Source organism: Megalobrama amblycephala, linkage group LG14 (genome assembly GCF_018812025.1).
Source record: "Megalobrama amblycephala isolate DHTTF-2021 linkage group LG14, ASM1881202v1, whole genome shotgun sequence".
Lineage (NCBI taxonomy): Eukaryota > Metazoa > Chordata > Actinopteri > Cypriniformes > Xenocyprididae > Megalobrama > Megalobrama amblycephala.
In genome coordinates, this window is record NC_063057.1 from 11,290,612 (window position 1) to 11,412,809 (window position 122,198).

Genomic DNA, 122,198 nt, shown 5'->3' on the forward strand with positions numbered 1-122,198 from the left:
AAAATAGTCAAAACAGTTGGCGCAGAGCAGCGCTTCTCTGTTTATGTCCGAACCGTAGACTGTAAAAATGGACGTAGTGTCCGTGACGTCACCCATAAAGTTCTGAAATGCAGTTTTTAAGCGAAAATGAGGCCGCTGCCATCTTAGCTGCGCGTCACCGCATGTCACTTCCGGATAACTGAAAATGGGTAAAGAGGCGGGAGGTGGTTTGAGCTGATGTGACTGGTTGCTGAAACCACGCCCGCCTAGCTCGACGTGACCATGCTAGCAGGCAAAAGATGCTATCTCTCTATCTTAGATACGATCTAAAATATTAATGAAGATAAGTTTTAACATTAGAAAGTTCTAAAGGTTTACTGTCAATCTACGGTGTTTTTTTAAGATATAGATGCTCCAACACCAGCAGTGTTGGGTGTGCAAATAACAACATGGAAAATCAAATGGGACTTCATACCTTTATAATGAAATAGAGATCGCGAGATGAATCCAATCTGTGGCACTTGGGTAAAATATGTGTCCATTGCAAAACCAAAAAACAGTACTTTTTGTCCATGAAAGATTTATATTTTGTCCATTGTTTGCATCACATAACTTCTGAATGATCTGCTCTCTGTCATCATTCTTCAAGAAATAATGCAATCTGAGCAGCGTTTATGTTGTAAAACTGTATACGATCGTATCTAACAAACAAATGAGCCCGTGTCCAAAGTATATTTTTTCAAAATGTGCAGTGGTTTTAGTTATAATATCCAAGCAGTGCTGTTGGATTTTTATATCCTCCTGCCATTGTCATTGTAGTAAATCTTACAACCAAAAATTTCAGCCAATGCCACGATCCAACAACATGTGTTCTGTTTCTTCCGCATGCATGCAGATCTACACAGACACACATCAGTCTCGACTATTATGCAGCAAGCCATATTTTATAATTGTATAAAATAATCGAGAAAAAAGCACAAATACGGCTGAGATGCCAAATTCAGCGGCTGGAATTAACTGAGGTAAAGTGACGGCTCACAGACAGCAGCGGCATCTACCTGTCACTCAAGTGACCACGCCCTTAATTATGCAGAACTTTAAGGCTTAATATAATTTAAACGGATGAGTTCCCCTCAGAGTTGACACGAAGGGCAAAATTAGCAGTATAGACCAAAACCACAATTTGAACCAACTTGTAAACATGTTTTTTTTCTGCTGTAAAATTGGCCAATTTAACATGGGACTCAATGAGATTCTGCTCTCTTTTGGAGCCTGTCCCTAGCGGCCAGTCGATGAATCGCAGTTTAAGTTACTTCCGTATTGGCTTCACGAGAGACTGGGGGAGGTTGCCGCTTGGTCCGAACGGTGGCTCAGTATGGGCCGGCTCCTGCGTCAGCATCACATGCATGCGTTGTGCTGCTCACGTGAACAGCGTTGGCCAATACTGAGCCGGCGTTCAGACGTAAACACGGAAGCGCTGACTGCGTTCACTACATCAACTGCATAATAGACTGACAGGGTAGAGAAGAAATTGTTGAATAAAGTCATTATTGTTTTGTTTTTGCACACAAAAAGTATTCTCATCTCTTCATAACATTAAGGTTGAACCACTGTAGTCACGTTGACTATTTTAACAATGTTTTTACTATTTTTCTGGACCTTGAATGTGGTAATTGCATTGCTTTCTATGGGGGATAAAAGAACCTCTCAAATTTCATCAAAAATATCTTAATTTGTGTTCCGAAGATGAAAGAAGGTCTTTCACGGGTTTGGAAAAACACAAGGGGTGAGTACTTAATGACAGAAATTTTATTTTTGGTCGAACTAACCCTTTAAGTAGCTTTTATAAATGTGCTTTAGAAAAACATTACTGGTGTGCATCTTGGAAAAAAAACAAAACAATGGCACTGACATATTTTAAGATATTAAAACAGCTCAAACATGCATTTTAGTCTGGGACTTGTCTGTGAAACTGGGGTAAACTGAGTTTCTCCCATTTATATAAGTGGCCTTGGAAACACTGAGCTAAAGCAGCAGGAAGCATTAGCGTATCATTAAATGTAGAACTTGCCCTCAGCTGAAATTGATAATCTATCATCATGGTGCACTGCTAATGGTTCTGTTGCATTTCTACTATAGGAAATAAACACATTATTAAAAACATAAGAAAATCCATGTGCTTAACATAAAATATGATGCCTGCTACCTGAAAATGTTCAAGTAGTGCTCACTGCAGAGCCAAGCTAATGGGTGGAGCTAATTATGTTTAGGGATAGGGTAAGGTTAGGGTGAGGGTGTAGCTGGACCACCATTACGGATAGAGAGGGGGAAGCTGGACGTCAAGCTCCATCCATTGGCTCTGCAGTGAGCAGCCTCTCAAAACAAAGAAAATTGAAATCTGTTTCTGAATTGTACATTTGCCTTCAGTATCAACAAAGTGAACAGGACATCTTATTTGCCGTATCCTATGCAGGAACAATCATTGTCCTCAAGAACACACTGACTTCCCCTCTGCAATGCTGCTGATGGCCAGTCGATAGCGGCACGTCAGCGCAGTGCTTGACTGAAGTGCCAGCTGTCCGTCACTCAACAATTCCCACAGTGGGTCACTAAGTGAGCTCTTATTGACATTGCCATGTCCAGCTGTAACCTCCCTCAGCCTATAGCCTCAGTCCATCCCCTATCACTGACACTATCACTTTACACAGCCGGATTGGCAGATCCCACAGGATTGACAGCAACTCTGACCACTGGGAAGCAGAAAGACAATGTCAGTCAGCTCTTTGCCAGTGCACTTTTTTTATAAACAAACAGTGCCCACTGAGCTTTAAATAAAAGTTTCAAGAGAAAATTGTCAGGAACGTTGTGCAACCCAAACACGAATGACTCAGAATGACAATATAACTAGTCTTTCATCCACAAAACCAAAATACTTCAGAGAATACAAACGCACACAACACATTAAACAATGATGATAACTGACAGTGAGCTGAATAACATAGGCAGTATAAATGCACAGAGAAATAAACTAGATACAATGAATTAATTAACTACAAAAACACAATGGCTGCGTCTGAAATCGCAAACTTTCTTGAGTACTTACTTATTTTGAAAAAAAAGTATGTACTATATAGTATGAATGTAATTTGGATGTACTATATTCGCCATCTTGTCATTAACATGTGATCTACCAGCATCAGTTGCGTCGCTTCACTGCCATTCACAAATCCTCCATCCACAAATTCCCCCCGTGGCCTCGTGGGATAGTAAAATGTCTGTTGTATCCACACTTAAGAATCTCGCCCAAAGTAATAAGTCATCCTGGCACTTTTTGCCTACTCTTTTATGAGTACTGTGAATTCAGACAGAGCCTACTTCTTTTTTCACACACTGTTTTTCAGCTATATATTAGGGAAGTATGCGATTTCAAATGCAGCCAATGAAACTCAATGTGACCCTGGAAAAAAATGATAAATTAAATTAAAATATAAATGAACAAATAACAAAAATATCATGTAGTATGCACTTTTAGGAGAAAATCATGAATTAAATTAAAATCTAAATTGTGTAGCACTGTATCCTGCCAACTGTAATAAAAATAGTATCTAAAATATTTATTATGCAGTGATAAACGTTTCAAACAGTAGTATGCAATATGGTCACATGACCTTATTATATTGCATTTTTAATTCAGTTAATCCAGCTCTCTCAAATTATATGGTTATTTTGCATTTTCAATCAAATTTTGTGTAAAAACATCTTGGCAGTCTGATTAACGAATAAATCAAACCTAAAAATCAGAGCTGTGATTACTTCATAAAACGGGAAATGATAGATCAAATCATGCGCATTGCATTGTGGGATACTGTATCCCAGCACAAAATGTGTAAAATGCATATTTAAAATTTGCATACCCCTCACAGTGCACATACTGCAGAAATAGTATGCGTGTTATTCCCAACATAGCCCAAGACTTGTAAGTCGTGGCAACTACATGCAGTGTTACATCCCCTTTACCTTGTCGCACACATGCTCCTCTTGAGTATACGGCAAACAAGTATGATGTTCTTCCAGCTTCTCCCATCCTGTCTTCTGTAATCTAATTTTAGTTCGCAATTGTTTTCTCCCCAGTGGCGGTTGACAAGGGGTAATGAAATTAAGCTCTATTACCTTCAGGGGCCATTCCACACATAGAGGGAAAAAAAGAGAAACACAGTAACAAAAAAAATGTAATCCCTTCCCAAAGCCAGGAGAGAAAGTGACCACATGCTGCACTAAAACATGCTGACTCATTTCAGTGAAGAACATGACATGCTTTTATAGACCGAATCAGTTTGACATATTAGATTCAGTGAAATATAACCACTTTTGAGGATAACAGAATTTTATTTCCAATAAATACTTGAGGGGAACTCCTGTCCAGAAAGATGAAACAGAGAAAAACAAAGCTGCAAAGGTTGTGGCTGATGGCAAAACTTGACTTTTTTTGTTATTGTGAAACTGAACATAAGCAACATAGTGTCTTGATGTCATTCTGTACAGCTATTGGCAAAATGCTATTGAAGAAGAAAAGAAAATCTAGAAAACTGTACCTTGGTTTAGCAGATAGATTCAGATTCTGAATTATGTCGCACCCCAATCCTGTCAACTAAAAGATGTTGAGGAAATAGAGCGAAAAAATTCTCCAAAACACACTTTCAGATATGACTTCAAGGAGGAATGCAAAATTGAGGGCGCGACAGAAACAATTCAGGCTAATAACCACCAAATCAGCCTTTTCACTTTTACTTGATTCTCTAAATTAATAAACATCACCACTATCCACTTTGACTCACGTCTCACTATTCGCATTCTAGGGGAAAAAATGGCAACTGTCAAACCAGTGCAAATAAAGCTGATGCGCATTATTCCTCAAGCAATATCGCTGCTATCATATCATTTGTTCCTTAGCAGTCAAATTTGCATGTGCTCTCTGTAACACATCCTGTTTCCAGACAAATGCGTTCCTCTAACAATGATGCAACTCTCCGAAGCACCCTCTCCAAAAGGTCAGAGATGAAAAGAGGCTTGTGTTTTATGCTCTGATTCGTTTGCCTGTAAACAATGTTGCTGTATGACTTGAGACACGTTTGACATCATCTAAATAGGATGCCGACAAGGGCTCTCGGGGTTTGGATTGGCTAAGACGGCCATAGGATTTAGCCAAGAAAGTCATGCTGGGACCTTGAACAAGATGCTATAGATGGTTGGCATGCAAATCAGTTCCTCCTGAGCAGGTGCGACCATTAGTTTCCTGTCACAAGGGAGCACATGGCCATTTTCTACTTGACCTCCTGTTCATAAAGTGGACCTTCATTTACCATCATTCAGTTAGCATATGTTTGTAAGACCCCAGGTTTGTACATATTGGACTACAAGGCTTCGAGAGCTGCATAATCCCAATTCGATTGTGTCACAATTTGTTTCCCAATTTGATTACTGTGTCATCCACCATGAACAGTCCAACATCAATCACATTTCCCATTAGCTTTCGATGGTATGCCCATTATGTGGTTAGATCATGCGGTTAGTCTATATTTACTTCTGTTAGAGGGATTATAAATTTTAAGTCAAGGAAGCCATGTGATTTATCACAGGACGTTTACCGACAGCAGAGGGGTCTGATCTGGATGTCGGAATGGATGTGCAATTATGCATGAGGTCTATGGATAATTCAGGGAATTGTGTACACATTTGAACAAGAATCTCTGCTGCTAACAGAACTCAAATTGGGAAAAAGGAGGAGAGAGAAAAAAGAAATAAACTTAATTTTCAAGGTGATCCCAGGTAGAATATTTGGGTTGAAAATGAGTTTAGATCATAAATTAAAGGTGCCGTAGAACGTGTTTTCAAAAGATGTAATATAAGTCTAAGGTGTTCCCTGAATGTGTCTGTGAAGTTTCAGCTCAAAATACCCCATAGATTTTTTTTTTTTATTCATTTTTTTAACTGCCTATTTTGGGGCATCATTAAATATGCACCGATTCAGGCTGCGGCCCCTTTAAATTCTCGTGCTCCCCGCCCCCGAGCTCGCGACTGCCTTAAAAAGCATAAACAAATTTAACACAGCTAATATAACCCTCAAAATGGATCTTTACAAAGTGTTGGTCATGCAGCATGTCTAATTGCATAAGTACAGTGTTTATTTGGATGTTTACATTTGATTCTGAATGAGTTTGAGGCTATGCTCCGTGGCTAAAGCTAACATTACACACTGTTGGAGAGATTTATAAAGAATGAAGTTGTGTTTATGAATTATACAGACTGCAAGTGTTTAAAAAATGAAAATAACGACAGTCTTGTCTCCATGAATACAGTAAGAAACGATGGTAACTTTAACCACATTTAACAGTACATTAGCAACATGCTAACGAAACATATAGAAAGACAATTTACAAATATCACTAAAAATATCATGTAATCATGGATCATGTCAGTTATTATTGCTCCATCTGCCATTTTTCGCTATTGTTCTTGCTTGCTTACCTAGTCTGATGATTCAGCTGTGCACATCCAGACGTTCTGCCCTTGTGTAATGCTTGAACATGAGCTGGCATATCCAAATATTGGGGGCGTACATATTAATGATCCCGACTGTTATGTAACAGTCAGTGTTATGTTGAGATTCGCCTGTTCTTCAGAGGTCTTTTAAACAAATGAGATTTATATAAGGAGGAGGAAACAATGGTGTTTGAGACTCACTGTATGTCATTTCCATGTACTGAACTCAACTATGCTAAGATAAATTCAATTTTTAATTCTAGGGCACCTTTAAGGCTTAAAGGGTTAGTTCACCCATAAATGAAATTTCTGTCATTACTCACCCTCATGTCGTCCCAAACCCATAAGACCATTAGTTCGTCTTCAGAACACAAATTAAGATATTTTTGATGAAATCCGAGGGTTTCTGAACCACACACAGGCAGCAACGTAATTGCACCTTTGGAGGTCCAGAAATGTATTAAAGACATTGTCGAAATTGTCGAATAAAATTGTTTTGTTTTTGCGGACAAAAAGTATTCCCATCGCTTCATAACCTTAAGGTTGAACCACTGTAGTCACATGGACTATTTTAACAATGTCTTTAGTAATATATCAAAAAGATATCAAAAATATCTTAATCTGTGTTCTGAAGATGAATGAAGGTCTTACGGGTTTGGAACTACATGAGGGTGAGTACTTAATGATAGAAATTTTATTTTTGGGTGAACTAACCTTTTAAGTTAACATTAAATCATATTTGACTACATTTACTTTCTTTATACAAGCTTTTGTGAGCAATTCATCAATACACAGTATTACAAAGGAATAAAAAGGTTTTAATAACTGTTTATCAAAAACTCTGAAACAGTATGATTCCTGGATTCATTGAGATACGAAACTTACCATAATTTGCCAATAGATCTCAACATTAATTGTTTAATATTACATTATTCAAATATTTCACTCAAAAATACATCACATTATGGAAACTGGAAATTATTTCGCAACATTATGTAAATGTTGCGCAGATCATTTCATGTTGACTATAATGGTATTTTGTTGAGTTAGTATGGCTTAAGGGGGGAACCAAAAAATTGCATCATTTACTCACCCTCATGTCTTTCCAAACCAGACACACACACAAAAAAAGAGGTCTGTATTTTGGTCTATACAATGAAATCAATGGGTTCCAATGATTGGATCCCAACATTCTAAATATCTTCCACTGAGATCCACAACAGAAAAAAGTCATACAGGTCTGGAAGGTTAGTAAATGAGTCCTTTAAATATATCCTTATAGTATTCACCACTGAAACAGTGGGTAACAGTTTCAAACTCTGACTATACATTTAATTTTGAGGAAGCATAATCTCATCAGGTCCAGCCCTAAGGGAGCAGTCCATCATTTTAGGTATTCATGGCATATTCCAGAGTGGAAAAACTGCAGAAAGATCCGACATTTCAGGTTTTGAATTCAGAGAAATCAAACTCTGGTACAGTCCATTCTCCTTATGCATTTCCCTCACTTTGATTAAAAAGTATCTAATTGGCGAAGATCCTGTGTAAAGCATAATTATACACTCTTCCCCTCAGAGATTTTGAAAGCATTTGCTTGCAGTACAGCGTTTACAGTCTGCTCTCTCATTCAGCGCTCGAAAGTAAGGGGAACAAAGATCTGACAGAACCTGACACATCTGGAAGCCCAGCAGGTTAAGAAACACAGAGATACAAAAACGACAAGAATATCAAACAAAAGGAGAGGGCCAACTACAGAGACTTCCCCTGGCCTGTTTCCAGAAGAGCTGCCTGTCTAGTTTTCTGTGCTCTTCTACTCTCGTTGCCGTCCGTTCTAGTTAACATACATTTTGATCGATGCTGACAGTCTGGTTTAGCATCAGTCTGCAGATTGCATAACAAGCTTTAAGAAACCCTTCCACAATCTCCACGCATCCTTCCCTTCTTTCACATCTGCTACGTACATAAATATTTTCTGAAAAAGCACAATGGAAAGGTACATTCAGTATATAAAAAAGAGACCTACTGTTGCAAAAGCAATTAAAAAAATAAAAATAATATACATTAATAAATTAAAACTACATATCACAGCACCTCACACTCTTAAATATTTCAGCAACATTTATGATCTAAATCTACCAGAATATCATAGTGACACTATGATGGTCACTGGCTACTGACTATTTCTGATCAGTCTGGATCACATGTAGCATTTTTTTGTTCTTTAATATTTTTTTCCAAAATATAAATATATAAATCTGTGTGAATGTGATAATGAATATTACAGCAATGCAGCAGTGATCAAATATTTAAATGTTATTCATGCAACAGTGATTGTGCAAAACTACGGAAGAGGATTAGGGCCAAGCAATAATAAAAAAATAAAACCATCTCGAGATTAAAGTTGTTAAATTCCGAGAAAAAAGTCTAAATAAAATGTTGAGAATAAACTCGTTAAATTTCGAGAAAAAAGTCGAGATAAAATGTTGAGAATAAACTCGTTAAATTTCGAGAAAAAAATCGAGATAAAATGTTGAGAATAAACTCGTTAAATTCCGAGAAAAAAGTCGAAATAAAATGTTGAGAATAAACTCGTTAAATTACGAGAAAAAAATAATTAAATTTCGAGAAAAAAGTCAAGATAAAATGTTGAGAATAAACTCGTTAAATTACGAGAAAAAAACTCGTTAAATTTCGAGAAAAAAGTCGAGATAAAATGTTGAGAATAAACTCGTTAAATTACGAGAAAAAACTCATTAAATTTCGAGAAAAAAGTCGAGATAAAATGTTGAGAATAAACTCGTTAAATTACGAGAAAAAAACTTGTTAAATTTTGAGAAAAAAGTCTAGATAAAATGTTGAGAATAAACTCGTTAAATTTCGAGAAAAAAGTCGAGATAAAATGTTGAGAATAAACTCGTTAAATTTCGAGAAAAAAGTCGAGATAAAATGTTGAGAATAAACTCGTTAAATTCCGAGAAAAAAGTCGAAATAAAATGTTGAGAATAAACTCGTTAAATTACGAGAAAAAAATAATTAAATTTCGAGAAAAAAGTCAAGATAAAATGTTGAGAATAAACTCGTTAAATTACGAGAAAAAAACTCGTTAAATTTCGAGAAAAAAGTCGAGATAAAATGTTGAGAATAAACTCGTTAAATTACGAGAAAAAACTCATTAAATTTCGAGAAAAAAGTCGAGATAAAATGTTGAGAATAAACTCGTTAAATTACGAGAAAAAAACTTGTTAAATTTTGAGAAAAAAGTCTAGATAAAATGTTGAGAATAAAGTCATTAAATTACGAGAAAAAAGTCATTAAATTACGAGAACAAATTCGTTAAATTATGAGAAAAATGTCGTTAAATTTAGAGAAAAAAGTCGAGATAAAATGTTGAGAATAAACTCGTTAAATTATGAGAAAAAAAACATTTTTCTACACATTTTATCTCGACTTTTTTCTCGTAATTTAACGAGTTTATTCTCAACATTTTATCGACTTTTTTCTCGAAATTTAACGACATTTTTCTCATAATTTAATGAGTTTATTCTCAACATTTAACAACTTTAATCTCGAGATGGTTTTAATTTTTTATTATTGCTTGGCCCTAATCCTCTTCCGTACAAAACAAAATAAAAACATTAAAATAAATTAAATTAAAATAAAATAAATAAATAAATAAAAATGTCTCACTGGGAAATCTTGTATAGTGTAAAGCAAAAGTCAAAGCATATTTGTACACTTATTGCAGGGGTGAAATTTTGCAACGCTTATGGCAAAACAAAAAATGCACAAACTTCATTTTTTGTAACCAGTGGCTCCCTAAAACATTTACTTTGCTCTCTGGGGCATAAAATGTTTCTCTCAACATGAGAAATCAAAGCTGTCATTCAGATAGCAAACAGCATTTATAATGTGAATCCAACCAAGAAAGGCTCCTGCATTTATGTAAACTGGTTTTTCTCTTGCATTTCTCTGGAGAGATGAAATCATTGATGACCGCAAAGCTAAAACGTTGCATGCTGCCTGATATGGATATAACTTGTGTATAATCTATAGAAATTTGACATGATACCTGAGCACCTACTGTTTCAGAACACATGCTGTTGCCTTCACGACTGATGCTACGCAGTTTCTACAATATAAGAGCCTGTATTGTGATGTAACAAATATTGTGTGGGCTCCAATATAAGAAACTAAAATAAAGCTGTTCCCAAATAATCTTTTCCTGACAGTGTTTGTAGCCTGACTCAGTGTTTAAATAACACTCTTGTGAGCTTTTTTAAACCACACTGTGTTTGATAGTACATGACTTGGCTACTGTATCTTCTCTTTAAACTCATTTTCAATAAGAAAGGGATCAATTTTTATAACTTAACCTTGCTTATATCAGCCAATCTGTTCCAATGTTGTGAAGGCTCTGCTCTATTTTATTGTGGCAATCTTGCAGTAAACCATATCTAAGGGTCATAACTGAGCTCTCTCAAAGGACTGCAAAGTAAAACTGTTTCAAGACAGCTTATAAGAGAGAGAAATACAACCGAATGTGAAAGTTGAGATGGCACAGGTCTGTGAAACACTTCATGAAGCATTTTATGAGATACGAACGGCACTACTATGGCCTTTTAAGTCTAAAAAAAGTCATATTGTGTGATATAAAGTCACACTGAAATATAAACCGTAATTGTGAGAAAGTATGAGAAACAAAGTTACAACTGCAAGAAACAGTCGCATTGTGAGAAATAAAGTTCCAAATAAAAGAAATAGTCACATTTTGAAATATAAAGTTACAGGTAACAGAAACAAAATAAAATCACATTGTGAGATAAACTGAGTGTCTATTTACACTAAGTGCAAATATCCTCCCTTGTCCTAGTGGAAATAAACTGCGAACAAGTGTTTAATAATATTAAAAGTGTTTATTGGGTAGGGTTAGGGGAAGGTGTAGGGATGGTTTTTATTCTCCCAATAAGGCAGCATCCATTTAATAATTTTAATAAAATCATTTACACTCAATGATATTATTGCATCCTGTAAATGTACACAAATACTGAGGTGCAAATAGTATCTGCCAATATGAAGTATAGATAGCATCTACTTACTATTTACTCTTATTGCAAAGAACTGATACTTCTACATGGTGTAAAGAGAATCTATCGCTATTTTCACCTAGTGTTAATAGCATATCGCTAAGAAAATGCTGCTATTTTCACTTAGTGTAAATAGCATCTATTGTTATTAGCACTTAATGCAAATAGCCGCTGCCATAAAATAATCGCTGTTACAAGAAACAAACTTGCAGTTGTAAAAAATAAGTCACATTGTGTGAAATAAAGTTGAAAATGACATAGTTACGAGGAACAAGTTGCAATTGTAAGAAATAGTCACAACGTAATAGTTGAAAATACGACATATAGTCGCAGTTATGAGGAACAAAGTTGCAATTGTAAGAAATAGTCACAACGTAATAGTTGAAAATACGACATATAGTCGCAGTTATGAGGAACAAAGTTGCAATTGTAAGAAATAGTCACAACGTAATAGTTGAAAATACGACATAGTCGCAGTTATGAGGAACAAGTTGCAATTGTAAGAAATAGTCACAACGTAATAGTTGAAAATACGACATAGTCGCAGTTATGAGGAACAAGTTGCAATTGTAAGAAATAGTCACAACGTAATAGTTGAAAATACGACATATAGTCGCAGTTATGAGGAGCAAAGTTGCAATTGTAAGAAATAGTCACAACGTAATAGTTGAAAATACGACATATAGTCGCAGTTATGAGGAACAAAGTTGCAATTGTAAGAAATAGTCACAACGTAATAGTTGAAAATACGACATATAGTCGCAGTTATGAGGAACAAGTTGCAATTGTAAGAAATAGTCACAACGTAATAGTTGAAAATACGACATATAGTCGCAGTTATGAGGAGCAAAGTTGCAATTGTAAGAAATAGTCACAACGTAATAGTTGAAAATACGACATATAGTCGCAGTTATGAGGAACAAAGTTGCAATTGTAAGAAATAGTCACAACGTAATAGTTGAAAATACGACATATAGTCGCAGTTATGAGGAACAAGTTGCAATTGTAAGAAATAGTCACAACGTAATAGTTGAAAATACGACATATAGTCGCAGTTATGAGGAACAAAGTTGCAATTGTAAGAAATAGTCACAACGTAATAGTTGAAAATACGACATATAGTCGCAGTTATGAGGAACAAAGTTGCAATTGTAAGAAATAGTCACAACGTAATAGTTGAAAATACGACAGTCGCAGTTATGAGGAACAAAGTTGCAATTGTAAGAAATAGTCACAACGTAATAGTTGAAAATACGACATATAGTCGCAGTTATGAGGAACAAAGTTGCAATTGTAAGAAATAGTCACAACGTAATAGTTGAAAATACGACAGTCGCAGTTATGAGGAACAAGTTGCAATTGTAAGAAATAGTCACAACGTAATAGTTGAAAATACGACATAGTCGCAGTTATGAGGAACAAGTTGCAATTGTAAGAAATAGTCACAACGTAATAGTTGAAAATACGACATATAGTCGCAGTTATGAGGAACAAAGCTGCAATTGTAAGAAATAGTCACAACGTAATAGTTGAAAATACGACATATAGTCGCAGTTATGAGGAACAAGTTGCAATTGTAAGAAATAGTCACAATGTAATAGTTGAAAATACGACATATAGTCGCAGTTATGAGGAACAAAGCTGCAATTGTAAGAAATAGTCACAATGTAATAGTTGAAAATACGACATATAGTCGCAGTTATGAGGAACAAAGTTGCAATTGTAAGAAATAGTCACAATGTCATAAATAGTTGAAAATATGATATATAGTTGCAGTTATGAAGAACAAAGTCACAATTGTTAGAAATAGTCACATTGTAAGAGATACAGTAGTTAATAAAAGCGACAAATAGTCACAGTTATGAGAAACAAAGTTGCAATTGTAAGAGAGTCGCATTGTAAGAAATAAAGTTGAAAATATGACAAATGGGCTCACATTTTGAGATAAAGTTGCAGCTAAGAAACCATTGCAATTGCAAAAAATAAAATCACATTCTGAGAAGTCACAGTTGCAAGAAGCAAACATTGCAATTAACCTTTTTTTTCCACCCAGAGGAAACACTCATGAAATCTGGCACTTTCAGTTTAAGTAATAAACAAGCATCTGCTGAATTTCCTGCCACAAAGATGTGGGAATGATGAATTGCTCTTTCATAAATATCTGACATTTTACTTTTGATATTACTTTGATGAAAAAAAAAGAAAAAAAAAAAAAAGCTTTTAACACCCCATCTCTATTAGAAAGTAATAAAAGCTCTCTTACAGCATGCTCATCTAAGTGTTGCGTCTGCCCTGAGGTGAACTTGTGACCCTTTCACAGTTGGCTGGCATAAACCGCCGTGCCCAGCGTTTTGGGCCTGCCACCTCTCCTGTACTGTGAGAATTCAACTGTGAGATTAAAAAAAGAGCAAACGAACACAAATGCTGTGACCTACCCTCTAGCTAACACAGAGTCAACCCTGTCGCACTCTCATACACCCACAGTGGAGCAAGTGCAGTGTATTGTTGCATGTATTATGGACTTTGTGGACTATATTTGCAGTTATATTTATTTTTATTAATTCATTTTTGAGTTCTGCTACAACAAACTACCAGTCAAAAGGAACGCAAGGAAAACTGTCACAAGAAAACATGGCCAACCGGAACACCTTCACTAGTGTTTAAAAAGCATCCCATGATTCAAGCTGGTTGAAAAAAGAAGCTGTGAATATATAAGAATATAACGTAATAATATAAAATAGAATACAGGGCTTACAGAAACCCTCAAGCTCTCATTAAAATCCGTAATTTTGCCGTCCGTGTTCACGCCATGCCCTTATCAGCTCTGAGTCATGTGTTTGACTTGCCTTATTTCTCGCCGCCCACAGATCTGCGGAGGATGACTGCAGGATTTATGGGAATGGCGGTGGCCATCATCCTCTTCGGCTGGATAATTGGGATGCTGGGGTGCTGTTGGGACCGTGGCCTCATGCAGTATGTGGCAGGCCTACTCTTCCTCATGGGCGGTAAGTCAGCTAAAAAAAACCAAACAGACAATATAGGCAGTTTACAGTATGTACACAGAATGCGATGCTGAGACAGTATTTAAAAATATTTAGAAATGGCAGCTAGTTTAAGTTATATAGCACATTCTACTGTATATAATTATATTACTAATGTGGGAATGTAAACATTTCCTCTTAAAAGAAAATTATTAAATGATGCAATGCATCAAGAAATCAGACATTTGGTCAAGATTTGGTACAAATTATAGCAATATAATATAATATAATATAATATAATATAATATAATATAATATAATATGGGAGTAGATTTGGAATCTAGGATTAGTGAATTCTTACAGCTAAAAAAAAGGACAAATTTTTGGGTAACAAACGAAAGTGTAATACATTTGGTATTTTTATTATTAAAAATAATGTATTCATTGACTTAAAAATGCATTTTTACACTGCTTGTTTCCCAACCCTGTTACTGCAGGCACACATTTTGGATGTTTTACTTATCTGACCCATTCGTTCTATGTCTTGGAGTCTCTACTAATGAGCTGATGATTTGAATCAGGTGTGTTTGATTAGGAAGAGTTTGGAAAAAAAAAAGTGTAGTGTTGATGTGCCTCCAGGAACATGGCTGGGAAACATTGCTCTAATTTAACTGAGTGGGAAAACCTCTCTCAAATGTTTTTTCCATCCAAGTTATTGTGACTAAAAAGGTTAATGGACATAATCTGTTAATGGACATAAAATTCATTAAATAAAATAACAACATAATAAAGAGTAATATACAAAGAAGCAAATGATTTTAAAGGGTTAGTTCACCCAAAAATGAAAATTCTGTCATTAATTACTCACCCTCATGTTGTTCCACACCTATAAGACCTTCGTTCATCTTCAGAACACAAATTAAGATATTTTTGATAAAATCTGATGGCTCAGTGAGGCTCTTTTGTCAGCAAGACAATTAACACTTTCAGATGCCCAGAAAGCTACTAAATACATATTTAGTACAGTTCATGTGACTACAGTGGTTCAACCTTAATATTATAAAGCAACGAGAATACTTTTTGTGCGCCAAAATAACTACTTATCAACAATATCTAGTGATGGGCGATTTCAAAACACTGCTTCATGAAGCTTCGAAGCTTTACTTTTGTTTCGAATCAGTGGTTTCATCAAACTGCCAAAGTCACGTGATTTCAGTAAACGAGGCTTCGTTACGTCATAAGTGTTTCGAAATTTCAATGGTTCACCACTGGGGGGCGTGACTTTGGCAGTTTGATATGCTATCCAAACCACTGATTCAAAACAAAAGATTCGTAAAGCTTCGAAGCTTCATGAAGCAGTGTTTTGAAATCGCCCATCACTAGATATTGTTGAAAAATTATTTTGTTTTTTTTGGTGCACAAAAAGTATTCTCATCGCTTCATAACATTAAGGTTGAACCACTGTACTCACATGAACTGTTTTAAATACGTCTTTAGTACCTTTCTGGGCATCTGAAAGTGTTAATTATCTTGCTGGTAATAGAGGCATCACTGAGCCATAAAGTTCTTACAGGTGTGGAACGACATGAGGGTGAGTAATAAATGACAATTTTCATTTTTGGGTGAACTAACCCTTTAAATGTTTGATGAAACCCTTCAATGAAGTCATATATATGCAAACATGCTCCCAGTAAAATATTATGTTTATCTCAAATGCTCTTATGACACTAAAGCAAGTGTACTAACATCTAATCTCAGCAGTATAATGAGCTCAATAATGACATCATTGTCTTTTTAGAGCTCTTTTACAGTGAAATTTGAATTTGTCGAGTTATTTTCTTGTTTATTACTGTGAAGCTGCTTTGAAACAATCTGTACTGTATAAAGTGCTATATTAATAAAGGTGACTTAACATGATATACTGCATAGTGCAGCAGTCAATAATTCCTACGTAAGTCACCCCAAGACTGCATTAATTAATGACTGACGGCCAGGAAGCCAGCATTAAAGCAATTATGTAATAGCCTCAATTATCTCCTGATCTCTTATCTCACTTTACGGCAACGAATATGGAGGCTCTCTTTTGAACGCACCCACAAGCTCATCACCTCACAACACAGATGCTCACACCAATCAACACAGCCTGTGGCCTCGTTACTGTGCATTTTGATATTCTGTTAACGCCCGTCGAGCACAGGAAGCGGCTGACTTGTTTTGCGTCACTCTCCGCTCCCATAAGTGTGGCGGCGGCACCATAGAGAGCGAAGCGGAGACGCAATTAAGATGTGCACTGGATTAATGTGATGCCCTGTGCCTGAATAATGAGATGGCAATTAAAAAGCCAATTAAGATGCTAAATTATAAAGGCAGAAGGAGCACTGAGGGTCAGATTATGACAGGATGAATCCTCTCTGAATGTTCGCTAGGTCACATGGTGCAGAAAAATGAGTTTGTTAGAGCTCTTTATCGACTAGCGTGTTACGACAGCGTTATCTATACTTGTGTATACTTGTACTTGCTCGACTTTTGTGGATAGAGCTTGTAATATATGTAACAAACAAGGCTTGTGAAAAAAGAGCTATGCTAATTTGCATTAAAATGTCACTGCAATGTTATGTAATAACATATAGCCTAATGCAACACTAACTTTGTTCCAAAACCTTCTGAGTAAATATTGAGTATTACTGCCAATCAATGCAACATTTTAAGGTGCATTTCCAAAGAAATGATGACTGCAAATAGTAGGAAGCATAAAGATTATAACATAAAGCTAAAATGTTAAAATAGCATCATAACCAGTGTTGGGGATAATGCATTACAAGTAACTTGAGTTACCTAATCAGATTACTTTTCCAAGTAACTAGTAAAGTAATGCATTACTTTTTCAATTTACAACAAAATATATAAAGATTATAACATAAAGCTAAAATGTTAAAATAACACCATAACCAGTGTTGGGGATAATGCATTACAAGTAACTTGAGTTACCTAATCAGATTACTTTTCCAAGTAACTATTAAAGTAACGCATTACTTTTTCAATTTACAACAAAATATATAAAGATTATAACATAAAGCTAAAATGTTAAAATAACATCATAACCAGTGTTGGGGGTAATGCATTACAAGTAACTTGAGTTACGTAATCAGATTACTTTTCCAAGTAACTATTAAAGTAACGCATTACTTTTTCAATTTACAACAAAATATATAAAGATTATAACATAAAGCTAAAATGTTAAAATAACACCATAACCAGTGTTGGGGATAATGCATTACAAGTAACTTGAGTTACCTAATCAGATTACTTTTCCAAGTAACTAGTAAAGTAACGCATTACTTTTTCAATTTACAACAAAATATATAAAGATTATAACATGAAGCTAAAATGTTAAAATAACATCATAACCAGTGTTGGGGGTAATGCATTACAAGTAACTTGAGTTACGTAATCAGATTACTTTTCCAAGTAACTAGTAAAGTAACGCATTACTTTTTCAATTTACAACAAAATATCTAAGTTACTTTTTCAAATAAGTAACGCAAGTTACTTTTTCACATTTATTTTCACATTTATTAAGGGCCTTACATTTGCCAAAAAATATAACTTTTTTGCTGTTTTAAAAACAAACAAGCAAGCCCAGCCCAGGTGAGAAACGGTAACGCAAAAGTAATGTAACACTTTTCATAAAATGTAACTAACGCAATTATTTACTTTTTTCGGGAGTAACGCAATTTTGTAATGGATTACTTTTAAAAGTAACTTTCCCCAACACTGATAAGAACATATAAAAAAAATACTCCAATTGGAATCAATGACTTGCTAATTCACTTACAAATACAGTATATAAGATTTTTTGAAAGAAGTCTCTTATGCTTACCAAGGCTACATTTATTTGATCAAAAATACAGTAAAAATAGTTAAATATTATGAGTTTAAAATAACCTTTTTATTTGATATATTTAAAAATATAAAAGTTATTCCTGTGATGGCAAAGCTTAATTTTCAGCATCATTACTCCAGTCTTCAGCATCACATGATCCTTCAGAAATCACTCTAATATGCTGATTTGCTGCTCAAGAGACATTTCTAATTATTATTAATGTTGAAAACATATTTTAAGTGCTGCTTAAAATATTTGTTGAAACCGTGATTCTTTGATTAATAGAAAGATTAAAATAACTGCATTTATTTTAAATAGAAATCTTTTGTAACATTATAAAACAAAACATTTTCTAACAATAAATAAATAAAAACTTTTGAAAGGTAGTGTAGGGCCTATTTTAAAAACTTGGGATGTTTTTGTTCTCCAGTCTTCTAAATTTTATTCATATTTATTTGTTTGTGTATGCGGTCATAGCAATTCTAAAATTATGACAATAATCATATAAGTAGCGAATGGAAGTCAATACAGACCCAAAATAAAGTAGGATGCATAGTTATTCACTCATTTTAGCATTGCTGAAGTCTAACTGCTGAATAGTCCGTAGACGGTGAATAAACTAAAACCATAAAAATTGAGTATCTGTGTAGTTTGTTTTATGTAAACCTCTACAGAAAGATTTGCAGATTTCCACAAAACTGGAACTCAAAATTCTCTTAAAATCAAAACAGGAAATGTATTAAATTCAAGCTGGATGCTGCCTTAGAAGGCAACTCTTTAGGTTTTTGTAACAAAGCTGCTGAAATAATCTGATGATAGTCTTTCTCTTTTTTTCAGGCACATTTTGCATCATTTCCTTGTGTACCTGTGTAGCAGGCATCAACTTCGAGCTGTCCCGTTACCCTCGTTACATATACGGCCTCCCAGACGACATCAGTCACGGTTACGGCTGGTCAATGTTCTGCGCCTGGGGCGGTTTGGGCCTGTCCCTCATCGCCGGCTTCTTCTGCACGCTGGCGCCCTCTGTACAGCCGATCCCTCGCTCCACGTGCCCCAAATCCCGCCAAGAAAACGGCACCGTGTGTTAAGAGACGGCCTCGGAAAAATCCCCGAGCTGGACAATGGGGGGACAAATCGCATCAAAAAAGACCATAACTGAAGATTTAAAATCATAAATCCATTTAGAATCATTTCTAATCTCACCAACCAGGCCACAAATGCCATTTTTTTAACCACGTGTGTGAATTTACAACTGAGTGTCCTGATCGTTTAAAAGAAATTAAAAATACCATGACTAATTGTAAAGATAATATATCGGTGGGCCTTTCCGTCGTCAAGATCCTGCACAGAAAAAGTTTGTTCTGTCAATGTTGTGACTTTAGTGAGCACAAGAAAACGGTGACAAATGAAGTGAAGAAAAAAAAAAAAAAAAACAGACAATATTGCTCATTCTGATGCGGAACGGATGGATATTGACATGTAGACTGATGCCTAAAAACTGCCAAACCTGGAGACTATGGTATTTGTATCTGGACGGCACCATGTTCAAGTATGGAGGTCCAGTGCCAATGTTTCAAGCCCAGGAGCTCGGACAAATCAGGAGCGCCAGGACTCTTTCGCATGAGAGGACAATGAATTTGATGCGATTTGCGATTAAATCCGCCGATTTGTCTCGGGCCCTGGAGACTATCACAATGCCTCTTGGGAAGTGGCTATAAAGGATCTGCTCGTGAATAAACGAGCATCTCTGGAAGATTTCAGGAATTGGAGATGCCTGCTCGTGACGTTATATTGCTCTTGCTGTACAGCAAATTGTAAAGAGAAAAATAATACCTATAATATTCCAGAAGAGAAAAAATAATCTGAACGGGAGGGACATTGGAACATTTTCCATGATTCATTTCTTATTCATGTCCAAATGGTATCAGTGGACATTTCTAACCTGCTTTCAATTTTATTATGTGCTTCTTTCTCGGTTTTTTTTTAGTAATTACAGTCATCATCAGTGTGAATGAGTGTGTAGGAAGCGTGTGTAGATGTACTATCAATATGTGTGGGTGAGTGTTTTGTAGTCTCCATACAACCCCCCCGAAAAAAACCCACACACACGCAGAAAAAAACAAAAAAACATGAAAAAAAATAATAACAACGACGCATAAAATCAAAAACCTGCCTTGGGGGAAATCAGGTAGGCTCTTTTGTTGAACCAAGAATTACTGGAAAGGAAAGATGCCGAACACTTAGTCCCTGTAGACACGACTGATGTAGTACACGCGGAGACAGAAAGACAACTCAACATCACACTGTTACTGCCTTAAGCTTGTCTGCAAGGAGGCATTTATGCCATTTGATGGGAACTCATGCTGACTTCTCTTCTGAAAGCATCTATGCGCTGACAAAAGAAATCCTCATTCGAATCCAACTTCCTGCTCTGTTTAACCGTGCGTCTCTTTACTCAAAGGGAACTCCCAAAACAGGATGTGGTATGTAAGTGCCTCCTGATTACGAGACAGCAGCAGTGCACAAAAGAGGTACATCTGTGGAATCGTGACCTCGAAATGGAGGACGGACGGCAAGCACAAGCTTAATACAATCTCTAAGCCAATATGCGATCGGTTCCCTCAAGTTGTTTGCGTTATTTCTCTTCTCATGCATTCGTTCTTGCAATCAGAAACATTTAATACCCATTTCACACGAAACTAACCACTTGAGTAGCCATAAACGGCGTGTTATGATGGGACACATGCATCGAGGGTCATTGGCAAATCGGCACACTCATTCAACCATGCCAAAAACCTACGCTAGGACATTTAGCTTTGCCGCGAGACCATGTTTACAGATTTCTAGAAGGGAGATTTGCCAAAACACCTGCCAGGTCTTGTTCAAAGCTCCTTACATTAGCATGATGGCCATTGGCTCAACCAGCAGTTAACCTGGTGAACGTTTAAGTCTGTCATGTTACTGCGGTAGTAAGAATGGATGCCTGTATATTTAAAGACCCCATCAAATATATGTTAGTTGGCTTTGAAGACATCTATATTAAAGGGATAATTTTGTCATTACTTACTCACTCTCAATCTGTATGAGCTGTTATATGTTGAACACAAAAGAAGATATTTTAAAGAATGTGGGTAGCCAGACAGTTGATGGCACCCATAGACTTCCATAGTAGGAAAAAAAATACCAACATTCTTTAAAATATCTTCTTATGTGTTCAACAGAAGAATGAAACTCATAGGTTTGGAACAACATGAAGGTGAGTAAATGATGACAGAATTTTCATTTTTTTGGTGAACTATTTTTCCTTTAAATGGAAGCTTGTTTCCGCCACAGAATATAGGAATAAAGGTAACTTTTTTTTTTTCTCACATTAAGAGTTTATATCACACAGTTCTCCAAAAAAAATCTGAATGTCTGCTCACAATAGCCTACTGACAGTCAGATTTCTAAATATGACTTCTAATGATTGACAAAACCAAGATTTAACTGATTTAAATGGAAAGATAAGATTCCTATAGTTTAAAAACCCTATTATTATCAGGGAATTGATAGTCAAAAAAATCATAAAACTGTACACGCAATTAGACTCTGCTCAAAAAAATATTTCAGTGCCTATGAATCGTTTTTTTGTGAGTGCAATCTTTATAAAAGTAATTTTAATCCTTAAATTACAAAAGAAATGAAAATTGGTCAAAACTTATGGAAAAACTATTTCAAATCTTCTCTCTTCTGGCATAACAGACCAAAATATTGCCGACTTTCATTTCACTCACATGGATATAAAGCAGGGCTGTCCAATCCCACAGAGTTTAGCTCTTAACTGCTCCAAAAACCTGCCTGGAAGTTGCTAGTAATCCTGAAGACCTTGATTGGCTGCTTCAGGTGTGTTTAAAGGTGCTGTGTGTAAATTTTAGCGGCATCTAGCGGTGAGGTTGCGAATTGCAACATAGAGAAGCTACGGTTGGCCAACGTAGGAAAAAGAAGTCATCGGCTGCGTTCCACTCCAGTTTTAGACACGCACTCGCGAACTTCCCTAAACACTTCCCCTCGGGGGGATCCCTGCCGCCATTTTGAAGTGCGTTCCACTTCGTGAAGTGGGCGAGGGAAGTTTATATGGACAAACCCTCGCTCCCTCTATTGTGACTGAGGGAACGAGTCTACTTCACATGTACACTTCAGGCAGCTCCATAACCCACAATGCAACACGATTATGACGTCACTGCATATCGCGTTTATTTTACCCCACCACAAACAACTCTGATATATGAATTATTTTAAAACTCACATATATACATATAGAATGCTGTATTAAACAATTTTGTAAGGGGAAAAAATAAATAATAAATCAGCTCCATTGCGGATTCCAAGTGATCAAGGGTGTTCCAATTCAGCCCATTGCAAGGGTTCCGCCAGTAGTGGGCACTCATGCAACGTAAGCAATGACGTACATCCGAGTCAACGAGACTGAGGGAAGTTGGCATTTAAAAAACGAACTGGAACGCAGCCATAGTCTGAGACAGCAGAGTGTAGCCACACAAACATTTAGAGCATTTTGTCCATTTAGGGCTACTGTAGAAAAATGGCTGCACAAAATGGCGACTTGACATGTAAGGGGACCCGCGGTGTATGTAGATAGAAATGGCTCATTCTAAGGTAATAAAAACATAACGGTTCATTATTTAAGGTCTTTATACACCACTGAAAACATAGTTATGTATATTATATTGCATTTCTGTCAATAGATCCTCCTAAAATTTACACATTGTACCTTTAATTAGGATTGGAGCTAAACATGAATGTCGCTTCCCTCTAAATCATGAACATCACCTGCTTCGAAATAGCAATAGCAAGAAACAAAGCATTATGGTTTGCTTTGATGCTTCTACTTTAGTTCCTTTAAGAACCATCAATTGGTTGCAAAAGAAACATCAAGTCTCATCCATTTTGAAAGTGTTTTCATTGCATCATTCGTGATACAGGTTGCCAAGTGAAGTTTTGCAGAGCTGTGGCAAACTAAAGGCTGTAAAAGCCATTTCAGAATTGAACATCCCAACAACTTCCAAACTGCACTTGTCATATCATTTCATGTGGTCTTTCGACACAAACACGGCAATGAACAACAACAGTTGACGAAAGCATTGACGAAATATGAGTTCAGCAGTCTTCATTGAGAGCGTTCAGAGGAGGTTTCGGACATATTTATGGGTGCTCTGGGTGATTTGTGTAGCAGTATGCAAGTAAAAAGACATTGTTGCATGCTGACAATGCAATTGGCCATGAAATTACATAAACACCCAGCCATGCTCAAAGAACTCCAGAAGACTTCTTCACACTTTCCAGAAGCAGAGCCCAAAGACAAAATTGACGAAACTCAGCCCACAAACTCCACAGTGCTTGATTAAAATGTGCATGCAACAGAAAACGTGCATAAATACACAATAACAATCTGTTTTCAAAGGCATCTCGCAACAAGCCCATCTGGTCTTATATAAGATAGTGTTCCTTGACACACTTAGGAGGAAAATATTTATTTCAGTCCACGGATTACGCTCCTAGGCAAAGACATAAATGGGGTCGGCCGCTGGTTGTATGCATTTCTCTCAAATAAACCAAAACGCCATCCTTGCACGGTCCTACTTGTAATAATATTTAAAAACATTTTTCCTTTCTTCAACAAGGCAGAAAATCACAGAGTATCAAGACATGAAAGAGCACCGAAGGGCACTTTCAGCTCTTTCAACACTTTCAATTACACCTTAATTGGCAGAAAGCAGGTAGGGAACTGCATTGCATAAGCTTCGTATGGATCATTGTTGATGCTTATAGTGAAATATTTCAGTTGGTCTTAAAAAAAAAACTATGGCACTGAATAAAAACTAACACTTAGTGGGCATTTTAAGGAATCTCCTCAATGAAAGATCATAAAGCGTTGGCCATGTAGGTGATGAACGGGCTCAGGATCACAGATTCCCTTATTCATGAACACACTCCACACACTATTCACACAAATGTGTTTACATCACAGCCAACAGTTGTCAGAAAGTTTATTATTTTTATTTTGTTGAGTGGGTGGGTTGGGAAACATGAGTGGGAATATTTTTGTCTTCAAAATGTAAAAATATAAATGAAAAAAAGTAGCAGAATCTGTGAAACTGCAACTTTTTAATGGGACACTGAAGACTAAAGGTTTACCGGGTCTTTTTCATCAGTAATGTGTCTGTTGAGTACCTGAAAAAAAAAAATACAACTGTAAAAAAAAAATGTTTAAGAAAAAAAGAGAAAATAAATCCTGGAAAATGTTAAAACTGTGGAATGTAATATCATTACAAAAATAAAATCTCATTGTTGTGTTTATTTGTATTGTATATTTGTGTTGTACTTATCTTTAGGAGTGTATATTTCCAGGCATTCAAAAAGTCATATTACAAAAATAAAAAATAAATAAAAAAGGGTAACACTTTACAATAATGTTCCAGTGCTTCCCACACATAGACTTTACTTGGGCGGGCCGCCCACGTATTATAACGGCCGCCCAAGTATATTTGGAGACACATTTTTGCTTTTATATCCTCTTATACTTTTATATCCGCGCAAGATAATGAAACCATCCGCGATAGATTAACTAGTCGTTTCGTACCTGCTCGTTATGTGTGCGTCAGAACTGTTTACTCCCGCTAACATTCCCACAGGCGCTGCATGTTGCAAAGTCACAAGGGGGCGCTGTTGCGCGTTCTACAGGCTCGCGCAACAGCGCTTCAGGTTGCTTCAAAGTGATTCTCAATCAATGAAAAGCACAGATTTATGGCAAGCGATTTCTAATGAACTCAAGTTGATGAATTATTACAATGTCTACTTCATGGCCTTTATATAAAATGTTTTATACGGTTGTAAGAATCTGAAGGATCAGCCTGCAATTGTACAGACATTTCAAAGTAAGAGTCCCGGTGTATTTCGGGCTTGTTTATAATTAAAAGTCACACGCTAAGTTTTTTCTTTTTCCTTTGGGCATTATTGGTCTTTTGGTTACACAATAAATTGTATTTAATTTGATTTCCATTTAATTCATAGTAAATTATTGTAGTCTCCCCCACAGGAAGACAAGACTAAGAACATTATTTGACACATAATTATTCTTTTTATAAATTTTACTAGTAAAATCTGTGTCCCATTCACTGAGAGAGACACTATATGACAGCAAGGAGAACATAGGAAAAGGTGAACCATTTAAATGCTGTAATTTTGCATAATTTACAATGCACAATAATGCAAAATATTAGTATGTAATTAAATGTAATATGCTATGTAATTACAATTAATTTCAATAAATAAAAATACTGTTAAAAATCACACATTATTTGTTTGTCACATGTAGTAGACCATTTTTGTGCCATGGGTCATTTTTCGCCCGGCTACCACCGCAAGTAGCCTATATTTCAAACCTGTGGGAAGCACTGTGTTCAATTGGTTAACATTAGTTAATGCAGTAGGCATCATGAACTAACAATAAACATTCAAAAACGGTTATTGGTAACTTTTCACTGTTCATTTTTGTTCATAATACATTAATTTCTACCGTTTTAAATGCGAAAACATGTATATGAACATTAACCTAGATTAGTAGAGTTGCCAAAAGTACCCCCTCAGTACCAAGTCGGTAGTGAAATTTTAAAAATGTGACGCTTTGAGTGCTGTTAAGCGGATTCGTAAACACCTCTGATTGGCCATTGTGTTCTCGCTTTCGAATTCGAAAGTGTTTTAAAAGCGGTAGCGTTTGAAAGCAGGCGCATTCAACGGACTGGTCTGCGATAGACGCATGCTTTCGATTGCTCCCGTGTGTATCTGTGTAAACGCTCGATGAAGAGCGTCATTGATGACTATTTACAATGTTCAACAATGCTCAACTCAATGCTCAACAGCGCTCAAAGCGTCACATTTTTAAAATTTCAGTACAGACTAGGTATGGAAGTAGGTACTTTTGACGACTATAGTCAAAGTATTGCTTATTTTTAGTTAATGCATTAACTGATGTTAACAAATGTTCAATTTTGTAAAATGTTACCAATAAAAAAAAAAAGAAAAAAAAAAAAGAAGAGTAAAATGCTTAACTAGAGAAAAAAAAATATTGACAGTACAGCAGTCTAGCGAGACAAAGATCAGTGAAGTTCACTTGCTGACATTTAAGGCAAGTAAAACCACCATGGCAACAAATATGATGAGGTTATTATCTGATCAGCTGTGCAAACCGTCGAAATGAATCCAGAGAAAGTCGAGAGAGAAAAGAACAAGGATGAAAAATAGAGGGCACGCTCATCAAATGTGATAAGAGAGCTGAGATGGAGGCAATAACTGACTAGCCCTTGTACTAGAATTGTTGGCTAAGAACGTACAAAACAAAAACACCTTACGGGCTCATTTAAAGAGATGAAAAGCCTGTGTTTGAGGATTGATGAATACTTCATGAATGCATTTAGAGCGAGTGCGCTGCTATGAATAAGCACCTCTGATTAGGATGGGTCCGTGCGTTCTCCATCAGGCCTCTTGAGACAATGAGTATCGACCCTGCTGTTGATGATGGGCGACAGAAACACAAGCGTTTTAACTAGAGATCATTTAGATCACAGCTCAGAGATGCCCAGAACAATGCTTCTCAACTGGTGGATAGAGACTCAAAATGGGTCACAGGCTTAATCCGAAGGGGAAAAACAATGCAAAATGCTAATTATACAATGCAACTAATGAAGCTCTAAAAGTGAAGTGAAAACACTTCTGATACGTTTTATTGTTGATGTCGAAGTCCAGTCAAACTCTATTGCAGTCAGGTCTACAACAACATGGAAAGGTTGTGAACAATCCACATGATCCAATTACATTAATTAGAGATTCACTTGCAACAGATAAACATGCTGCCCACAAAGACGTGAATTATTGGTTGCCGACAACTATCAACATTCAAAAAGACATTTAGGACTCAAACACTGAGTTTGGGTCCATTAAAAATTTCAGTGTTGCTGTTTGTACACTAAAACGCAACAGTTTCGAATGTTGAAAGGGACCCAATGTAAAATATGGGTTTTGAATAGGAAAAGGAATCAAACATGGCTTCTGCAGGTTTTATGAAGGTAAATTTAAGACCTTTTTAAGACCAACTAAATAAAATTTAAGGAATAATTTGAAGGAAAGACAATACGTCACTATGTTCTCTAAATGTAGCCTAAATGTCTAGGGAGAAACACAATGAGTTGTATTAGCAACACTTCTTTATTCATTTTACAAAAAAAGTAGCTTGAATCAATCCGCTCCCATCCACTAGAACATGGAAATATCTTTTACTGTACCTTCTGATCACACAGCAAAAAAAAAGTGCTGTTATTCCTCAGTATTTTTGTTTTGTTTTCCATTGCAAATGCCTGAAGATTCTTAAATCAAGATGCATTTACTGGAGATAAAAAATGACCTAAAAAAATAAAGTTTTGTTTTCTGTGAAATTGATCAAAATGAAGTGAATGTTCTTGTTTTAAGCATAACTTTTTGTTCAGTTTTTCAAGATTCATTTTACATTTGCATCTCAAGTAAATGCATCTTGATTTAAAGATGTTTAAATATTTGTAATAGAAAAGCAGGACAAAAGTACTGCAAAAGATATATATATATATATATATATATATATATATATATATATATATATATATATATATATATTGCAATGCATGCAACATTTAATGTCATAACTTTATAAATTTAAGTCTTTCTGCTCTGATTTAAGACCTTTTTAAGGCCATAACTTAACAGGTCAAAAATATGATTAGGTTGTGATTCAGATTAGCATTATTTCCAGTATTATTTATATGCAATTATATTTATTAATATTTTTATTTAGCTTGAGTTTTTATTTTTTATTACGGGCCAAGCACCAAAAGTGCATAGGTAATCATAGTGGTTCTTACAATTAAAATCTAAGGAAAAGTTATGAAATTTGACACATAGACAGAGGACAGTATGAACTGTTATCACAGTAAATTTGAAGTCTCTAACTCAATCCCTTCAACGCCATCAACTGTCCAAAGTTGTACTCATGTTTATGCTAATAACTCTAGAACCAAAATTATTTATTTCCTCTGATTCCTTGGCTCAAGCCGATTCGATTGCACTCTATGACGTCATTTTCCATCATGAAAATTTTCCCGCCATTTTTAATATTCCATTGACCGTTGCTCTGATCTTCACGAAAATTGAACCAGATCATCTTCAGACCATGCTGACAAAAAGTTATGGAATTGAAGTTAATTCATCAAACCATTCTCTAATAACACACAAAAGACTTAGACAAAGAGCAAACCAAACTGGACATTAATGCTTAGGCTATATCTCCACAATGCTTTAGCATATTCTGACCTTGGTGTATACGTAATGACAATATAGAACTTCTGAATGGTTTGGCCAAAAACGCTAAAACTGCTATTGGTACAGCATGCAGTCATCAAACGATACCCAATTTTCTTATATCGGCCATTTTGGGCATCAGCCATTTAAAATTTTGTCATAAAATGCAGTATTTTACAAATGTAATGCTATATTTTACGAAACTTGGTACGTCTTCGGCACCATACATACAGATACTCAAAGTTGAGACAGTGCCACCTTGTGGTCAAAAATAATAATAACATTTCTAAAAAATGCTAATAGCTTTTTATTAGTTTTGCCTATTGTAATGAAACTGGTCTTATTAGATTCCTTGGGTCATGCCAAGAACATAGATACCAATTTTGCCATAGTCGGACGAACTTCCTGTCCACCATTTTGATTTTCTTTAAAAACCTGCTTTTTTGAATTACTCTCCGTTGGTCTGATTTTCAGCAAAATAGGTTTAGATCATCTTCAGACCATGCCAGAAAAAGTTGTGGATTTTATGTCGATATACGAAACCGTTTTTGTTTACTACATCAACAAATTTGATGGCATGATGCCAAAATGACACTGAGGCTGTATTCTATTGTATTGAGCAAAGTTGACATCAAACTCTGCATGTGTCATTGTCACCTTACTCTGACCACACCACACCACATCAATGTTCACAGCGCCACCTATTGGCCAAAACTGATAAACCATTAAATCATATTGCTAGTGATTGTATATCGGGTGTGTCTCATACGTCCTGAAAAGTGAAGCTGCGGGCTCTTTGATCACCCCCTGGTGGCTGGATGCAGTACAGGTCATAAACCCCACCCTCTCAATGTAGTCGAATGAGACTTCAGTGAAAACTTAAAAATAAATTCTGCTTCAAATAAAACTTTCTGAAAGATGGTTTTGGTCATTTAAGGTAGTTGTTATCACGGTGATACATATTCAATAATTTAGATTTTAGCTAGCAATCTGATGCTATAAAAACGGGGCGTGTCATCATGATTCGCAGTTGATTGACAGCTTGTCTGAGGACTGTCTGAGCTTCGAGGGGAGATTGAAGATGTATAACTAACTATTAATTTTCGATTTCTTTGTTCCAACTCACCAACAAAATGAGTTGTTCAGCAGTAAACTGTACTAACCGACCTACAGGATCTGACGGATCACTGAACTTTTTTCTGTATCATTAAATGTGGGCGTTATAAGCTAATTAATAAATGTTATTAGTTAAGATAACACACCTAATGTTAACCATGTCGGGAAAAAGCAGGGGATCGTTATCTGGCAGTTACTTATTATTTTTATGGGTATTAAATAATAATTAGCAGGACAAAACTAATGATAGCCTACTCTAATTACAGCAGTCGATCTCCTGTAACGTTAGTTGAACTTGATTTAAAATGGCAAGACCGTTTCTGACGATTTAGAGTTGTTTCTAGTGGCATATTATATGCCACTAGAAGTTTATGAGTTTATCTACTGAATTTGCTGTTTCAAAAATATTATTGCTCTAGAAACAGAATAGCCTATTATTTTATAGGTAGAATTTTAAATTGTGTATAATTTTTATAGTCTATTTAAAATACATGAATAATGATGCAGTCGTCTGGGCGGAAGTTTGATACCGCGACTCCGCCTCCGGGCTCCACTGACGATTCCTTCTGCGCATGCCCAGGCTCCAAACTTTTTTTTTTTGACGTATTGCGTAACGTGTCAGCGCCCATTCGTCGGCCCATTTTGGCTTCAGTTCATTACAATGGAAGGAAGCGGCGTCGCGTCGTCCATCTTTTTTTACAGTCTATGTTGTATATATAATTATTCAGCCATTTTGCCTGAAATAATCTTGATATGTCTTTAATTGCTCATTGATGCTCCAGGCCATGCTGGAACGACTTATTGTGCCTTCCTTGTGCTTGGCCCCTTAATTGCTGCTTGCAGCTATATTTTATTAATTGTAGTTTAAAAAATTCTGTTATGTGCTTGTCATTTTTAATCGTTACAGTTTTTTTTTAATTTCTATGAATTTTTGTTTGTTAATAAAACAAAAAGTAATAAAAATTCTTAAGCATATTTCATTCAAATAAAATTTATATTTATATTTATTACTGGCCAAAAGCATGATGTTGATTTTTAACAATACATTGTCATGAAGTTCAACTAGTCAGTAACTACATTAATTTAAGTCTCAGAGCCAGCTGAACTAAGTCAATCGAACTAAGAAACTGAATAATTTGTTCACAATACACTGGTCACACTCTCTCTTTAGTGCTCTAGATTTAGGATTGTGCTGTTGAATAAGTTGCACAGGAGTATTTTAGTACAGAATTTCATCTGCATGTTTCCGGTATGATTTAAAAAAATGAAGCGAAACCAGTTGAGAACCACTTGACTAGACTAGAGCGATTTCAGGTCCTGCCTCATTGAACTAATTACACCATTAAATAGCACTGTTATACATATGCAAATCATCTTAAGGTGATAGAACGGAAATGAGCCACTCAATCATTCAGTCTCTATATATACTGACTCAACTATGCTACGTATAAATACATTACGTATTTGGGTCATTATAACTGAGGCCCTGGAGAAAGCACATGCCCAGTTGCTGCAGTTCCAGTATTGCATATTTGTTGGCAGCTTACACTGCCAATTAGATCAGCACTGCAGTAATTTAGGCATGAGAGCATGACAGAGTGGCTCTGCTGAGCGTTTGAAAGCAGAGCGCTCGGTAAGCTCGCTGCAAACGCCTAATGCACTCTTGACATTATCTAGGAGCCGCTGCCTCTTTACTGAGATAAAGTTAATTGGGCCGCACCGAACGTATTTGAACACTTGCGCACTGGAGGTTGGTATTGACACCCACTAAAGGGAACAAAAAAAATTAAGCAAAGTGGCACAAACCCTCTTCCAGACCTGATCTCTCAAAGGAGCAAGCGCAGACAAGTGCTGACGCAAATGAGGAGGATGTGTCCGAGCACTTGCAGGGTAGCGTGAGAATGTGTGACAGAGCCCATCGCCGCCTTTCATCAAGTCTGAGAGCGCTGGGTGGAAAGAAAGCTGAAGGTTGACAGACAAAAATGAGAAAGATCACTTCGACTCAAGCATGGCATTTCATGTTTTATTTAAGATTTAGTTTTTATTTTCCTCCAGACCTGTAGAGAGGTACAATTTCCTTCAGCTCTTCATTTTTCTTACATTTTAGCACTGTGTAAAACCCAAAGTTAAACTGTACTGGTTTCGTCATTGTCGTCGAGATTAATTTATCCATTCCTCTTGAATACTGTTGAATACCGAACGGTCGGCAGTAACCTACACAGCTGATACAGGATTAAGACCATTAAAAGAAAACTGAGAAGGTAATTGGGGGGGGGGGGGGGGGGTAGGAGTGACAAACAGTGTTAAAGGTCCCGGACGAGACCCCTGTGTATTGCCAGAACCTAAGTTGCCCAGTAGAGCCACTATCCCAGCTTTCCCTTTTATCTACTTTTGTGTGGGGGGGGGGGGGGGAACGTGCAAAGTAACTGCTACAGATACAAACGGCATAATCACATCAACATAATCACCCTCATGAATTTCGAAAAGCCCTTTAACCCTGATTATTTTCTCCACACACCCACCAAATGCAAGTTTTCCCACTGTCGTTCAGAGGAAAGTTTCACTCTACGCATTCACACTTAAAAACGTCATTTCACTCCGACTCTAGATCTATTTCCTAAAACTCTGCACACCTCGCATACCTTCAAGTTTCTTCAGGGAGCATAGTTGGAGCGTAAACACTGATTAGGCCACGTACATCGAGGCAGCTATGAGAAACACCACACGGTGGCGTCCCGTGTGCTACACGAGCCCTGCGCTTGAAAGGGGTCGGTGTTACCCAGCTCTCGATTCCTCTTAATTCCGCAACGTGCCGCCCTCTGATACAGAGGTTAACCGCGGTGTTGCGATCTAAAGCGGAAGACCCCCTGACCAACTAGGCAATTTGGCGGATGGGTCAAAGGCAAAGGCCTGCATCCATCTACAGCTAAATGCCGCGTTGAGAGTGGGCACCACGTTTATGACCCCTAAAATGCATCTCCCTTTTAACAAGGGCGCAGAAAGGTAGAACAAAGTTAAAGGCCAAAGATCCTCGGTAAAAGTGCTTTTTGCTTCACCATCATTATGCCTTTGATCCGTCAGAATAATGGAAGTCAAGTACCCTTTGATCAAAAAAAAAAAAAAAAAAAAATATTGAAGCCCTGTTTTGATTTTGGATATCTACTTGATTGCTTAGCGGCATGGCTTTAAGGACTCTCACAGGAAGTAGCTCTGTTGTGCAGATGGATGAACAGGTGCTGTTCTTTTTGGTTTAGCTTTGAAGGCAGATTCTTATTTTCTAAATCAAGACACTTTTCGTTTGATTCTTTCCATTTGGTTCCAATGGAATTTCTGGAAAACACATCATTGATGATGCCTTTTCGTTTTTGAGTACTGGTATGTAGAGTTCCAGAAATGATGTACTGACGTTAATGTTACGTATTACTAAGGAGTTTGTAATACCCTACTTGTTATGCTTTGCTGCAACAACTGGCTTGTTTATGTGACCATTTGAATTGGGAAAGCTGGAACAGAGCACTAGGGCAACAAGGAAAAAGAAAGACTGAACCAAGGGAAACACAAATCCAGGAAAAGGGACAAAAATGAGAGCAAGATGGAAGAGAGAAAACAATACATAATCTTGTTATTTTGTTAATAGCTTTGTACTGATTCATCTGCCGTGTTTGCCGGCTGTTCTTCGGATAAGGGGAATAGGATTTCACAGTTCCTAATGGCGGTCCATGCCGGCACTCTGTAGCAGATCTGTGGAGGCCTGGGCTGAGGCTCTGAAGGCGGTCTGGAAGCCTGGGGGAGGTGAGTGGAACTGGGTGGCGGGGTTGACCGTGGCTGTGGTTGGATAAGGGGTCCAGCCGGCTCTGTGGGGGTACTGGGCTCCGAAGGGGCCGCTGTGTGGGGGCTGGGGGGGCACTGTGGAGCCGGAAGGGACATCCATCTCTGTGAGCGTCTGCAAGGATTTGAGCCAGTGGGGAGGATTGTCATCCTGCAGAGAGTCCAGACTGTTGCCTGAGGATGCTGGGATACCTGAAAGGTACAAAGTGATAAGAAAACTTAGGGTCAACATATTTAAAATTTTAAAATTAATGTGCCAGGTTGTTAAAAGTTCAGTTTTGTATTAAAGGATTAGTTCACTTGAAAATTGTAAAATGAAAATAACCCCGTGATTTACTCACCCTCAAGCCATCCAAGGTGTATATAACTTTCTTCTTTTTGATAAACACAATCTGAGATATATATTAATAAATCACCCTGATGCTCCCAAGTTTAATAATGGCAGTGCACGGAAACCACCTGTTTGATGCTCAAAAAAGTGCATCCATCCATCATAAACAATGCGTAAATATCCATATTTAACACGTTATGAAGTAAAATATCGAGCTTCTGCCAGAACGCCTTCCGTATTCAACTTATGAAGAAAGTGTAACGCCTCTCGCATGCTTACACTATGTCCTACGCCTTCCATATTCAACTTACGAAACAATATCAGTTACGCTTTTTCCGTAAGTGGAAAGGTGGTCTGGCGGAAGCTAGTTATTTTACTTTAAAATGTGTTAAATATGGATATTTCTCTTACACAAATGCATCGCTTTGCTTCAGAAGACCTTTATTAACCCCCCAGAGCCGTGTGAACTACACGTTTATGATGGATGGATGCACTTTTTTTTTTTGAGTTTCAAACAGGTGGTTTCCGTGCACTGCCAATATAAATCTTTGGAGTATCAGGGTGATTTTTAATGTAACTCCGATTGTATTCGTCTGAAAGAAGAAAGTCATATACACCTAGGATTGCTTGAGGGTGAGTAAATCATGGAGTAATTATTTTAAACTGAACTAACCCTTTAACGTTGGCTCTATATGGTTTTGCAAAACATTACATTTGAACTAGCTTAAAATGGTATTAGTGTAATCATCAAGTAAAAAGTAACAACTTAATTACGTGTGCGTTGAATGCTGAATACAAAATCTAATTTTCTTTTTTAATCATTTTATTCCTAAATATCAAAATAAGTTTTATGGAGTTACACTGCATGACATTTTACAATCTGAACTAACCTTGCCTTATTATTAAAAAGGTCAAATTATCTGATATTTTAGGAAATTAATAAGCTTGATAAACAGTCAGGAGGGTCTGCAAGAGTCCTCTCTATAACATAATTGTCTTCATGACTTACAAAACTAACAATATTTTAACAAAACTGCATCCCTGCATATTTTCTTAAGATTTTTCTTTAATCCTTTTAATGACGCTATGATATAAGGACACCCTTTTTTTTTTTTATTTATGCCATGGGGGCAATGAATCACATTTTAATGTATTATTGAATAAAGAGACTTAGACAAACAGTTAAAGTTATGAAAACATAAATCGTGCATATCCCTGACAGATATAAATCACTTTAAACATAACCGCATAACGTGCTAAACAGGACTGAGCAACAGTTTGCTTGCTGTCAACAAATCCATTGCTCTACAGTTGAGTAAGAATCCATTTATCATGTAGGCGACATTATTGAGGACATTTTTAAATCATTCGCCATAATGGGATTAATTACATAAGGAAACAGGGTGTTTTTGGGTGCTTTTGCACCACTTAAAACATGCCAGCCTGCTGCGATCTATTAATTCTAAACCCCCTGTGGATGACGGATGCTGCAGGCAGCCGCTGAGAGCACCCAGACAACATCCGTGACATCCATACAGATTGCAACTTCGACCTTAGGGAGCAACAGATACGACGTTGCTATTTCCCTTCAACCCCGGGGAGAAAAATGGCAAAACTTTCCTATTGATTACAAATTTATCTGCACAATTTTGTGTCTATCAAGGACTAAATGAAAATGTTGCTTGAACAATAAGATAAAGAAGAACACTATAAATGTACATTGTGTATTTTAATCACTTTGTATATTGATTGTTGGTGTTTGTGCAGTATTTTTGTGTGATGTCTGATTTAGTCCACATGGATGCTTCAGACCGCCTGAAAGTGCAGGAGATCGAACTGATCTGAAACGTGTGCCCTCTTCTGTGGCCCTTAAAATGGCTTTACATCTCTGACATTTTTAGTGAAAAGGTTACAGAATAAATGTTTAAAAGGCCTAAATGCATTATTCATTTTAGCTCCCAAAGGCACAATTTGAACGAGCCTAGTTTTTCCTGAGGAGGTCAGGTAAATTGATTTCACAAATGTGCTTTGTGATTTTAATCCTGTCAGAATTATTCTCACACAACATCAGTAAAAAAAAAAAAAGTTACAAAAAATTGTATTATCATAATTAAATTATTAATATTAAATAGTGAAAAGTAATGAAATATATTCAAATGTTAACATTTAATTTTAGTATTTTTGTGTACATAATCAATTTTTTATATTTATTATAGACTTTAACTAGGCAAGAGAATAACAGGTGAAAAGGGAAGAAAATAATTATTAACTATCAAAATTTGGGGGCATTTTACAAGGCAAATATTTGCTGTGAATGCAATGCAGGCTGCACCTGTGATTATGGCGGGGTCCATCCAGCTGGCTGTGCCGTCCCAGCTAAGGCTGTGTGAGATGCCGCCCGTGTGGTTCACACTAGAGGAGGAGGAGGATGATGAAGACGAGGATGAGGAGGAGCTGGGCAGTCCACCAAAGTTGATGTTGATGTTGGGTAAAAGCGCTCTGAGCCCGTCCTGCCACTCCTTCACATTTAGACTTTCTACTGAGGCGCTGTTTTCTGTTTGGGAGGGCGATGGTGGGGTATCCAAACACCCATGTGCACAAAGGCACCAGAAAAGAAGAGATGGGAGAGATGAACAGGAGATGGAGAAAGAAAAAGCAGTTATCAGTTTCAATATTTTACATGTACAACACAAAAACAAGTGCTGCTAGTTGTGTTAATTTGGTGATTAATTTTAAATCAAATTGTGAAAAAAACTCAAAAACAGCTGAAAGGAGCGCAACAGTAAAGTAGGACTATGTTTATACTGACAAAATTAAAAACAAGGCTCATGCCGTGAAAATGACTCCATGTGACGAAATTAAATCAAGTGATTAATTTGATTAATTATTTGGCATATAACGACTGGCGATCGATTGACAGCCCTAACAAAAACACAATTTAAATTAATTCTCTTGCATTTCATTTAGAATATAGCATTAAAAAAAACAGCATTTATCAAAGCTGGACTGCATATTAATAGCTGCTACTGTAATAATGATTTATACTTGATTCAGCAAAAACAACAGGTGATCTTTGGCTCCCTTCTGAGTCGACTTGCCCTTTCTAATGGAGGAACAATCATTATAAAGCTCTTTACAGTCCCGTTATTATTCAATTAGTTTCTCATTTATTTTTTCTCTGTGCCACACTGGAGGAGAGACGTGCGGCTTCAGTAATGCAGAGCTTCTTTCAGCTGGACCCAGGCCAAAATAAACCTTTTCTTCTCTAATCAGGCCAGTATTCTCCTAAGGTTTGCTTCTGCCCACAGGGATGGAGAAACCAAGCAGCAAAGATGATGAAGGGGGGAATGGAGAGAAAGAGAGAGAGGGACAAACAAGGAAGAATTGCAAAGACAGGGGAATGGAATGAACAAGATAACAACCCTGGCAGGGAAAAAACAAGCCTTTAGCCTCTGAGCTTGACTTAAGACTCAGCAAACTTCTCTGGGCACCTTCCTTTTAAATCAGCTTCCCTCAAAGCCTTCCTTCCTTCCCTGTGCAACATATAAAGAGGCGAAAACTTGGCCATAAAAATATCAACATGAGGACTGGCTTATATACAATTCATTGTCATTAATTTGAGTAAGTTATTTTAATATGTGAGGGGGAAAAAAATTATTGTGGAGTGATACAATATGTGAAACTAGGCCCAGCAAAGAAGAAAATCGACTGTTTGGGACAAATGTCATTTATAGGTTGGGAAGGTTGGGAATCAGAATTGAGCATTCCAGAAAGTTTCATAATAAGACGTACAGTCAAACCAAAATTTATGCAGACACCTTGAACATTTCATTCATTAATACAGTTTATTCACTGTAGTTTAAAAAAAATGGTAATAAAATATGACAAGATCTCAGAGTTAAACTGTGTCAGAAAAAAATAATCTTAATTATGTCAGATAACACTTGGTCAGTTCAAAGTGTCTGAATTTTTGGTCCCAAATTTTTATCAATTTTACTGGTAGTCCACTGTATGAAGAAATTTTAGGTATAATGTGTCACAGTTTACTTTATTTTGCTATCCTCACTTACATAAATGAATAGTGTCCTGCACCCACAAGTAATATATCAAAAAATATCAAAAATGTCTGAATTTTTGGTTTGACTGTATATTTATTATAATCAGTTTTTAAACTCATTAGAAAAAAGCAAAGGGTCGGGAATTTATTTAAAACGGTTCAATAATTTTGTTAAAAACACTGATTCAAAAATTTGATTGCGTCACTCAAATTTCCAAATCTCTGCAATTAAGTACAAAATAGCAATAAAATGTTTTAGTAGAAATAAATTAAGGTAAATATTACAAATATGTGCTTTACTTTATTGTATATTCATAAAATTAATTCAAATAAAAATAAAGTAAAATTAAATTTAAATATTCAAAAATTAAATCAAAATTTAATTCGTTTAGTTAAAATCACTTTCAATTATTTTTTAACGGCATTATATTTCTTGAATTAAACATTTTGAATAAACATGGTAATTGGAAGTAATTTGTTTGAGAAGAAAAATAATATACCTTTTAGGAAAATTTCAGAGCAAATACATAAAGTATACTGAATATTGCCATCATGAATTTTTTTAAGCTCTATAGTCCAGCCTTAACCCACACAGCAAGTGTACCAGCAAGATGGAGTCTACTGGGACAGGCTGCTGTTAAAAGGTCTTCAGACAATAGAGGTGAAACTGGCCACGACACCAACAGCACCGATACCGTCAAACAGGCCATGCTTCTAATTTCATTATTTTGCAATATGGCAATTTAAGGAGCAGACGGAGCCCCCCTCTGAGTGTGGGCAGGGGTCAAACTTTGGATGCATGCGTTTATTACTCCAATAGTCAGTTAAAACAAGACTTAATGGGTCTCAACCAAGGGTTCAAGGTTTGGCTGGTTAGCATGGGCCAGTTAGCCCCTGCTGGTAGATGTAGTATCTACATCATTTTAATGCAAAAAGGAAGTTTCTCCATTGGCCTTTCAAGTGTATGTATCACAGCTAAAAATCACAAATATTTCATTATAATATAGTAGGTGTTTTCTCCGTGACCAATTCTTTTTCCTCAGGTACCAAATTAAGGGTGATCAAGCCTCAAACACAGAGGAAGTCACACGCTCACTTGGGAAACGCTGAATTGGTTCTGTAGTCGATACCGCCAAACCTAGTCAAGTCAAGTGTGAGAACGAGCCAATATGAGAATCTAGACACTCAATATCAACACTTGAAGCGGACTGGGCATTAATGAAACACCTCTGAAGGAGATAAGATGAATGAGGTGTTGAATAAGGTGAAGGAGGTGTTCTTTTTAAAGCTCTCCACAGTTCTTACTTCTGATTGGAAAATGCTCGTCTAGCCAAGTGTGTCAGGCATTAACACAATCACCCATGTTCCCATTTGCATACTCAGATAAACAAGTGTCATCATGTTTTATTTATGTGGATGGGACAAAAGCTAAACTCAGAATCATAGCAGCAAAGAGAAGGAACATAATTTCTCTTGAGGGGCTGTAAAGGTTGTAGAGAAGGTGTTTTTGCATCATTCGACTTTAAGTGAATGTTTGCTTTGCAATTGATCAGCTAAGCTAGGGTATGTTATGTTAATTAAAAAAAAAAATGCACAAATCACTGCGGCAACTTATATATCAGTTAATTTGGCTGGAAATTCAATAAAAAAAAAATTAGAGATGCACAATATCGGCCACCATATCGGAATAGGCCAATATATTTTCATTTTTAATTTGGCTATTGTTTATGTAATCAGGTTCTCAAATGATATAAATTTAGAATTATCAGCCTATATATTGTTTACCTGCTTTCAAATATAAGAATGATCAGTTATTGCTGTCAGCCAAAATTTTCATATCAGTGCATCCCTATTAAAAAAGTTTTATATACACTACTTAAAAGTTTCAAAGTTATTCTTAATACATTTGTTCCACAAGGATGCATTAATCAAAAGTGACATTTATAAATATTACAGAAGACTTCTATTTCAAATAAAAGATTTTCTTTTAAACGTTCTCAAAGAATTCTTAAAAAAAAAAAAAAAAAAAAAAATAGTATCAAGGTTTCCACAAAAATATTAAAATCAGCACAACTGATTTCAACATTGATAATACTAAGAAATGTTTCTTGAACAGAAAATATGCATATTTGAATGATATCTCAATTATATTCAAATAGGAAAAATTTAAATTGTAATAAAATTTCACAATATAGCATATTTACTGTATTTTTGATCAAATAAATGCAATCCTAAATGCACCCAATTCTGGCACCATCACAAAAACTTTCATCATTATGAAAAAAGATATTCAATTTCGGTAATTCTCTGTACATTATAATGCCGTTAACGCAAATTAAATATATAAATCAGCAAAAAAAAATTTTTTGACCTAATAGTCAACCAATCAGCTTATTTTTATGATGGTTCTCATTTATCATTTGCTTACTTCAGTAATGCTCAATTACATATAAATCTACATTTTCCATGTAGCAGAAACCGCTCTCTCACTCAAACACACTTCTAAGAAGTTATGAGACTGCATGTGTTGGCACTCCAGCCTATTTTGGGATCTCGACTTTTCTTCGTAAATAATGCAACATTCTCCTCCCAGGTCCTGGGCAGCCGCATCCTCCGGAGGACACCATTTCAAACAGGGAAGACCATTTCTTTCACTGAGACTCATATATTGAAGAAACAAACATAAAATACAGTGCACAGCACAACAGAGTCAGAAATGAAGCCAGTAGTGATGCTAGTTATTCATTGTTTTTATGAGTAATGAAACCCTGAGGTCACTTCCAATTTCCCATCCTTTCTTTCTGCACCAACTGAAATAGAAGTTAATCTAATCTTAAAAAGTAGAGGCATGCTGAGAAACAAACAGCATGTTAACAAATGCTACACTTCCACAGCAGTGTCAGCAGATTAGATCGTTTCACATAAAAAGCCCTACAGCTAGACCGCAAGGAAACACTTTCTATTTAAATGAACTGAAATCCTGAAAGATCAATTCAGGATGGAGTTGGGGAGTAACTAACCAACGCTACTGACTTAAATACATATTTCAGTCTCAGCTGCTTTACAGTAATAAGCTACTTCTGTCAAACAAACAGCCATGCAGTACAAAAAATGCTATAAGACCTGATTTCAGTAATTCGCTTGCAGTGTTTTGTTTGTAGTTAAATGCAGATGTTCGACATGTTTTGAAATGAGAGAAATTAGTTGTTCTAGTTTTACTAGCTACATCTGTTCACTTTAATGCTGACAACCCAACTGAGACGCATACTGCTTTTTATATATCACCTTAAATGCATCTTCAGTCCTAACATTTACTTGTCCATGTTGTTATAGTATCTGAACTGAATATGACGTGTTTTATGATATTTGATTTTTTTACAGCTTTGCTCCTAGCTGACAGGTTCAGGTAAGGGCTTGAATGAAATGTCAAACTGTAACCTCTTCCCCCTGTCTGAGTACTTTCTCTTCAGACAGATAATACTGGTATTTGATATTTTCTGTAGAGTTACGGGCTGTTCTCACATCAGAAAAACAAATTTATCTTTGTAAACAATCTTTGTTTTAGTTTAGGCACAGAGTAGGAGAATGAATCATCTTGCTTTTTCCAAGTCAAAGTGAATTAATCTGGTTAGACTGGCTACTTTAAATAAAAGCACTTATTAAAGTCACAAGTCCAGCTCATGAAACATACCTAAAATGATAAAGGTAAGAAAGCATCATGCATTACGCACACCGCAGCCCTGTCATGAAGGTGTCCTCAGGGGATGATGATTACATGCTTTGTATCAGCACTAAATGTGACACCGATCTCACTGCTATACTTCAAATCATGAGGTTTCATTCCATAAGAGAGTCCTTGGTAATCACCAGAACCTTCTATGATGGAGCTCTGATGATGTAAATTGCTGAATGTTATGAAAATTGTACCACACTGCCCACCAGAGGCTGAGTTTGCAATGACAAATACCCATAATGCAAACATAAAGCAGTTTGCATGCAAGCAATATGGTATATTTTAGAAGTTAATTTAAAAAAATAAAAAAATAAATAAATACATACATACATACACACACACACACACACACAGTGTTTGTAACGTGTAACGAAATGAGACTGTCAATTAACTAGTAAAGTAACTTTTTAAAAAACTTTTTAAAGTATTACTTTCAGATTTACAACAAAATATTAGTTACTTTTTCAAAAAAGTAATGCAAGTTACTTTGTTTTCCCATTTAGAGACCGACACCTCTCCTGTACCCATGTTGAGAGAAATCGGGAGTAAGGATGCACTTTCTTTAGCCTGAGGCTTATTCCTTTCACTTTTGGTGTGAAAAGGTCTTTACATTTGACAAAAATAGAAAAATAGAACAATTAGTTACTTTTTCAGGGAGTAACGTAATATTATAACATTACTTTTAAAAGTATCTTCCCCAACACTGTGTATATATTGTTTTTTACTAATATTTATATTAGTCATTTATATTATACTTTAATTTGTATTATTGTTATTATATGGTTTTCATTTAAATTGCTTTTAAATAATAATACACACACATACATATATATACACATACATGTATATATGTACACATTCACATACATTCATACATACATACATACATACACATACATATACATATACATATACATATATATATATATATATATATATATATATATATACATATATTACACAAAACACTACGAATTTGTAACTGATGTCACGCACACACAGATCCCAGCACCGGTTTACACTTACCTGTCATATGGATACCTCCAAGCCCTGTACTGTGATGTTGTTGCGCCAAGTTCAAGTCCAAAAAGCTGCTATGCTGTGCAGCAGAAGGGGGCCCGGTGTGATTTAAGTGCGGGAGGTTATTGCGCATGGGCATGCCCATCCAACTGTGGCGAGAGGTCTGCGTCTGGCCGGGAAAGCTGAAGGAGTTGAAGACAGTGCGGTGTGGGATCTGGGAGAAGCCTCGTGAGGGCAGGCTGGAGTTTGGGGCAAAGTGTGAGGACGTAGGAGGCTGAAGTGGGCTTTTCATGGAGGGGGCGTTGTGGAGCGGGCCGAGTAAAGGCCCATGGGGGAAGACTGACGCTGACTTTGTGGCGGTCATGGGCAAGGAGGCGTTATCCTGCACTGAGAGCTCTTTCTCTATAAGGTCAGCCAGTGCCTTACGGGTGACGTCAAAGGGGTCAAAGCCTAGGTCGTCATCCTGCTGCTTGGTCGAAGAGCCGAAACCGAAGGCCGCTTGCCAGTCCGTAGAGGACGACACTGGTATGGTATCTGTCAGAATGAAGACAAATAAGAGTACATTTCATATTTTGCTCGTACATGTGAATGATTAAGTCTATACGGGTCTGGGTACCTGACGTGAAGAGGCTCTGTGGTTCTGGGGCAGTGGGCCAATCAGAGTTGCTGTGAAGGGAATTGGAAAAGCTGGGCAGGCCACTGGGGATGGGATTGGGGTGCCGGAAGTTGCTGTTGTCTGAAAAGAGTGATTGTGACTCGGCTGCTGCTCCTTCGAAAGGTGACCGTACTGTCAGCCCTGCTACACAAATAGGCACCACTAGAGACTGCTTGGTCAGGCCAGGAGGGGGCGATGGAGAGTCGTTGCCAGGAATCTGAAGAGTTTAGGTAAAGGGGAAAAAAACTCATGTTTTCACCTCATGTTAAAACATTAATAAGTGCCCTAATAAAAGAAAAGTGATTCAGATAACATTATTTAGGTGTACAGCTTGCCATTCTAAAAGGTAAAGAACAGACAGGCAATCAGGAACTTACTTGTGATGTTTCTCCGTTACTTATACTGAAGCAATCTGAAGGTTTGTTACTCGGGCTGCAGAAAAATAATAAAAACATGAGAATCAATTACATTCATATACTACAAGCACTATACCAATGAGATTAATTAGAAAGACAGAAACCTTTCGTTAAAAATAAAATGCCTTAAAGGGTTAGATCGCCCAGAAAATGAAAATTCAGTCATCATGAACTCACCCTCATGTTATTCCAAACCCGCAAGACTTTTGTTCATCTTCGGAATGCAAATGAAGATATTTTTAATGAAATCTAAGAGATTTCTGTCCCTCCATTGATAGTCTACGCAACTACCACTTTGACACTTCAAAAAGTTCATAAATTGTAAAACTAGTCCATATTATTTGAGAGGTTTAGTCCAAATTTTCTGAAGACACAATTGCTTTATATGATGAACAGAATGAATTTTAGGCTTTTATTCACATATAAACATTGATCAGCGAACATAACCAGAAGCTCAATCATACTTGCTTGTCGCACAAGGACAAACCTCTTGCGGAAGCTCAAACGTGCTGCGTAACATACGAGAATGAACCTCATTGGTTCTCACACATCAAGCAAACATGCTTGAGCTTCCATATACCATATCTGATGTGTGAGTTGATGAATGTTTATATGTGAATAAAAGCCTAAATTCAATCTGTTCATCATAAAGTGATCGTTTCTCTTCAGAACATTTGGAATAAACCACTTAATTCATAAGGATTAGTTTTACGATCTCTTTATGAACTTTCTGAAGCGTCAATGTGTCAGTTGTGTAGACTGTCAATAGAGAGACAGAAATATCTCAGATTTCATTAAAAATATCTTCATTTGTATTCTGAAGATGCTGGAAATTCTTTCATTCTTAATTGTCATAAATGTCAAAGAAAAAAAAGATGCAATTTTACAAACAAATTAAATGATTAATTTTTTCTTTTCATTTTGAAAATGTTTTCAGTGTACTGTTTTTAAGACTCTCTTTATAGAGCATTCAGCATTTGTACTACCATCCAACAATGTCTTGAACACTGTAACCTTGCTGCCTTTTAGTCTTTGAGAATAAGATGATGAAGTGTTTCAGAGAATTTGGCAAAGAAAAAGGCTGACAGAATAAGGCACAGGGCAGAAGTTCACAGGCTGGCTACCTGACAGGGTCACAGTTTGACGTGAAGGGGGGCAGCCCAGCGATGGGGCCAAGGCCCAGCTCTGAGTCCGGACCGTCCGGTGTCATGTTTTCAGAGTCCGAGCCGCCATCTAGGGGTGGGGTCTTATGGTGTTCTGGAAGCCCATTGGGCGTCTTCCCTGTGGTTTGTAACGAAGGCCACGCCTCTTTGTTGTTACTGTTGGAACTGGGGATCAGGATACAAATTCAAGATTAACAACAAAACAATGAGATGATCCATCTACTTAATGCAATATAAAAACTTTGAACATGAAGAAGGAAACTATTTTTGGATACTTTTCAATCCTTAATTAAAACATAAATGACTAGATTATAATGACTTCATTTTATTTTAATTATAAAATATTTAAAGTTTGAACACATACTAATTCTTTATCATAATTTTCTACATTAAAAAAATAAATAAAAACCCCATGTCAATGCATGTTATTTCTGAATAAATAAATATAGAAATGAATAAATATATTTTTTTTATTGGAGCTGCTGTGATATGATTGAGTACAAACCTCTGTGATGTGCCCGATTTGCCCTTTGTCTTCTCCCCCGCCGAGTTCTGCAGGAAGTTGGGGTTTGTTTTGTAGAGCTCCTGTAAGAGTTTCTGTTCATATTCCTGATGTTTCCCTGCCTGCAACGTCAAATGTTAAGAGTTCAGATAAAAGTCCGTCAACATCAGTAAAGAGGCTGCAGGAAGCTGCAACGTTACCTGCATTTCTTCTTTTGTGAAACTAGCAGCTTCGTCTCCCAGCTCGTGAAGATACATGCAGTCTGGTTTGGGACACTGCATGCTTTTAAGAAAGTAACTGCAGTATTTTGTTGTACCTAAAGAAGCCTGCATAACAAAATTAAAAAAAATGAAGCATTTAGATATATTAGATATATTACAAGTAATGAAAGTAGGGCTGGGTAAAAAAAAAAAATACAGATTTCTTGCTTTTAAATCGATTCTCATTTTGAAGAATCTTAATACCAAGAATCCCATGTGAACTGATCATTTCTACCGCATAACTACTAGTTACGGCACAAAATAAACATGAATGAACATCAGAAGGTATGTTGAAAGATACACTAAAACTTACCAAAATCTGTATCATATCACATGTAATCAATCAGTGTTTCAACCGCCGAAAGATGTCAAAACAGCTTGTAAACAATGTCAAATAACATTACAATTACCTCAGAAAAGCCTTTCAATAACCATAAACCCATTAGTAATCTAGAAAAATGAACTCTGGAGGAGCATTTTGTTAAATATATGCACTATATATTGCATATTCATTGTATTTCCTCTTAAACTGTTATCAGTATTAAATGTTTGAATAAATCTTTCATGTTTTTAATGATCGCCACCATTTGAAATGTCCCCCCCCCCCATTCAAATCAGTTAATTTTAATCTTTAACATTATGGGGATGTAACAACTGGGGTTCCTCTGTATAATTTATATCATTACTTGAGAGATCTGCCACATACTGTACCTGAAAGGCTCCAATTAAACTATATTGAATCAAAAGCTTGTGAACCAAAATCAGATCGAATCGTGAAATTTGTTTCAATGCACAGCCCAAACTGAAAGTACTGTTCTTCATAATAGTTTACCTTAAGTGTTCTGCCGTCTACTACAACATTGTTAACGCATTGTATAGCTCTGAGGGCATCTTCTGATCGAATGTAAGTGACGTAGGCACTGGCGCTAGGACCCTGGGGACAAAATTCAGAGCATATTAGATGATTAAATCAGACACAATCAGACAAAACAGAGAAATGAAGATCAGCAAAACAAATCAGTATTTATTTGCTGTAGTAAAGAAAAGACAAATGGCAGGCTTTTCATTAAAATGTTCATTATGCAAAATATTTGAGCAGGCAAGAGGTTGACCAAGAAGAAAGCGAAGTTCACCTGTGAGCCAGCATAAGAAGTGCTGTTATTGATGACCACTTTGTGGATCTTTCCAAACTTCCCGAAATATTCCAGCCTTTTTAAGACCTGCAATCAAACATCAATTACATATTTAAAAAGACCTGATTGCCGTTTGCAGATCATCAACAGCACATGCAAATGCAGTTTGTTTACTTGATTCACACAGGGAGAGCGCATACCTGATTATCATGATTCATCGGAAGGATATTATTACAAGAGAGCGCCATATTAAATCTAGGTTAGGAACTCAATATACACCATCAGTACTGTGGCAAATATCATTTAACAATTTAAACCAAATTTTTACACCAACAAAGATCATTTCCACTTATAAAACCTTCCGTAAGTAAACCATTTTACGCAACAAGGCTTTTGAGGACAAGATAAAAACAGGATTTGCGTGAATGACATATTGTATTGAGAACTGACGATCTAAACACTATCAACAGGATGTCCACAATGTTCAGCCAAATCAACACTGAAAACAAAGTGTGGCACACAAGTAGGTCTCTAGCGGGTAACTGACAGTTCATTGGCGGAGGGCTTTGCCTCGATGGCATGGTGCTTTTGAGATTCTGGTCACTCTTTAACTGTGAAAGCAGTCCGGAAGTCTCTTTGCAGTCTTTGTTCGAGTAAAGCAGCTTCTCTCGCTTTCAGTTTTTCACACCCTCAGTGTGAAATAAACTAAGGCACAAAGACTGATATGATATGTTAAAGAACGATCGGTACAGAAAGTAAATTCAGACAAATCCCATAAATCAAAAAGACCCCTCTGAAAAACACTGACTAACATAGATTTGATGTTTTTTTAAGCTTCGTGCTTCTAATATCATTTGGACCGGAATTAGAAGACATGTTCTCACTCTCTCTCACTGAATAACTTGTTCACTGCTGAGAGCTATTCAGGGCACATGACGTCAGCTGTGATGGCAAATAGAGGGAGAGAAAGAGCGTCAGAGAGAAGGGAGCGAAAAGAGAGTGAAAGCTGTTTTTCGTGGGCTGGTAATGCAGGCTAAGTGCAGCTAGTGGGCAGGTAGCTTTTTCCCAGGAAACCATTTAGTCTCATGTTTTATTTCCATTTGATGATATGTGGCATAAAATCAAATCTTCACATCTTCAAGGAATTTCATGCAGCTAGATGGAAGCAATCCTGTACAACATCAAAAGAACAGCAATAAAAATGGGTAATAGTAGATTTCATGAACATAATGGGTGCTTTCCCATGGCAAAGATGCTTTGGAAGCACCAATAGTTATAATTTTTCATGTCTGACACAAAGTATAAAGTGACAGTGATGCCACAAGGCACATTTTAACTTGTTGACACCAGTAACTACTAGCAGTCGGTTGATATATATTGCCATGGCTGAGATTTGGCATTTTTTTAATTATCAGCATTAGCCAATACATGTTGTAAGCAGGATTTACGAAAGGCAAATGCATTTTAATATACCATTTGCATTCAGAAAATATGCATTTAAACATTATATACACTGTGTAATGTATGTAAAATTACTGTTGCCTTGTCTTTAATATGATTCCCAGAGCGCACTGACTTACCAGATTGAGTGCACTGTTATTGCTTTTTATTCATGTTTTTAACAATTTCTTTATATCTGAAAATGCAATAATAGGACTAGAATAATCAAAAATGTGGTATTATATAAATCTGTTTATTTAACCCATTTTTTTAATCATGTTCAAATTCTTTTTTTATAATTTTCAAATTATTTTAGTAAATATTATGTAAAATAAAGAAATTGTGCTTGTGTCATTTACCATCTGTAAATTGAAACCTTAATTTAACCTTCATTTTTTCAACACTTAAACAGCCTTGATGGGAAACATCAAAAATGTGTACCTTTCTACATCTTGCTTGCAGTGAAGCTGTTATTAAACATGCAAATCATATGTGGGTGAATTTTGAGAGCTTACTACAAAAAAAACCACCAAGATGAATATTAAGCTTTGGTGTTTGAATATGGACTTCCTGAGTTGTTTATACTGAGTGTGAAGGACATCAGTTGTCAGGAAAGCATTGCGTTTGCTGAATCACCTCGGGGTCGGCGAGTCTCTGCGAAAGGCCCACCACAAACACCAGGTTTCTCTGGACTACTCGCACACTGGAGAGGTGCTTGCGGTTCTCTGTGATCTTCTGCTTTCGCTCATTCTGCTTCTGCTTCTTCTCGTTCTTTATCCGCTGAAGTTCCTCTTGAGAGAGAGGTTTGTACACTGCAGGGTCTTCTGGATAGGGCTGAACCAAACATAAGATTCTAGACGTAAGATGACAACTAAAGAAGAGGGATCTTGTCTCACTAAATCAGGTTATGACAGATTATTATTATTTTTTAAGATTATTTTGTTGCCATATCAGAATCAAAGGCTACATTCATGGCATAAAAAAAAACAAAATAAATAAATAAATACAACACATAATTAAATGTCTTAAATCTTAATCAAAATCTTTCAGTTTAATATCTGAAAGAAATGCTGAAATTTCCCAAGTGAATCATTTTTATATGTAACAATGTTATATGTAACAAATTAATAAACAGCAATAATGAAATTAATAAACGTGTTATTCAAGACTACACAGTGTTTAATTTTGAAATGCAAATTTATGCCCCCTGATTAAAGATCAGCAGACACTTTAGAGTCATCTTTAAGATCACCCACTGGAATGATAATGATATTGTATGATATATGCTGCAATAAACATGGAAATAATGATGTGCATTATGCACATTAAGGTTAAGGAGCTGCAGTAAACTGGACACTACAGGGACTGCTTTTAGCGATTGGCTGGGAGTGTTTATAAAAGAATAAAGCACTGGAGGTCTGTTGTGTTGCTTATGTTCCCTCCACACAGCTGTACAGCAATGATAATATCATGCAGAACCTGAGGCAACAGCAGGAGCGTGAATTATTCCAGCAATATTCCATGGGATGCTGAATACTAGCCATTAAAACATCTCATCTCCTCAAGCTCCCCAATGGAGCAATTTCTTAGAAACAAATTAATGTGCCACAGGTTCCTTCGGCTTACTGGTTACCTTTCTGCAGGCTGGGCAAAGGCCATTCTCGTCTGTGCGTATGCGATGCCAGCAGAAGCGGCAGATCTGGTAGCCGCAGGTGCAGGGGAAGAAATTGACATCGTCAATCTCCAATGGTTCCATGCACAGTGGGCACTCCATGGGGTCCTCCTTCACCTCAGGGCTACGGGACATCCTATGGCACGGCGCAGAGAAAAGAGCGGGGTGTTCTCACAGTTCAGAGGCAGAGCTGATGAGAAAAACAAATTTAAACTTTTTAAAATTTTAAATATCATGTTAAAATATTTTAATTTTAAAAATATATTAATATTACTATTAAAATATGTTAATATTATTAATATTATTTATTAATTTTTTTAATTTTAATTAAGCTTCAATACTTTTAATTAATAATAAATAATAATAAAACTATTATTTTTGGTCATCATGGGCCAAACATTCTTAAACAAATGAAGCTTCTAGGTTTAGAAATGCAGCCAATATCTACAAAAATCTTGTGTAATTTTAAGCAGCGAGACAGAATTAGGCTCATATCCTTCAAATAGTCTCAAAGCACACTAGAGGTTGCAACAGAGAGCCAATAATGAGTCTGCTACTAGTAAGAGTGCGTTTGTGTGTGTGGGAGGAGGAGTATAAAACTCAAGTCATAAGAGGAATTGAAGGCATAATTGGAATCGACAAGCACAAACACCCACACAAACATTTGCAACAGTTTCAATAAGTATATGTATCCTCTAGGGTTCATCCAATGAACTGGTTGTCGAAATGTGTAGGTGCAGCTCCAGCAATTACTGAAAATGAGGTTTTGGACCCTCGTATGGAACATGGATCCAAGGGCTCATGACAAGGTTTGCTAATGTAGGATGCATTGTTTGAAAAGCAATCTAATGTCTCTGTGGTGTTATGTGTGGGAATGAGACTGCTAGCATCTTCATTTAAAACACTAATGGGGGGGGGGACTAATTTCACCTACATTAGCAGTGGGGCAAAATAACAGCCAACTCAAGCTAATCTACCTCTTAGTGTCAATCAGTTTTCTTTTGGCCATATTTGTTGTCACGTTCTGGTTTAGTGTCTTTGTTTCTGCAGTAGTACTTAAACTCCTCTGTAATAACATAGACAAGCACAAATACAGTGGTTTGTCCGAGACAGTTCCGTTCCCTGGTGGCACTTCCCTATGAGGTTCATTTATCAAACAATGGTCTGAACGTAGCTCCCAAATGAGAACAAATACAGGACAGCCTTGTGTTCATAAACAAACAAACCGGAATATGTAGCTTCCATGGATAGATTCATCTATGCCATGTTAAACTAATGGCAAAAACATTATAGAAAACATTACACTGCTGCCACCACCACATTGCCCAACTGATAAGAGCTGCCATTTCTGTTGAATACAAGAAACATCAAATGGCAAACGAAATGAAAGTGGAATGAAACAGCGCTAGTTGTTTGAGCTGCGCAGCGCAGACAGTTTATCAGCTCAGAGCAGTAACAGACAGAGCAGCGCAAGTTCAGAGCAGGTTTACTCGTGGGCCGATCTTGATCATGCGACACTGCTGCTACACAGCACTGGAGATCAAGTGAGAAGCATTCAAATTCAGCGCAGAATTCTCTGTTATAAAGCAACCATTGATATCAGATCAAAAAGTGCTGACGTGGAAACCAGCACAAACATTGTGCAATGAATGAACTAGTTATAGGAGGCTTTTCAGTCCACAAATAATCAACATGCAACTTATATTTAATGTAGTAATGCTAACTGTAACCATGGTATTGTGGCAGAAATAGGTGAATGTTTTTACATTATTCATTTCAGGGTTCAGAAACCTTTTAAGAGTGAAATTCAAGCACTTTTCTTCAAGGACTTTCAAGTGCTTCACACAACTTTTTCCAGCACTTCAAAGCTCTAAATATTATCCAATTTAAATGTCATTTTTAATTTGACGACCAAAAACATTATTTGTTCGTCCTTCAAAGATTATATAACATTATCTTGGTGACAAATCAGCGGTGTTGTGAATTCTTTACATTATGTGTCTTTCAGTATTATTTGCCGAACTATATTACATATCGTTATGGGTTTGTATTATGTAAAATACTTAATGCGTATGTAAATACATACTACGCACTACACAATTTCTAGCAGATACGATTCTAGTGTAAGTGAGGTACTCTATGTTACGCAAGTGTTGTGCAAGTTACCAGAGTTTTTAGTGTTTTCACTCACGTGAAGCATCCTTAAGTGCAAGTTAAATTCATTGACCTCAGTTGTATACTGCCATGTGTACAAGGTGGAATCTTGCACAAATAAAAGGTGGAAAGGAAATCTGCCTGACTTCTCCCTGATCAATCACCAACAAGCGTAATTTTCTACAACAACACAGAATGCTTCAGAGAAAATCAAACATTTGCAAGGCACAAAAAAAAAAAAAAAAAAAAAAAAAAAAAATTGTAATGTAAAAGATTTAACTAGTCACTAGTCTGAAACTACAAGTGACTTTTGGCAACTGGCTCCAGGCCAGCGGGCCATCCTTATTGTTAAGCCCTGAGTAGAGTAGCATATGACCGTTCAAAATTGTGGTCAGTAAAACTTTTTATTTTTGGATGGGGTGGTGAAATTGATACTTTTAAGCAGTAAGTATACTTTAAATTTGTAAAGACATTTGGAAAGTTACAAAAGATTTCCATTTCAAATAAATTCTATTCTTCTGAACTTTCTATTAAATCAAAGAAGCCTTAAAAATGTATTGCAGTTCCCACAAATTAATTATTAATCAATACAAAACAATGATCATTATCATTCAACAATAATAAGAAATGTTTCTTAAGCACTGAACCAGCATATTAGAATGATTTCTGAAGGATCATGTGACACTGAAGACTGGAGTAATGATGCTGAAAATTCAGCTTTGCCATCACAGGAATAAATTATATTTCAAAATATATATTAAAGGTCCCGTTCTTCGTGATCCCATGTTTCAAACTTTAGTTAGTGTGTAATGTTGTTGTTAGAGTATAAATAAAATCTGTAAAATTTTAAAGCTCAAAGTTCAATGCCAAGCGAGATATTTTATTTAACAGAAGTCGCCTACATCGAACGGCCAGTTTGGACTACATCCCTCTACTTCCTTCTTTAATGACATCACTAAAACAGTTTTTTGACTAACCTCCGCCCACAGGAATACACAAGAGTTGCGTTTGTAGAGTGTGTTTGTCGCCATGTCGTCGAAACGCTGTTATTTTCATCCCGCAGTCCAATCACCGGGTCTGATTCCGGCTCAAATTGATAAGGTAAAATTAAAGACGTTTACAATAACACTGAGCGCATGCATCTCCACGTTATGGTAAGAGGCGTGACCTTTCCAGGCAAGATGTGCTAAACTGCTGTTGAATCACAACACAGGAACCGCTGGCACAATCAGAACTCGTTACATATTTCTGAAGGAGGGACTTCATAGAACAAGGAAGTCATCAGCCCGTTTTTATGACAGTGGAAACAGCGGTATACAGAAAAGTAAATTATGTGAAAAATACTGTGTTTTTTTACACGCGAAACATGAACACATGTTATATTGCACACTATAAACACAATCAAAGCTTCAAAAAACCATGAAAAACGGGACCTTTAAAAAGAAAACGTATTTCTGTTTTTACTGTAATTTTGATCAATTAAATGCAGACTTCTTGAGCATAAGTGACTTCTATAAAAATAAAACAAAAACAATCTTAACCCCAAACTTTTCAATAATATAGCCTCATAACTAACAGGCCCAGACTAAAAGAAAACAAAACTCCAATTTTGATTTCAAGGAGTCTTTTTGGTCACTCCGTCAGTAGCGGAAGCACCAGGAGTGTGAAGAGGGGTCAGCCATCTAAAAATATCCCATCCTGGGCAGGCAGACTACAGCAGGAGGAGTCAGCCCCTTGAATCTCCCTTTAAAAGGGAAATGCTGATTGAACGCAGGAGGGCGGTCTGCACTACATGTAGGGTAATCAGCACTTCCTCAGATCGACAAGGTCTCACCCCAGCTAGTAGGGGGGGGAGGTGGGGAAAAGGCAGCACACTATCTCCTTAACATGCCGATATGGAATTAGAAACAGGGTGTGAGGGTTTTTGCCGTCCACAGGAACTGTATGGAGAAGGAATTCCCACTGTTAGTGAGGATGGGATTCCTTCCCAGTAGAGGCGGATATCAGCTGCGGGTAATGAAAGCTTTCCGCTGGCCCCTGCAGGGGATGATGCATAACAAATATTTAACCATCACTCTTGTAAAAAAGGGATTTGATTTCATCACAATGATTACAAAGCCCAAAGACATACTCAAGCCGCACGGGGCATGATTCCATCTGGCATCCAACATCACATGCACATGTTGTGAAAGAAAGATGCATAATATGCAATCAAACTCCAATAAAAAGTCACAATTGACCTTTGAACAGTTTACAAACAAAAAACGGTAACACAGTGCCAATTCTGATTGTAAACTGAGTGTGAACGCATACCAAACTGGATTAAACTAGTGTGATTGTTGACCACCAAAGGGGCCAGAATTATCCACAAATCTCTTCTGAGCAGACAGACTAACACAAATGTTGCAAGGTACTGGGAAAGCACAGGGACAAACAATGATCTAAGCCTACAATGTTTGAGTTTTGGCAACGATAGATGTTTTCGCATATACATTAACCCAGTGTGCCGTGAGAGCTGAACGCTGAAAGGACGATGTGAAGGGCCCTCAATCCTGTGTGTAGGGGTCAATGCGGAATAACCTTTCTTCAAAGCATACTGAATCCTTAAGAAAACGTTCCTGCTAATCGCAGGCACATCAGGCTTTCAGTGTTTCACCGAACTCTCCGGCACACCTTTCAAAGCATAAAAACTGAATGAATTCCAGTATTTGTTGCCTGAGACCCTGAGAAGTGAACGTTTATGATCGCTCACTTGTAATACTATTAACTATGAGCAAGCATGTTTGATGGTCAAAATAATAAAGAAATCTTTTGCTAGAAGCTTAATAGAAAAACAACATTTTAAACTATTTAAATAATGCAAATCTCAGGAACACTGTGGCGTCTAGAAAGAAATTGAAGGGTTTCACAACAGACATCTTAAAGCCATTTTACAACAGAGCACCACTAACCACACAAAGGATGAGAATAACAACTTGTGCAAAACTGCAGCTTTCAACAAAAATCACAAAATAAAGCTTTGAAGACTTACTTAGAAAGTCTTTGGTAACATTTTAGAAGCGTTTCTGCAATAGATAGTTAATTTTATGTGCAAGTCAAATCAAAGGTCTGAAAACTGAAAGGTGGTGAACATGCAGTTACATCTATTCAGCAGCTCTGGTACACCGATTTCAGTTAAACATCCTTAAAACAACAAACAAATTTAAGTCAGCTACACAGTAACAACACTGCTGTACATTAAGACAGACTGAATTTAATACATTATGATGTTTACTTAAAAAATAAAATGGCTCAAAAACACGCCTTTTGCGATGACAAATGCAGTACGTCGACACACTTTGTGAAGAGATGGACAGTTGTCTCAGCTGGCATCATTCTGATGTCATAGAAGAGCGTAGCTGAAATTATCATCAGAGTGGGAGTCGTGTCCATTTGTGGGCTGCTCTTCATGAGCAGATGGAAGAGGCATCAACAAGGAATGAAAAATATGTCTGTGTACCACAAAAAGCTATTCTGGGCAGACAGCACAAAAAACAAAAACAACAAAATATAACACTTTATGAGACAAAGGGTGCATCCATTTTCTAACATATCTGAGATGGCACACTGCATAGCGATCTGTCACAGCTAAACAGCTTTAATCACAAAATGACTGAGTTTTATTGTTTCAGATCTTACTAAAGCTGAAATTAAAAGACGACTTTTTCTTGCACCGCCAGAATTGTGGCTGACCCATTCAGACTGAATGTAAAGGTGCAACTTTTTTCAACCAACTATAAAGACAAAGAGCATTTCTATGCAACTGAACACCAAGGCAGATGTCCATTCAGAGTGGGATCATATAGCAGCGGTGACCCTCGCCAGAAAATTGTCTCACAAACATTGTGTCTGGCACAAACAATGCCTGACGCTGCACTGGAACTGGGCCTAGACATCCCTGTCCACGTAAAACCTGCTCCCAAATGATATCGCTCCCATAATAGGACAGTCTAAGCAAAACTCTCCTTTAAGGCCAGTTCACACCAAGAACAATAAATATAAAGATAACCCTAATGATAACGATATTAGTGTCCAAATCAGTTTATTCTAAGTGCGTGCTGCAGTTATGTCTGCTGTCGCTTTAAATGCTCGAGCTCTGAAAGCAAAATGGATTCTGATTAGCTGTCAATGTTTTTATCATTCATCAGCTGGAAAAAAAAACAGTGACTTTGTTTATGTGATCGTTGGTCTGTGCCATTATTGTTATAATTGTGGTGTGGACTCTGCTGCTCTTTTATATTTAGAATGATTTTTAGAACTATATCATTATTGATATAGTTAAAATAAACACTTTTCATGTTTATTGCCTCTTTAAGATTAATTGCTATTCCTCATTTGGATAAAAGCATCTGCTATATGAATAAATGTAATACATGATGTAATAAATGCGACTGGCAAACCTAATGTCAAAACACAAGGAAAAAGTTTACCCCAAAATAACAATTCTGCCAACATTTACTAATCCTCATGTTGATCCAAATCTGTATGACTTTATTTCTGCTGTCAAACTGAACAATCTCAGCCACCCACCCTTCACTGTCATTGCATCTTTCTTTCCATACAACCAAAGTGCTTGGCTTTTGGCTTGTCTATTTCTTAAAAAATATGCTTGCATCCGAAAGACAAAAAGCACATAGTAAGCTCAAAAGGCCCACTGCTGACAAAACAGTATATAGTGCACACTCAACACAGTAACTACAGAGTCCAGGAACATGGTGCTGCCACCAAACACAAAAATTTTCTCTTTTGAGAGATTCTGACTTCATATTATTGCTTGCGGAAAGGACGGGTCCATTTGGTCAATGAAAACCTGTGGCAATCCCCTCCTGTCAGTGGTCTGCCTATTGAAACACGCAACACACACACACACACACACACAATAATGAAGGGTGTGGACAAAAATAAAGAAATGAACTGCAGTAACGGAGCAATGTCAATGTCATAGAAATAACGTATTTGTAAACTGATGTTGCACATAGAAGAAACAGCAACTTCCTACTCAAATTTCAAGGAAATTCCCTCTAAGTACATAAGCATGCACAGAAATGAATTGTGTTTCCTTGTTAATGCCTTTAAGTAAACCAGCTAAGCTAATACACACTGAAGTTACTCAAGAGGCGTAATATACACTAAAATCAGTGTACGTATACTATATACTGTCTCGAAGTCTGCATAACAAAAAATAAGTCAGTTTTTGGCGAAGCGAGGATTAATTTTCGTGTATTTTATTAAAAGCCGGTCAAACGGTTCGGCTAGCGGCTACTCGGCTAACTGGACGACTAACGTTAGTATGTCAGGCTGATGAAACGCACACAAATACAGGCATTTCCACAAGAAATGGACGTTTGAGGGAGAAAGAGGGATGAGATATGTTATAAAGAGGTGAAGTGAGAGAGGAAAGCAGCTGAATGTGGAGGCGGTGGACAAGAGAGGCCTTGGTGGGATACTCACCCTGTCTATCTGTACAGACAGATTCACAGCAAATAAAATCTATCTGAACGGCCCAGGTCTAGCACAACACGTCACAATATAATTTCCCGGGTGGTTTTTTCACTGCTCCTGTGTGATTTGATGCGAAAACACCAGTCCTTATTTCTTACAGCCTCTCTGTAGAGCGGTAGTGCCTCCTAACCACCATCTTACATTGAAATAGGGAGGGGGGGCGCGTCAAGTTGTGACTTTTCAGCGCATGCGCAGTTGATGATGGACGTGTGCGTTTGTGGGTAATGTAGTGTGCTACATATAGAGGCAATGGAAATGTTTAGAGAACTATATTTTGAAGTTTTGAATTCAAAAACTTCAAAATATAGTAGAAATGTCAGGTAACATTTTAATTGGAGCAAACTGTGATCTGTTTTAAATTGCATACATTTGCAAAATGCATTAATTGCAATGTTTGTAGGCAAATAATAGGGTTACACTTTATTTTTAGGTGACAGCTACATTGTACACACTCAAATAAGTATAGAGTAATATTAATGAACTACATGTATGTACGTACTATAGAGTTATGGTTAGGGTTTGGTTTAGGGTTAGTTATTTGTAATTATGCATACTTTACTGTTATTATACTAAATAACGTGTGTAACTATGTCACCTTAAAATAAAGCATTACCAATAATAGTACAATATATTAATAATAAATATGATATATTTGTGCATTACCTATTATACTTTTACTGTTTCATGAATTGGTGTTCAATATTGTTTTACTGTTTAACTTTGCTGCTTTATTGGAGCAAGTCGTCACATGTTTTTATTTTACACATTTGCACAGTTTATTTATTGCAATATTTGTTTGCAAATAAAATGGCTTAATTTATTTGTGCATTTTCACACCTTTCTTGTTTCATGAATTATGTTACATAATTATTTTACTAGTTAAATTTAAAACTAGTAAATTTTATACATTCGAATTTTGCAACATTTATTAATTATAATACCGTTCAACAAGGTCATTTACACCGCACTCTTTCATCTCATACAATAACTTGTTTTGGTGCATACATTTTTTTTTTTTTTTTTTTAATTACTTCAAAAATTCAACTGTGATTCACACTCAGAATTCAGCATTTATCTGTTGTTTTATTTTAAAATAAAATATAATAAAATAAACTATAAATAAAACTATTTAAAAATCAAACCCTCAAAATTATAATACAAATATTAACAATAACTGAGGAAAAAAAAAAAATGGTGTGTAAAAATGTGACCAAAAGCCTGCCAAGAATTTTATCTAATTTTTTTCTTTCTTTCTTTTTTTTTTATTAAGGTGAAATATTTAGTTCAGTCCACAACTAAAAGATTAGTATTGAAAACTTGAAAATCATTGACCTTAAAAATACAAGTCTGTACCTTTTCTGAAGTTCAACAGTAGGTGGAGACACAGGCCAAGACTTTCAGAAGAATACATTTCATGTACAAATTTATCTGGGGTGGATATAGTCTAAACAGAGAACACATTAATAGCTTAAAAAGAAATCAAAATATGCAAACAATGAATAGAACAATGGTGATTTTGTTCTCTGCTACTAGGTTCATGAAAGACAGTTAATTAAGTTTTTTTTTTTTTTTTTTTTTTAAATCACATATTTATTCAAACTATGAAAAACAGATCTTCAATCTTTAACAGGCACCAGAGGGCATATATCAGCAATGTCTGTGGCCACATCCTTTAAAATCTTGCTCTGGTCCACGGTCTGCAGAATAGCTCTAAGATTACACCAAAATACTCGCTGCTTGCGTTCATCTGCGGGCCACTCCAAGTATGTTTTCTGCCTCAGCAGCATTCTTAACTTTAGAAACTTCTTGGGCAGAGAGTCTGTCGGTATGGGCTCCAAAAGAACGAAGACCAGAGAATCGTCATTCACACTGATGGCCCTGTGCTGGGCGAAGAACAGTTCGTAGTTGCACCATTCGCTTTGCACAAAGTTTTTGGACAGGATGAAGAGGTTCTTGTAGCTGTCCTCCACACAATTGATTATATTGTCCACAATCCACTTCCCAGGTTCAAAATCTCTCTCATGGACGCATAGAGACAGGCCTGACCTTTCTAATTCAGGTACCAGCTGAGATCCCACCCAGACTGAGTCATGCTGGCTGTAGGAAATGAAGGCATGGTAGCGGAAGGTGGCATTGAGCAATCGATCAGCCCTCTTGTAGCCTCTTCTCTTCATTCGTATCCCCACCCAAAGCATTTTGGTGTACCAAACACCATCACAAGCATAAACAGTGATGGCCAGAGCAGCTCCGACCACAAATAACACCGGCAGAACCACAGCAGCCTGCAAGCCCGGCTGACAGGACAGCCATCCGAACTCAAACGTCTCCAAACGCCTTCCGGAAAACGCTGGCGGGGTGCTGCAAGCGTAAGCATGTGGCCAATCTAGGAGAAGTGACTTATTAAACTCCGTCATGAACCAAAAGGAATCGCAATCACAGCTAAATGGATTGCGGCTGGCTTTTAAAGTCCTGAGCTTGGGAAAACCTTCCATTGATTTCAGGCTGATAAATGTAATTGCGTTCTGGTCAATGTGGAGACTTACTAACGTAGGAGCCTGAATATCTGCCGGGATGACTTGTATGCTGTTAAAGCTCATATAGAGGTGTGTTAGTTTGGGAAACAATGAAATAATATTGAAAGGAATAACACTTAAGCCTGTTTTGGAGAGGTCTATCTTCTGGAAGTGTGGTGATAAGAAGCGAAACACATCGTTTCCTAGATTGTTGTGGCTGAGATTCAGTTCAGTCAGGTGGGAAGGCCAAAAGCATGGCTTGCCTATGGAAATTGAGTTGAAACTCAAGTCAAGAGACTCTAAGAACTTCATATCATTGACGTTTTTGGCAATCTCAGCAAGGTCGTTGAAACGGTTATGGCTTAGAGAGAGTTTCCTCAAGGCTGGAAACACTTTGTGTGATGAACAGCCAGTCCACCAGAAGCCACTGTCATCCAAGAGGTTGTTTGACAGGTCCAAGATTTTTAGTGACTTTATGGCTGAAATTAGATTACATGGTAGAATATTCATTCCAGTACCAGAGAATTTCAGGTAGATTAGTTGGTCGATTAGTTCCACACTCATGTTTATAGTAGGGTAGCGGTACTGATGGTGGTGCACACCATCGAGTATGAATGCTCGTAGATTCGTGGTGTGATTCTGTATTGGTAGCTGGAAGCCATCAGGAGTGTCCTCATTGTATGTGATGTTTAAAAACGCAATTTCCTCAAAAGATGATTTCCAAACATTTTTGAACAGTTTGACCATCACAGAGCTGTTCATCCAAGTGTCTATGATGCTTAAGTTACTGAGGACATGCAAATCTTTAAAAGCCTCAAATGGGTCAGTCGTAATGCTACACTGGTCCGGAAATAACTTAATGAGCTGAATTTTTTTAGTTTGGGTTCGGTCAAAATCCATAATCATGTCTTTGAAAATATCAAAACGTTGACAAAAAGTCACTTTCAGAATGACTTCCTGTAATGATTTGAGTTGCGAAAAAACGCCCTTTTTATAGTTTTGCAACTCCGTCCCATCTCCAAATATGAGTTTTTTCAAATGGATATTTTGAAGAGGAACAAAGTCATCCACTTTAACAGAAGTAGCATCTGGACTACCAATCGCAAGGGTGGAAAGATAATTTAAGTTACCAAATGAGTCTGGAAGAACATAGCTGGGATATGGATTGCTGGAAAGGTCTAGGATCCTTAGCTGGGGCAAATGCAAAGTTGGAATGATGGTCAAATGGTTGTAGGAGATGTTCAGAACTTTGATTTCAGAGTTGCTGCTGAAGGCATCAGGGGAGATGTGTTGAAGTCCACAGTGTGTGATTTTGAGAAAGCAGAGATGGGTCAAACCAGACAGGTCACCGTGAACAATGCTGGAGATGTTGTTGTGGGACACATCTAAGTACTCTATGTTGTTTGATAAATGTGATGGTATCCTTGTTAGATTATTATTGGAAAGATCTTTTGTGTGCTCAGTGGAACAATATCCGAAATGTTCACCGTGTGCTTTAAATGGAAGCACTAAGAGAAATGAGATAACAACAGGCCAGGCGGTGGAAGACATCCTGTGAAAATAAAAAGGTGTTATATATGTGTTTATATGTGTTAAATGGATTAATAAAATATGCATATGAAATATGCATTTATTTTCATAAATGTGAAACTGAATAGCTAATTAACACACACACACACACACACATATACAATAAATATAATAAAAATATGAAATAATAATATAAAGTAGGCTATAAAATAAACAATAAAATGTACATAATATTTCCTTGTTTTCAAAATGTACTTATTTTAGATATAAACATTAAATGACTATTACACATCTGCTTTGACAAAAAAAATATTGACTAAAATTTGACTAAAAAAATAATAAATAGTCATTTACCTTTGATATGAAACATGGAAATTAGTTGATCAGTAAAGAATTTAATGATTTTCCTCCTGTCTATTTACAGCTCGAGCTCTGCTGTGCCCATTATTACATGGCTTTATAAAGACACTTTTACACGTGGTTTTAACCATTAAAAAAATACACAATTGTATTGTCCTCAGTACTGGAACTTCTCTAAATTCACAACACTGAACTTCCCTAAATACCCAGTGGAGAATCCTTATTTGGGCAAAAGTGTGTAAATTTCACATACAGTTGTGAAAATGAAGGAAAATGTAATGATTAGCAGTACTGTTACATGTTTAATTGCACTATCCGAGAAGCTAAAGGTGTTACTGGAAGTAAAAAAGTGTGAAGTAAAAAGGTCGAGCTAATGTGTGACATGCACTGCACGGTAAAAGTTGTGTTTATTACTATAAAACATTTCATGACAGAGTGAAAGTCAAACAGTAAAGAAAAGAGCTGGATCTAAATGCAGCAATTGATTTTATTAAACAAAAACTTAAAGGAACAAAACACTTGGAACACCCAGACACGAAAAACATGAACGGAGCAACTGGTATAAACGTGTGAGAACAGATCATGAACTGAAAGAAATACAGGGCTTAAATATCCAAACAAACTAATCAAAGAAATTATCAACAGGTGTCCAGCATAATCATTCAAATGAAAAACTAAATATAATATAAATATAAATATAATATCCAAACAGGATATATCGCCCTCCATATATCGCCCTCCACTTCGGAGTAAAAATAATCATGGCCGCCATATTGAAGGGTCGTTCCAAACCGAAGTGCTCAAAACTGGACACTTCAAAGGGCCCTTCGGAATGAAGGATTTCGAAGAACTGATGGACACTTTGGGCCACCATGATCCTTTGCACAGGGAAGTTGTTTGACATCACAGAATGGATACCTATTCTATGATATTTTACCTATAAATGTATAGTATTTTTCTATACTACTGTAATATTTATATGAGTTAGATTTGGCACATTATTATGGTCAAAACGACATTGTACTTCAACAAAAATACTTTACAGTATTTATCAGTAAATACAGTAAATCAAATGTTTAAAATACATAGACACAATATACAATATGGTGCGATAAACCTACTACTCCTAAATCTACTCCTCTTTGATTGTCTCGTTAAAATGACGCAGAAGTGCGTTCCAAAAAATAGTTTTTTTTACCCCTACACCCTCCATCCCTTCGCAGTAAACCCTTTGAAGGGATTAGGGCATAAGGATGAGCCCTTCCGAATGGAACGCAGGGATAATATGTATGCACATGACGCATAAATTTTACAAATTTGTGTTTTTGTAGTTTACACGGAGACGATAACGGTATTGTTTCCAAAAACTTGCACTTTGAAACCTGTTTTCAAAAGTTTGCATTTTCAGGCCCCCGAAACACCGTTGACATGTAAATGAACGGCCAAAACACATTAAAAGCTTTCCATTTTTAGTAGAAAACAAAAAGTTCACCATTTATTTATCAAACATTTATTAGTTTAGTTTGATTATTTAAAGGTCACAAACAAGGACATCTCTAAAGAGAGTTTTTTTTTGGAGATTTTGTCAGGTTTTGGTCACTTCTGGGTACAAATATGTCCCCAAAATGTAGTAGGCCTAAGTAGGTACACACGTTTATTATCTTCCAGTCATGAAATGTGTATGGCGTTTTATAGAACTGTAATCATGTGTGTGTATGTGGTCGGTTTATTAATAACCGGCATGCGTTGGAATGTTTTTTGAAAAGCACAACACCTGAATCGTGCCATATGTCTTCGTTTTTCCTAAAACACCCGATTACGATGCGGCTTTTGGGTCATTCTACAGAAACGTCCACTTTTCTGTCCCTAGACTTTACAGAAATATTACACTTGAAAAACACTTTAGGATTACAATTTTTTTATATTTTAAAATGAAACAATATGTTATTTGAACAATGAAACCTTGTTGAGCCATCAATGTGGCAATATTTGTTTTTTAATTAATTATAAAAATTCCAAGCACCACAGAAGTGCTCGTCCCCACAGTCATGTACAGAGGGAAAGTGCTTTATTTTGAGCTCACAAACAGGTTTTTCTACCATTTCAAATACAATAATGTATGCGTAACTATCAAATATATAATGTAAATGACATAAAAAAAACAAATGCTAAATAAATATTATAAAATTTTTAATGAATGTAGTTGTCCCCTGGTGTTGTGTCACTGGTGTTACCTTTAACAAAAATCTCTTATTTTGAAAGAAAAAATCACACTGATGACATCACTTGACTTCCTTCTTCCTATTTCCTGAAGATCAATGAAGAAAGTCCAATGGAAAGTCCACTATCTCTTTTCAGTTATCAGATATTTTAATTATAAAATCATATTTTCATATGAAGCTTTTAGTTGAAGTCACTGGTGTGACCTACTTTATTGCTAGGGAATTTTAAAAAACTAGAATACAAATGGATTAAATTACTTGATTTAGTGAATATATCATAATTTACAACATGTGGATTGATTCCTTGCAGCAGCCATTTTGTAAAATGCATTTTTCATGAAAAATGTCACTGGTGTTACTGTCACTGGTGTTACCTTTTTATGAAAATATCACTGGTGGTACCGTCACTGGTGTTACCCGTTTATAGATAAACTTTATTTAAAGCTATTCATTTAGTTATTTTGCATAAAAAAGCACTAAGATTACATGATTCTAACTTTTCTTTCTCATTGTTAATCCTCCTTTGGTCAGATATGGCTAAATTAAGGGGATTTGGCTAAATTCAGTGCAGCGACTTTACAGACAGTTTTAAAATGTTGTTTATAATCTTTTACTGACTGCTTTCACTAAGTGTCAATGACAGTCTTTTATTGTACACCAAATGTAAAAATTTAGTCCAAACTACTTAATCATAGTTGAAAAATTAAGGATCATTGGTCCTATGTATACGTCACTGGTGATTCATTGTGTCACTGGTGTTACTGTTTTTTGTCTGTCACATTAAATAAAATGTCATATGTGACATGATGATAATTTTATATTCATTGAATTCTGCTACACTCAAGAATTAAGATGTAAAGGATTGTATCATTACTTGTTTATTATTGTTTTTCAAATATTTTTATTGTTATAGCAAATACATGGTTGCGCAATTGAATTAACATCATTCAATCACACTTTTAACAAACCTGATTAAAATAAATAACACACAATCTCCTTATTTTTTGCATTATCATTATTATTCTGTAACTCTGACTGCATGTGCTGAAAAAAAATGACAAATAATTTCATAAAAATGTTTAAAAATGCCAGAGAAGTAAGGTAACACCAGTGACAAAAAGAGGGGACATGCAGTATTTAAATAAATGTACAAAAAAAATAAAAAATCATTAAGCTGTCATTTATGTGTATTCATAAAGTCCAAGTGTAATATAATAATGTGGTCTAAGTTTAAATGTTAAAAAAAGAAATACATTTTAAGACATTTTGTCATACCAAAAGTGGACGTTTCTGTAGAATGACCCTTTTCTATTCCGAAAACACTCGATCACATAAGGCGCATTCGGTTTTCCGAAAATGGCCGAGCGGCAGAACGGCCGCTTTCCGGAAGATCCGGGTGCTGGGACTTCAACATAAACAGCAATGGCGGAGGCAGCGGCAGCGTCAACAGCGGCTCCAGCAGTTATCGGAGGCTGGACGAAGCACGTACCCTGCAGGTTAGTGGAAATCCGCCGAGGAACGCGGTTATTGCAATATTGAACGGTCACAAATATAAAACGCAAACGCTTGTTTGTACGTCGATGGCAAGGCATCGGATAGCGCCGCTGTCTTTGTGCTGAACTGGATGAGTGTGTGTTTGTTGTTGTTGTAACACCGATCAGCGATCAGTCCGACAGCGGCTGCTATTTGCGGTCCTTTCTTCCTCTGTGTGTGTTTTATCTCTGCAACATCCGTGTTTGTGAAAAACAACACGGCACTGCATACACCACATATGGCAGTCAGTTTGACAGCAAGAGTATTCAAGGAAGCCATTAAAAACCTTGAGTTTAACAGTCTGGGCAGCAGCCAATGTGTCAGTGTCAGCCTTGATGATTTATGTATATGAATTCACTTATCAGGATTTGTCCTAGTCTAGCCATGACTGTACAAAAGAGCCTTTGTTTTACCTGCATATCTAATGCAAGTAGAGATTTCAAACGCAAGAAAGATGTAGTGTTTACATTAGCACTGTTGTCAAATACAACATACACATACGAAGGGTTATTTGGGTCAAGCTGTTTTTATGCAGTAAATGATGTGGGAAGTGCATCATGCATCTTAGTCATAGTCATTATAAGGCTCCGTTGCTTACTGGTATGACATTGATCATTTTAGGCTGTAAATCAGCCTTTGTTCAAGTGGAGTCTGTATGAGTGTTGTCATACAAGCTCTAGGTTTTTTTGACTAGTCTCAAAAAACATCTTCATTTATAGGTATTTCATGCACGGCCTTTGCAAAGAGGGCGACAACTGTCGATATTTACACGACCTCAGCAGCTGCAAGCCAACCATGATCTGCAAGTTCTTTCAAAAGGGATGCTGTGCTTTTGGGGACCGTTGCAGGTAAGGGACATAATGATGCAACGTAATGCATTAGATCATCAAAATGTGCTTCAAAACAACCACTGACTCTTGTGACAACAAGATCTGTGCAGATATTACATAACACCAAAGGTAATGTAATCTGTATTTCCGTGTTCAGGACTCTAACATGTGAGTGTGTTTAAATGTAGTTGAGGTAAGGAAGGTTTCTGAGAAGCGTTGCGTGTTGCTTCATTACATGCCCGTGACATCTGAGACGCAGAATTGTCTGTAAACAAGTTGTTGAGTTTGTCACTTCCTTAAAGGGGTAGTTCAGCCAAAAGGAATATTCTGTCAATATATCTGTGAATACTCTTCTGTGCACAAAAAAAGAAATTTCTTTTTTAAGAGAAATATTCTTTAAGAGAATATGTGAAGTAGCTACTAAAGGTCAGGTTGGGTTTTAAAGCATTTGTGTTGCATTAATGATGCCGTTCATATACCTAAAGTCAAAAAATAGCCTACAGATGGACCATTTGTATTTGTGTTGCAGTGATGCTGTCTATAGGTATATAAAAACAAACATTAATGCAACACAAATGCAAATGGTCTGTTATTTTTGAGTACGCTTGCCATCTAAAAGGTATATGCACTCCAAACAAACCACCTTTGGCCAATGTAGTCAAGTGCAAAAGCGCTCGAAGCGCTGTAAAAATTAGCCTGAAAGCCAGACAGCGCAGACAATGTTTGTCTTATATCTGTCTGCGGTCAAGTGTATCCCCATAGTAACTGCTGCCCCCAGCTCAGCAGTATGGGAATGTCTTTGTTTGCCGAGGCTGTTCTATGACAGCATTACATCTGACTGAGAGCTCCCTCTTGCTTGGCTTGGGAGGACTGTTTCCTGTGGTTTCAGGGTCTTGAGCTTAAATATCTGATGTCTGGAGTCTAGATTGATGTCTGACAGAGTTGTATTGTCAGCGTTGAGATTATCTTGGGGAGGTGCAGTGATGCTTTTGTCCCCATATGGGGTTTACCGCATTATTGTTCCTGTGTTTTTTTTCCGAGGGAGGGAGGCTGTCCAGCTTTCATTAAGCGTAGGGCCTCAATGTATGCTTCATTATGGATGGATTCTCTTTGCTGCTTTGTGTCTATCTCTGTCTCTTGCTGTCTCCTTCCATGTGCCCTCCCAATACCACCCCCACCTCCACCAATCTGGGGGCCAAATAGAGCAGCACACTGCAGCTTGCATGGCAATTACATAACCCCAGTGTGTTAACATGCATCTCTCTCTCTCCTTCTGCTGCTGTTGCTACCGCCGTCAGGTTCATTCGGTTCACGCCGCCATTCTGCTGTAGCCACTTGTGCTTCCACCGCTGTGTCGTTTATTTATGCGACCCCCACCCCCACATATATAGGCCGACACACGCGCACAAACTGGGCTAGAATAGGGCTGAACAACCCAAGACGTTTGAGGATGGAGGGGTCTCTGGATGCTTAAGGAAAGCATTGAAGCATGTTTTGTTGGGGAATAATGAGACCGATAACGGTCAGATGCTAAACTATATGATATGACAATGTGAGCAGGCTTGTTAGCAGTCATAAATAATATATATATATTTTTTTAAATGTGGTTTACTGTAAAACATTTTTTATTTATAAATGGTAGTAATTTTTGTTACAGTTCATTTAAGATAAATATACACATTCTATTTTCTTCTCTCTCTCTCTATATATATATATATATATTATAATTTAAAAAATAATATATAAAATGAATGACCGATATAATGTGTATATATGTATGTAATGAAAAAGTGCATACGTCAAATGCTTGAATGTAAGTTGGTTTGAATAAAATGCATAAACAAATTAAAACAAAAAACATTACCAATATGTAAGTAGTTCTACAAAATGAATACACAGCATGTATGTCATTTTTTTATATTAAAGGCACAATATGTAAATGTTGCCCCTAGAGTTCGCTTATTCAAAACAAAGGCGTAGCTTGATGACGCCTTGATTTTGAGGAATTATGGGAGGTGTTGTCTTCACGTCTACAGCTGGTGAAAAGAATCCGACAGGACTCGTGCAGAAATCATATTCATAGATAAGCTAATGTGTAAGTGGTATGACGCAGAGTGAAAGCCACTGGAGTGGAATGAGACCGCTGGAGCGATTGCTAATGAGAGACGAGCGCAATAGGCGTCTAAAGAGCAGTGGAACTTTTATTATGCTGAAGACGAGCGCTTCCGCTTCTTCCGATCATGCGTATGTGGGGTAATGCAGTTGTGTTTTATCATATTAGATACATTTGTGTGATGAAAGTTGTTATAATGCTACTCTGTGCATTTGTTTGGCGGCTACTATGAGACACTTGTTTCACACTGCAGTAAGACAGATGGATATTAGGCATAGTAAAACATGGTACTACTTGCGGTAAATCAAGAAAACAAGATTTAAACAATAAGACTTACTGTGTTGAGCTATATACATGATTAGTTTTCTGTCGATGCTTGCCAGTTGCTTGCCTGTCTAATAAAATGCATAATATATAAAAGCGTCTTTGGTGTTTCCATGGTTTCTACAAAATAAAACCAGAAATCGAGGGTAACACAGGTATGATTTTATATATATATATATATATATATATATATATATATATATATATATATATATATATATATATATATATATATATATATATATATATAACATTGTTCTAGTGTTGTTGTTTTTTTTAATATACTTTAATCCAAAAATCGTACATATTGCGCCTTTAAACATTACTTATAAGTAATATGTGCAGCTCATTACTTATTAAAAATACTTAATTTTTAAATTGGTGAATTGTATTAAAAATGAACCTTATCTTCACGAGGAAATTCAAATGGACTGGTGATTGTCAAACAATCATTGCATGTAAAAACGCTAAAAAAGTTCTTCCTTCAAACAATTATATTGTCTGAAACATGACTTGAAATGCAACAATCCAATGCTATATTAAAACTTGTTCTTGCACTCTAATAAGGATGGGTAACAATTAGTAAGGTTGACTAGTTTACCTAGTTTTTCTCTCTCTTGCATTTTGTTTTTAGTTTTGAAATTTGTAGTCATGGTGTTTTAATTAGCACGCCTGGAGACAGTTCACACTGTCAGACCCACTCAGAAATGTTGCATCTTTAAATGAATCATTTTTCTAAGTGGCTAACTGCTACATTATAAGTGTGAACAAGACAAGTACTCTCCATGGTAACCACACACACTTCAAGTTTGTGACCATTTCAGCTTCAGAAAAAAAAAAAAACACCAGTGGGGAAATCCACCCAACACCTAAGACAGGGGGAAAAAACTAGCTGCTCAATGATTATAATGTGCTAAAGCCTATGTCTGAAATACTTTGAGTACATTGTTTTAACTTAAGATTTAATATCTGCCAACACTCACTTAAATATGTTATTTCCGGGTATTAATACTAGTAAAAATGTAATAAAACTTAATAACTACTACAAATCATAGAGAGCGAGTTTTGCACATTTTTAATTTAGAAGCTCTCACTTCAGTTACACTTCTTAGGCCTAGGGTGCATTTTCATTGCCCTGCACATCCTACCTAGTGTACCAGTTTATGCTTTATTGTATTTTCATTAAATTTGCATTGTGCCCCAGGTATGAACATACCAAACCTGCCAAGCAAGACGAAGTCCCTAGTTCTAAGCCGTCGGTGCCGCTGACCGCTGCTCCCCTTGCTGGCACTCCTGATCCCGTTTCTGATGGGCCAGGTGGCACGACCGACGCCCAGGAGAAGCCCCAAGGCTTGGGGGCAGTGGACTGGGTCAATGCTGCCGAGTTCGTGCCAGGGCAGCCCTACTGTGGGAGGGGTGAGTGTAGCAGGGAAAGATGTTCAGTTGTCACTGCCAAGACAATCTGTGAAAACACGGTGCCAGCAGATAAGCCAAGCATTCGGTGTACAATATGAAGGCTGTTTTATAATAATGCTTTTATATTTGTTTGCTTGACGAATGCCTTGGTTTGTAATAATAGTGCTGTCAGTGTTGTGGTACTGTTTTGTGGCATGCTTCTTCATTGCTGTATACAAGAACCAAAGGAACCGAATCTCACTTCCTGGAAAATAAATTAGACAAAATGTATCTGGATTCTCCTACTCTGATTCTTTTACAACCAGATTAGGCTCGAGGTAGATACTTTTCAATACATTTAAATAAATCAATAATTGATTGGTAAAACTTAGCAGGTTCAGTTCAACATTTCATGAAATAACAATGAACAGCAATTTTGTACAATATTAATCTAGTTTTATATATATATATATATAATATATATACTATTGTTCATTAAGTCATATTTGTTCATGAAATATTAACTAATGTTAACTTACACTGTTTGAAGGTTAAATATATTAGTATATGACTGTCGAAATTAACATTTAAGGGGTTATTTCACCCAAACATAAAATTTCTGTAATTCATTTCTCCCTCATGTTGTTCCAAACTTCGTTCACCTTCGGAACACAAATTAAGATATTTTTGGTGAAATCCAATTTTTTTTTCATCCTCCATAGAAAGCAATGTAATTGCTGTCATTCAAGGTCCAGAAAAGTAGTAAAGACATTGTTAAAATAGTCAACGTGACTACAGTGGTTCAACCTTATGTTATGAAGTGACGAGAATACATTTTGTGCGCAAAAACAAAAAGAAAATTTAAAAAACGACTTTATTCAACAATTTCTTCTCTACCCTGTCAGTCTCGTACACAGTTGACGCATTGAACACAGTTCAGTACTTCCGTGTTTACGTCCGAATACCGGCTCAGTTTTGGCCGACGCAGTTCACGTGAGCAGCACGATGCATGCAGCCAATACAGAGTCGCCGTTCTGACATAAACACGGAAACTGCGTTCACTGCATCAACTGCATAGAAAGGGAAGAGGAAAATTTTATAAATCGTTATTTTTGTTTTTTGTGCACAAAAAGTATTCTCGTCGCTTCATAACATTGAGGTTGAACCACTGTAGTCACGTTGACTATTTTAACGAGGTCTTTTGTACTTTTCAGGACCTTGAATGACAGTAATTACGTTGCTTTGTATTGGGGATAAAAAAAAAAAAAAACCTTGGATTTCATCAAAAATATCTAAATTTGTGTTCTGAAGATGAACATAGGTCTTACGGGTTTGGAATGACATGAGGGTGCGTACTTGATGACAGAAATGTCATTTTTGGGTGAACTAACCCTTTAACCAAGATTAACAAAAACTGTTTTGTTAGTTCATTGTACATATTTCACGAACTGTTACTAACAACTTGAACCAATTCAAGTGATACCAATTGATTTTTACCACGGTGTTGCATTTACACTTGCATGCGTGGCAAGTGCTTTTATCCAAAGCGAGTACATTTTACAGTACATCTACACATTTTATCAGCATGTGCATTCACTGGGTATTGACCCATGACCTTGGGAGGAATGTTAAGGAATGCTGTGCTGACGCACGATGTGTAGCCACCTTAAACATGGTAAAATCACTAATCCTAAAAACTGTTAAAAAAGGTCTGTAGCATGATATAAAAAATGCCATTGTTCAGTAAATAGTTGCATTTATAAATAATTCTTTTGTGTAGCAGTGTTATTAATAGTTAAAAATAAAAATATTAAATTATTTTCTTCAATTGAAATAAAGCTAAAACCATTAATATTAGATGACAGACTTTGAGAGAAAAAGTTCATCTTGCCTTGGCTACTAACTGAAATAAAATAAGGTGACTAAACGACTAAAATTACTAAAACTGAAATAATAAATTAAAGCTAAATAGAACTATTAAAAAAAAAACTAACAAAAAAAAAAAAAAAAAAAAAAAAAAATACTCGAGTTTAAACTAAAATTAAAAATTAAAACTGAAAATGTAAAATTAAAAGCCAGTTCAAAATATAAATAAATACTGAAATAACTATGCCATGCAGTAATGTAGGCCTTTAGCCCATCTGCAGGCTTTTTACTGTTGCCAAGCAATGTAGCTACTTGGCACATTCTAGAATGTGTGGCCAGTGGCCACAGGTGTGCATTTATCGCCATTTTGTGTCTACTTGAAATGGAGCTCAAGAACTAGCTGTTTTATAATGCAGCATGAATAATCAGCCCATCACTAAACATGGACTGACCCTGCACACAGAGCAGATCTCAGGCTGTGCTTCACCAGTGTGCTTTCTTGTTCTTGCTGGCCCAAACCCACTTACATTCATCTTAAAGGGTGACTTCATCACCAAAGAGCTGAAGGAACAGTGCCGTTTCTTTCCTAGTCTTTGGGTGGCAGCCAAAACTCCTACATGCAGGCAAGCAGGTGCTTTTCTTCCAGCTTTACTGTGGTAGACGTAGACCACATTACGAAACTGCCAAATGCATCAATAAATCTGTGATTTTTATTTTTTTATTTGGTAGTTTGGTCACACCGCTATACGTTGTTGTTTTTTCTATTCTTATCCCAGGAACTTGGTTGCTAAACCTTAAAATCATTCCTTTTTTTTTTTTTTTTTTTGTTCCTCCTGCAGCTGACCCAGTGCTGTGTGAGGGGCCGGGTCCTCTCATCGAAGAAGAGTATGAGAAAGACCTAGCTAACAAAGAACTGAAGAAACAGCTTTGCCCGTACGCCGCTGTTGGCGAATGTCGCTATGGCCTCAACTGCGCCTACCTCCACGGCGACGTTTGTGACATGTGCGGCCTACAGGTGCTCCACCCAACCGACACCTCTCAGCGCTCGCAACATATCAGGGTGAGTAGTGGATTGACATTCTGTTTTCATCCTCTTTTTGTTTTCAGAGATTTTAGAGCAATATCTAATACTGTTTGTTAATGGCAGGCCTGCATCGAGGCTCACGAGAAGGACATGGAAATATCATTTGCCATCCAGCGTAGTAAGGACATGATGTGTGGCGTGTGCATGGAGGTGGTGTTCGAAAAAACCAACCCCAGCGAACGCCGTTTTGGCATCCTCTCCAACTGCAGCCACTGCTACTGCCTCAAGTGCATCAGGAAATGGCGGAGCGCCAAGCAGTTCGAGAGCAAGATCATAAAGTAAGACTGTCCTTAAGATAATTAAACGCTTATTAAGTTGAATAGGATTCTAGGGAGGTGATCTTTTAATCTTTAGTAATATTACGGTTATTATCGCTAATTGTAATTGACCACCTCTTATTTTAAAGATCACTACTGGTGGAAAAGTGAGAATCAAATTAATGTGTTCCCTGTTAGGTCCTGCCCAGAGTGTCGAATCACATCGAACTTTGTCATACCAAGCGAATACTGGGTGGAGGACAACGATGAGAAGCAGCAACTCATTCAGAAGTACAAGGATGGCATGGGGTACATGCTTTGGAATTTTACATTTCTGATACAAGTTTACTGCTTAAAATAATTGTTCAACCCCAAAAATGTAAATTCTGTCATATACTCACTTTTTGAAGAATATCCTGGCAACTTTTGTCCATATAATGAAGGTAAAGGGGGGCTGTGGGGAATAAAGACAAAATATGCACCATAAATGTCTTTCCACATGACTAGTGTAGTCTTCTTAAGTCATGCACTAGCTTTGTGTGGTAAACATACCAAAATTTAAGTCATTATTAACTAAAAAAAATCTTCTCCTCTGCTGTAGCTTTCTAATATAGCTGCTATAAACTCTCTTCGTCAAATTTGACATTTAAGGCCTGTTCACACCAAGAATGGTACTTTTGAAGATAACTATAACGATAACTATATTTGCATCCGCACCAACCAATGATAATGGCCTGTTTATTCTAAGCTAATGCGCTGCGGTTTTAAAGTGTGTAGAACATGTTTTTGCTGTTCTTGTTGGATTTCATGGCTTTAATCAGCAGATGTTCTCAGCATGCTATGTTTCGAGTGAATAGCTAGTGTAATCGATCTTATCTAACAGTGAATTTAGCTGACGAAGTCAATATAGTGGAATAAAAACAAGTCTTTTTCACTGCAACTTCAAAGGAAGCAAGACAATGTTTTTTTCGAAACTAGCGCTGGATACCTGAGGTAATTTTATGTTACACTGTTTGCTAGCCTGGCATAATCTTTAATACTTCTCACCACTTATTCCGAGGGTATGACCAATTGTTTTCCATATATCCATTTTCTTTAAAGTATCCTTGAAAAGGGGCTTTGACTTGTCAAACATTGGTGAATTTTTCTGGACTCCGACGATTAACTTCTCCTCAATGTCGTATGCCATTTTAAATGCACAAGACCTTAAATTAGAATGGATTCTGATTGGTTGTCAGTGTTTTATTGTTCAACAGCTGGAAAAAAAAATCATTCTGAAAATGATCCCAATGATATCATTTCTCTATATTGTCTAGCTGTGGTGTAAACAGTGCTATTCTTTTATATTTAGAATGATTTTTAGAACTATATCTCTATCGTTATCTTTATAGTTATCGTTCTTGGTGTGAACGGGCCTAGAGTCATGATAAATGTGAGAAACGGTGCCGAATGGTGTTAAATGGTGCTGAAGTGCAAGTGAGTAAAAGACAGAATTGTAATTTTTGGGTGAAGTGTCATTTTAAAGCCGAAGCTTTTTGTAAAAAACAAAAACAAAAAAAAACACAGGGGTTCGTTTTGTGATCTATTTGTTTAGCTAATCCGTTTTATCTGTATTCATACCCAGGAGTAAACCTTGCCGATATTTTGATGAAGGCCGTGGGACCTGTCCGTTCGGAGCCAACTGCTTTTACAAGCATGCTTTTCCTGATGGCCGTCTGGAAGAGCCTCAACCCCAGAGGAGACAGACCGGCTCCAATGGAAGAAACCGGGTAAAGCTTCTACTGAAGTCTAAGGGCTATTTTGTCTCGACGTTCCTGCCAAACTGCAAATTTTGTTTCGGTTTGCATGAAAGCATATCGAATTTACTTAATAATGTGTAACAAATTCGATCAATGGCATACAATTTAGCCATTAATGGAATCTGTATTGCAGAACTCCAGACGGACGCCACTCTGGGATCTTTTCGAGGAGCGGGAGAACAGCGACTCCTTCGACAACGAAGACGAGGAGATGGTGACGTTCGAACTCAGCGAGATGCTTCTCATGCTTCTGGCTGCTGGAACCGACGATGACGTCACCGACTCCGAAGATGAGTGGGACTTGTTCCACGAAGAGCTGGACGATTACTATGAGCTGTACCTATAGCAGAGCTCCCTCCGTCCTTCGCTAACTCCCTCCTAGACTAACCCTCATCCCAATTTACTCTATTTCTATCCCTGTTAGAAACTAGACAGGACTGTCTTGTGTGACTGATGGGCAGTAGCGTCTTTTTTCCCCTGTGTTGTGGCAGTGCCTTTCAGCAGGCCATTAAAAACAATAAATTCATTTCAAAACCAATAAATGAATATAAAACACATGTCAAAAGACAAAAAAATAGCTCTTGTGCTAAAATATTTTCTAGAAAGCCTTCTCCATTCTGTGAGTCTGTTCATGTCTGGTTAATGTACTAGAATAAGTATACAGAGCGAAAACAAAAGTAATTTAAAAAATTGCAAGAAAGGACACTAAGTTATATATAAAATTGGAAAGATATAGCTAACAAACCTTGCCCGAGTTTATCTCAGGTGTGGGTTTGACATGTTTATCATTGACTGTGAGGATACAGCAACTGTGTATGACTTCACTAACTGGTGGCTGTTAATGCTTCTGATATTTTTGAAATATCCCTCTTCTCATGCACTGATTCTGAATGGGTGGGAGGTGGTGGTGGCGGTGAGCTTCCTGGATTTCACAAATGCACTCGTCAACGTTCACGCGGACAACTCGTAACATTTATCCTATGTAATGTCCTTTTGTTCCCCTCTATTAAATTATCCACTTGAGTTTTTTTTTGTACGTTATTAAGCTGTACCTGATGAGCTGTGGTATCCCGTGGGAAGTCCCTATGAACTGAGTGCGCTGAAATTTTGTGAATCTGGACTCCCAAATGCCGACTTAAATGCATTCAAATACGAAGCTGAATGTTCATCAGTTTAACTGTCTATTAATTGTAAATCTGTTTTGCTTCAGTGAGTATTGCATATTAAGCTCAGCTGGCAGTAGTCAAACCACAAACACCCAATTGTTATTCGGTTCTTGTCGAACTTGGTTGATATGCATATGTTTATACAGAAATGTGCTTGTTTTCTATGGTTCAGAACCATCCAATGTAACTTGAAATTAAAGTTTATTATCAAAGTATTATTTTTCTGTGGATTTTTATTTGAAAATTGTGTCATTGACAGTTTGTAGTTAAGATCAGGTGGTGTTTGTGTTATTGAGACTAGCCTGCTATCATGTAATTTTGCAGTTATGCTATGGGCTTATTGAAAGCTGAAGATGTCTTCTTCATTGTGGTCTAAAGTATATTTTCAAATGGTATTTTTTTTTTTTTTTGCAAATTAAGGACATACCAAAAACAACATTTTAGAAACAGATGTTTTAAATTTTTAGTTTAAATTTTCAAAAAAAAAAACAACAAAGAACAGCCTGTACTTTAACAAACTACAGCATTATTATTATTATTATTATAATTATTTTAAACAATGACACTCGTTATGTTCATACTAGGCTTCTGATGTCCTACATCAGGCTTCTGTGAGTGATCATGCTTGAATACACATCACATTATCAGACAAATGTGACTGTTTATAACAGAACAGCTTTGGAGAGACCTTTTGCGTTTTACTTATTTTTCATTTTTATGGAAGCTGCTTTGTGGAAAAGCACATAAATATAATCAACATCATCCTTAATTTACATTATGCTTTCAGAAACTAATCAAAATAAATGCAATGTTTCGCATGTTATTCTGGGAATGCCGCTTTTTCATGAATTATTAGCATTATTAACATTTTAACTTAAAAATAGTTTCACAGTGGTTTCACCAAGTATTCACATTGAGCATATCCTACTTAAAATAATAAAATGATGCAATAATATATTGATCAATACTGATATGCCTAATTTATTTCTTGGAGAAATCGACGCGAAATTGACGAGTTGATTAATAATAATAATAATAATAATAATAAACATTCGTTTTTTTTATTATTAGCTATATAAATGAAAAATTAACATATTTAATTGCACAATATAGCCTAGTCTACTATCATTTTAAACGTGGATATGAGAACATTAATTCATGTTTCATTTTAATTATTGACTTGAGTTCATTATTTATCAGTTTTTATTTGGAGGGAATGGATAAATGCACTCCAATCCAACGCAATTCCATAACGGGATTTCCTCCTCTGCCCCCTTGAGCGGCTATCATTACACTAGCACAGCCAAAACAAGTCGGGAGGAGAAGGCATGAATACAATGACTGCTGAAATCATAAAAGACATCTCCCAGCCCGACTCACCTGTCTCCTCAGCACCAGAAAACGGACAGCTGCTGTTTATCCGAAGCGTCGCGTCCAGGAGGGACACACAGACCACCAGCGGCAGTGCCAACCTCGAGGAGGGCAGCTCCCAGCCCCTGGTCTCCTCTGCCACAGCTCAGCCTCAGTCTTACACCATGACATCGGGCGAATTCATGCAGTCCACCCCTATTTTTGTGCAGAGGTCTAAGAAGAACCTGTTTTATAAGGTCTTGTGCTTCCTCGTGCTCGTTCTGCAAGGAGGCATGTTGGATTTCTACCTCATCATCTTCACGGATCTCTACTGGTGCTCGTGGATAGCCACGGATTTGGTGGTTATATCGGGATGGGCGATCTTCTTCATGAAAAACGCCAGGAGTAAGCGAGAACGAGCCTGTGGTTTCCACCAGAAGAGCTCCATCTTCGGCTGCAACCTCGGAGAGTTCACCTTCGCGTACTTGGCATGGCTCATCTACGTGATCGCGTCCACCCCGAAAGTGGTGCTCGTTCTGGAAACGTCCATTCTGGATCTTATTGCCCTAAAGGTGCCGTTTGGCATCACTGGGTTCAAAATAACCATGTTGCTCTGTGCGCCTTTGCTTTACTGCCTCATCAACTCCATCATTGAAGATCCCAACGGTGCCACGCGCTTTCACTCCCAAGGCTGCTTCATGAACACCTGCTTAGACATCCTGGACAGCTTCACGCTGGTGGAACTGCTCCTTAAAAACGAAATCGACAACATATACCTTAGGTACACGGTCATATCCGTGTATTTCATCGCATTGGGCGTTCCAGTTATTTGGCTTTACGAGTTGACGGCCTCAGAGATGAACTGTCGCTGGATATGGGCGAGGTTCTTCACCGGCGTGCTGCTCAACGCACCGCTGTTGGTGGTCAGATGTTTCCTCGTCTTTGTTTACAAAACGCCCATATCGGTTTTCATGTTCAAGAACATCTTCTTCTTGGGGTGTAAGTGCCTGGAGCTGGTTGAACAGTGCGTGTCCTTACGAGGTGTCCGGAGGTTTGCACGTGGACGTGGGGGTAACGCAGCCCAGTTCTCCCATTGCGTTTCCGAAAACGACATGTGTCCTCACGGCTATGTGAACACGCTGGCTGTCAATACTCAGTCGTAGATGCTCATTAAGGACTAACGTTGACCGGAGGCCACGTACTACACAGTGTGCATCAGCCCTTTTGAGGGGAGGTACTACTACAGGTGCTAACGTTCCTTTCTTACTATTCAAAATGAAATCAAAAGAAACCAATACACAAAATGTACTGTGACTACCTTACGTAAAAGTGCAAATTATGAAGTGGTTTAACAGTGCAGTAACCACAAATGTTAGCAAATACACGCTCGAGAACGGAAGTAACCATAGCAACACGCGTTAAAAGCGAGCGTTAAGATCGATAAAACGTACTGTCGCTGTTTATCAATTTATTTTATAATTACAAATCACAAATAGATAAAAAATAAAATATAGTTTTTTTTTAAAACGTCTAACAGTTTGCTAATTGGGCAGAACATTACTGGGAAAAAAATTAGTTCACCCAAAAATGAAAATAATGTAATTTATTACTCACCCTCATGCCGTTCCTTCCTTAATCTTCGGAACGCAAATTAAGATATTTTAGTTGAAATCCGATGGCTCCATGAGGCCTCCATAGCCAGCAATGACATTTCCTCTCTCAAGATCCACCTACTAAAAACATATTTAAATCAGTTCATGTAAGTACAGTGGTTCAATATTAATATTATAGAGTGACGAGAATATTTTTGGTGCGCCAAAAAAACAAAATAGCTACTTATTTAGTGATGGGCGATTTCAAAACACTGCTTCAGGAAGCTTTGGAGCATAATGATTCTTCTGTGTCAAATCATGATTCAGATCGCATGTCAAACCGCCAAACTGCTGAAATCACGTGACATTGGCACTCCGAAATGCTGATTCGACACACTGATTCATAACGCTCCGAAGCTTCCTGAGGCAGTGTTTTGAAATCGGCCATCACTATATAAGTCGTTATTTTGTTTGTTTTTTTGGCGCACCAAAAATATTCTCATCGCTTTATAATATTAATATTAAACCACTGTACTTACATGAACTGATTTCAATATGTTTTTAGTACATTCATGGATCTTGAGAGAGGAAGTGTCATTGCTCCCTATGAAGGCCTCACTGAGTCATTGGATTTCAACAAAAATATCTTAATTTGTGTTAAGAAGATTAATGAAGGGGTGTGGACCAGCATGAGGGTGAGTAATAAATGACAGAATTTTCATTTTTGGGTGAACTAACCCTTTAAGGTCACCGAATAATTCGCTCACTGGCCCTTTACATTTTTTTGAGCAATATGCAAATTACTCATCTTATTAAATTTTCACAGGTGTGAAACTCCACACACACACATACACACAAACACACACAATTGTCAGACTCTGTTTATTTATTATGTCAGTTTATTTAACAAAATTCAAAAACACTGGCAATTACAATATAATATAGGAAACAAAAGTACGATTCTGTACAAATCCTGAAAAATTAGGTTTATTAGCTATACAAGCAAAATGCTATTTGTGTCAGACATTCTCAAAAATAGCTAACTGATGGTACATTATTTACACCGTGTAGGTGATATAAAATCATTAAAAAAAAAAAGTTTATGAAAATGTTAGCTAGTATTTGAGATGTTTTGGGAAAACTGTGCCGAATCAAAAGTCAAATCCAACCTTAATCCACATTTATGCCTGTAGTACCTCTCCTTAAGAACGCCCTTTCGTTCTCCTCCACTCTCAACAGGTGCTACAACCAAACCACTCAACGTGCCAATGAAAAACATTCCCACCTGTGACCTCTGCAGTATATACTTAATGTATTGGGATGTGACTGTAAACCAGTGCTTATATGATGATACAATAATCTTTGATTTGCACTTGTTTTGTGAGGCACTTTAATTACGTGAGGACTATTCAACTGAGGAAATGTTATAAGTGCAATGTTGTATAATTTATTTTCTATGTAAAAATGTCCTCAATTTAGTAGGCTAATGTAGACTGATGTTTATAGTGTTTTCAGACACCTTGTCAAGAGATGTTCCTAAATGCACTTATCAAAAGTGTAAATATGCCTTGTGACTTGTTAGGCTTGGTGTACACTTCAAATTGTGAATGTGATGTAATCCTTTCCTATTTGAAAAATTTTGTCAGCGGCAATGGTACTTAGGAATGGAAACTGCAGAACGGTGTATGATACGGATTTGTGATGTTCCTTAATGTTAATAGGCTAAGCATAGAATCTACGAGGATAACTGTAATCAATCTTTAATGACCAAACTCCATTGCTGCTCCCAACCAGCCATATTAACATCATCAGTTTTTACAAGGCTACCTCTCTTTACAGAACCTCATGTTTGAAATCATGAACCAGTCAGTTTATCTGCTCAATTCCAGATGCTATTTTATTCATGCCAGTAAATGAGGTATGATTATCACAATTAATATCATTTGGACCAACCAAGACAATTGTGATAGCGCTGATAGACAGATTGCGAGAAGACACGATCCATTAATCTACACGCAGTGCATCTGTGTCTAAATGAGAATCCAGATATGTATATTTAGAATTACACCAGGATCCTGAACAAATGTCAAAGCCAAATCATTTGCTTAATATCCAAATTTCACACCAATAATCCACCTTAAATGGACAGTTTGCAAAAAAAAGAAAAAAAAGTACTCACCCTCATGTCATTTCAAACCTGCATGACTTTCTTCTTACTTTCTCGGAACACACAAAAAAAGATATTTTCGAAGAATGTTTTTGTGCATATACTGAAAGTGTCCTAAACAATGTTGGTTTGGACCCCATTGACATTCACTGTATGGACAAAAAAATAGATTTTTCAAAATATCTTCTGAAGAAAGAAATGCATCCAGGTTTAGAGTGACCTGAGGGTGAGTAAATGATCACAGAATACTCATTTTTGTTTGGGTGAACTGTGAGAAGCAAACTTGTCCTGTCACTTTTAGTTGAAACAGCAGAATATATATTCTAGTGTAACATGTAATTACTAACAATTGTGCATCCTTATTCTAACATATTATTACTCTTGTGCTTTGAGGATTGGGGTACAGGGTGAGCTAAACGTGTTAAATATGCAGGCCGAAAGTGCATTATGGGATTTTTTGTGCCTCGTTGCGCAGTATTTAACCTGACAAATATATACCACTGCATACTACGCATGTTTTTTAAACTACAGGTTTCAGTGTATGTACATATTACATAACCTTTTTGATGAGGAAATCAACTTCCAACCCCACCTCTCTCTATTTATCCACAATGTTTTACAGAGAATTTTCTTGCAAGGGCTTTAGTTTGCAAGTTAAATTACCGTTATGTTTACATTAGACATTATTTGCACTGTAACAGCTGCAAGGGTCTGGAAGTATCCTGGATAAATTGGTTAAAAAGTAATTTGAGATTCAAAGTTGGATGAAATTTGATGCAAGTAAAGTGAATCCTTCTCTAAATTATAGTAAAAAGCACACAACATAAGATTACCAAAGAAATCTACTCAATATTATATACAAACTTCCGTAGTAGATGGATTATAAGATGGAATAAACTATTAAAAATAACTCTAGTGCAATATAATACAACAAAACATTTCGCCTGAGCAATTAATATAAAAAAAGAGGACAAATGTATCATTGCAAGCCCAACCAAATTATTTAGACTTGTGTTCAGTAGCTAAAGATAAGCTTAATCATGTGCTGTGCTGTTCTATATCAAGCTGTTTAACAAGGTACTTGTTCTGCTCCACAGTAAAAGTGAACCGATCACACCTCTGTGTTCATGTCTAATCATTTGTTATTGATGTAACATTTAATCCTTACTGAACTCATCCATTTAGTCTATTTCCTGTTGACCTTCCTACAATGACATTGACACAAATAGTTTGAATGTTTTAGGAGTGACGACCAACTACCAATAGACAGTTCAAGAACATTCTCTCACACTATGGCATGCCACAAATCAGAAAACAGACACGGAAGAGATTCAGATCTCCATAGCCTTGTTGCAGAAACTTGAAGAGATGGGGCTGTTCAGGAAAAGTTCCATTTGTAACTTGGCTAGAGAGGAAAGGTCTTCCTGAAACTTGGGATCTTCTCTCACTGTGGAATACCTGGAACCGTATCCCTGATCGGACCCTCGTGATGGTCTCGTCTCAGAAGCTCCCTCCATTTCACTTTCCTCCATCTCCATTGGCTGGGACATGTCCGTCGACCCATACAAATGGAAGCTGTCCTCCATTGAGGGTGGAGGTGCTGCTAAAAAGCGCATTCTGCTGTCCTTCAGATAATTATCTGACAGTTCTCCCATTGGAAATGCTATAGGAGGATGTGAGGTTTCCACTGGTACTGGTTCAGCGAGGAGATATGGGTGGATTTGTGGGTCCACTGATGTCACACTGGGTATTTCAAGAGGACGTTCCATTGCTGGATAATAGGAAAGTACTTCGCTGATCTCTGGGTGGACTCTTGGATTAATAATCATAATAGGCGACTCTTCAGGATTCTCATGAATTTGGGGAATTACGGCGCAAACGCTCTGTGTGTCTTGATGGATGTCCACCTCTTTCACAAGGATTGGGAGTCCGTTGTTATACACCGGCACTAATTCATATATTGGCTGCATTGGAACCTCAAAAAGTGCATCGGTTTCTCCTCTCACATCATCCTCGCTGGTCACACACTCTTTCTCAAACCAGTCTGGGTTGTTCATTTGGTGTACCTGGAAGGCTTCAATCGCGTTCCTCAAGGCTTCGCCCGAGGGGCATTTGAAGTACTCGTCCTTTCCGATACCTTCGATACAGTGCACCGTCCCTTGCTGATACTTCTCCACATCCAGGATACGGAAGTAGAGTTCCTCGAAATGCTTCATCAGCTTGTATTTGACCGCAATGTCAAACATAGACGGCACATCGCCTTCGCTGCTTACATCATCAAAGTAAGCCACCAAATACTTCCCATAGGAAGCCGGACGCTGCATATCAGGTGTTATCAGCTGAAGGGCAAGAGTCAGCATATCACCGACCGGAGAGCATACATCCTCCCGGAGGAGGACGCGAGGCTCTCCGCAGATCGCCCCCCACTTGGCTTGCACTCCTCGGGAGCAGAGGACCAAGATCTTGTTTGACGACTGCTCGATGTGCCGCTTTTTTTGCTCAATCCACTGCAGCCGGCCAATGGTGCCAAGCCAAGTCGTGTCAAGTAGGTCCAGCACAACCTCAGTGCCACATTTAGCCCGCAGGAAGGCGCAAAGCTTCAGCACTATGTCTGTGTAAAGGGGATGATCTCTGGAGTAGATGATCAATATGGATCGTGGGCTGGATAGAATTGTCTGTTCTAGAGGTGGTTTTTCCTCTGGCTCTTTTGTATCTGAATTAAAATACATTTTCAAAATTAGAAATACAGATAATTTCAGTCCTAGCACTGTTTGTGTGGCTAACCACAGGAAGTCACTCTATAAAGATATCACTGCCACACATGATAAACTTCAAAGTCTTTAAAGATAAAAATGTCCATCTTAAATGTCACTGCTTACCATAACGTGATTTCCTGCAGCGCAAATAAATGGCAAAAACACCAATGACACAAATTAGGAGGCATAATCCAACACAAATGATCCAAAGTCCTGTGTTGTTCTCAGGAGGGCTTGTTGGTACTGAGGAACATATATAAAATGAGTGAAGTGGCATTATGCTTTTTACTGTATTTTTTTGTACTAATTCAAAAGGGGAAACTGTTCCATATACACACCAGGATCACATATGTTAATACTATGTTTCTTTCGACGACAGTCGTTGGCACACTTAAAAAAAAATGGCTGGATCTAAATAGGAAAAAAAGCACTGTTTATATCAAGACCCTTGTATATAAAATTTATTTACTCTAATATTACTTAATTAATGGTGTAGCATGTGTTTAGGCCTACACACCTCAACATCAAAATTGCAGCATGTACGTGGCCAGTTCTCCAGGTCATATGTCACATTTAGTAATGTCTTGCTCTCCTAAACACAAAAAACACACTTTGTAAACAGTTTTAAGGGCAGAGTCAAATTATTCAAACTTATTCATTTGGATATATTTAAATGTATATAGATAACATGTCTTACATTATAAAGAGTCTTCATTTTTTTGTCCCTACTGCACTTCACAAAAACGTTGTATTTTTCTGCATTCTCTCCAGGATTAAACGCAACATACAGAACATCCTTGCCATTTAGACCTGTACTCCCTACAGTAATATTGGGTTGCCATAGATCCCCTAAGAGAACATCAAACCAAATGAATCTCATAGGTTTAGATGTCCACATATACTTTAATACTTATCTAAGGTGGTTTCTATGTGTATATATGTATTTGATTAAGGTAAATCATTTGTTCTTCTCTCACCTCTCTCAAGACAGATTTTGGTCTTTCGCATCAAAGGATGATCACAACCTGTGGTTATAGATTGAAACTGAATATAAACTGTCATGTAGAATCATTTGAGCAAAGAATTTTGTTTAATTCAGCACTTACCTGGAACAACAACTTTTCTGTTGACATTGTAACTGGTGTGTTGTAAATTTGGCTTGGGAAGGTTGGAGACAGACACTATATATGTACTGTCTGGATCTACCAGAACTTTATCCAGAGAAAAAGACCACTAAAATAGAATAGATAATATATCAGAATTTGTGAAAAATTAAATCAATCAATCAATCAATCAATCAATCATTCATTCATTCATCTTGCCTTTTCGCCAGCAGTATTTCTCATAGTCTTAAACTTCTGGAGGAAATTGAAATGAACACACAGATGTTCATTGGTGTTTGATTTCATCACACTAAGCTCTGTTCCTTTCAAGTGGGCTATGCTTCCTGCACACAAAAAAAAAAGATTATTAAACATTGACGACTACAATCTATAAATGCCCTTTTTAAACCATGAAATATGGCTGTTTGAAAATGTTATTTGTAACACTTTACAATAAGGTTCCATGTGTTAACATTTGTTAACATAAACTAACAAAAATGCCTCTAAAGCATTTGTTAATCTTAGTTAAATAAAGTTCAACATTTACTAATACATTAAAAATTAAAAACTGTATCTGTTAATTTTTAACAGACCTGAACAAACAATGAAAAGTTGTATTTTTATTACCTAAAATTAACAAAGATTAATAAATGCTGTAACAAATGTATTACTCATTGTTACTTAATGTTAGTTAATGCATCAAGTAATGTTTTAATGGGACCTTACTGTAAAGTATTACCATGTTATTTTAGTACTGGTCCACATATTGCATTATCAATTTTCCATGGCAAGGAATTGGAATGGATTTCTCCTTGTTCACATAATGTAACAAACATAATCTAATATAATCTGAAAACTCATGACACCGCTTACAACGAGTGACCCACCGTCATCCTTTGCGTTCCATTTTGCCACAATCACTGGCTCCACATCGCCTTTCATATTACTTCTTACATCAACATACACTGTTAAATTATCAGGCCCGCTGGGAGTGAAATCTGAAGGAGTGAGCCATCCTTTATACATGCAATTATCTATTGAGAAGAAAAACAATCAAACCATCAGTTAAAATATAACCCACAATAATAATAATTTCAAATGAAAAGACTAAAGAATAAAGACAGAAGAACTTACTAAACGCTGCTTCACATGGTACTTCCTGGAGAGAGAAAGAAAAAGAAAGTCTCATTAAAAACCTAAACCACCTAAAGGGGGGTCTAAATATAGATGTCTAATTAAACACATAGGATCTATATAACATATACAAATAAATTTATAAAAAATTTGTGGTATCTGATGATCTTTATGCATTATCTTACCTCTTGTGTACAGTTCAGAGTGAGCCCATCATCAATAAGTGCGAGACTCAGCACAACAGGTATGAAGGTGAAAAACACAACACCTTTCAGGTATAATAAACTCATGATCCGCGCTTGAATCTACATAAAACTCAGTAGACAGTCCAGCTGAACGGATACTAGTTTTAAGACTAGTTTTAAGACAAGTTTTAATAGACGACAAAGTTCGACTGAAAGAGTACGGTAAACAAGGTGGCGTAGGTGCAGGAAACAGCGACCTCAAAAAGCTTCCTGGAATCATTGTAATATGCAAAGCAACGTGACTCACACCTCTTGTACTTTGGAAACGCGCGACGCGACGCAGCAAAACTGGAACAACCAATTAGCGAAGCAGTGTGGGCTAGTTATGTTGCGTCGCGTCTTTGTGAATGTGTACTGTACAGTTCGCGTCTTGTGCGTCAGAGCAAAACGCGAAAAGGCCACCATATCTTTGGTTTTGTGATAGTTTATATTATTATTATGAACGGTTATTGCATTGAGACAAGACACAAAATTACTCAACGCCAAGAGAATAAGCATAAACATATGACAGATGATGAGTGCCAGCTGGAAAAAAAGAAATGATGAAAGAAAGAAAATTAATAAAACGAAACCATGTCAAGCAACTATAGGGTATAATCAATCAATCAATCAATCAATCAATCAAATGTAAACAACTTAAAAGTAGACTACACCATCAAAATCTTTTTTTTAAATTATTTTATAAATGCCTGTATAACAACACTGTATAAAACATTATCTTAAAACACTTAACTTAGCATGTAATATTATAATCCCATATTAACAGGTAAGTAAAGCAGCATATTTTTCCTAATTTTTTATTAAACTCTTGCACCTTTTTTATTTTTGCTGTTTGCATCATTTAAGCAGTTGAAATTGATTCAACAGTTACAGCTATTTGTATACTGTCAATGAAAATTGTTACGTGAATAAGTATATATTTAAAATATTTTCATACTGAATTCTACTGCACTTCCTTTCTCTCAAACAATCTTTCCCTTTCCACATGAGGGCGCTACCTTACCACTGTATATTGTAAAATACTGTATATCATATTGTACATGAGGACTGTATATTGTATGTCGGAAGGTCTATTTATCAGTCTATTAAAATGTTTACTTTGTAATCATCCTATGTAAAATAAGAAAATAAAAATAAACTCATAGATATTAATAGCCTATATAGATGTCAGTTCTGATAAATGGAGTAGTCTATGGATTTCTTATAGGGAAAAAATGCATAATTGTATGGAAATATTATTGCATAAAAGTGCATTATAATGTAATTTCAAATGCCACACCAAAGAAATCTGAATCTGAATTTCTCATACTTTGCATTTTTACACCTCATACCTACTGCTGAAGAGAAATGAATTGAAACATTAGAGATGAGGATGCATTAATGCACCAGAATCAGAGGGTCGGACACTGTGCCAGTCTATGAGGGTCACACAACACACTGTCCAGGTATCAAAATCCTCAGTGGCATCACAGAATGAGGGCTACCCACACCTAGCCCAGGTGCGCACACTCCTGTTTTCACGTACTGGCCAGAGATTAGAGGAATCTACGACGCTAACATGTTACATCTTGGGATTTGAAAGGAATTGTTTGGACACTTCCATGCAGGCTTTAAAAAGCTGGACAAAAACATGGACTTTTATTAAAAAAATACTGTCTTTCATCTCATCCATCATTCCGGCACCTTAGAAGCTGGAATCAAACTTTTGCGATACCATCACACAAAAGGCTACAAGCATCTTTAGTCTCATACAAGTAATCGTGTACTGATTTATCACTAAATTACTTCGATTGAACTTTAACTCTTGTGTGACATGTAAGTTTATACAGTATGTACAGGCTACTATATTTCACAGACATAAGCTTAAGAATATCAAATAATGTAAGGCTTTTCATTACGTCTAGTATTTAAGATCATTATGATGGCTAGTTATGCACTCTCAGAAAAATCAGGTTAAAGCATGTCACATTTATCAGTTCTCTATGATGAGATCACCAGTTTTAGAACTGATTGTGGCTAAATATTTGAAGAAACCAATAAAATGCCTGATTAGGGCTGACAACTCTGTGCTTTGACTGAATGAGTCTTATATGCAACAACACAGCGTATGCCAAGCTAGAGCTAAGAAATGTCACACACTGGTAAAATCCTTTTATACATACAAGTCTGAAACTGTTTTTTATGTTGATTATAGTCAGGGTCAAAGGCAATTTGGAAAATTACACCACTTGAAAATTTAATCCGACCAATGACTCACTTCTTTCCAGCAGTATGTGTCAAAAGGGTCTTAACCGTAACCATGAGAGTAGTGCTTTGGTCATGACACACTTATCCACAATTAAACCAGGACAACTGAGAATACATGTCAATGCTGAGCTATAGGCCATGAAAACTATAAGAAATACAAGAAAACCCCACAATAACTGCAAGTACAGTTCTAGTTCTCAGGTTGCTTTCTTAAAAATAAAAGTTCAAAAATGTTTTTTTTTTTTTTTTTTTTCTTTTTTTTTTTCCACAGCAGTGCTATAGAAGAACCATTTTGGCTTCCCAAAATAATCTTTCAGTGAACAGTTCATAAAAAAAGAACCATTGTGTTCCTAGTTTGAAGAGCATTTTAAAATATAAAGAACATTTTTCCACTATGGAGAAACTTTAGTGCAATGGAAGGTTCCATGGATGTCAAAGGTTCTTCATGTAACCATAAATTGCAATATTAAGAGTATTTAAGAGTATAATGAACTAATAAATTGCATAAATACAGATGCTAACATACTGTAGGTGAATTTCCTGAAATACACAAGAATATCCCCAAGAAAAGTCATCTCCTTGAGGTAATATTTTTGCCCCTTCTATCAGCGGTGTCGGACACTGATTTCTAAACTTATGTTCCACTTAAGCATTTTACAGACAATGAAACGTAGAAGTTGTCAGAATCGGAGAAGCTGTGATTGTTTGGTAATGCCAGAAGTGCACTTAGGATGTCACTGGCATTCAGACAAAATGGAAGTCGGCCATACGTGTTCTTTCTAAGTGCCCTTAAGTGTTCAAAACACTGCCAACAGTGATTTTACAGCTCAAAAGTGTTGATGAAGAATGAAAACTGATGATCACTTTGAAATGAATGTGCCTTGAATTCATTTATCACAGATAAGGCTATCTGTGTGATAGATATGATGAATGCTAGGAGGAGCTGATTAATTACATAAACCAGTTAAATCTGTCTTTATGTTAGTACAGTACATAAAAGGAGAGTAGGCTATAAACAACCATTGACCCACATACAATGAGTCCAAAACATGGACATTTATTAAGCCACACTCACTTAACTACTAAGCATTTTAGCACAAAGTAACTTTTAAGGCAAAACATTTCACAAAATGTTAGTGTACTAGGTTTTAAAGATGCAATATTGTTGTTTTATGCAATGACATTTTTAAGTTAAAGGCCTGGTTTCACAGACAGGGCATTTAGGACATTTAATTAGCTTTTAGGGAAGAAAAAAAAAAAAAACATTACTAGTGTGCATCTTGAGACAAAACAATGGCACTGAAATAATCGTTTATTGCTAAAAAATAAGTTTATTATTATCGATGTTAGCGAATGACCACACTGTAAAACCCGATAAGTTGCGGTAACTCAAACCATTTGAGGAAACTCATTTCTTCAAACCATTTAAGTTTTAAAACTAATATGTATAAGTACTCTAAACTCATATGCATTGAGTTAAATTCACTTAAATTTTAGAGTTGGTTTAGTCAATCATAAGAGTAAAGTCAACTTAAATATTTTAAGTATATTCCACTCATTCAGTTTGAATTCAGGTAACAAATCTAACTAAGTCTTAATAACTATATCGTTACTTAAATGGTTTGAGGAAACCGATTGCGGTAAATGGTTTAAGTTAATCTAACTCAAAGTAATAAAGAGGACTTCAGTATAAATAATTTTGTTGCAGTATACATCCTGTTGCTCGGCTGATTGTTTTTGTACATTGAAATTTACTATTTTTTCTTAGTGGAAGCTTTAAGATATACATGCAAATCTTTTATTTCAACATATCAATATCAATATAATTTCCAAGTTTGTATTTATTTGGTGATTAGTTTAGTAACTATCTATTTGTACATGATTCCTTATCTGACAATTATAGCTATCTTGTGCTTAAAAAGACAGAGGAATGAGGAGTTGAGGACTATTACATAAATTATTTGCTCTCCTGCGCTTTTACAAGGAAGGAAGGAGAAAAATTTGTAACAGGAACAAACCAAAGCTTTGAGGAGCCAAAACCAGTTTCCAGATTTCTTTCAGTACATTAGGCTACCATTATGCAACCAGACATATTTCACATATTTGTTTAATCCAAGATAAAACATATAAAGAATATTCCTCTAATTATCTAATTTAAATTTTTCTTCTTCAAAAAAGTTAAATTCACAACATAAAATTGTCTGTTGTTTCATTAATGTGGAATAGTAGCAAAATACTTTTAGGTACAACACAGCTATTATCTTTCTGCAGCTTTGCCTGGAATGGAAGTTATGGAACAGAATATTTTTTTGATGAGTGCGAGTGGGTTGCTAAAATCTCTGCACTGTTGCCTCCCCCCGCTGCGCTATGCTCGGGGCCTGGAGAAGAATGGAGTCCCACAAGGTCTCCTGAAAGTAAACTTTGTGTCCTGAAGGAGACTTGGCAGGGACGGCAGAATTGGATAGGACTGCTCACACTTTAGTGCCAATAACTCTTTGGCCTTTCAACACACACTTACATAACCCAACTTATATATAATTGTTTTACCTAAACACCTATGGTTTCAGAAAGTGTAGGAGACAAAAATCAAAATGCACCTCAACAACATCCCAGTTCCTCCACCAATGGCCTTCAGTAAAGCCTCAGCTCAAATCTACAGTCTGTCTGTCTTTATTCTGTTACTCTCTACATTCCCAGCATACCTGAGCTGGGTTAAACCCAGCACTGCTGTAACGGCCGGGTGAGTGCCACTGCTCCTTATCTCAGCACACATACCTGCAGTCTGGATGTGTGGCTGTGGCAGTACGCTCCAGTTGCGACTGGCTATCAGTGCCATCTCTGTGCTTGGTTCCCATCAGCGCGCTAGCTGAAACGCAGCCGGTGGAAAATAAAGATAAATTGTAGAAATATAGTTAACGTATATGTTGTAATATTAAAAAATAAACTTTTTTTGGTTGACCTGTCCTTTTAGCAGGTCAACTGGGGCAATACTCACATTTAAGTACTGGTGTATATACATATATATATATATATATATATATATATATATATATCTTTATAAATAAAATCAATTTATTTTTATAATTTTGTATTAATTAAAATTGTTATCTTTCTCTCACTCTCTCTCTCTATATATGTAACCCTGGACCACAAAACCAGTCATAAGGGTCAATTTTTAAAAAAATTCATCTGAAAGATGAATAAATAAGCTTTTCGCTGATGTATGGTTTGTTAGGATAGGACAATATTTGGCCGAGATACATCTATTTGAAAATCTGGAATTGGAGGGTGCAAAAAAAAATCTAAATACTGAGAAAATCGCCTTTAAAGTTGTCCAAATAAAGTCCTTAGCAATGCATATTCACTCACAAAAATACATTTTTGATAAATTTAGGTTAGGAAATTTACAAAATATCTTCATGGAACATGATCTTTACTTAATATCCTAATGATTTTTGTCATAAAAGGAAAATTTATAATTTTGAACAATACAATGTATTGTTTGCTATTGCTACAAACCTGTGTGATTCATGACTGGTTCTGTGGTCCAGGGTCACATATATCTTAGGTACACCTATTCAACTGCTCGTTAACGCAAATATCTAATCAGCCAATCAAATAGCATCAACTCAATGCATTTAAAGGTGCCCTAGAACTTCTTTTTGAAAGATATAATATAAGTCTAAGGTGTCCCCTGAATGTGTCTGTGAAGTTTCAGCTCAAAATACCCCATGGATTTTTTTTAAATTCATTTTTTTAACTGCCTATTTTGGGGCATCATTAACTATGCACCGATATATAGGTTGCGGCCCCTTTAAATCTCCCGTTCCCCCTCCCCCGGAGCTCGCGCTTGCCTTGAACAGCATAAACACAGTTTACACAGCTAATATAACCCTCAAAATGGATCTTTACAAGATGTTCGTCATGCATGCTGCTTGCATACATCGGATCATGTAAGTATAGTATTTATTTGGATGTATACATTTGATTCTGAATGAGTTTGAGGCTATGCTGTGTGGCTAAAGCTAACATTACACACTGTTGGAGAGATTTATAAAGAATGAAGATGTGTTTATGAATTATACAGACTGCAAGTGTTTAAAAATGAAAATAGCGACGGCTCTCTTGTCTCCACGAATACAGTAATAAACGATGGTAACTTTAACCACATTTAACAGTACATTAGAAACATGCTAACAAAACATTTAGAAAGACAATTCACAAACATCACTAAAAATATCATGATATCATGGATCATGTCAGTTATTATTGCTCCATCTGCCATTTTTCACTATTGTCCTTGCTTGCTTACCTAGTCTGATGATTCAGCTGTGCACATCCAGACGTTCTGCCCTCAGGGCTTAAAGTTTTCCGGCACCGTGCCGGATCTCCGGCGTGCGGCATTTGGCTGCGGAAAGAAATATAGTCCTACAATTTGTCTTGACTTGCTATCGCGTGCTTCATTTCATTCATACAATTTACACTAATTAATTTATCATATCGTACAATGTTTTAAACATTTAAGTAGACATTGAATAGTAGAAAGTGTGTATGATGATGTAGTGTTTTAGTTGATAGCAGCCTATTACTGACAAAGCTGATTTCTGAGAGACGCAAGAGAAACGCGGCTATTTGATTTACGAACGCGCTGCTCATTTCATACTTTTTGCCCATTTGTGTTTCATCTATCATCTTGCAAGGTTTAAATCATTTAAATACATAACAAATAGTAGAAAATGTTTATGATGCAGTATTTTATTGATGTATTAGACTAATTTTTTGCAAGGCTCTGATTTCTGAGAGACAAACAGCACGGCTATTTGATTTGCGCTGAGCTCAGTTTACACTCATTCACTTCACACGCCTATTGCGTAGTAATTTTAGAGATGTATGTAATTTTGTGCAATCCCTCAGCTCACCTGTTAGCCTATTCATAAAACACAAGGAGTGACTGACTACTTTCCCATACTGGAGTGAGACCATGGACGTCTCTCGAGCTGTCGTGATCTTTCTTAGCACTCTGTGGAGTGACAGATCGCGGTACCGCTTCAGTTCACGCAGAGAGCACATGAACCGACCACCTATATGCATTCTGGCTATTCCTAAACTTTGTTCAGTGCGAATGCCGCATGTTCTATATGAGCAGTCATTTACTTCGCCATCACCGGGTGTTGATAGCTTACGCAGGTGATACCTGAACTGCACAAGTTGTTGTCTGCGTTTAAACTAAACTCATTTAAGCCTTGCCTATAGCGTTATTTTACTGTCAAATGTCGAGAGCACATTATTGTGACGCGAGAGCATATCAATGTAATGCGCGAGCGCAAATCTGTCCGCTCGCGCGCGGATTTCCTTTGCTCTTGGGCAAATCTGTCCGCTCGCGCGCGGATTTCCTCTGCTCTCGCGCAAATCTGTCCGCTCGCGCGCGGATTTCCTATGCTCTCGCGCAAAACTGGACGCGCGCTCTTAAATATACAGTGCTCTCTTATGAACTGCCTCTCCTCTCGCTCAGATGCGTGTGCACACTCAAACTGTTTCCTGCGTGCTCAAACTGCACATGTGCGCTCACGAATCTCTCCGTGCTCTTGCAGAAATTGATTTGCTTTTGGATTAAACGCTGTCAAAAGTTATCAACCAATCAGAAGAGACGACTGATCTATGAAAATGATACGTGGAATCTTATTGGCTGAGAGTGAACTGCCCCTGGAATTCTTTCTACAAAAATGGATATTTCATTTCTTTACAATTTAATAATATTTAATAATATTAATCAAAATGCAGGACATATCTTAGAAATGGCTTGGAATGGGGCGCTTGGATGTTTTCTATATTAATAAGCTTGTTTGTCTAACTGCATCACATTACAGGTCAAACCCCACTGAACGATTTATCCAAAACCATCATATTAGCCAATATCATGGACCAAAACATTAAATTAAACATTAATTAAAAACAAAAGATTAAACAACTAATAATGTTATAAATCAGTCTATTTAGAAATGTGTAAAATGTTATAAAGCCTATTTAAAAATATGTATTAATTTAAATTACAATATCGTTTGAAATGAATGAAGATATGATTCGTACAGTGTTTTTAAATTAATTTCTTGAATTAATGATTCTGATCATCAAATACATTTTAACAGTCACTGGTCACCACCTACTGGCAGAACAGTGTAATAACATTAGTTTCAAAGGTAATTTATTGCTAAAATCAGTGTATATTCGGACTATAAATTGTTATTGCAATAGGCTACTTGCATTATTATTTAATGTTTGCAACACAGAAGTAGCAATAGTGTGTTGTTGAAAACGCTTTGTGAAGCTGTTTAAAACATATAGTTTATGACCACTGTTTTCAGCGGCAATGCAAAACCAGGTTTAAATATTCCAGTATGTTCGTAATTTCAAAGGTTTAATAGACATAACCGAATCGTTGTCATTTAGGAATAAGATCGTGTTATTTTGATTAATCATGCATACATAAGAGCTTAAGTATTTTTGTATGTCATGTTTTATACCCGACCTCAAAAGAAATTGACTATGGTGGTATATGTGATCTCCACATTTTAAGTATTAAGGGAATGATGATCTGACCTGATCTTGTTCGGTCTTAAATCAGAAGATATTTGTTGGTAATACTTTACAATAAGGTTTCATTAACATTATTTAACTGCATTAGTTAACATTAACTAATAATGAACTGCACTTCTACAGCATTTATTAATATTTGTTAATGTTAATTTCAACATTTACTAATACATTATTAAAATCAAAAGTTGTATTTGTTAACATTAGTAAATGGTACATTAGTACATGGTCTGGTGGTTCCTGCTCTTCAGAAACCAAATCTTGATTCTTCTGTACTTGAAAATTACAGCATATTTCTAATCTACCTTTTATCTCAAATGTTTTTGAAAAAATAGTTTCACGTCAACTTCACTCTTATTTAAATCTAAATTCTTACAAGATGTTTCAGTCTAGTTTCTGAGCCCTTCACAGTACAGAGTCTGCTTTATTGAAGGTCTTTTTATTGAATTTGTTAACATTAGTAAATGCACTGTGAAGTAAACAACCAACAAACAGCTGTATTTTTAACCTTAACAAAGATTAATAATTACAGTAATGTATTGCACATTGTTAGTTTATGTTAGATAATACATTTAACTAATGTTAACAAATAAAAACCTTATTGTAAAATGTTACCTATTTTTTATATAAATTTCAACACAAAACGTATGACCACAATAACTTTAAGAAACATTTTTTGTTTGTTTGTTTAGATAAATTGGGGTTTGACCTGTAATGTGATGCAGTTAGACTAGGTTACATTTGATAAATATTATGAAATATCCATTTTTGTAGAAAGAATTCCAGGCGCAGTTCACTCTCAGCCAATAAGATTCCACGTATCATTTACATGGATCAGTCGTCTCTTCTGATTGGTTGATAACTTTTGACAGCGTTTAATCCAAAAGCAAATTAATTTCTGCAAGAGCACGGAGAGATTCGTGAGCGCACATGTGCAGTTTCAGCGCGCAGGACACGTTTGAGCATGCAGGAAACAGTTTGAGCGTGCACACGCAATATCTGAGCTAGAGGAGAGGCAGTTCATGAGAGAGCCCTGTATATTTGAGAGCGCGCGTCCAGTTTTGCGCGAGAGCATAGGAAATCCGCGCGCGAGCGGACAGATTTGCGCGAGAACAAAGGAAATCCGCGCACGAGGGAACAGATTTGCGCTCGCGCATTACATTGATTTGCTCTCGTGTCACAATAATGTGCTCTCGACATTTGACAGTAAAATAACGCCATACTTGCCAATTTAAACATCCGAGTGCAAGACGCGAACGAGAACTTGCGCGCGCGCTTTAAGATTTGTGCACTCATCCGAAGCGCCCACGCGGAAGCGCGTGTACAGCGCGCAAATATAAAGGTCTCTTTCAAGTCTTGTGCTTGAACAGACAAATTCACACAAAATTATGTCAACATGCCCGTCTTAGCGAGTATTCTAGTAAGCATTGTCGGTTATGTCTTAAGTGAACTTATACACTGGAGAAAGAACGCATGTGTCTTAAAGAGACAGCAGCCCTTGCATTCCTGCTGTCTGAATCTGTTTTAAATGTTAATCAAACAACAAAAGACAAGGAAATCACTCGTTGCTTATGACTGAATAGTAACTTAATAATTAATAATGATTGATCTATATTTAATTCATACAGTTAAGATTACATGCAATGTTGTTTTACATTTTATTAGCTACTTTATTCAATTTCTGTACCTTAAAACTGGATACATGAAAAACCTGAAAAGCTTTATTTATTTGTATCTTTGCTTTACTGTATTTATTTGTGCAGTTTGATTATTTGTTCTTATTTTCTTTGTTTTTATTTGACAGTAATATTTTTTTTGTCCTGAACATAGCACATACCGAACCGCACCGTGAGTCTAAAACCGTGATATATATATATATATATATATATATATATATATATATATATATATATATATATATATTATTTTTATTGAATCAAATGTGCACCAAAAAGCTTCGTTTAAATGTTAAAATATACCCCCCCCCCCCCCCAGTTCAGGCACAGGATTTTCTTTTGCTTTAACCCCTGTGCCCTTGTCTAATGCCTTGATCATGGGCTGGCATATGCAAATATTGGGGGCGTACACCCCAACTGTTACGTAACAGTCGGTGTTATGTTGAGATTCGCCCGTTCTTCTGAGGTCTTTTAAACAAATGAGATTTATATAAGAAGGAGGAAACAATGGAGTTTGAATCTCAGTGTATGTCTTTCCCATAATGAACTATTATTCAACTATGCCAATATAAATTCAATATTGAATTCTAGGGCACCTTTAAGCATGTAAACATGGTCAATATGATCTGCTGAAGTTCAAGCTGAGCATCAGAATGGAGAAGAAGGGTGATTTAAGTGACTTTGAACATGGCATGGTTGTTGGTGCCAGTCGGGCTGGTCAGAGTATTTCAGAAACTTATAATCTACTGGGATTTTCACACACAACCATCTCTAGGGTTCACAGAAAATGGACCAAAAAAGAGCAAATATCCAGTGAGCGTCAGTTCTGTGGGTGAAAATGCCTTGTTGATGCCACAGGTCAGAAGAGAATGACCAGAATGGTTCCAGCTGATAGAAAGGCAACAGTAACTCAAATAACCACTCGTACAACCAAGGTCTGCAGAAGAGCATCTCTGTCGCACAACATGCCGAACCTTGAAGCAGATGAGCTAAAACAGCAGAAGACACACTGGGTGCAACTCCTGTCAGCTAAGAACAGGAAACTGAGGCTACAATTTGCATGGGCTCAACAAAATTTGACAATAGAAGATTGGGAAAATGTTGCCTGGTCTGATGAGTCTCGAATTCAGCTGCGACATTCAGATGGTAGGGCCAGAATTTGGCATAAACAACATGAAAGCATGGATCCATCCTGCCTCGTATCAGCGATTCGCTGCGGGTTGTGATGTAATGGTATGGGCAACATTTTCTTGCCACACTTTGGGCACCTTAGTGCATTGTTAAAACGCCACACCATCCCCGCTTTCAGGTAGTAGATGGTCAACCACCTAAACAAGTTTGAAACAGCTAATGATCCTAAATGACTAGTTTCAACCAGTTAGAAACCATGTAAAGCCAGCACGTGAACTTTAAGTATGTTAGCGTCATTACGCTATAAATTTAACAGCACTAAAGTTAAAGAATCTGTAATCTCCTTGTGTATTCCCCACCAAGCTCTCCATCTTCTTATTGTCATCCGAGCGTGCAGAAAGCTCATATCCTTGTCTCCACTTTGCGTTCCATACACGTGCGCTAACGTGATAATGCGTCTTAAACAAATCACCCTCCCACTGAACTTAACATATATCAGCTTCTCATGCCACTAATACAACATGCATGAATGTGGCCCATGTGTATTAATGCATTAAATGCAGGTCAATGAAAGTTTACAACAAAGTCCAATCTTTTTGATGTGAAAGCCAAAATCTGTTGCCCTGTTCATCCAGACTTAGCTGATAGACAGAATGGGACGCATTTAAAACATAGCATAAAGATTAACACTATAACATCAGTATCACAACACACAGACCTCAAGCACTGGGTCCTCATGCAGAAATGAATCAAAGAATCATTTTCGCCTGTGCTAATCAGATCCATATGTTAGGCCTTTATTCTGCTGGCCTCATCAAAGAGATTCCAGCCTGCGGCTGCAAAATAATCCCTTGGCCCAGCTATGAATTAGCTTTCAGCTATTATGGTTTATGGTGTGCATGGCACTTTCTCTCCTTCTTCTTCTCAGGCAACGTGTTATTTTTGTAAGAGAACACACGCAAGGTGCAGTGACAGTGGAAATGAAAATACAATTTCATGTCTCTCTTAACATAAGCAATCCAGCAGTGAATGAATTCCCAGGGCCAACTCAGTCTGATTTCCAGCGGATGTGCTGTTGATGAATAATCAGTCCTTAGCATTAGTCATTAGCATGGCTTGTGTGCACACTTATGAGAGATTGATTACGTGCATGATTACTGAGCGTAGAAATGATTCAATATCATGTGAAAATACTTTTTTTTACTTTTGCATTATGTATCACAAATACGCATTGTAAAACAAAATCCATATGTTAGCTAACAACACTTGAGAACGCTACCAATATAGTGTGTGTTAAATGGGTGATTAACTTACATGCAAAATTAACTGCTTTTGTTCTGGTCACTCAGTAATTTTATTTTTACACATTAAAGGGTTAGTTCACCCAAAAATTAAAATTCGGTCATTTATTACTTACCCTCATGCCGTTCCACACCCGTAATACCTTCGTTAATCTTCGGAACACAAATTTTTAGTTGAAATCCGATGGCTCCGTGAGGCCTCCATAGGGAGCAATGACACTTCCTCTCTCAAGATCCATAAAGGTACTAAAAACATATTTAAATCAGTTCATGTGAGTACAGTGGTTCAATATTATAAAGCGACGAGAATATTTTTGGAGCGCCAAAAAACAAAACAAAATAACGACTTTTGTAGTGATGGCCGATTTCAAAACACTGCTTCAGGAAGCATCGGAGCACAGATGAATCAGTACGTCGAATCTGCTGTTCGGAGCGCCAAAGTCGCGTGATTTCAGCCGTTGGCAGTTTGACACCTTGACACGCGATCTGAATCATGATTCGACACACCGATTCATTTATGCTCCGAATCTTTCTGAAGCAGTGTTTTGAAATCGGCCATCACTAAATAAGTCGGGTTTTTTTTTTTTTTTTGGCGCTCCAAAAATATTCTCGTCACTTTATAATATTAATATTGAACCACTGTACTCACATGAACTGATTTAAATATGTTTTTAGTACCTTTATGGATCTTGAGAGAGGAAGTGTCATTGCTCCCTATGGAGGCCTCACGGAGCCATCGGATTTCACGAAGGATTAACGAAGGTTTTACGGGTGTAGAACGGCATGAGGGTGAGTAATAAATAACAGAATTTTCATTTTTGGGTGAACTAACCCTTTAAAAAGATGAAGAAAATAATGTTACTTTTTAAAATAGTAAAAAGCTGCTTTATTTTACATGAAGGTCCCCTCATGGGGGCAGCCATTTTCAAATCCCATGACCAGCTGAATACCACTCAGTTGACTATGGCTGCATCCGAAATCGCATACTCTCTTGAGTAGGTATTTTGAAAAAGTAATTACTTCGCGACTGCTAAAAAAGTATGTTCTATACTGTATGAATGTGTTTATTATGAATGGAATCTGGATGTACTATATTCGCCATGTTGCCCTTATCACGTGACCTGCCAAAGTCAGTTGCGTCGTGTCACTGCCATTCATAAATCCTCTCTCGTGGACTCATGGGATAGTAAAATGTCGATCATATGCACACTTCAGAATCTCACCGGAAAAAGCATGTCATCCAGGTACTTTTAGCCTATTCTTTTATGAGTACTGTGAATTCAGACAAACATACACACAAACATACTGAAAATAAAGAGTTTGGTACAAGTATAAAACACATTCTGAAGAAACTGGAGATTGACATCATATATACTTAAACATTTAAGACTGTACTTTGATGATTCATTTATAATCACTGAGAGAGAAATGTAAGAATCAGTCTTATATCATCACACCTGCTCTACGAGTGTCGTTCCCTGTGGAGGTAAAAGACAGTATTTCCATCTGTGATGGTCCACGGTCTGTTGCGGTTAGGTAATTTTGCGTGCCGGGCCGGGCCGTGCTTTGCTTTGGTCAGGTGTTGAGATCTCTGAAGATCCAGCACTTGCCAAGAACACCTGAAGAGGGGTCACGCACAAGTTCACATCTGTGGTTTGGATGGCAAATCTCTCAGAACCGGTTGCTTGCTTTCCTTCCAGCAACACCTCTCTTCTGCTGCTCGTCCTTCCACATGTTTGCACATGTAAACACACACACCACCCATCCACAGCCCCTCCTCCACCTGCACCAGATGCTTTCAGTGCCTCTTTACTGGGTGACTGATGATACGAGAACATGTCGTGGTATACAATATCATTCATTATGTCTCGTGACCAAATTTAAAGAGCTCAAGGAGGATAAGTCTGAGGTATGACAGCTGGTTTGTTTTCTTTTTACTGTACAACTAAGTAAAAACATTGTGAGCATTAAGATGACCAACTGTGGAGATATTTTTAATCCCTATAGCTAAAACTGTTTGGCATGAAGAGTGAATAACAGAAAAATAGTCCTGACCCTATCACTAACTACAAACATGAAATGTGTGCATGGTGTTTAATTTAATTCCATTACTGAGCAAGAACACAAAACATCAGATTCAGACTGATGAAAAATAACAATTGCAGAAGTAAATTGCAATTCATGTTTCAACCACAGTTGGCGATAGAGAGCCCAAAGTTCTGTAGTGCACCTGGAATATCGCAGTAATTATTATAAATGATTTATCCATGCATGTTATTATTTTTTTGCCATCGTAATCTTCCTCTCCCATTTGATAACGTTTTTTTTATTGGCACGAGGGCAGGACAATAAAACTGCAATCCAAAGATTCCAATAAATTCCAGATGGACAAAATGCATTTTTCTCGTTTGAGACGCAGTTTCACTCAGATATAAGTCACAATAAAATTTCTGTTTCATGCTGACTTTAATGATAAAGTGAGGTATTTCTGCTTAACTAGCAACAGCAAACAGAATAATGAAAATAAAGACGGCTGATGACGGTCTGTTGCGGTTAGGTAATTTTGCGTGCCGGGCCGGGCCGTGCTTTCCTTTGGTCAGGTGTTGAGATCTCTGAAGGATTCAAAATTTTGGGGGGATTGAAAATAGCTGCACATAAAGACGGCTGTCAAACTAATTTCAAACAATTCCCCCATCAACCTTTGTTTGGACAAACAGGCTGCCTCATCCCAGCTTGAGCCACTGCCAATGTTAAGTAGGGCCCAACTGAGCCACTCAAACAAACAGATTGCAATTCCATTTGGCACCACTAGAGGTGCTAAAATTAATTCTTCTAAAACACAAGTCTAACACAAACACTAATTCCTGATTGGTTGATAGGCCCAACAAAGATGTCCTACCTATAATGGTAAGAGAAAAACATGTTTACCTATTAGTTGGAAGAAGGTACCATGGTACTTTTCCACCAGACGAGGGGGGAGTTCATAAAGCATGACTTGAAAGTGAAATTCCCAGCACATTTAGCTGTATGAGTGTTTATCCAGGAATCAATACGTGATGACAAGACCCTCATAAGCAAAAACCTTGTGTTTCGTATCTCCCGTTAAATCAATGCTGTACAAACAGCCATCTGCTCCTCTCCCTTATGTTGATAGAGGTTTCTCGTCTTCGCTAGCTTCTGCAGGTAACTATAGAGACCCAATCCACTCTTAACCTGACTCAAATATTACACAGCATAACTTGCTGTTGTAGGAAACAGTCTTGTTGGATGTTGGCCAGACGTCCAAAAGGTCAACGGAAAAACATGATAGTTTGTCTTTGGCCTTGTCGCTTGCCAGAGTTTTGTCTCATCTGTTTGCCTTTGTGTAAACCAGGCCTCAAATATCCCTTACAAAAATAAGTATACTTCAAGATTATTTAATTAAGAACTTTACTTAAGTAAAGTTCAAGTATATTACGCTTTAACAAGTATGCTTTATCTAGGAAGTATACTAATATCAATGTACTAGTAGTATACTTGGGACTAAATTGGCCCACTTTTTAGTATATAAAAGTATACATTTCTGTATACAAAATGTATACAAAAAAGTATACTTTTTTGTTTGCACTGCAACTATTCTACAAGTGAACTATATGTATACAGATAGTTTACTAGTTAAATTAAAAATAAAAAGTACACTTTGAAGTATATTCTCAGTAAACTGCTAATTTACTAGTTTTATACTGCAAATAAATGTACGTTTTCTTTAAGTGAACTTAACAACATACATATAGTTTACTATTTATATATTATTTTTGCACTTTAAGTATACTAATATGTTCCTATTTAGGTATTTCTATAATTGAAATACCTTTAACAGTACTTTAAGTAGATTTGAAGTAAATTCCTATGTACACAAAACATGACATACTCAGAAGAATGTACGTTTATAAGAGGGTATGTAAAGTAGGCTACTCAATCAAGAGAGTAAACACAACTACAAGTTAAGTACACTTAGAATACATAATTATACTTTTTAAGTATATCTGAATCAAAAGATTGAGTACAAGTGTAGGCCAAATATACTTCAACTTTTCGGTCAATATAAGTCAAGTATACTTAAGTGTAATTTTAAGTATATTTCTGAGAAGTACATAAAAACAGACTGAAAGTATACTTTCTTATTAGTTTAATTTTTTATTATAGTTAAAAAAAAAGTATACTAATAGCACACTTGAATAAACTTAATTTGTAAGGGTACCTTCAGAACAATGCTTGATTTAGATTTTTTTTTTTTTTGTAAATAAATGAACGTTTTCTGCAGAAAAATCTGATGCTGTGTGATGACGTTTTGGGTGGATGACAGGACATTGATATGCGGTTGTTCTAGCTGGTTTTTACTCAGTTAACAACACACAGAATGCATAGTATGCAATACATACTACATCTGACTACATCATACTCATCACATTGCATTTTGTAGTATGTCTTAGTAGTAGCCTACTACTATCTGTATGTTTCTGTAGAATGTTTTCAGTGTACAGTATGTAACTTTTCTGTGTGCATGGAATAACCAATTGTATTCGACTTTTTTTAATAGCATAAGTTTACTTTTTTAAAAATAGGTTTAATACTAAATAATAGTAGGCTACATAGTGCATACTGGGCATTATGCAAGTATTCCATTACACACATTACTTAGATATTAGAAAGTAATTTGCATTTTGCACAATACTGCATGTACAATAAATCTGGTAATTTGCAGTACAAATTAGAAGCATCTATGTGACTCGTCGTTTATTTTGTTGGTTCCTCTCCAAAATCTGAATCTGTTCATCATTATCTCCTGACTGTAACATGCTAACTTGCTACCTGAAGCAATTCTGTTGCACAACATTAAAGATAATGCCATTTTTGGTGAACATTTCAGATTAAGTATTCAAAACTGCATTCTTATCACTTAGACTCTGGACATGGGTCAGTTTCCCAATTTTGAAGAAACAAATTCCTTTAGATGTGAATTCCTAGAAGATGAAAAGATGCTTGGTCAGTACTGTTACATAATTTTAATGCACAGATATTTATGTTTCATGAATATGAAGAGATTTCAAAATCCATAAACGACACCATTAGTCAGTCATTGCTGGCATCATACATGTAAAAAGTGATTAAATAACATCAAACAGTAAGTGAACATTTAGGAACATTTGATCTATGACTACATAGCAAGCTAACCAATATTTCACAACTTCAGACTTGGTGTCCTTATTTTTTCTGTTCTTTTAAAATCTGCTGTTTAAACACCCTAAGAAGTGATTAAATAAACATTTAAGGCAAAGAACAGAGATGTGCAGCTGTACACAGATGTTAAAAAAAAAAATGCAAAATGTAATTTTAAGCCTATTTGAAATGTTTTGCATTGTGACATTATTTTCTCATTACCACAATGCATTTTCTAATTCTCTTTTTTTTTCCATTACGGTAATGAGAATTTTTGAGGTAATTGTGCTTTATTGTCATGAAAATATTTTTGCAATGCAAAAATCAAAAATCATAAAATCATAATTTTTTTTAATTTGAGGTGAAATTTGTCCATGTTCTTGATGTTTTGTGAGATTCACCCGGTAATGACTATGTGGCCAAGACAATAAGCGGTGAGGAACTATATAAACAAGCTTGATGAATCTCATAAGTCAGTCCTGTAACAATTGTCCAAGTTCGTTCTCAAACAGATTTCCGCCGTTTTCCGAAGACGTTGTTGATGAGTTTGGCCATGGACTTTGAACCGCTGGGCCGCCGGCGGCGCTCCTTGGCTTTGCCTCCCAGACTGGCATTGCGCACAATCTTGGAGAACATGAGCACCACCTCCTGGTAGTGCTCCGCAGCAGACAGCTCGTAAAACTGGCAGCGGCTCTCGGACGCAAGCCTCTGGCCTTCCTCTCTGTCCACCTCCCGCATGTGACACAAGTCTTGCTTATTGCCCACAAGGAAAATCACAGAGTCTGAGTCCCTGCGGTCAGAAGAGTAACAACAGTGGATGTTTCATTATTTGCTACTTGCCAACTTTATCAACTTTTAGAAGTATACTAGCATAAGTGATGTCTAAATCTCTCTTAAAAGACCACCAAATTAAGAACATAGCATTTTTTTTTTTTTTTGATTAGATGAAAGTCACAATTTATCACTCAGATGAGATCAACCAATAGCAAACTACAACTTTAAATCGGCACAAAATGGAAGTTGCGATAGTGAAACGGCTTCTCAAACAAGAAATAATGTAGGGCGGGACTTGATTTTGTCCATCATGGATGGTTGTTTAATTTGATTGGCTGATGTTTCTCTTTGCGTTTGGCTCTGTCTGCCAATGCCAATTAATTAACTTTAACCAAAGTAAAAGGAAAATCAGGAAAAGTCTGAAAGCCTGAATTATGAACTGAATAAATCTTAATTGAAAACACAAGGCCATTCAACACATCCACTTATTTCTGTTATAAAGTGTATTTATCTCTAGTGCAGATGCACTTCATCACTGAAAATTTCTCAATAGCCAAGGATAAACTAAAAATAGATGCTTTTCATTGAATTTCTGAGTCCTTGAGTCACCAGCTCATCCGCCCATCAGCACAACCCACACAGTCAATTCAACAATTCGAAGCCGGTGAATTATGGACACCTACATAAGAGCAACACTTGTATATAGACAGAAATAGGCACATCTGCTGCTGCCTGAAGATGTTGTTGTGAACTGCGTGTACTTAGAAAGACTGTTACCTTTTAGTCCCTCCCAGGTGAAGCTCTCGGATCAGGTGCACTATGGCTTTGGCAGTGAAGAAGGAGGAACGATCGCTGATGTCGTAAACGACCACAAAACCGTCGGCCCAGTGGATCTGCTCATTGAGAGTGGATTTCCCCTCGCACGGCTGCAAAGAAATCAAACATGCATTATGTCTTCGAAGGAAAATTACAGGCTCAATACAAGTTCAGCTCAATCGACAGCATCTGAGGCACAATGCTGATTACCACAAGAGTTTAAAAAGCCAGTGAAGCACTTACAATAAAAGTGAATGGGGCCAATCTGTAACCATTTAAATTTCAATAGAAGAACCACAAGATGTAAATAATATACTTGTTAACATGATTTTAGTGTGGAAAAACCACTTACTAACCTTTTGTGTAAAACTATTCACAACAGCAATATTCATTTAACTAACTAAACATCACTGATTACACTAAATTGGATTGTGTGAGGAAAAACAGGATAACCGACTACACCCCCAAGATGCACAGATGGTATCCAATCAGATAATGGGCAACAGGCTGATTAAATAATTGGATTTTATCCAAGAGGAAAACACAGTCATCCTCCTAGACTGTATTTACCTCATTTTTACCACATTAATAATATATATAAAGCTCAAGAGGACAAAGTAAAACACGCTTCTTCTCATATTACCTCACTCTTGTGTGGTTAAATAAGGTTTATTTCCCAAGAATAATATAAGAGTACAAGCCTAATATAAACTCGCAGGGCAGATGGGATAGTGAGCAGCGTTGATTGGTGCATTATATACTACTGGCTGTGTCTGGAGCTTGTGGAAATATTATATAAGCAACAAGACCCGCAGCTCTGCAATACTCATTAATGCCAGGAAGACAGATGATACTTGCTTTCTACAGGATACCCACTAAAAGTTAGTAGGTTAACACTGTTTGTTTTTGATGATGCCATGTCTCTGGGAAATGTCTAGACTAGTAAAGTGCACGAAATGAGACGCTTACATTACAATCCATACATGTATACAATACATTTGTTTTTCTTTGCTTACAAGGAAATTCAGTCTACCTGTTCAAACAGGCGTAATCTTAAAGACAGATCTGTTATGTCACTGGAATATGCACAGTAGTCCTGCTCACTTTAGCACACTAAACCACATGGTGCTTTATGAAGTAATTGCCTTGATTTACTCCATCTTCACACACAAAAGTTACAGTTGCATGTCCACATACCTGAGAACAGGGGTCATAAAGTTCAAGATTAAGCTGTCTTCCATCAATAGACATGCGCTTTCTGTAAATGCACTCTGTAGGGGCAAAAACAGACACAAAAGATTCCTGCATGTAAACTGCTGATTGACTGGCACACTGATTGTAGCCTATTTGGCACTGCACCCATTAATGCCATCACTCTGATATCAGATATAAAAACAGGCATTCATACTTATACCACTAAAGTAGATTATTGGGGTTTTCAGTTATTGATTTTTTTTTAAGCTTTTACATTGGTTACACCCAGCCTATGTGTGTTATATACACTTCTCCAAACCAAATGCACCCCCTAAACAACAGAAAAAATACAATCTTTAAACAATATCACACTTACCTGATGATGACGCATACTCTCCAATGAATCGCCTGGTTAGAAATCGAACAATAAGTGCTGTGAATGTGAAGAACAGTACAAAAGATGAAACATACAAAGCACAAACACACACACACACACACATATATATAAATATATATAAACATTAAAAATATTATAGTTTTTTTTAAAGTATATAAAACAACTATTTATATAAAACAAAAAGTTCTATTTATATATATAATTTTTGCACTGAAAAAAAACAAAAAACAAAAACGAAACACTATATAGGAACAAATGATATTAAATATAAATATACCTGATTTTCCGACACCCTCGGATCCCAGAACTGCAACTTTTATGTCATTCATTATTATTCGCAGAAACGCGTCCAGATCTCAGAGGAATGAAACTTAAACGCGCCTACTCAGTTTAACTCGCGCTCCACATTTCAGTCACTCTGACTGGCACGCTTTTAAAACCACTGGAGAGCGGAAGTAAGAACAGACTGATGCATCCTCCGCTCGATCAGACCCGTGTTGATGTTGATCTCGCGCAGGTGTTCGTCAGACTCGTGTGGTAACGGTAGCGCTGCCTCTCCAGTGTTGCTCAGCTCGAGCGAGACGCTGCAGCTCGAACCATTATGAGGATCCTGACGTCACGGTGACGCAAGCCACAGCTGGAGCCAAAACATCGCAGAGTGTATGTGAATGTCTGGAGAGGTTGTTCTTTGTTTGCCATGTTTTTGCCAATTTGCTTTTGCATTTGATTCATGGTTGTATTTGTTTACAAAGATTCACCAACATTTTGTTCTTGTATGAGAGAACCGTTATGCAATAAATTATGAAACAAAATACACAATAAAGAGTTTTAAATAACGATGCATGTAGGTTTACCAAAATGAAAAAAAAAAAAAAAAGAATATCCTAAAAAGTATGATTTTACCATTAAAATATGAGGAAAATATTAATATATATATATACACGGGCCGGTGCGGGTTAAGAGGTTAAATAAGGATGCATGTATATATATATATATATATATATATATATATATATATATATATATATATATATTTTAATATTTTCCTCATATTTTAATGGTAAAATCATACTTTTTAGGATATTTAAAAACAAAAATAAGACATCAATTTTGGTCACTTATATACCAAAAATATTAATGAGGCCCTATCTTTTTTTTTTTTTTTTTCTTTTTTTTTTCATTTTGGTAAACCTACATGCATCCTTATTTAACCTCTTAACCCGCACCGACCCATATATATATATATATATATATATATATATATATATATATATATATATATATGTATATATATATATATATATGTATATATGTATATATGTATATATGTATATATGTATATGTATATGTATATATATATATATATATATATATATATATATATATATATATATATATATTTTCCTCATATTTTAATGGTAAAATCATACTTTTTAGGATATACTTATATATATATATATATATATATATATATATATATATATATATGTTAATATATATATATATATATATGTATGTTATATATATATATATATATATATATATATATATATATATATATATATATATATATATATATATATATATATATATATATATATATACATACACACACACACACACACATTTAATATATACACATACATATATTTTCTATGCAAAAAAGGCAAGACATCACAGTGGCCACTAACACACACACACACACACACACACACACATACTTAAAAACATGGTTTAAAGGCATAACTATGTAGTTAAAGTGTAAAAGCAAGAATAGCATCTCTTCAGAAATAACAAATAGCTGCACTAATTGTGAGGTCTGTGGGTGTTGTTTGGACCTTCACTGATTGAGTGTATGTGGATCTGTTACATAAGCTGCTGGTCCCCCACATAATGACTCACACATAATAAACATTTACCAGGCAAATGCAGTTTAAAGAATATCTACCACATTATCTCATACAGAGGTTTGCTTATCAACAAGTCAATCTGATGGGTTTGAAAAACAAATACATATTAATTGCATTCGAGTTTGTGTGTTAGCACTGCTGCTGTTTGTTGCATGTCTGAAAGAGCAATGCAAGGCCAAGTGGATCACTTATCAAGAGCTACTTGCAGCATAATCAGTGAAACTAGCCTGAATGTGTGATTAGAGGCTGATGCATCATTAGATTGATGATGGAAACTGCAGACACAAAAAAAGACACTCGGAAACGGTCCTTGTGTTTATATGTGATACAGAAGAAAATCATACCTGATCTTATGAAAGAGGATTGAATAGGATTGAATGCTGTTATTACATTATTTTTCTTTCTTCTATCTTTTTCAAAAGCAATCTTTTTTTTTTAATATAATAAATGGGGTGGAGGGCCTTGATTGCCAGAGACTGTTTCTCATGTTCTTTCTGTGGAGCATTAATCAAAGTGGATTATAGCTGAATCTGGTATACTTGATTCTCTTCAGATCTACATATGTGAAAATCACTGAAGGCCAATCAGCTGAGGTCAGCCTGGAAACCTCTCAAAGCAAAGTTTTGCTGTTTATCTTCAAGAGTGCACATATATAACAGAGAAAAATGGTGACCTGTTTGTGATCTATAATGCTTTGTTTGTTATTTGAACAGAATATCTTGTTAAAGCTGTTGGCATGGCTGAGCTATGAAATACTGTTGACAATTAGCTACTTTTGTGTCGCAACACTATAAAAGTATTACATTTTAAGAACCACCAATGTACAGGGATGAGTTTGTACATTTAGGTTATATTCAGTATGAAATACTAGCCAACTACTTACTGATAGCATCATAATTCCATGATGTGAATCTCCCACCACATCCCAAAGGTAAAAAAAAAAAAAAAAAAAAAAAAAAAGGTGCCATATAGCACTAAAAGTGGTTCTTGGCTCGTAATCATAGGGGAACCACTTTTGGTGCTATGTTGCAGCATATCTTTAAAGGTGCAGCACCAAATGGTGTCAAATGGTGCTATGTAGAACCCATAATGCTATATCACATTTTATTTCTTCAACAAAAATGGTGCTAAACAGCACCAACAGTGGTTCTTTGGCTCGTAAAGAACCTTTAAAAGGGGCTTAACAGGTTCTCTGAACGGCAGTGGTGATATAGCACCTTAACCACCCCAAAGAACCACTAAAGAACTGCTGAAGAACCATACAGGATCTTAACAGGTTCTGTATACGGTAGCGGTGCTATATATCACATCAGTCATCCCAAAGACCTGGTGAAGAACCACTGAAGCACCAAGATTTGGTGCTATACAGCACTTAAAGTGGTTCCCCTATGATTACGAGCCACAGAACCACTTTTAGTACTATATAGCACCATTTTTTTTAAAGATTGGATTGAGATCTGGTGACTGTGGAGGCCATTTTAGTGTAGTGAACTCATTGTCATGTTCAAGAAACCAGTTTGAGATGATTTGAGCTTTGTGACATATCCTGCTAGAAGTAGCCATCAGAAGACGGGTACACTGTGTTCACAAAGGGATGGACATGGTCAGCAACAATACTCAGGTATGATGTGGCATTTAAACGATGCTTAGTTGATACTTTGATACCCAAAGTAGCCAAGAAAATGTTCCCCACACCATTACATCACCCGCAGCCTGAGCCATTGATACAAGGCAGGATGTATCCATGCTGTCATGTTGTTTACGCCCTGCCATCTGAATGTCGCAGCTGAATTCGAGACTCATCAGACCAGGCAATGTTTTCCCAATCTTCTATTGTCAAATTTTGGTGAGCCCATGCAAATTGTAGCTTCAGTTTCCTGTTCTTAGCTGACAGGAGTTGCACACGGTGTGTCTTCTGCTGCTTTAGCCCATCTGCTTCAAGGTTCGACGTGTTGTGCGTTCAGAGATGCTCTTCTGCAGACCTCGGTTACAACAAGTGGTAATTTGAGTTATTGTTGCCTTTCTATCAGCTTGAACCAGTCTGGTCATTCTCCTCTGACCTCTGGTATCAACAACGCTTTTTCAGACCATTCTCTGTAAACCCTAGAGATGGTTGTGCATTAGATCATCAGTTTCTGAAATACTCAGACCAGCCCGTCTGACACCAACAACCACGCCACGTTCAAAGTCACTTAAATCACCTTTCTTCACCATTGAACTTCAGCAGATTATCTCAACCAGTGCCTAAATGAATTGAGTTGCAGCTGTATGATTGGCTAATTAGATATTTGCGTTAAAGCAGTTGCTCAGGTGTACCTATTAAAGTGGCCAGTGAGTATATTTACACACAGACTTTTTTTAAAAAATATATATGAATAAATGAATTTAAATAATATTATTACTTCAGGTTCATTTGTCGCACTAGAAATTCAAGGTCAAGTTAAAGGTGCCCTAGAATCAAAAATTGAATTTACCTTGGCATAGATGAATAACAAGAGTTCAGTACATGGAAATGACATACAGTGAGTCTCAAACACCATTGTTTCCTCCTCCTTGTGTAAATCTCATTTGTTTAAAAGACCTCCGAAGAACAGGCGAATCTCAACATAATACCGACTGTTACGTAACAGTCGGGATCATTAATATGCACGCCCCCAATATTTGCATATGCCAGCTCATGTTCAAGGCATTAAACAAGGGCAGCCAGTATTAACGTCTGGATGTGCACAGCTGAATCATCAAACTAGGTAAGCAAGCAAGGACAATAGCGAAAAATGGCAGATGGAGCAATAATAACTGACATGATCCGTGATTGCATGATTTTTTTTAGTGATATTTGTAAATTGTCTTTATAAATGTTTCGTTAGCATGTTGCTAATGTACTGTTAAATGTGGTTAAAGTTACCATCGTTCATTACTGTATTCACGGAGACAAGAGAGCCGTCGCTATTTTCATTTTTAAACACTTGCAGTCTGTATAATGCATAAACACAACTTCATTCTTTATAAATCTCTCCAACAGTGTGTAATGTTAGCTTTAGCCACGAAGCACAGCCTCAAACTCATTCAGAATCAAATGTAAACATCCAAATAAATACTATACTCACATGATCCGACGCATGCATGCCGTATGCATGACGAGCATCTTGTAAAGATCCATTTAAGGGTTATATTAGCTGTGTGAACTCTGTGAATGCACTGTATTATAGACGAGAGCTCATGGGGGCAGAGAGCGAGCGATTTAATGGGGCCGCAGCGTGAATCGGTGCATAGTTAATGATGCCCCAAAATAAGCAGTTAAAAAAATTCATTAAAAAAAATCTATGGGGTATTTTGAGCTGAAACTTCAGACACATTCAGGGGACACCTTAGACTTATATTACATCTTGTAAAAACTGGTTCTAGGGCAGCTTTAAGTGCATTGCATTGATATTCCATACAATAAGATCTGTTGTCTAAGGCATATTTTAGCAAATGTAGTAGATCATCCAGGTGAGTAAACAAACACTACAGCATGCTTTAACAAAAGGCCTGTTTTTCATTCAACTCAGCTAGCAAGGACTAAAAAGAGCTTAGTACTTCACTTTAATGCTATAAAAGTTACTAATCTCAATCAAGAGGTGAACAACGAAGGTGAGATCATTAGTTGTTCTATTTTAGTTAAAAAAAATGTTAAATAAACAGGATAAAATAAAAAAGGAAATTAAGGTTAATGTGCTAAACATGCAAATCCAGTTCATCAGCATCAGACTTCAGAAAAATAGCTGCAGTATTTCTGGTGAGGAAGCTTTCAGAGAATGTCTGAGGCTTTCGTTTGGTTTGGCCAGAACTTGAAAGAACCTCTCTAAATTGAAAATATCTGTGAGGATAAATGGCAATTCATAGTAGCAGAGGCATTTTAACTCTGTGGATATTTTTCAAACTAATCCATTTAGACAGTGAAGCTCAGGAGGCCAAAATACAGCATGAAAGTGAAAGAGAGGGAGGACAAACGCTTGCTATATTCTTCATTGGCTTTTGATCACTCATCGCTTTTGAGAGAAACCATTTGACTGATCTATGACTTCATTTTCATCTAGCTGGGAGCTGGAATTATTCTTCCCTCCCAAAAATCAATATTTCACTACATTTCCAAGTTTTTGCTTTCCATTGTGTCCTATAGGGAAACGAGCAATTCCCTCACTAAGGGGAATTAATATGTGCACAGTTTGACTGTATATATCCTGTGCAAACCCTCTGGAATTTGATTAGATCAAGAAAAGGATGGGTTACTATCATCAACTACTCAAAACAAGCAAAAATGATCTAAGAGGGAGAGAAAATGATCAAAGTTTTCAAAACGTACACGGCCAAACCGACGCCACTCAACAACGAACATGAGATGAGACAATTAAAAAGCAATTCACTACTGGAAATAAAAGACAAATACTAAGCCTGAGTTAAGCGGGAGGACAGAAGGCTGTTTATATTTAGGCAACAAGTTTAAAACAGGCTTTCTGTCACACACTGAATTCTCAAAGGCTGCGTATCTCTCATAGCAACAGGCTAATATGCCATAGATGGAATTGCTCTTGCCAAAGGAGAAGCAATTTTTCTAACATTTTCCAGCTGACCAAGTCTATTTCATATCTAGTCTGGCTAGTATAAATATTATGCTCACTTGATGCTCCTTACTTCTGTATTTTATTTTGTTAGCCATTGTGAATAGCACTTTTCTAAAGAAAGTCGCCATTGAAATAGTTATCAGTTCTCAGTGACATCTATACACACTCCAGAATAAATTATTATGTACAGCAAGGGTCAGAAAATAGTGAAAACACTGATGTAATGGAACAAGCTAAAGTTCAAAATTAAAGGTGCCATCGAATTAAAAATTTAATTTACCTCGGCATAGTTGGATAACAAAAGTTCAGTACATGGAAATGACATACACTGAGTCTCAAACTCCAGTTTCCTCCTTTTTATATAAATCTCATTTGTTTAAAAGACCTCCGAAGAACAGGCGAATCTCAACATAACACTGACTGTTACGTAACAGTCAGGGTGTACGCCCCCAATTTTTGCATATGCCAACCCATGATCGAGGCATTACACAAGGGCAGCCAGTATTAATGTCTGGGTCTGTGCACAGCTGAATCAACATACTAGGTAAGCAAGCAAGGACAATAGCAAAAAATGGCAGATGGAGCAATAATAACTGACATGATCCATGATTTCATGATATTTTTAGTGATATTTGTAAACTGTCTTTCTAAATGTTTCGTTAGCATGTTGCTAATGTACTGTTAAATGTGGTTAAAGACTGTTGTTATTTTCATTTTTAAACACTTGCAGTCTGTATAATGCATAAACAACTTCATTCTTTATAAATCTCTCCAACAGTGTAGCATTAGCCGTTAGCCACGGAGCATAGCCTCAAACTCATTCAGAATCAAATGTAAACATCCAAATAAATACCATACTTACGCAATTAGACATGCTGCATGACGAACACTTTGTAAAGATCCATTTTGAGGGTTATATTAGCTGTGTGAACTTTGTTTATGCAATGATAGAGTCGAGAGCTCGGGAGGGGCCGGAGAGCGCGAGCAATTAAAGGGGCTGCAGCCTGAATCGGCGCATTTCTAATTACGCCTCATAATAGGCAGTTAAAAAATGTATTTAAAAAAATCTATGGGGTATTTTGAGCTGCAACTTCACAAACACATTCAGGGGACACCTTAGACTTATATTACATCTTGTAAAAAAACGTTTGATGGCACCTTAAGCTCTGCAATATACAAGATGCAAACTTAAAATGAAGAATGGTGTCAATATACATTACAGTGCCCATGTTATGTATTACATGATGATTATAACTGCAGTAGTTACATATTCTGAAGAAATTGGGGGTGAATGGGCGTGGACACTGAATGACTTGCCTGAGGTGAATGTAAAGCTGTGGTGAGATATTATTCTCAAGCTGTTTTATTGATGTCCTTCTGCAGTTGAAACACTGGTTAAGAGATTACACATATCTATGCATAGATCGTCTGTTCTTCTTCTGTGCTTTTTCCTGTTGTGGCGGTTAGCAAACAGCATTGCATTACAGCACACGCCCCCTACTGGATTGGAGTGTGGATCACCTGTGACTGACTGTATTTGTCGTCTGAGCGTATGCACCGAACCGTGACGGTTCGGGACGAATACATGTAGCATTATACCCCTAATGGATACTATTCTGAAATGTAACTGCAATTATTATTAATTGGCCAGATCAATCTCTTTAAAGCACTTATTTAAAATATATCCAATCTAAGATATAATATTGTACTAGTTTTGCCCACTTTAACAATTTTTTCGTTTAACATTCTGTCAGCGAAAGCCATTTTATGGAGTGGATACCAATTCCATAGCCATTGTGTTAACAGGCCAGCACACAATGACCTGTAAGATTGAATTCAAAGACCATGTGAACCTGCTTTTCATACAGAGCAGTGCTGAAATACACAAAAATCCATTTGGCCCAAATGTCACGGCTCTATTTTTTTTCTCTGCATAAAGAATCAAAAAGGTTACTGCTCTAAATAGTAGGCACACAGATTAAAGCAAACAGAGAGTCAATATTTTTTAGGACTGTATTTTATATTATTTAAATCATTGCATTGATATTTAATAAAGATAAAAGAGGGGCAAACATTTTTTGTTACGCCCAAATAACTCAAACCACAGTTGCAAACTCACTAAATGAAGCCTGTATTTGAACAGAAGCCACAAAACCCAACTCATACCTAAACAATATACTCAGCCGGCCCACACAAACAAACGTGAATGTTAATCTTGCTTGCTTAATCTTGAGGAAAAACAGGCCGTATGCCATTACAAACATTTGTAAAAATAGCATGAGGGGTTAGAACTGAAAGTGAGATGTTGGTTTCAACATTATATAACCGTTCTCACACAGAACACTTGTCAAAAAAAGTTAGGAAGTGACCTTTTGTCAGTTTTGTACGAAAGGGAAAAGGCAAATACTTTGTCTTGCTTGAAGACTTTGATGCGATTATGAAGAGGAATTGAATAGTGAGTTAGCATCCTAGTAATTCATATAATTATGAAGCTAATCGAACACAGTCAGGTGAAGGAGTATTGATTCTTTTCAGTCCAATAATAGAGGCATTTGGTTGCACAACTGTTTACTTAATACTAGTCTTCCTACACTATGTTTTGTAAAAAAAACACACACAAAAAAAAACACACTAATAATGCAAAGCACTAGATGGTCATTACCACAAAATTACCACACTCTAGACAAAAATACATGCGCTGACATAACCGTCCAACTCTGCGTCACAAACCACATGACTCAGGTGATGTTTTTGAGACACTGACTACACAACAAAACATGGGAGGGACAGCTCTTGCAATATTTTAATGGGTTTTTATTGCCAATCTAGACCATTTTTGCTCCTTATTGGCTCCATTTCAAATAATTTGCTGCCTAAAGCATCAGTAGCAATGCAGTAGCCCAAATAAGACCATCCAGAGTTTGATGTATAAAACCACGTTTAACTGCAGTATCGAAAAAGCAAGATATTTTGCCATCATAACCTATTTTTGAGAGCCATTCATCAAACCTGTCTCCAAACAGAACTCCCTACAGACTTCGGCTGAGAGCAATCCTCCCTGTCTCCCTCACAGATGATATGTGGCATATACTCTATGAAGTCCATTTTAAAGAGGAATAGATACTGGAAAGTAAGTTTCGCTGCACACATTGTCCTTTCTCAGAGCCTTGAAATGACAAAAAGTCATTGAAGTTTACTCAAAATTGCAATGACCATATTTTTCTTCCTTTCGCTTCCTGCCAATTTAACAAATTATGATTCAAAAAACATAATTTACCATGCTACAGTTATCATTTGAGAAAATGCTTCTTTTAATAATTCAAGGCTGATTTTTAACCAAATAATGGTTATATAGTTTTATACAGTGGCATATTCACAAACATGTATATATTTTTACACCTACTATTTCACTGTTTAAATTTACCATAAAAAAAAAAAAAAAATTAAAAAAATTGTGTGGAACCACCATCTACAATTGAAATAAAAAAGCAAAAGAATTATTCTTTGGGAGTTTTACATAGATTATTGTGTAACTCTGGAATTTAGAGCAAAAGAGCTCCAGATATTGATATAAAAGTTTTTGTATACATTTAGCTGTGCAATAACGCAAAATGTAGGCCATACTAAACTACAAAGTCTTCTTGGAAATGTAAATGTTACTATTACAGAAGGTCTGTTAGTTTTACATATCAAATGGGTCAAGGCCTACATATACAACATTTTGAACATTTAGGTTTTGCTTCTTTTTGAAGTCAAAATTATGCAACTGACTTTTGCCATTTCGAATAGTCCTGGGCTGAACACTATAATCAGAGTAAATATCATATTTTTGCTATTGCTGAGGGGTAAACAAATAAACACAATAAAACCTTTAAATATAACTTTGAAGATATGACCTCAATATACTCACACTTGCTATGATCTATAACCTACTCTTGACCTACTTCTTTACTCTTTGATGCTCCAGTGATGCATTGTGGGATATCTGTATCATAGTGTTCATGAAATACTGGTATACGTCATCACAGGCTTGCTGTAAAGGTCAGCCGCTGTGATCATCTGTAAGAGGGCTAGACACTGTGTTCAAGGCAAGCTGATAGTTGCAGCTATAACCTTAATATTTAGGCTATAGACAAACAGTGAATATGCACTTATGGGAAAGCATTTGCATATGTGAAAAAAAAAACAAAAAAAAAAAAAATCAAATACAGCAAAACAGTGTGCATTCAATAATTATATTAAACAAGATTTAGACGTATTCTGAAGAAAATGTTAGTTGTGGGCGATTGCCAGGTGGTTAATGACACAAGTTTGATTGTTTGTGAATAGTCAGGATGTATATAAGCAATTACTTACCAAGTAATAAATACGTGGAAATTAAATATTGATTTGAGCTGAAATTATTTTATAATCTTACCCGTATATTACCTGTATATATAACCTTAAAGCTTTTCACAGGGAGATGCATGCAATGTCATGCATACAATAACATCGAACCAAAGGGGCAATTGGGTCAAATCCCAAATCACCCGACATGAGTATCCATAAAAACAAGTCATTTTGCTGCTGCCATGACAACAGATGAGCAGTTTTGGTTTTGTAACTACAACATTGCATCCTCGGATATTTACAAAGAGGGCCAGTAAGAGGGGTGTGCATTGAGTCTAAGATGAATGGCATTGCTTTTGGCTGCAGATCTGATTGGATCGATGGCTGCTTTGCTTAGGAATTGGTTATTAATAGAGATGAATAGAAAATTAAAAAGCAACAGAGTTGCACCAAAGTGCTATACAGTAAAACAATGAGCAGAGAAGGCTCAGCCACCCTTAGTTTTACAGCAAAAATGAGGGACAGTCAAGAGAAGCCGATTACCAGACCTAAGTGTTCTTTTGGGGAGTGTATGTTATCAGAAGGTCACTAATGTATTTTGGTGCAACACCAGATAAAGCCTTGAACACGAAAACAGCAATTTTAAAATCAATTCTAAATTTTACAAGAAGCCAATGTAAGGTCACTAAAAAATGGGAGAAATGTGATCCCTGTTTTTTGTGCTGTTAAGAATTCTGCTGCATTTTGGACAATTCGCAGGCGAGAGATCTCAGTTTGAGGCAGGCCACAGTACAGGGAATTGCAGCAGTCCAGGTATGATGTTGTGAGAACATGGATTATGGTCTCTAAATCTTTCGGAGACAGAAATTGTTTTAATTTTGCAATCAATCTCAAATGACAGAAACTGCCCTTTACCACTGTACTGATTTGTTTCTAAAAATTTAGTGACGAATCATACATAACCCCAAGATTCCTTACATGAGGTTGGAATACTGGAATCTAAATAAAAAAAGAGATGAAGACCTGGATGGGCCTAAAATCAAAATTTCACTTTTGCTTCCATTTAATTGAAAAAATTATTAGCCATCCAACATTTGATCTCCTCAAAACAGTCGCAAAGCACGTCCAAGGGATAAGAACTGTCAGTTTTAGCTGGCAGATCGTAAGCATAGCAGTGGTAGGAAATCTTATATTTCTTAAAAATACCACCCTATGGCAGCATATAAAGCGAAAAAAGAAGGGTGCCTAAAATGGACCCTTGGGGCACACTGTGACCATACAAAAGGGGAACCAACGAAGAAGAAAACTTCCCAATGCTCACTGAGAAGGTCCTATCTTTGAGGTAAGAGGCCAACCCCTGCAAGGCAACAGCCTGAATACCCACCACTGTTTCCAACCAATATAACAAGAAACTATGATCGATTGTATCAAAAGCAGTGCTTAAATCCAACAAGACAAGCACTGCGTGTGAACCATTATCAAGAACTTGCAACAGGTCATTGCTGACCTTAAACAGTGCAGTTTCCTTATGTGCATTGATCTAAAACGGACAAACACAAAAACAAAACAAAACAAAAACAAAGCAAAACTTTGTTGCAAAGAAAGAAAAAAATCAAAGCATAGCAAATAAAAAAAGCAAAACAAAACAAAATTAAAGCCATAGCAAACCAAAGTAAAGCAAAACAAAATGACAAAACAAAACCAAAGCAATGCAAAACAAAACAAAAGCAAAACAAATCGAACCATAGCAAATCAAAGTAAAGCAAAACATTACCAAAGCAAAAAAGACAAGTACAAAATCAAAATAACAAAAACAAAGCAAAACAAAACAAAACCAAAATCAAAGCAAAATCAAAGCATAGCAAAGCAATGTCAAACAAAATAAGAAAGCTTTGATGTATAATGAATTAATAACTATGAGAACAAAAAGACTGAGAACTCAAAGGTTTTGAACATAAGAAATAAGAAACAGTTTCAAGTCTTGCATGAAACAAGTAAACAGCGCCAGACAGTCTGCCCCTGGTTTCTTCACATGCGCTCAAACTGTAATGTAAGATCGGTCTGAAAAGCCAAACATCTCTCTAAGACTATACTAAATAGTCTAAAAATCACCACTGAGATCCTCAGACGCATTTCACAGGAAAAGAATGGAAAGCACGCTAGTGTTTAATGCATCAGTCCTCGCGCATGAAATGCTCCAAAAGCAGAGGGATTGTCAGGGTCAGCAGCGCTCGTTGTTCTGCCAGGGCCTTGTGTATTAGTCGGTTAATGCACCATTTCCAAAACAGAAACAAGAGACAGATGACTGTGTTTGACAATAATGTACACCAGAATGAAACTGCAAATCATTCAGCCAGTCTTTCAGTTGATGTTGATTTAAGGTAAGATGCCAAAGTTCCAACCAAATAACATCCAACGTGTGGTCATGCACTGTACAAATGGTATAAACAGGACAAACGATTCACCAATGCTAAGGCTGAGATTTCAAGTGAAGTGCATGTAAATACAGTACTAATTTGTGACTGTACATACAATGCATAAGATTTGTAGATGTTTTGGAGTATTGTGATGTTATTTCTGCGCAGAGCCACAGTATATTTTTCAGCTTAATTCGCACTTATTCAGACACTGAAACTCTTCCAAACACATTTTGCTTCCTACATTTCTTGGACACAGCAAGGAAGCCCTGAGTGCTTAAGTATTAAACATTCATGCTTAAATCTCCTCCTTAAGCACAGGTATATGAGCCAGAGAAACATCACAAGCTACAAGAAGGCCTTTATTACAGAGAAACATAGGCAGATCTTGTTCTTGATTTTCGA

The 122,198-nt window shown here is 36.7% G+C and overlaps 7 protein-coding genes and 2 long non-coding RNA genes across 13 annotated transcripts in view; 3 read left to right on the forward strand and 6 right to left on the reverse strand.

Moving 5' to 3' along the window:
• tmem178bb (transmembrane protein 178Bb) overlaps positions 1-20,347 on the forward strand; it is a 102,790-nt gene extending 82,443 nt beyond the window's left edge. For both annotated transcript variants that reach the window (XM_048156981.1, XM_048156980.1), the window contains exons 4-5: positions 14,471-14,608; positions 19,305-20,347. In XM_048156981.1, coding sequence (XP_048012938.1) covers positions 14,471-14,608; positions 19,305-19,555 — 389 coding nt within the window. In that variant the 3' untranslated portion in view covers positions 19,556-20,347. The remainder of the gene's footprint in view (positions 1-14,470; positions 14,609-19,304) is intronic.
• On the reverse strand, positions 14,487-22,332 carry LOC125246126. The gene is made up of 3 exons (XR_007179734.1): positions 22,241-22,332; positions 19,333-19,581; positions 14,487-14,617 (listed from the first exon to the last, which is right to left on the reverse strand). It is a non-coding gene; the product is annotated as an uncharacterized LOC125246126 (long non-coding RNA).
• Positions 22,333-31,972: 9,640 nt separating this feature from the next.
• Positions 31,973-58,027, reverse strand: cnot4b (CCR4-NOT transcription complex, subunit 4b). 2 transcript variants are annotated; one of them, XM_048154829.1, is made up of 14 exons: positions 57,818-58,027; positions 57,128-57,207; positions 50,135-50,363; positions 49,138-49,335; positions 47,062-47,148; positions 46,761-46,862; positions 45,869-45,994; positions 45,672-45,790; positions 45,128-45,331; positions 43,965-44,019; positions 43,549-43,804; positions 42,939-43,466; positions 36,455-36,676; positions 31,973-33,983 (listed from the first exon to the last, which is right to left on the reverse strand). In XM_048154829.1, the coding sequence occupies exons 3-14, from the start codon at positions 50,306-50,308 to the stop codon at positions 33,670-33,672; spliced, it is 2,385 nt and encodes a 794-aa protein (XP_048010786.1). In that variant the 5' UTR covers positions 50,309-50,363; positions 57,128-57,207; positions 57,818-58,027; the 3' UTR covers positions 31,973-33,669. The 2 variants fall into 2 exon arrangements, with proteins under 2 accessions (XP_048010786.1, XP_048010785.1); XM_048154828.1 differs by lacking the exon at positions 57,128-57,207.
• Positions 58,028-59,431: 1,404 nt separating this feature from the next.
• On the reverse strand, positions 59,432-64,097 carry LOC125246224 (toll-like receptor 1). The gene is made up of 2 exons (XM_048157137.1): positions 62,266-64,097; positions 59,432-61,933 (listed from the first exon to the last, which is right to left on the reverse strand). The coding sequence occupies exon 2, from the start codon at positions 61,930-61,932 to the stop codon at positions 59,485-59,487; it is 2,448 nt and encodes an 815-aa protein (XP_048013094.1). The 5' UTR covers position 61,933; positions 62,266-64,097; the 3' UTR covers positions 59,432-59,484.
• Positions 64,098-65,835: 1,738 nt separating this feature from the next.
• On the forward strand, positions 65,836-77,075 carry mkrn1 (makorin, ring finger protein, 1). Its single transcript, XM_048154447.1, has 8 exons — positions 65,836-65,989; positions 66,746-66,874; positions 70,498-70,709; positions 73,394-73,614; positions 73,702-73,916; positions 74,094-74,204; positions 75,520-75,664; positions 75,828-77,075. The coding sequence occupies exons 1-8, from the start codon at positions 65,916-65,918 to the stop codon at positions 76,038-76,040; spliced, it is 1,320 nt and encodes a 439-aa protein (XP_048010404.1). The 5' UTR covers positions 65,836-65,915; the 3' UTR covers positions 76,041-77,075.
• On the reverse strand, positions 70,617-100,312 carry LOC125244360. Of its 3 annotated transcripts, none has more exons than XR_007179326.1 (5): positions 100,270-100,312; positions 93,767-93,862; positions 92,230-92,320; positions 74,297-74,349; positions 70,617-70,755 (listed from the first exon to the last, which is right to left on the reverse strand). It is a non-coding gene; the product is annotated as an uncharacterized LOC125244360 (long non-coding RNA). The 3 variants fall into 3 exon arrangements; XR_007179325.1 differs by lacking the exon at positions 100,270-100,312 and adding an exon at positions 94,374-94,694; XR_007179324.1 differs by lacking the exon at positions 100,270-100,312 and having other exon boundaries at positions 93,767-94,694.
• tmem121b (transmembrane protein 121B) lies at positions 78,150-79,831 on the forward strand. Its single transcript, XM_048154448.1, has one exon. The coding sequence runs from the start codon at positions 78,189-78,191 to the stop codon at positions 79,371-79,373; it is 1,185 nt and encodes a 394-aa protein (XP_048010405.1). The 5' UTR covers positions 78,150-78,188; the 3' UTR covers positions 79,374-79,831.
• il17ra1a (interleukin 17 receptor A1a) lies at positions 81,677-87,798 on the reverse strand. Its single transcript, XM_048154446.1, has 11 exons — positions 87,148-87,798; positions 86,963-86,987; positions 86,716-86,862; positions 86,048-86,172; positions 85,832-85,958; positions 85,703-85,750; positions 85,423-85,574; positions 85,243-85,317; positions 85,064-85,136; positions 84,849-84,968; positions 81,677-84,682 (listed from the first exon to the last, which is right to left on the reverse strand). The coding sequence occupies exons 1-11, from the start codon at positions 87,250-87,252 to the stop codon at positions 83,301-83,303; spliced, it is 2,379 nt and encodes a 792-aa protein (XP_048010403.1). The 5' UTR covers positions 87,253-87,798; the 3' UTR covers positions 81,677-83,300.
• A 4,871-nt stretch (positions 100,313-105,183) lies between the features above and the next one.
• On the reverse strand, positions 105,184-109,138 carry rergla (RERG/RAS-like a). The gene is made up of 5 exons (XM_048156986.1): positions 108,811-109,138; positions 108,513-108,569; positions 108,140-108,213; positions 106,904-107,052; positions 105,184-106,142 (listed from the first exon to the last, which is right to left on the reverse strand). The coding sequence occupies exons 1-5, from the start codon at positions 108,860-108,862 to the stop codon at positions 105,857-105,859; spliced, it is 618 nt and encodes a 205-aa protein (XP_048012943.1). The 5' UTR covers positions 108,863-109,138; the 3' UTR covers positions 105,184-105,856.
• Positions 109,139-122,198: the final 13,060 nt, after the last annotated feature.

Coding starts and splice junctions, on each gene's coding strand:
- cnot4b (XM_048154828.1), bottom strand. CDS start 50,308: ATGTCCCGTAGCCCTGAGGTGAAGGAGGACCCCATGGAGTGCCCACTG. Junction 46,863..47,061: donor CTTCTTATGCTGGCTCACAG/GTGAACTTCGCT, acceptor TTTTGTCCCCAG/GGTCCTAGCGCCAGTGCCTA. Junction 45,332..45,671: donor AAATCGGGCACATCACAGAG/GTTTGTACTCAA, acceptor CCTGATCCCCAG/TTCCAACAGTAACAACAAAG.
- rergla (XM_048156986.1), bottom strand. CDS start 108,862: ATGAATGACATAAAAGTTGCAGTTCTGGGATCCGAGGGTGTCGGAAAA. Junction 108,570..108,810: donor CGAGGGTGTCGGAAAATCAG/GTATATTTATAT, acceptor TCACATTCACAG/CACTTATTGTTCGATTTCTA. Junction 106,143..106,903: donor CACCTGGGAGGGACTAAAAG/GTAACAGTCTTT, acceptor TTCTGACCGCAG/GGACTCAGACTCTGTGATTT.
- il17ra1a (XM_048154446.1), bottom strand. CDS start 87,252: ATGAGTTTATTATACCTGAAAGGTGTTGTGTTTTTCACCTTCATACCT. Junction 86,863..86,962: donor ACCATGTGAAGCAGCGTTTA/GTAAGTTCTTCT, acceptor TCTTCTCAATAG/ATAATTGCATGTATAAAGGA. Junction 85,959..86,047: donor GAAATACTGCTGGCGAAAAG/GCAAGATGAATG, acceptor ATTCTATTTTAG/TGGTCTTTTTCTCTGGATAA.
- LOC125246224 (XM_048157137.1), bottom strand. CDS start 61,932: ATGTCTTCCACCGCCTGGCCTGTTGTTATCTCATTTCTCTTAGTGCTT.
- tmem121b (XM_048154448.1), top strand. CDS start 78,189: ATGAATACAATGACTGCTGAAATCATAAAAGACATCTCCCAGCCCGAC.
- mkrn1 (XM_048154447.1), top strand. CDS start 65,916: ATGGCGGAGGCAGCGGCAGCGTCAACAGCGGCTCCAGCAGTTATCGGA. Junction 73,615..73,701: donor AGCGCTCGCAACATATCAGG/GTGAGTAGTGGA, acceptor TGTTAATGGCAG/GCCTGCATCGAGGCTCACGA. Junction 73,917..74,093: donor TTCGAGAGCAAGATCATAAA/GTAAGACTGTCC, acceptor GTTCCCTGTTAG/GTCCTGCCCAGAGTGTCGAA.